Below are 144,179 nucleotides of genomic sequence, written 5' to 3'. Positions count from 1 at the left end.
TGGCTCTTCTGTCATATGGCAAGGCACATGGCAGCATCTCCTGGTCTCCCCCTTCTCTTCCAGGTTCTGTCAATGTCCAGCCCCTTGCTTCTTGTGGTTTTTTCTGTCTGCCTGAAGTTTCACTCTGCTTATAAAGGAACCCTGTAGTAGGATTAAGACCCATCCTGATTGAGGTGGGCCATACCTTAACTAAAGTAACCTCATCAAAACGTCCTACTTTGAATGGGTTCACACCCACAGGAATGGATTAGATTTAAGATGTTTTTCTGGGGTACATACAGCATCAAACCACCATTAGTAATGATTGCAAATTTTGCATGGATCTCTTAAGCTACTCAGCACTGGGAATTTTATTTTATTTATTTACTTAGAACATTTTGTGTGTGTGACTCTTGATACCCGTGTAGCTTGCAGACCTCCCACAAATAAACTGAACTTTCCATCTGAGTACTGAGTCATTTGGCAAAGACAAGTGCTCCACAGCCAGTGCAAATAGAGGAGGAGTGCAGGAAAAAGTGGGGGAGCGGGGGGTGGACAAACAATTTTGCAATGTATGGGGCTGTGAACTCAAACACCTCATTTTTGCCTTCCCCCAAAACAACCAACCTCCCATGCTCTCATTCCCCCACGGAGTCATTCAGTCTGCACTTTTGGTCTGTGTACTGTCGGACTTCCCAGCATCCATTGCCTGTGCCTTTGGCAATCATCCTGAGTCTGGGACTGGCTCCAGCCTCTGTGGACACCTGAGGATGCTGCCAATGGTTCCTCAAGGTGGGGGTGGGCGGGGTGTGTGTGCCACTATCCACAGCAGCCCCTGAGGCTCTGTCCTTCTGTGAGCAGATGGGGGGGACTGGGTTTAGGGCATTTTGAAGTATGGATATACGTGCTATTTTGGTTTATTTTTCATCCTGTTTTTGTTGTTGTTGTTTTTTGGCTGTCTTGCGCTGATGCTTTATCATACGCTAAAGACACAACGAACAGACTTGATCAGAAAGATTTTAAATGGGAACAGGATCCTCCCTGGTCTGGGAGACTGGCCAGAGCATTGAGGGGGTGCTGACAAGCCCGAGCCCCAGAAGAGAGGACCCACCTGCGCGGAAGTCACTATCCTCTCACATCGGAATGAGGAGGCAGGGGGCACATGAGGCCAGATCCCCCAGTCTCACATGACACTAAATGCTACCAAACATGATCAAGAAGGTGGGCGGGAAGGAGGGAAGGATGGGGCAGGAAGATATTTCTGGGGCTGGAGGTAGAACAGGAATCCAGTGAATGACAGCCACAGCTTTTCGGAGATCCTGGATGGGAAGGGGGCAGTGTCAAACCGCATTAATCCTCAACCCTACGTGGTGGGAAGTATACAAACGCGAGTCAGGCGGTGCTGGACGGGAGTCCCCTGTGCCCGAGGTGCGAGACCCAGCTGCAGTAGGAATTCCTGTGCCTAGGGCTGTCAGGGAGGATTCAAGTGCTGGCCTTTACTCAGGGCGCAGGAAAGGTTCCCTTCCCTCCCACTCCCGCCGAGTGATTAGAAAGGTTGCTTGGTTTTCTTCCCGGGCAAAGACCTCTCAGAGTGCTGTAAGGGGAGGGAGCCCTGAGCGTGGAGAGGAAGGGTCAGCCTGCGAGGTTCGGCGACAAAGAGGCGTTGTTTCCCGGGAAGGCCGGCGGGCGGGGCGCTGCCTCGGCTCTGGGCGTGGGCAGGTTCGCTCCCGGAGAGGAGTCCTCCAGCCTGACCCACAAGGGCAACCCCAAACAATGGTTAGTAGCGTTGTTTAAAAATCAACAATTCAGGAAAATGCCAGCGACTGTTTCTTTTCCCCAGGGTAAGACCGGAGAGAAAGCCGCTCCTTCTCCTGCCCTAGACACTCTGTCCGGCCCGTGGCCTGGCTGCAGAGTCCCGAGTCCCGCGGGGAGGCGGCGCCCCCCACTCTCCCGCTACCGCGCGCCTTTCCGTCTGGGGCCCACCCACGAGGAAAACCCCGGGGCTCCCTTGACAAATCCCTCCCCGATCCCACGGGATGGCGGTGGAAAGACTGTCCGCTTGGGGAAAGGCAGCTGGATCACCGCAATCACGCGCTCGCGGCTGCCTGCTAGAGCCTCGCGGCTCCCGGCTGCACCTCGGGCTCCTTCCCAAAGCTCGGGCTCCCCGGAGGAGGAGAAGGAAGATCGGGGTTCGAGAGAATCTCGAGAAGCTCCACTGTGATTCTCTCTAGGCCCCTCCCGCCTCCCGGGGCCGGCCCTGCCCGCGCCGGGGACTGTCCGTCCGAGGACGGCGGCCCTCCCAGCTCGCGTCGCTCCGGTGACACTCGCGGCCGCCGCGGACCGGTGAGCCCAGAGAAGGAGACCGGGCCGGCCGGACTCTCCTCCCTGCGTTGGCTCGCCTTCTGCTGGGAGGTTTGAGAGTCCTAGGGGAGCCGCAGACACCTCCCAGAAAAATACACCGTCACCCGCCCAGTCCTGCATTACTCTTTGGGGTTCTCTGGACCAGTTGAATGCCGGACAGGGCCCGGAACCCGCGGGGGGCGGGCAGTGCGAGCCGTGCACAGGGCCGTTTCTTAATTCACGCCCAGGAAGCGCTGCCAGGGCCCCACACGTGTGAATTCTCTTGGGGAGCGCGTCACCTCCCTACAGGCAAGCCCTGGGCGAGGCCAGAACCGGCGAAGTTGCTGGAAGATCTTGAGCTCAGAGGAGGAGAATCGGATGACTGGAAGGTGCAGTGGCCTCAGGCTCAGACGCCTGTGGGTCCATCTCAATGGGGCCAGACACTTCCGTGAGCCCCATGGGGCCCGCTCGTACCTTTTCTTTGATGCACTCTGACCATCCCAGATAAAACCCGAGATGTCTTAACACACGCAATAAGGGTATAATTTAGCCGGGCTGTCCTTTTTTTTTCTTTCTTTTGGTCCTTGTCTGTTCATATTTATTTGAATCTTTATGAATGAGAAAAGGAAATACCAAGAGAGTCCCATCCATGAGTCCGTCTTTTCTGAGTGGGAATAGAATTCGTACAATCGAGATTCTCTTCTCACCCTCATCCCACCCCCAGCCTCTCACAGATTTGGTTCTGACTCAAGTTTTGCTCCAACACCAAAGGGAGTCTGTCCCTTGTCAGGCTGGAGTCCCACGCCGGATGTGAATGTCAAAGAGCTGAAAACTGAGTCAGGTTGTTGTTCGCACACTTAACCTCTGCACTCTCCTATGTGAGCCGATTTCATGGCTTCACCCGCAGAGGGCAACCTTACTCCAGGTTCTTGAGCGCCCTTAGGCGGTCCGTAGATTCCCACTCCCCCCACCTGGCAGTGGGACTTCCGGGAGAGGGTCCTGTATGTTGTGCTTAGTAGAGCCTGCGCATACTGGCTCTGTAAAGGTGAGTGATCTTTTACCTCCCATCCCTAGAGCTATTTCCCTTTTAAGGAGCCACCTGAGCCTCCAGACTAAGGAAAACTGGCCAGTGAAAGAAGGGAGGGGGAAGGAGGGAGAGGGAGAGGAAGAGGGTGGAATTCTGGCTCTCAGCTGTGTGTTTCCTCTTACAGTAGCCCATCTCCTTCATTCCATAGTCCATAGTCCATAGTCCAACTCCTTCATAACACTAATCGCTATGCAATTAAATACTTGTATAATCATTTTATCCATTCAACAAATATTTATCGAGTGCCTACTATGTGCCAGTAAACGAGCCCTCCCTGAGCTTGCATTCACACACAATAAGTGACTGGGGGAAACTGGCCAAGAAGAGGTTCCTCTGTGATCCAAATGAGAGGGAGTAACTGGCCTAGTCCCGGGGCTGAAGAGAATGGCCCGTTTTTGCATACGTTTCTGAAAATGGAATAAAAAAGATTTCCTGCCAGATGGTTTATGGGGTGTGAGAGAAAGAGGGGAATCCAGGATGACTCCCAGTGGCTGGAAGGAGGGAGTCACCATTGTTACCAGACAAAGGCAGTGGGTTCTTTTGCTGGACGCCCTCAATAACCAACTCCTGAGACACAGGGGTTTCAAAGAGAGAAAGAGTTTATGGTTAAAAGATGGGCAGGGTTTAGGATGATGAGCACAGTGGCTCCAGATGATGTAGTTAGAGGTGATCTGATTATTGCACATGCGCAGATTAATTACCTACTCAGAACGTATGTAAGAACATGGCAGAACGAGGTATAAGTGACTTGTAGGTTAAACGTCAGCTGGGCCCACTTTGGTTAGATCCAGTCTCAGTTATTAAGATAACTTTGGACTTGGGGTGGGTTAGTTCTGGGCTGATCCAAGACCCTTCATTAATAAATATTAGGGGCTGTCTTTAGTTGGTTACAAGACTCTTGAAAAACTTGATAACTGGGTACAAATAAAGGTTAGTCACAAGGTTTTTATAATCACAGGGGCACAAGATAAAAGCTACACCACCATTATCAGAGATCAAGGCAGCTGGATTACAATTTAGAGAATTCCAGATATTTCCCTGTGTCTACTCCAGTAAACCAGAAAGCAAAAAGGAATATCTATATAATGATTCAGCAATCAAGATCATCCCTTAAATCCTTATTTCTCAGTTACACCATTGCCTGAGACTGGAAGACTGTGGGGAGAGGATTAGAAGGGTCTAATCTTGGTCAGGTGAGGTTTGAGATGTCTATTAGAAAAGCATGTAGAGGTCGACTGGACAGACCCAGCTGGGCTGGAGATAGAAATGTGGGTTATCAGGACGTTGCAGCACTGAAAGCTGTGAAGCTGCTGAGATTGCCCAGATAGTGAGGGTAGATAGAGGAAAACTCCGAGCTTTTAGCCCAAGGGCCTCTGACATGTCACCATGCCTGTTTCTTCTGCTCACCTATGATTCCCACGATCCTGTCTTGCTTACTGCTCTGCTCAAAGAATGAATGCACCTAGCCTCCCTAACTCTTGATTTCAACACATGTAATATGACCATACACATAATACATACACTTTAAGGTTGTTAGGAAAAGTTAAATGAAGCAGTGAGAGTGAAATGCTTTTACAAACAGTGAGGTATCCAGCACATCTAAAAAATGTAGATTTTGATTATCTCATTCTCTGCCCTCTTATTTATAACTTGAGTTCATATGAACTTTTACAGTCTGCATTATTTAATTGTATCATCACAGTGAATGCCTGATACATGCAGGGAAGTTACTGCATTCTCATTTTATAGCTGAGAAATAGGCTTGCTGAGGTAGAATGATTTCTCAATTATTTTCCATCTACTACTAGTAATACCAGTGGCTTACGTATTTGAGTGCCTTTGTGTCAGGCGCTGGCTGTGCTAATGATTCTGCTTGTGATCTCTCACACCACCACTTTGAAGTGGGTGATATCATACCCACTTGCAAATGAGGAAAGTGAAGCAAAGAGAGAGAGGGTGGTAATTAACCAAGATTGTGCAATGAGTGGGTTGCAGAGCCTGGGTCCTGAACCAGGCCTCTGGGTCCTGATTTGAATGTTTTCTTCCAACCTCATTCACACACTAGACTCCCAGCAGGGCCGGGCCTCACCGTGGGCAAAGCGGGTGGTTGCCTTCTTGCTTTCAAGATAGAAAATCCTTTATGCCTACACACCTCTTCTACCAAGCCTACTACAGGACCTGAAAGTTCAAGTCTCTCCTTAGGATCTTTCTGGAGCAAACAAGGTAAAAACATTGTGGTTCATTGTTTCCTTTCTCTGGAATGTCTTTTCCCTTCTCTCCCTGGTGAATCCAGTGCAAATGTCATGTCTCCTATGGAAACTTCCCTGCTTGCAGCAGTGTTAGTTACTACTTAGTTCATCTGGCCTTCTGTTGTAGCAAGTATCACAATGAACTGACAAGTTCCTATGAATTTGGGCCATATCCTGTGAGACTGTTGTTTCCTCTAAGAGAAGATTGTATTATTTTCATATCTTTGTATCCAACATGGTGCTTATTTAATGAATAATTAAATAAATAATGACCTGTTAACAGTCATCATCAAAGAGCAATTTTATGGATATTGAATACTGTTTTAGAGATGAAGAGACTGAGGCTCAGAGGGGTGACTTGTCCAAAGTCACTCAGTGCCAGAGAGGTGATGACTTAGTGCTGTTCACATTTTTGCACAAAGTCTCTTGACAATTGGTGAAGCCCGAAGGTCTTCACAGTGGCTGTTCCCTCAGCCACCCAGGGTCTTGAACCCTCCACCTGCTCCTGCAGGTGGCAGCAGATGTCAAGGAAAGATGCCACATCTTGCGAAAGTCCCCGTGTGCAGCATTGCGTGAGGAGGGGCAGGCCCCGGGTGATTTGAAATTCCATTGGGGGAAAGCATTTTGTGCATCCATCATTTGTAACTCAGAAAGACATTGTTCAGGCACTCAGTGTGAGCACGAGTCGAGCCAGAATTGACATGAAGAAAGGAAAAAAGCAATGAATATAAAAGGACATCAAATGACAAAATACCTTCCATTTAGATTGAAAAGCTACACAATGTTCTCTAGATCACAGACCTAGAAAGTAGCAGAGGGAGGGTCAGCCTCATGGTGCCTGCAGAGGAGGTTTTTACCTCATGTTTGAAGACAGAGAAACAAGGTCTTGATATTGGTATGTTAGTTACTTGAAAGAAGGAAACTCCTGGATCGACGTCCACCCTCAGAGCGTCGGGCTTGCTGCAGGGCTGTGTCCCCAACCCTGCCCTGATGACCATTTTCACCAGTGGCTTGCTGCAGAGACAGAGGAGAGGTGATGAGTCTGCCAATGACAGGAAGCGTGGAGTACTTACAAATGTGCTTGTGAAACAACTGGGAATTGTAGAAGTCCAACCTGTGTGGGCCATGGGGAAAAGAAACGAGGTGAAATTTTACCCTTGTGTTCAAAATAATTGGACAAGAACAGCATGACTTTCACAGTAGCATGTGTGGCAAAGAATGAGGTTGGATCCCTTATGATAACAATTCACATTTGGACATTGGTTGCAAGGCATTTTCGTGACCTCTCTAGTCCTTTATCCCTATGAGGGGGTAATGGGGAAATCTAGTCTCGGAACATCTTGCCCAAGGTTTCTCAGCTAATGAAGTGATTTGCATTTCTGTAACTCTAGGGTTACTTTGGCCTACGTCTTTAGCAGGTCACATCATTCTTTCTTCAAAAAGAAAGAATGACCCAACCACCCACCCCACGTAGGAGTATATTACCCATGTCTTTCTGGGGCTGTTGCATAACTTCCTAATTTTATCTCATTTTCTCTTTCCTCACATTAATTTAATACATGCTACATGAGTAGAGTTGTCAGATTTAGAAAACAAACAAACAAGCAAAAAACTCTCAGGATGCTTAGTTAAATTTGAATTTCGGATAAGCAATGTAATAATTTTTATTGCTTGAAACATATAAAAAAAGAAGTCATTTACTCAAAATTCAAATTTAGCTGGCATCCTGTGTGTGTGTGTGTTTTTTTTTTTTTTTTGGCAAACTTACATTTGAATGATAGTTCTGAAATACCATTTTCATCATTCTAAGCATTTTCAATAGCTTCCTGGTACCTATAGGGCCAGGGCCACAGACTCAAATCCTATAGATCTGGGCAGTACCATGAATGGATGTACTGGGTGAGCTGTAAGGAGAAGTGGGGCCTGGAGCTAAGTTGAAAATTGAAGGGCAACTGTTCCCACACCCCAGCCATGCAAAGTCAGATTTTTAAAATATATAGTAAACCTTATGGAAGAAAAACACACCCCTCCACCCCACCCCTCCCCGTACACCATGACAATCAGAATTTGGCTTCCCGTTTGAAACCTGGGCTTAACCAACCCACCTGGCTACAATTAGAGGCCCTGATTGAGCTTTCTGCCCTTTATTCCTTCCAGTTCCCAGGGTGGCTCCCCCCGCCTTCACCCCTCCACCAACTAATTCTCCCTTCTCCTGGCACACTCCACCCCAGGCCGTCTTCCGCATGCCAGTCTCTTTGGTCACTGGCCCACAGTGATCTTTCCCTTTACCATGGACAAAGTTCCTTTCCGTCCAAAGATACCTCTATTGCTGACGTTTTTCTCTCCAGCAGCCCAAAGGGAAGAGAGGAAGTGACTATGAGGGTTCCCTTCCGTGTCCCCTCCCTTATGCAGATCTTTACTTATTTTTGATGTCATCCTTTTGGATAAATGGTAAATCACTCGAGGCTAGCAACCTTGTCTCATATACCTTCGAATTATACAATGAGATCTGGTATGAAATACATGCTCAGTTCTCACTTGCTAACAGGTCCAAGAATGTGCAAACTCATCAGTCCGATAACTGCAGACTGGACGCAAAAATGTAAACTGGAGCTGCGGGTCAGGGAGGGGCCGCTGGCAAAGTTGCCTTTTCAGTTCGGTTATTACCCCTTATCTGGTAAACGGAAACTCTTCCTTTCAATGGGAAAAGGTTTCATGACAAACACAAATCTCTAAATTTCTCCATGGGGATAAATGGATTTCTTTTTAATTGAATGAATTAGAAGAAGCCCTTTATTATGCGCCAACTTCACATAGACTGTACTAGGCACTTAGGGTAGGATGCAGAGCAGACTGTCCTAATCAGATAACGCTGACAGAGAGAGGAAAGAGACTAGGAGACATGGGCGAGTTTTGATAGGCTAGCGATTTTCCTTGTTCCGTTTCCCCATGGCCCACACAGCTTGGACTTCTACAGTTCCCGGGTCTTTCACAAGCATATTTGTAAGTACTCCACGCTTTTAAGATTTTACTTTAATTGTCTGTCTAGGGGAAGAGAGGTTGCTTGTGCTGTGTGCCAGGCACTGCGGTAGCAGCTGCGGATGCAAAAATGAATGGAATGCCCCTTGGCTTTCCAAGCCTGATAGAGAAAGTGGACTTAAACCCTGTGCCCAGGAAGAAGCAGAGGTTAGGAGCACTAGCTCTGGAGTCAGTAGGCCTGGTTTGTGCGGTGAGTCTGCCACTTAGGGGCTGTGTGCCATTGGGCAAGGTACTTAACCTCTCTGTACCTTATGTTTTGCATCCTAAAATAGAGTTAATTATAAAACCTACATTTTAGGTTCCTGTGAGGCTTTAATGAATTACAGTATTTTTTAATTTAATTTTTTTATTTTTAAAAATTTTTCTTGTAAAAAAATTACAAGAAAGAAACACTAACATTTTTAGTATATGCTAATTCCATTCTACATATATAATCAGTAAATGAATTACAGTATTTAAAGAGCAAAAGCACAGTTAACCACAGTGCCTGGAACTTGCGGACATAGCTATCATTATGAAGGTATGGAGGAAGCGTGTGGGAGCAGAGAGAGGGGTACATCTGACTTCCTGGGCAAGGCAGGGGAGGCTTCAAAGAGAAGGTGACATTTGATTTACACCCTGAAGGAGAAGTAGGAGCTCAGTAGACAGAAAGGGGAAGTCAGGCGGTGGGGAGCATGGTTAGAGGTGGGAAGAGGGGGGCTGTCTGTAGGGAGCCACCGAGCTCAATGTGGTTGCAACCAAAGATGCAGTTTTGGCCTGGGGGGAGTGGGCTGAAAACACTGAATGCGTCTGGAAATGTGGGTTCAAGCTACATTGGGAAAGACTTTGCACTCCAGCTAAGAGATCATTAATTAACCCATGGAAACCATTTGTAGTATATCTGGTATGCTTTATGTGCTCAATAAACATTAGCATTGTTATTATTACTCTTACTATCAATTCCTTTACAAGGAGAGAAGTAGTTTGGCAGCATCACTGGGCCGGTAGGTGGCAGAACTAGCATTTGAACCTGACTCCAGAGCCTAAGCTCTGACTTGGTGCCTCTTCACAAAGCTTACAGCTGCTGCCTTCAAACAGTGCTTCCCACTTGACTAGTTAAACAGCATTCTTCACTATGCTGTTCACTGTTAAAGGAATAAATTAAAGGAAGCTAATAAAGCAGGACACTGCTGGATCAGCCGCTGCAGGCCGGGTGGATCAGGCAGCCTGGACCGGGAAGCCCTTGGCTGTATGTATCCCCAAAGCTTAGGCCCTGGAGAGGTGGCCATCTGCCCCACCAGTGCTCGTAGCATGAAAACTACCGTGGCAGCCCCAGTTAGCCATTCTCTGGAGACGGCTCAGCGGGACCTGAAACCCTTGAGGTCACTTTGCTTTGAGCAAGGTCTTGGCTCCCTTCGCGGTGAGTTGCAGATCAGAATGCGTAGGTCTCCTGGCGTTGGAAAAGAGCCCCAACATCTTCCAATTGGACCGGGGTCTGTGACGCCTTCTCTCCCACACATTCGTGAGAGGACACTTTTGTCCCCGGTCCATTCTGCAGCTCCTTCTGTGGGGGAAGCACCCACTGGCCAAAGGCATTTACCAAGAGGGGGCCCCCAGCACCTCCTGGAAGAACGGCCCCAGCGGGGAGGCAGACATCAGGCCCCAGCCAGTTGGCCTTCTCCAAATGCTCCAATGTTTACCGTGTGCTGGTGTCTTCAGTGCCAGAGGGCTAAGAAATTGCCGCTTCAGCATTGGAATTATTTGAAGAAAGTAACCAGCAGATGCCAGAATGTCGAACATGACAAGTGTGCGCCCTGGCTGGGCTGGGAGATCGCGCTCCAGTACTGTTTCCATGACTGGATATCAACTTAGCAGTTGAAGGGCCCTTTTAGTGTTTCTCCTAAAACGGGTTGCATTTCTGTTCCTGTTGATTTACAGAATGTGGGTCAGTTTGATCCATTTCCTGTTCCAACCATAAGCTCTGTCTGTCATGAACCGGATACCATTTCCACTAGCGAAGAGGGAAAAGAGAATAAAGCTGAGTCTGACATCAGACATAGAACCAGCGATTATAAGAAGACTGGTCTAGCTCCTTCTGTGAAAATTTTTGAACAATTTCTTGAAAAACTGGATAAATACCGAAAAGGAGAGCTTCTCAAGAAGAGTGATTTACAGAAAGATTTCTGAAGATAACAACTCCCTTCCAACCAATATGGCTATCTCCAACCTTCAACTAAAGACCATATACTTCATAGGCCACTGAATAAATGTGGCAGAACCATGTGTGTGTCTTAATGCTCAAAGTAAAGTTCCCTTTTCTTGAGAAATAATTATGCTGAAAAGATTCCTTGAGACCACTGACGGGAGAGTGTCAGGGTTTCTGGAATGAGCACTAAAGGGAGGACTAAATTATGGTTGGATTTCAGACAAGATTTATAAAATTTAATAATAAACAAAGAGAATTCTAAGATTTCTGATATAAATACTCCATTCAAACAGTGGCTGTACATAGAGTATGTAGTAATATATCCACGACTTTCCTCTCACCTCACTGTAACCTCCAGCTTCTGGATGAGTGAGAATTTTGTCCATGTTAGTCTCTTAAATTAATTATACCTGAAGTATAAATCCAGTCTCTTCCTATTTTGCTTATTAATGTTCTTATTGGTTAGGCCACACTCCACTGACCATTTTTTAAAAATCATTTTAAACGAGGCATCTAAACTCACCAAAACTTCAATTAAAAAAATATCAATTACTAGACTAACAATATTGGAACTTAATACAGTGTTTTTAACAACTGTTGCAATTGTAGCTCCTAACTTTTTCCTTAGTGAGCAACTGGATTAATCAGAAAGAAGCAGCTCAGGAAAATAACCATCTTCACCAACATAAAACCTGCTCTATTTGTCAAAAAGCTTTTTATATATTTAGATAGAATACTTAAAGTTTCATTTCTTCCATGTTTGGTTTTGCGTGATAGAATCCAAAGTGTCAGATTTCGCTTGCCTGGTTTTACAGCCACTCTAAACAAAACAGTTGTTCTAATTTATATTCTATCTTTGGAGAGACATTAAGAAACAAACTATTAGGCCAGTGATTTCCTGTGACTTAAAATTTTCCTTCCTTTACACTTCTTTTAACACCGTTTCCTCTATAATCTTTTTAAATTTTATTTTATGGTTTATATAAAACCCCCTTTAATGAAGTCAATATGCTGAAAAACTTTGCATTCCTTTCTCTTTTGTAAGCTTTTAAGAAAAAATATTAAAGGCTATTGTGCGAAAAAAAAAAAAAGTCATTGGAGAGCAGACAACAGTGGCTTAGTCGCAGAATTCAAGCCGGCCATGCTAGAGACCTGGGTTTGATTCCTAGAGCATGTCATGCAAAAAAAAAAAAAGATGTCACCGGAGTCCTTCAAGGCAGAGCTCTCTATTGTTCCTAAACCATCCCACCTACCTACAAAGCTTCAGTTAGCCTACTTGACATCTTTGTCTGGATGGCTTAAAAGCCCCTCAGATTCTCAGTGTTCTGGGCAAAGCACATGATTTCTTCCCTGGAGCTTGGCCCTTTCCAGTGTTCTCTGCATAAATGGCCCCATCTGGCAGCGATACAGACCAGCCAGAAAACTAGGAGTCATCCTGATACCTCCTGCTTGTTCACCACCCCCATTATCTAATCCGTCACCCAGACGTGGTGATTTTGCTCTCTGACATCTCTCTCAAATCCATCTACTTCTGCTATTCCTATTCTCGTGCAGGTTGTTATCTGACTGGCTTATTAACAAGTCTTCCCACCTCTATCCCAGCCTCCCTCCAATCTCCGTGCTCCAGCCAGAGTGTTTGAAATGCAAATATGATCATGTCCCTATCACACCCTCCCCCCAAATATAATTAAAACCCTATTCCAGCTTCCACTACTCTTACAATAAAAGCTGACATCCTTCATATGGGCGGTAAGGCCCTGAGTGGCCACACAACACAGTAAACTGAACTGCTGGGTGCATTCTCTGGGTGGTCTCTGTGACCCTCCAGCACCTGGACTTTGTGTTGGGGGCTCCTTACCATGGACAGTCCTCCTCTTGGGCAGTGTCCCTTCAAGATGGCTCTAGCCCGGTTACCTTCCAAGGACTTCTCTTGGCCTCGGTGTCAGTTTGAAAGGATTATGTGCCCTAGAAAAGCCATGTTTCAATTCTGATTCATCTTGTAGAAGCAGCTGTTTCTATTAATCCCTATCCAACACTGCAGGTTGGAAATATGATTAGATTATCCCCACATAGATGCTGCACACCCAATGTGGGTATCGACCTTTGATCAGATGAAGATGTGACTCCACCCATTCCAGGTGGGTCTTGATTAGTTTACTGGAATTCTTCAAAGAGGAAACATTTTGGTAAAAGCTTCAGAGCCATGAGAACCAGAGAGCCCACACAGCCAGAGACCTTTGGAGATGAAGAAGGAAAATGTCCCTGGGGGAGCTTCATGAAACAGGAAGCCTGGAGAGAAAGCTAGCAGATGACGCCATGTTCACCATGTACCTTTTCAGTTGAGAGAGGATACCTTGAACTTCATCAGCCTTTTTTGAGTGAAGGTAATCTCCTGTTGGAGGCTTAATTTTGACATTTTATTATTATTATTATTATTTTTGATGCATGGTCTGGAAATTGAACCCAGGTTTCCCACATGAAAGGTGGGCATTCTAACCACTAAACTATCCATGCACCCAATTTAGACATTTTTATAGACTTGCTTTAATTCATACATTTTCACAGCCTTACAACTGTAAACTTGTAACTTAATAAATTCCCCCTTTTAAAAGCCATTCAGTTTCTGTTATATTGCATTCCAGCAGCTAGCAAACTAGAATGGCTTCCCACACAGCCTGGCCAGGCCCTATGCTTGAAGGGTCATTGTTCTCACCCTCTCTCCTGGGCTGGCCTGCCAATGTGGCAGCTCCTGCCATAGTGTTTATCCTGTGCACTTGCTTTTAGATTAGTGTTAAACACCAGTCCATGGTGTGCCCTGAACTCCATGAGACATATATAATTACTCAGAAAAAGTCTTCTTGAAGAGAGCTGGGACACAAAGCACAGTTCTTTCTAAAGAAATCCTCCCTTCCTGCTTCTTCAAATCTCTTTATACCTGAGAGAGGTTGAGGTAAGGGTCACAAATCAGGTTTTGGATAGCCTCCTTTGCAAGTCCTGAATACATACATAGGCCATCACTGTGCTTCAGAATATGGGAGCACTTTGCCACCCCTGGAATCCTTTTGGGGCCACAGCGAGAGCTGAGCAGAAATGATTCTATTTACTGAATCCTGCTTTACATAGAAGGCGCTCAATAAAAGGAGTCTGTCAGAATCTACCATTATGAGAGAAGAAGAGGCATTTTCCTTCTAGAAAAGTAGGATAGGCACAGCCCCTGAGCAACGCTTGAAGTTAGAGTGGAGGGTCTTCTGAGGCCCTTAGCTGTGCCCCACCTTTTTTGACCCCTCACCCTATGCCCCTTCCTGGGACCCTCCTCAGCAACATCTGCCCCAAATTTCACCATAGTGGGGTCACTTTCGTAAGGGGTGGCTTCTGTAAGAGGTAGCCCCAACCTTGTGCCAAAGCATCTGGAGACCTCAGAGTACTGCCACACCCCCAGGAAGGTTGGGCAGCCACATGTCTTTTGCTTGGACTCTCTTTTGCTTCCATTATAGAATCTTTTTTTGCTGATATCAAGTGGTAAGTGTCCTTTTTTGTTTGGATATTCCATGGCTATCTGGGCCTTGCCCCTTACTGAGCTTCTTGGGCCCTGCAGAGAGCATTTCTAGTTCATCTTACCAAGACCCGAACTGGGCAAAATCATAGAGATGCAGTTTGTCTGAGGAGCATGTGACTGCAAGGAGGAGCATCTCACACACATTGGTAGGGCTGTAAATGGGCACAAACTTTCTGGAAAGCAATTTAGAAATGGGTGTCAAGATCAGGAAGAGTGTTTTTGCCCCTTGATTGAGAAACTCCATTCTAATAGTTTGCATCTCCTAAACAGGTAACAGATTTATAATGGGGAGTTTATTTCCCACATGGAGAATCCATCTTTGAGTGACTTCTGGATTCCATTTGATTTGCTCCTTTAACATCATTATGAACCTTCTTTCCAGTTACATACAGAATAAAGAGGGAAGATATCGGCAATCAAGGCAGGTTTAAGACTGTACAACTGAAGGTAATGTTGTCTAAAGGAGGTTGCTCCCCAAAGATATTTGGCTCCCAAGAAGACATGAACATTTGCATGGGGAGCTTTTAAAAAGGAAAATTCCATGAACCCCTTATCCCCTATTCTGATTCCACAAATCTGGATGGTTTCCAGGAATGTCTGTTTTTCACAAACTTCCTTATAGATTCCAATGCTCAGAGAGAAGATGTAAGAATGACAGTTTAGACCATAATTTACCATAATCCATTAAGTTTTAAAAGAATTCCCCCAGGTCTTATTTTCATGGAATATCGTAAAGTATGTGTGTCAGTTTGAAATTATTATGCACCCCAGAAAAGTCATGTTTTCATCCTGATGCAATATTGTGGGGCCACACCTATTGTTTAGGGTGGGAAATTTGATTGGATTATTTCCATGGAGATGTGACACACCTAATTGTGAGTGTGACGTTTTGATTAGATTGAGATGTGATTCTGACCATTCAAGGTGATTAGTTTACTGGAGTCCTTTAAAAGGGAGATATTTTGGAGAGGGCTGAGTAAGCCAATGTGAGACCCAGAAGTTTGGAAATGCCAAAAGAAAATGCCCCCAAGGAAGCTGTTTGAAACCAGAAGTCAAAGGACCAGCAGATACCAGTCACATGCCTTCCCAGCTGACAGAGGTGTTTCGGACCCTTTGGCCTTTCTTGAGGCAAGGTATCTTTCTCTGGTCACCTTACTTTGGACAATTTTTATGGCCTTAAACTGTAATAACTTAAGTTGTTTACTGCAACTTAATAAAATTCCTTCTATAAGGGCTGTTCCATTTCTGGTATATTACTTTCTGGCAGTATTAGCAAAGCAATACAGTATATCACCCAGGATCCAGGCATTCATAGAAATATCTGAAATACCAGACAAATATTCTTACCGTGAAGTTAGGGAGAAGTATAATTACAAAAAATACTGCAACCCATATATCACATTTTTTAAGTGCATGCACAGCAAGCATATAGATACAGAGAAATCTAAAATAACTTCAGTATGCAAAAATGTTCTGCTCACTAGCACGCATGGGCACTTGAATTCTTTTCCCGAGGATACATGTGAGATTGGTATAGGTTTTGATGTTCACATTTCCAGCATCTGTGAGACTCCACTATAAGCTGTGATGTTGGAAGCAGCTGGACTTCCTCTATATATTTGAACTAATCCAAGCTTCTTCTCTCCATTTTGTCTGTGGGACATTTTGGCATATGAGGGCTACAGTTCTTTCTACTGTTAGGAAAATACCTCTTTGATGTGACATGCTAATAATTTTGCCTAGTGTTTCTCAAAATATGCTGTGTGGGGAAATCCTGGGAGAATTCTTTTTTTTTTTTTTTTTTTGTATTGTATAGTATAACATAAAGCAAAGAAATAAAGCAATAGTTTTCAAAGCATTCTTCAACAAGTAGTTACAGGACAGATTTTTTTTTTTTTTTGTCATGGGCTACCATATAATCCTCTCATATTTTTCCTTCTAGCTGTTCCAGAATATAGGAGGCTAGAGGGCTTAAATATTTTTTTATCATCACAATCGACTTTTTTTTCCTTCTTTTTTTGGTGAAAAACAGCATATATACAAAAAAGCTGTAAATTTCAAAGCACAGCACCACAATTAGGTTAGAACAGATTTCAGAGTTTGACATAGGTTACAATTTCACAATTTTAAGTTTTAACTTCTAGTTGCTCTAAAATACTAGAGACTAAAAGAGATATTGATTTAATAATTCAGCATTCATATTCATTTGTTAAATTCCATCTTCTCTGTATAACTCCACCATCACCTTTGATCTTTCCATCCCTCTCTTTAGGGGTGTTTGGGTATGGCCATTCTAAATTTTTCATGTTGGAAGGGTCTGTCACTAATATGGGGTAGGAAGATGGAACTATCTGATGTTCTGGAGAGGGTGGGCCCTCTAGGTTTCAGGACTTATCTGGTCCAGGGACCCATCTGGAAATTGCAGGTTTCTGGAAAGTTACTCTAGTGCATGGAACCCTTGTGGAATCTTATATATTGCCCTAGGTGATCTTTAGGATTGGCTGGAATGGTGTTGGTTGGACATTGGCAGGTTTGATAGGTAGCAAGGTCTAACTAAAGCTTGCATAAGAGCAACCTCCAGGCTAGCCTCTCGACTCTATTTGAACTCTCTCTGCCACTGATACTTTATTAATTACACTTCTTTCCCCCCTTTTGATCAGGATGGAATTGTTGATCCCACGGTGCCAGGTCTGGATTTATCCCTGGGAGTCATCTCCCATGTCGCCAGGGAGACTTTCACCCCTGGATGTCATGTCCCACATAGGGAGGAGGGCAATGATTTCACTCGCAGAGTTGGACTTAGAGAGGCTGAGGCCAAATCTGAGCAACAACAGAGGTCCTCCAGAAGTAACTCTTAAGCATGCCTATAGGTACTCTAAGCTTCTCTGCTACCTACATAAGCTTCACGAGAGTAAGCCTCCTGATCAAGGGCATGGTTTATTGATTTGGGTGTCCCTACCTGGGAGAATTTTTAAAAACCAAATGCTCTGGATACACGTCAGACTAATTGCACCAGAATCTCAGGGTGGTGGTAGAGGACTGATGCGTGGGAATCAGTACTTTTTTTTTTAAGTTCCCAGGTGATTATGGGTGCAACCATGGCTAAGAACTATAAATTTGGTCTAATTTACACCTGCTGTAGAAAAAGAAGTGTAGAAGGAACCTGCACTGAAAAGTTAGGATTAAAAGATTTCTTTTCTTGTATCTCACCCTTGTTTATGATCGCTTTCTCTGTCTACTGGTCCTATGGTTTGATTTGCTGTTTTTGTTTGTTTTTGCTTGTCACAGCCTTCTAGTATTCCTCTATGGTTTAAATCCATATTGCAATTTTATTGTATTCAGAAGTGGAGAGTTCTTATAACCTAACCATTTTCCCTCTTTTTTGTATGCTGTATGGCAGGACCACATTTCATTATTTTTCCATGTGAGTATTCCATTATTGCAGGACCATTTGTTGAATATTTTTTGTTTGTTTTTGCTTGTTTGTTTGTTTTGGGGATGTGCATGGACCGGGAATTGAACCCAGGTCTCCTATATGGCAGGTGGGAATTCTACCACCAAACTACCCTTGCACCCCCTGGAATGCTTTTTAAAAACGGAGTTTTCTGCCTCCTGCCCCATACTCACTAAATCAGGATCTCTTGAAGTGAGTGCATGAATCAGGAATTTTAACAAATTCCTCAGTGATTCTTATACTCTAGAGTTTGAGCATTTTGGCCTTAAACTTACCAGTGTAGTTATGGGCACAATTATGTTTACGTTCTAAAATACTGAAGATGAAGACCAAAGAATAAGCTGAACAGAAAAGTGATATATTTCAACCTCAAGAAGATGGACATTCTGAGGACAAGGATGTGTGAAGGACTGCTTACCCATTTTTATGGATTGGATTGTGTTACCCAAAAAGATCCTAACCCCTAGTACCATGAATCTGGCCTTATTTAAAAATAGGACCTTTGAGAATGCAATCAGTTAGAATTACACCAGAATGGACTTGGATGGTCTGTAATCCAATATGACTATTGTCCTTATAAGAGAGAAATTTGAACACACAGCAGACAGACATCATGGAGAAGGCCACATGAAGATGGAAGAGGCAGTGATTGTGGGTGATGCATCTATAAGCCAAAGAACACCAAGGATTGCCAGGGAACCCCGGAAGCTAGTAGAGACAAGAAAGGATTCTCCCCCGTAGGTTTCGCATGGACCTAGTCCTCCTGACTCCTTGATTTTGAACTTCTAGCTTTCAGAACTGTGAGAAAATAAATTTCTGTTATCTTGCCACCTAGTTTGTGCTACTTTGTTATGGCAGTACGAGCAAACTAAGATACTCCTTAAGTTACCAATTACATTGACTCTGATAGAGAGTTATAAATGAAATTCCCTAAGACTATTCCTAGGGCTATTCTCAATAGACCGTGATACAAGGAAGAAATTTTCCAATCCTGATTCCCTGTGAATAAGGTACTGGTCATTTCTAGCATTTACATGATATCAATTATCTACTGCTACAATAATGCTGCAGAACATGCAGCTATAAAACTTCAAGGGCACATGATAATAAATACTGATTTTTTGCTGGTGAGTCTGAGTTGGTTGGGTGATTCTTCTGATCTGAGCTGAGCTTGGTGGGGCAAGTCATGAATCTGCAATCGGTGGTAGGTAGGCAAGATGTCTACTGATCTTGGGTGGGCTTCCTTACACATCTGGAGCCTTAGCTGGAACATCTGGAACAACTTGGCTCTGCTCCAGGTATCTCAGCCTCCAGCAGGACAGGCCAAGCTAGGCACGGCAGAATTCTGAGAGAGAACAGAAGCACGCAAGGCCTCCTGAGGCCTTGGTTTGCAACTTGTACAATGTCACTCCTGCCACATTCTTTTGACCAACACAAGTCACAAGATGAGCCCCAATTCAATGGGGTAGGGAAATAAACTGCACCTCTTAATGAGATGAGTTATAAAGTCACATTCCAAAGAGCATGGATGGAGCGAGGTTATTAGTTAGGAGCATTTATGCAAACAATCTACCAGATCTGTTACCTAAACTTGATTTCTTTAGGTAATACACAGAAGGCACAGTTTTGAAGGCTATTGTATTGTTCTCAGGCAACAGAAGAGTCTGTGCACACACACATGGGAAGGTAAGGCCTTTTATGTCAACAGTTTGCTTTGAGAATCTTATAGTTAACCACTGATGGCATGGTGTACATCATCAAGGAGGATGTACAAAAAATATTCGGGAAATTATTCAGTGTTTTCAGAAAATATCCCAAAGAAGCCATGATGGATACCTTGCAGATCCTATTACTATGCTGCCCTGAAATTCTCGTCAGATTCTGGTTGTCAAGGAGATGATGTTTCAAAGTGGGACACTTTCATCATTGTATTAAAGACCCATTGAAAATGACTCTACTATGAACCTGCATCAGTCTGGCTTTCATTTCCCTTCCCAACCAAAGAAATACAGCTATTTTAGCCTAAACTTTTAGATCCTGCAGTGTCTGACCAAATTACTTTCCAAATCCATCTTCTGATATGAAATCCCACACACATGCCCTGCATATCAAACTCTGGGTTTTGCTCCCACTTCTCCTCTACCTAGAATGTTGTGTTCCCCCAGCTTTGCAAATCTAAATCCTAGCAATTGTACAAGTGTCAGCTTAAATGCTGCCTGTTTTATGAAACCTTCATTGATAACATCCAAAAAAAGTGCACTGATTTCCTCTCTGTATGGCATAGAGGAAAAAAAATAGCAATTGAAATCAGACAAACATGAGAACAGCTTTACTATACTGTTTTTGTTTGACCTTAGTCAAGTTGCTTAATTTTGCTAAGCCTATTTTTCTAACTCTCTAAAATGGGGGTAATACCTACTGTGCAGGGTGATTATAATAAAACAATGTATTTCATGTTCCTAACATTTAAAAGGTTCTTGATAAGTGATGGCTCCATGTCAAAGATATTATCTGATTATTTTCTATATTGTATGGTTGTTGCACCCATTGCCTATTTTTAAAAAATTTATTTTATCATCACAACAAAATTATGAGGTAGGTAACATTATTATCACCATTTTATTAGTAGTAGTATTAGTATTAGTATTTTACAGTCCATAGAGAATCATTATATACCAGGTGCTCCATTCCCTCTTTTTTTCTTCCTGACTAGTCTCCTAGCAAGCCTTTTTTTGTTTGTTTGTTTGATTTTAATTTTTAGAAGCAAACACTTCTGCATTCCCTCTCCTTTTTACCTTCTCTCTCCCTGCAGCCTGCAGTGTACTTTCTATCTCTGTGAATTTGGTATTTCTAGTCATGTCTTATAAGCGATATCCTCTGATTTTTTCCCTTATGTATCTTGCTTGTTTCACTGAGCATAAAGTTTTCAAGGTTCTCCTCTCTTGTAGCATGTCACATGACTTCATTTTTTCTTATGGCCGAATAATAGTCTATTGTGTGCACTGTACCACATTTTTGTTTTTCTGTTCATTTGTTGATGGACATTTGGGTTGCTTTTGGCTGTTGTGAATAATACTGTTATAAACATTGGTGTACAAGTATCTGTGACCTTGTTTTCCCTCTCTTTAGTTATATTCCTAAAAGTCAGGTTGCTGGCTCAAATGTTAATTTTATATTTCACTTTTTGAGGAACCACCATATTGCTTTCCAAAGGGGCTGCCCCATTTTCCATTTCCGCAAACAATGCACTAGAGTTCCAACTTCTTTGCATCTGTTCCAAAATACACGTTTTCTGGTTTGAAATAATAGTCATCCTTGTGGGTGTGAAGTGGTATCTCATTGTGTTTTTAATTGGCAGTTCCCTAATGGCTAATGATGTTGAACACCTTTTCACATTTATTGACCATTTATATATCTTCTATGGAGAAATGTTTATTCGAGTCCTTGTATACTTTTTTTTTTGACCTTAAGATGTTAATTATAACTCCATTAGCTTTCATTCCTGGAAACCACCCTATTATCCATTTCACCCTACTTACTCTCTTTTCATTAATGATTAGTTAAAAGAAAAGAGCGCTAAACAACATTCTTAACATCCTTAATTGTTTTGAAGGCTTTGCCCAAACTCCAAACCTTATTTTGACTCTGGATCAATCCTCACCACTTAGAGGATTTGCTCCAAACCACTGTGATCCTCAGACAACACTTTGAGAGATGGTCTTTTAGATTCTTTTCATTCCCAGATAATATTCCACTTTTATTCTGCTCTTTGGGAGCTAAAATGAAGAATTACATAAAATCCCTTAAACTCCCAGTGTTTAAATGAACAGGCTATACATTTTCCCACGAGAGTCACAGTGATTTCATCCAGCTTCTATGTGCAGTGCTTGATCCAGGTATATCCCAGGGAGAGGCGAACTGAAGATTCGCAGTCTGATATATGCACCTTTTCCTATATGTTGCCAATCTGCTCTTGCTTCTTTTACTGTACGTTAATATATTGTTGAAACAGTTCTCTGGGGTGCCATTGCCCATCAAATTGTAGTGAACAGCTTTGCTGGAGATTCTTTTAAAAGTGAATATCTTTATTTTTCTAGAAATTACACTAATACAAGTGTCTTAAATTTGTATAGTGACATAAGGTTTACTATGCACTTTCTAATTCATTTTCTCACTTAATTCTTACAACAGCATCATAGCTGTATATTATTGATTGATTTTACGGGTGACAAGTCTGAGACACAGAGAAACTTGAATGACTTTCTGAAGGTCACAGACAGTAAATGGTAAAGTTGGACTTCCTGGGCTTTAGACTCTCTGGACTTAGATCTCTCTCTGCAAGTACAGAAAAGCACAGCCATTGGAGGTGACCTTATTAAATGTACTGAAATATTCTTCTGACCACAATTCATCCTGAATTGGATGCAGCCAAATATCATTACAGTAAATATATGCATGAAGCTGCACAACACACTCTCTCCTATAGATACCCAAGAAACCATATCACTGCAAAGCAACGCTATGCAGCTTCACTATCAAGAGCAGAACTAGAAAGTATATTTTGCCCCAATTCTACCAAACACTCTAACATTAGCCAAGTAATGTAGTCTTTCTGAACTTCTGGTTTTTATTTAATTAGAATTATAGAGAAGGAAGGGGCTATGAAAACCACTGAATATAACTCTCATGGACTCTAAGGAGAGTCTTTAATATCTAAGTCTTTAAAGTCTGAATGGTATTCTGTGTTTTGTTGTTGTTTTTAAATCTCATAAACTATTTGAAAAGAGTCTGTCCCTGCTTTAGCCTAAGTAAAGCTTCAAAGAAACAAATGAAGAAATAAAATGAAAATAAAATTTAAACTATGTAACTAGTAACGTCATGCCAGGAAAAAGTAACTTCCTTCAGCATCCCGTGATTTAACATTTGTGGCCCTCATTCTACTCTTGTACTGGCAATCGATGCCTGCAAACTGTGGTTTCCCATTAAATGATGTCTGTAAAAATGTTCCTAATATAGTGTCCTGGAACGTTTGTCCTTTATGTTGTTGAGTTGTGGGAGTTCCTTATATATTGTAGAAATCAAACCCTTATCCAGTATATGATTTGAAACTCTTCTCCCATTCTGTAGGTTGTCTTTTCTCCTTCGTGGTAATTTCCTTTGATTTACAAAAGTTTTAAAATTTTGATGAAATCAAATTTATATATTGTGTCTTGGGTTGCTTGTATTTCGGTGTCATATCTAAGAATTCATTTCTGAATCTCAGATTATGAAGATGTGCCTCTTTTGCATCTTCTAAGAGTTTGATAGTTTTAGCTCTTGTATTTAAGTCCTTGATTCATTTTGGGCTGATTTTTGTATATGGTATGAAGTAGGGGTCTAATTTCATTCTTCTGCATGGGGATATCCAGTTTCCTCAACACTATTGGTGAAAGACGCTATTCTTTCCCTACTGCATTTACTTAGCATCCTCGTCAAAAATCAATTGTCCAAGAATGTGTAGGCCTATTTCTGGACTTTCAGTTCTGTTCCACAGATCTATTTGTCCGTCCTTGTGCCAGCCCCACACTCTTTTGATTACTGTTACACTTAGTAATACAGTTTGAAATTTGGAAGTTTAAGTTCTCCAACCCTGTTTTTCTTTTACAGGCCCCCTTGCATTTCCATAATAATTTGAGCATTGATTTTTCCATTTCTGAAAAAAGGCTGCTAGAATTTTAATATGGATTGCACTGAATTTGTATATTGCCTGAGTAATATTGACATGTTAACAATGTTAATTCCTCCAATCTATGAACATGGAATGTCTTGCCATTTATTTAGGTCTTCAATTTCTCTTAGCAGTGTTTTGTAGTTTTCAGTGTACAAGGCTTTTCATATCCTTAAAGTTATTCTTAGATTTTTTATTCTTTCAGATGCCACTGTAAATGGAATTGTTCTCTGAATTTGCTCTTCGGAGGAAATTGCTAGTGTATAGAAACATACTTGCTTTTGTGCATTGTTCTTGTACTCTACTGAATTCATTTATTAGTTCTAATGTTTTCTTGTGAATGTCTTTAAGTTTTCTATATATAAGATCATGTCGTCTGCAAATAAAGATAGTTTTACTTCTTCCTTTCCAAGCTGGCTGCCTTTTATTTCTTTTTCTTGCCTCTGACAAGAACTTCTGGTACAATATTGAATAGTAGTGGTGAAAGCAGACATTCTTGACTCATTCCTGATCTTATAGGGAAAACTTTAAGTCTGTCACCATTGAATATGGTAGCTTTGGGTTTTTCATAAATGGTCTTTATCAGGCTGACAAAGTCCTCTTCTACTCTTGCTTTTTGAAGAGTTATTTTAATCAAGAAAGGGTGCTAGAATTCGTAGAATGCCTTTTCCCAATCTGTTGAGGTAATCATGTGGGTTTTTCCCTTTATTCTATTTTTGTGGTGTATTGCACTGATTGCTTTTCTTATGTCGAACTATCCTTGCATACCTGGGATGAACCCCACTTGGTTGTGGTGTATATGATTTCTAACCCTTTTAATATGCTGTTGCATTTGGTTTGCTAGTATTTTTGTTTCTATATGCATGAGGGAAATTGGTCAGTAATTTTCTTTTCTTGTGATGTCTCTACCAGACTTACATATCAGAGTAATGCTGGCCTCACAGAATAAAATAGGAAGTGCTCTCTCTTTTGAATTCTTTGGAAGAGTTTGCTAAGCATTGATATTAGTTCTTTAAATTTTTGGTAGAATTCATCAGTGTAACTATCTGCTCCTGGACCACTCTTTGGTGGAAGGTTTTTGATTATTGTTTTAATCACTGCATTTTTATAGGTTTGTGTGATGTTTTCTATATCTTCTTGGGTCAATTTGGGTAATTAACATATTTCTTGGAATTTTCCTATTTCTTCAAGATTATCTACCTTGCTGGTGTACAATTGTTCATAATATTCTCTTATAATCTTTTTTTATTTCTGTAAGGTCAGTGATGATATCACCATTTTCCTTTGTAACTTTAGTTATTTGCATCTTTCTTTTTTTGTCAGTTTAGCTAAAGGTTTTTAATTTTTATTTATTTTTTCAAAGAGGCAACTTTTTGTTTTGTTTATTCTCCCAATTGTTTTTCGATTCTATTTCTTTTATCGCCTCTCTCATTGTAATTATTTCCTTCCATCTGCTGACTTTGGGTTTACTTGGCTTTTGTTTTTCTAGTTCCTCAAGATGTAAAGCTTTGTTATTAAGATCTTTCTTTTCTTTCTTTATTACAGAAGATATGTATTTAATGAACATTCATGTGTAAAACACAGGATTCCCATGCAGAATCCCACCACCTAAACTTTGCATTGGTGAGGAACATTTGTTACAATTGTCTTTATAATTGTACTATTAATTAAAGTCCATGGTTTAATTTAGGGTTCACTGTTGTGGTGCAGTTTCATGGATTTTTAAAAGCTTTTATTCTGTTACCATATATACAACCTAACATGTACCCTTTTAATCATATTCACATAGATATTTCAATGCTATTGCTTGCATTCACAGTGTTGTGCTACCATCGCTACCATCATTACCAAAACATTTCCATCATTCCAAAGAGGAAGCCTGTACATTTTAAAACTTAACTTCTTATTGCCTATCCCCACCCTGTCCCCTGAAGAAAATTTTTTTGTCTTTTTGTTGTTAAGTTGAAGGATTCCTTTATATACTCTGGATATTAAACCTTTATCAGATAAGTGGTTTCCAAATATTTTCTCCCATTGTATAGGCTGTCATTTTACTTTTATGATTAAGTCCTCTGAGGTGCAAAAGTTCTTAATTCTGATGAGGCCCCAATTACGTATTTTTTATTTTATTGCTTGTGCTTTGTGTGTAAGTTCTAAGAAAGCATTGCATAACCCAAAGTCTTGAAGATGCTTCCCTATATTTTCTCCTAGGAGTATGAGAGTTCTAGCTCTTATATTAAAGTCACTGATACATTTTGAGTTGATTTTTTATATGGTGTGAGGTAGGGGTCCACTTTCATTCTTTTCCATATGAATATCCAGTTTCCCCAGCACCCTTATTGAAGGGACTGCTCTGTCTCAAGGGGTCTTTGCCCCCTTGTCAAAAATCAACTGGTCATAAACGTGAGGTTGATTTCTGAACCCACAATTAGATACTATTGTTCTATATGTCTGTCCTTGTGCCAGCACTATGCTTTTTTGACTACTGTGACTTTGTACTAAGTTTTTAAGATTGGGAAGTCTGAGTCCACCAACCTCATTCTTCTTTTTCAAGATGGTTTTGGGAATTTGGAGCCCCTTACCCTTCCAAGTAAATTTGATGATTGGCATTTCCATTTCTTCAAAGGAGTTGTTAGAATTTTGAGTGGGAATACACTGAATCTATAACTTACTTTGGGTAGAACTGACATCTTAGCAATATTTAGTCTTCTGATCCATAAATATAGAATGTCCTTCCACTTATTTAGGTCTTCTTTAATTTCTTTTAGGAATGTTTTGAAGTTTCCTGTGTATAAGTCCTTTACATCCTTGGTTAGATTTATTTCTAGATATTTGATTCTTTTAGCTTATGTTATGAATGGGATTTCTTCTTCTGGTTGGTCATTGCTTGTGCATAGAAATACTATTCATTTTGGGGTGTTGATCTTGTACCCAGTACTTGCTGAATTGATTTATTAGCTCTAGGAGCTTTGTTGTGGGGTTTTTAGGATTTTCACATTATTGGATCATATAATCTGCAAATAGGGAAAGTCTGACTTCTTCTTTCCAATTTGGATGCTTTTCATTTCTTTTCCTTGTGTAATCACCCTGGCAAGAACTTCCAGTACAAAGTTGAATAACAATGGTGACATGGGCATCCTTGTCTTGTTCCTGATCTTTTTGGGGGAAGCTTTCAGTCTTTCAGTTTTAAATAGTATATTGGCTGGGATTTTCATATATGCCTTTTATCACATTGAGGACATCTCGTATTCTTAGTTTTCTAAGTATTTTTTATCAAGAAAGGGTACTGTATTTTGTGAAATGTCTTTTCTGCATTGCTATGATCATGTAGTTTTTCCCTTCATTCTGTTAAAATGGTGTATTACATTAATTGATTTTCTTACTTTGAATCAACCTTGTATACCTTCTACATCAGGGATAAATCCCACTTGATATTGTGCAATTATTTTAATATGCTGTTTTACTTGGTTTGCTAGCATTTTGTTGAGGGTTTTTGCATCTATGTTCATAATAGATATTAGTCTATAGTTTTCTTTTCCTGTAATTTCTTTATCTGGCTTTGGTATAAGGGTGATGTTGTCCCCATAGAATGAATTATGTCCACATAAAAGTGCTCCCTCCTTTTTAGCTTTTTTGGAAGAGTTTGAAGTGGAGTTAAGTCTTCTTGAAAAGCTTGGTAGAATTTCCCTGTGAAGCCATCTGGCTCTGGGTTTTTCTTTGTTTGGAGATTGTTTATCACTGGTTCAATCTCTTTATTGGTAATTTGTTTGTTGAGATCTAGTATTTCTTCTTGAGTCAATGTAGGTAGTTTGTGTTTCTAAGAATTTGTACATTTTCTTCTAGGTTACCTAATTTATTGGCACATGTGTTCATAGTATCCTCTTAGAGTCCTTTTTATTTCAGCAGAATTGGTAGTAATGTCCCTATTTTCATTTCAGATTTTTACTTTTTGCATCCTTTTTTCTTTGTCAGTCTAGCTAAAGGTTTGTTAAATTTTATTGATCTTTTCAAAGGACCAACTTTTAGTTTTGTTGATTCTATTATTTTTTGTTTCTTAAATTTAAATTGTCTGCGATCTAATCTTGGTTATTTCCTTCCTTGCATTTGCTTTGGGTTTAGTTTGAACTTCTATTTCTAGTTCTTCCAGTTTTGAGGTTAGGTCTCTGATTTTAAGTTTTTCTTCATTTCACTTCTGATCTCCTGTTTAGCCCATTGATTGCTTAAGAGATGTTATTTAATTTCCACATATTTGTGAATTCTTCATTTCTTTCTCTTATTGACTTCTAGCTTTATTTCATTGTGGTCAGAGAATATACATTGTATAACGTCAATATTTTTAAATTATTGAATCTTGTTTTTTGACCCAATATATGGTCTATCCTGAAGAACAATCCATGTGCACTCTAGAAGAATGCATATATACTATTTTTGTTAGTGCAATGTTTTATATATGTCTGTTATGTCTAGTTGGTTTTGTGTACCACTCAAGTCCTGTACTTCCTTACTGACCTTCTGACTAGACATTCTATCCATTACTGAGAGTGGTATGTTAAAGGCACCTACAATAAATAAATGTAGAACTGCCAGTTTCTCTCTTCAAATCTGTCAGTATTTGATTCGTATGTTTTCTTCTTTTTTAACGTAGGGATTCATAGTTATAAATTTCTTACTGAGCACTACTGCATTTACTGCATCACATATATGTTGATTTGCTGAGTCTTAATTTTCATTGTTAACTTAGTATTTTCTAATTTCCCTTGTAATTTCTCCTTTAACCCATTGGTTGTTTAAGAGTATGCTGTTAAACTTCCTCATATTTATAAATTTTCCAGTTTTCCTTCTGTTATTGATATTCATCCCATTGTTTCCGGAGTCATTATTTTTTATGATTTCAATATTTTAAAATTTATTTAGACTTCTTTTGTACCCCAGTATATAGTCTCTATCTTAGAGAATGAGCCATGTGCATTTAAGTATAATGTGTATTCTGCAGCTGTTGAGTGAAGTTTTCTATATATGTTGGTTTTATCTATCTGGTTTAGTTTGCTCAGGTCCACTATTTCCTGTTTAGATGTTCTATCCAGTGTTGAAAGTGGTGTATTGAAATATACAACTACTATTGTAGGACTCTCTCTTTCTCCCCTCAATTCTGTCAATCTTTGCTTCATATATTTTGGTGCTCTGCTGTTAGGTGCATAAATATTTATAATTTTTAAAACTTCTTGTTGAATTGTCCCTTTTATCGATATATGGCGGCCTTGTTTCTTTTAACTGTTTTTGACTTAAAGTCTATTTTACCTGATATTAATATAGTCACTCCACTCTTTTTTGATTACTATTATATGAAACATTTTTTAAAATCCTTTCACTTTGAAACTACTTGTATGTATGGGTCTAAAATGGGTCTTTTGGAAACAGCATATAGCTGGCTTATGTTTCTTTATCCATCCTGCCAATCTCTGCTTTTTGATGGGAAAGCTTACTCCATTTGCTTGTAGGGAAATTACTAATAGATAAGGCAAGACTTACTTCTGATATTTTGGTAATTGTTTTTTTTAAAGTCATATGCATTTTTGTCACTCCTTTCCTCCATTACTGCCTTTCTTCATGTTTAGATTTTTTATAATGAGCCATTTTGAACCATTTATCCTTTCCTTTTTGTAGTTTTTTTAAGATATGTCTTTACTGTGGAGATTACATTTAGCTTACTAAATCTATTACAATTTAGTTTGTGTTGATTCTTACTGGACTTCAATAACCTACACATACACAGTACCTATGTCCCTCCATCCTCTCTTTTTATGTTGCTCATGTCACAAATTACATCTTTGTGCACGTGGGCCCAATAACAAAGATTTTTGCTTTCTTATGCTTTTGAGTTTTCAGCCTTCTCAGAAGTAAAAGACAGAATTACAAATGGAAAATGAAATAATACTGCACATATATTTACTCATATTTTTATTTACACCACAGATCTATGTTTTTTCATCCAGCACTGAGGTACCATCTAGTATCCTTTCAACATGGACAACTCCCTTTAGCATTTCCTGTAGGGAAGGTAGAGTGGTAATGGACTCCCTCAGTTTTTGTTTAACCAGAATGTTTTGAATTTCTCCATTTCTGAAGGGCAGCTTTGCTGGATGTATTATTCTAATGTAACAGGTTTTTCTGCTTTCAGTACTTTAAATATGTCCTCCCACTGCCTTCTGGCCTCCATGGGTTCTATGGAAAAAATTGGACAATCATCTTATTAAGGATCCTTTACATGTAATACACTGCATTTCTCTTGCTATTTCTAAGATTCCGTTTCTGTCCTTGGCATTGGGCAGTTTGATCATAACGTGTCTAAGTGGGTTCAGCCTACTTTGCTAAGTGGGTCCATCCATCTTGGATTTGTATATTCATGTCTTTCATGAGATTTGGGAAATTTTCTGCCATTATTTCTTCAAATATTTTTTCTGGCTCTTTATCTCTCTCTTCCCCTTCTAGCACTCCTATGATGCATATATTGGAATACCTGATTGTGTCCCACAGGCTCCTTAGACTGGTTTCATTTAAGTTTTTTTTCATTCTGCTCCTCAACCTGGACAGTTTCAATTCTGTTGTCTTCAAGTTCATCGATCCTTTCTTCTGTCTCCTCCGATCTGCTCTGGAACCCCTTTACTGCATTTTTCACTTCAGTTGTACTTTTGAGTTCCAGAATTTCCATTTAATTCTTCTTTATAATTTCAATTTCATTACTGAAATTCTCATTTTTTTCATACAGTTTTCTGATTTCCTTTAGTTCACTGATCCTATTTATGAGAGTTGTTCTAAGATCTTTGATTAATAATTCCAGAGGCTGAGCTTCCTCTGGAATATTTTCCCTCAAATCCCTCTTTTCCTGTGACTGCACCATACTTTCTGGTCTCCTTGTTTGTTCTGTAATTTTTTGTTGTGAACTGGACCTTCTGAGTATTATGTTGTGGTTATTCTGGCCATCTAGTTCCCCCACTCTTCACTCAGTTAGACTAAGAAAAAAAGAAAAACTAAAGTACTGAGAAAAAGGGGGGGGGGATATGACAGATTCCCCCCACCCCAAACACACAAAACACAAGAACAAACAACAACAAAACAAGGGGGAAAATGAAGTGTGTTGTCTTTTTTAAATCTCATATACTGTGCTGACAGGAAGCCAGAAGCTGCTAATTTCCAGACTGAAACCTGGTACAACATTCTTGCTCAGAACTAGGGGATCCACCAGACTCAAAATATATAAACCAAAGGGGAAAAAACCCCAACCAATTAAAAATATATAGAGAGAAAGAGGTGAACTCGTTCTTTAAGTCCCTGTAGATACTGGTATAAGGCCAGAAGACACTGCATCTGAGAGAAACCGAGGCTAACATCTGCACCAGCCCTCAGGGATCTGCTAGACTAAATGACACAGGAAGGAGAAAGAAGAAATCCACTAATGGAAGTGCATTTGGTCTTTAAGTCCTGGTAGATGTTGTGAGGCCAGAAGCTGCTGTAGGCAAAGAGGACTGAAACCAAGGCCAGAACCTGTGCTGTGCCCTCTGGGAGCTATCAGACCTGGTAATGCCCCCACACAGAAGGAAAAGACCAACAACAAAAAAACACTAGTTCTTTACATCTAGGTGGGTGCTACTGGGAAGCTGGAAGTGCTGCTGCCCAGGGAGTGGAAACTGAGGCCAACTTCTGCACTGGTCCTTCTCGGACCCTCCAGACCTATCCTGACCCTCCACCCCAATTTTTAGAGGAGGAGTTTTCCTCTGCCAGCCATGGCCACAGCCAGCTGCTCTCAGGATTAAGGCTGTGTTGTTGCAGCTGCAGCCATTTCCGTAGCCATTGCTGCAGTGCTAAGCAATGGGGGTTAGCCACTGGTTCAGATTTTCACTTAGAAAAGCTGACTCTTGGCAGCCTCTTGCTTCCTCTGGCACTCCTTTAGTTCTAAATTTCCATTCTAGTTCCAAGGTTATCCACCTAGTCAATGCAACTCTTTCATCTTTCTAGTGGAAGGGTAAAACTTCCTAGTCTGCCATTTTACTCTTGTACTCTCCCCCAGTGCCTCTCTTCCTACCTATAATTGCCCCTTCTTAAGGACAATGGTTATGTCTTATTTCTTATTCTCATTATCTGCTTTTTACAGATAAGCAAACTGAGCCATCTCAAAATTAAGTAATTTGTGCAAATCCAGATAGTGAGCAATGGTGGAGTTAAGATTTTCATTTACTCTGAAGTCCACTTTCTAAACCCCTTCTCTTAACCTGGGTTCTCCTGGAAGCAAAGCCTGAGACCAAGAGGGTAGATATGGAGGGTAGCAGGATAGAAAAATAGGAAAGGAGGGAAGGCCAATAACAAGTTGGACTGGCACTTGATCCCACCAAGGCTTTTAAGTCTCCAGACTGTGATCTGGTGATGAAAAGGAAACAATCATCCACAGATTCCAGTTAGTGACCAGCCACAGGTGAGCCAACGTGAACCCCCTCAATTTTCTAGTGCGCGTTCAGTGTGCAGGCAGTTTCCTATGGCATCCCACTCAAGGACCTAAAGAAGCCCAAGGCAGGAAAAAACATTTCAGGGCCATATGAGAGATGCTTCCGCTGTACCTGTAACAATCTGGCTCAAGCCTGCATGGAACTGGTTGCCACAGCAGCAGCTGTTAGAGATGGAGCAAGGCAGCTTGTGAGGTGTGTCCAAGACGTGTGCAATATAGGTTTCTTATTAAACAGACTGTCAATGGGTGTTAAAAAGGAGTTTCCTGACTATCACCTTGATGGGAAGATGAAAGATTTGCTTAGGAGCTGGCCAGTGCAAGAGGAAATCTAATATATTAATAATTTTTATCTCAGTTTTCTTTTATGGAGCTTTATGGAAAGGTTTGGCTCACCTAAGTGTTTTGGCTCCCTGTGTGCTTATGGGAAAAGAGACTTTTCTGAGACTGACTTTCTTCTAAGTCCACAAAACAGGAAGCACATGTGAGAAAATTATATACATTGGAAACCATGATTTGAATTAGTAACTTTCATTATATGTATTTGTTCTAGAAACAAGAATGCAACAGTTTTAGGCTTTCCTGGATCTTCTTTAGGATTAGGCTTATTAATTTCTCTTGGGGGAAAGTTTTAGTCTTTAAACACCTGGGTCCTGATTTTAGGTAGTGGGCTGTGAACTTTCCCCTCAGGACCATCTTTTACATCAAAAAGCCTGTTAGACTGGAGAAAAAAATCTGTTTTTTACAATTAAAAATGTTTTTGTAAAGTTAGCCAGAGAAGAATATTATCTAACCCCTTGTTAGGGGCATGGATTATCATTTTACTTTTTAATAAAATGCCATATAGACACAGTGGTCATTTATATCATTAAGCAAGAAACTTAGGCTGAAGTAAGGTAGTGAAGTGCAGAATAAAAAGTGATGTTAAAAAGCTATCAAATTCCCACTGTGCCAATTCCAGGTGCCAACTCTTGGGCAAGCAAAGCTCTCAAGACTCAATTTCCTCAGATGTAAAATGACGATTTCAGTTTTTACAAAGTTATTGTGAGGATTAAATGAGATCATATATATGCAAGGGCTAAGCACACAAATCAACAACAGAGTTTTATTTTACTTTTAAAAAATAGTTCAAATTGTCAATAAGCAAGGGATATAGTGGCAAAAAGCTGGATTTTGAATTGTGGAAGAACTTGTGGAAGGGCTAGGCTGTTGGCTGACAGTTTGGTCTGATGTGCCTGCCCTCCTGTCCTTTATCTCCTCCTGGGAATTTGCATATTATTGAAAAAGATAGATTGTAATCCACAAGGAGCTGGTTACTGCTAATATGCCATTACGACTGACATATGGCACGAAGGAAAGAAGAGTTGATGTCTCTGGAGTGATTTTTTATGTGATCATCAAGTTAAGAAAAATGAAAAGTTAAGACTTTCCTTGGAAAACCTTGCACAAAAGGCTTTACACATCTCCTCTAGCTTTATAAAAGCCTATTTAACATCTCCATTTGGAATTCTCACCATCCTGTCACATTGCATAATTATCCATCAATTTTCTTTCCTACTTCATTTCAATTAGCAACAACATTATTCCGTGGATATCTCATTTATCCATTCAGTCTCATCATGGTGCTGTGTATTTCAAATACATTATTACACGTCACCTAATTCCCAACCAGCCATCTCAAGTAGTAGTATTCCTCCTAGTTTGCATTGAGGAAATCAAGGCTCATAGATTAAATTACCTCCCAAGGTCATAAAGCCTGTAGAATATGAAAAAACCAGGTTTGAATCCATCGGTGACTCTGCATTCCAAGTTCCTTTCTCCATTCTCCATTAGTATATTGGTTAACAAGAGGTGATAGTGAAATAATTTGCCTTTTGCTGAGATCACAGTTGGTATTTTAAAAGGCAACGATAACTATACATTTTCTACAATTTCAACTATTCCAATATTCCACTAATACAATATCCACTGACTATAAAAGTAAAAGAAAATTGCTAATGAGGAACAAAAAAATGACTCCTTTTTTTTTCACATGGGCAGGCACTGGGAATTGAACCCGGGTCCTCTGGCATGGCAGGCAAGCATTCTTGCCTGCTGAGCCACCGTAGCCTACCCGACTCCTATATTTCTGATGTTTTTCAGAATTCATGCCTCAATTATCAAATAGAAACAAACCTGGCAAGAATGTTAATCTAGTATAAATATATAAGCATATATAAAAGTAAATAACCAGTGTTCAGTTTTGCCAATTTTATTGAACCAATAAAATTCCTACTAATAACAATGAAATAAATTTCTGCAAGTATAAATGTGATACAGTTTAACAAAACCCATTGTTCTGTACCTATAAATAGATTTTCAAAATGTCATAAAAAGTGCAGTTATGAATTGTTGTTAACATGTTAATACACAGTTCCTTTATTTCAAATGTGTTTGTCTTGACTCACTAACAGTTCCTTCTGCATCTGTTCAAATAATATTACCCATTCCTCAAAAACAACAACAAAAAACACAAAAAAAGAGAGAGAGAGAGAGGCATTAAAGCACTAGAATATTACACATAAACTGATCCATTCAGGTCAGCCTTAGTCATAATTGTAAATTGGCAACATAAAAATAAAACCTAGTTATACAAAAAGCTTTCGTGGGTTCTCTAAATCTCCTTAACTGCTGACTCATGAGGAGGGCATAAAAGTTGAAAAGGATTTATATGGTTAACTACCTTAGACTGTATCTACAGCAGGGGCTGGTTTGCAGGAAAAGTTTAAAGTGGCTGTTAATTAAGTTTGCTATTTTCAGAATTGAAACTATAAAAATAAGACCACGATTTGACACTGAATTTTGTGTGAATCCTAAATTGCATCAATGATCTATCTGATAAAAGCTTAGTCTAATTTAAAACCTTATATAGTAAGAGACTGATATATATATATATATAGCAGTCTTAAAGATCACGTCATCCGCCTCACATTAGTCCAAAGTCACGTGCTTCGTAAAAAAAAAAAAATTACAGTAACAAAGCACAGGACTACAAAGGCAAACCATCACAGCTTCTGATTACATTGAATAAAAAGTACCAAGGAACACAAAAGATAATTCTGTATTAATACTGATGAATTAAAGAAGTATAATAGACGTTTCACAGCATGCTACATATATTGCTCACAACTTAAGGATAAAATGCCTAAAACTCAAAGTCAAGAAGTTGGCAATCTGATTTCATGTGCAATTCAGCTACAAAGTCTTAATATATACATTCATTATGTAGCTGCCCTGCAAAATCAGGATTAAAAAAAGAGTTTTCAAGTTCAAATCCTATTTCATAAGCTAAAGGATACATCCAGTTCTTCCATGACCAGGAAAGTTATTTTCAGGTTTGAAGGAGCTAATACAAATAGCAAGGCCATGTTCCAAATTGACCAGACAGAGCTTTTTTTTTTTTGCCTTGCTCAGACTGCATGTGGATTTGCTTACTCTTTCAGCATTGCAAAGATGTCAAATTGGCATGTGTTTTTCTTTCTGCATCTATCTTATTTCTCACTGAAAAGAGTAAATATGTGAAGAGAGAGAGGAAGGGGAAAATCTTATTTTCTCTCCAAAGAAGATAAATGAACGCAAATGAAAATATCTGCATTAGATATATAGTTTGGATCACCTTCCTGGTGAACAAGGGTACCATTTAACTCTTATTTTTTAGAGAACCAGTGAAATTCAAAAAGGAGAAAATAGATTTTCATCATGACAAAGGAAACTTTTTGGCTACCCAACTGATATGTTTCCTTTATCCTAACTTCTGATTCTTCCTGATCCAACTAGGGACAGTCATTTGAAAACTGTTTAAAGGAGATGTATAATCATTTCATTCGGTAAGTATCATAATATATGCAGTTAACTAATCAGGATTCATGAACAATATTTTCAGACTAACGATCACAGATTCTCTCTCCCTTTTTTAATATTCTTTCTATAAAAATTATACATTCATTTTTAAGAGGTTAAATTGAAGGGTTCAATAAAATACTGTTTTAGCCAAATTTACATCCAAACAATTATATAGGTCATATTTAGAATTACTAATGCTTTATGTTGTTCTATGAGCATTAAAATGGGCATTTGTTCTAAAGGCCATTTTATAGTATCCATTGTGTGACTTCAAAGATTTCCACAAGCATTGAAATGAATCAGATCTTCAGCAACCGCTCCCCCCCCCCATATTTCTTCTTTTTCAATTCTGTACTTCATGGTGGTTCATCATAATTAGTTTAAAGCTAGAATGAACACTTACTTCATGGCATAATTTAATAAAAACCAACCCTTCAGCCTCCATTATTAAGTCTCATTTCCTACCTAGGCCATCAATTTACTCCTGGGTCCTACAATCACTGATTGGACTCTGATGTCCATGTTGGGCTGTTCATGAATGAGAATGAATAACATCCAAATACCACCACAAATCATGATAATATATATTTTCAAACAGGGCTATTCATCTTTAGGTCAAATAACCGTCCACAGGTAAATACTCCCCAAGTTAGAAATTTGATAAAGATATTTTCACATCTATGAAGAATACCCAAAGCATATTACTTCTTCCTCCCTTGTGTATCTCCTACTCTTTAATGATACCATCTGGATATAACTGAAGTACAACCAGGGGAATAAAGAGTACAAAGTCAATGCGTTCCCTTTTTGTCCCATAGAACTTTTTTTTTTCACGTGAATAAAGTAGGAATGGGAATCAGAGTCCTAATCTAACCCAGAAATCGTAATCAAACCCTTAGATATCCCATTCTGTGGGATTTTATCATTATTATGGATCAAATTGGCTTCTGTGATTCAGGGGGGTCACCTAGACACCATTTTTTCCTACAGGTCCTTCTATTAAAAATGTGTTTCAAAGTCCAAACAACACTAATAAATTAAATGTCTGAAACACCACTCCATTTATATACTAGGAACGTCCTGTTCCACTTAAGAGTTACAGCTCAATCGGGATTGCTGGAGAATTTTAACTTAACATTCAAATAACTTGGAATAACACCAATATTCATTACCTAATATAAATCTGGGTTAGAATGGCAATTCAATCACTTTAAAATCCTGCTAAATGCTAAATTCTGCATGGTAGAAATAGTTCAATTTCTGTATCATATAAATATAAAGATTCCTACTTTGACAGAAGGCAAAAATCTCTTATGATTTATTTAAAATATGGAAGTAGTATTACTGAATAACAGAGAGTGAATCCATGAAAAGGTTGGATACTCTGAATTTATAGGCTCTTTGGGGATGAGGTAGAGGAGAGCAAGATATTTTGGCAGCTGGGGAAAAGGGTAGAACCATACGGGGTGGACAAGATTACAACTTGGTGCTGCATAACATGGGTACAGTGCCTAGGGTGAAGGTTGGCCAAAATATATCTGGATGGTTAAGAGATTTAGAAGGAGTCAAGGCATAGCCATATTCTTAATGAATGGAGGAAAAATAACTCAGAAAAGTAAATGCTGGTGACTATCAGCAGGTGGCTGGTGATGTTTGGTTTAGATTGTGAAAGGCATTCAGACCAGGATGGCTGAAGGTAGGGGAGCAAGACTATGCAGTGGTCCAGGCACTTAGAGGAAGAGAAAGCAGGCAAGAAAAGGTGGGCTGAATGCAGAGAGAAGCTCCCTATTGGAAATGCGTCCTTTATATTAAGTCCACGCTGCTGAGGACAGCCACACACCCTGAACTGTGTTCCATGTGTTCTTTGAGAAACTCTTCCTTTCTCCCAGAGTTCTGCCTCAATATTATATCTTGTCCTCCATGACCCATTTCACCTCAGCAATTTTTGTTGTTCTGGGTCTCACCTGAGCACACACTGCTAACTAAGTCAAACTAGCGTTGAAATAAGCGCCACACCCGTCTAGTGGGCATTTCAATGCTATTGACTGAAATGAATACATTCATGGTACAGTACTGCTTTGAAGAAAGACCTACTTAATTTGATTCTCAGTCTCCAGAGGGATGTAATAGGGAAACAGTTTATGATGATGACCACAGAGGTGCTAAGTATCTAAATCATATAAACTAAAACTTGATCTGAACAGAGAAGCCACATCTTTCAGTTTGCTGTTGAATTATACTATTAAGAAAACTTGCTATTCTATTTATATATAACATTATTTGTCTGCTGCATTCGTTTCATTCCATGAAGACTGTCTATTTGCATAAAAGAAAATGTCCTGTAAGATAAAAAGAAGGGTTTAAGGTCTTGCTTTCCAGAGAAATGATTTAGAATGGTCTTTAAAACATAACATAAAACAAAAACCTCATTTTACTATCACAGTGCAAATCACTTCTACAACATGCACTGGAAAGTTTTTTCCCTGATGAATTGTCCTTAGAGTTTAAAAGAATCTTATCATCATATCTGCACGCACTCTGCACGAAAATGGTGAACTATTTTAATTCACAGATCTTTAATTGTTTGCTGATAATTTTATTTTCCTGCGGCATAAAAAGCTAAGATTACAGATTTTAAAAATCTCTATAAGGTGGAAAAGGAGAAATTTGCTCTGGGATAATATTAATTTGCTTTTAGAAGCATTTAAAACCTTTAGGGGACCTTATAACACAATTAAAATAAGGGCTCTGGTTCAAATATGATTTTGATATAAAGCACATGGTGAGCTTTCTTTTGTAAGACAACCCTGTGTTGCTCCACCATTATCTGGGTTTTAAAGCTAGAATCGAAGGCCTAGGCCATGCCCCAGATTTCACACTAGCCATCTTTTAATTTTAAAAGTATCTTAAATGGGAGAAAGATTCTTCCTGAGACTGAAAAATGTACTTTAGTTCAAAAAGGTAAAGAAGGAAATAAGTAGTCTAGTCTCAAAAGCCTCTTACCCCCCTAATGATCACAAGCCCCCGAAGAAGGTAATCTGGAGGCTCCAATGAGGCACCTGCCTGGCCACTCCCAGTCAAGTGATTAGGTTAAAGGAGAGATTTACTTCCAGATGGGAGAGTATTTAGATATTTCTTAAGGTGATTGAGAAATTAAGAATTACAATTAAAGCTGGAAAACTTGTAATTCCAGCAAAATAATAATGATAATAACTAGGCCATTACTTAAGCATATACATCAGTGGATTATTACACTAATTTTAACATAATAAGCAACAAAGATAAAGATTCACATTCACATGTGCTTTTTTTTAACGTACACTTGCACATTTACGTTTGGCACAATGTGAGCCTACGGTGTAGATTAGCATATCGTATAATCATATCATTACACCAATTGAACCAGACATCTCTTTTAAAAATATCACATTTGAATATAAAAAGCTATACTATAAATTACTACATAGTAAAGTCAATACTCTGAAAAAATACCACCCTGGAAAACCGCATCGGAATTTCAAGTTTGCATGAGAAAGTTAACAGCAAACTCACTGTAAAATGGTATTCACAACCTGGAATGCTGTGCATGCTGCATCTTAGCAGAACTCCATTTTTCTAGGCCAGTTCACTGAGGTTCACAAATACGTTTTGTTTTTGTTTCTATTTCCAATCAAATTATTTTCCTGATTGTTGATGAGATAGATCAATGCTGAGCTACAAAGAAACTTTGCTAGGAAAGAGAGCTAATAAAGGCACTAAAATTTCCATAACACAAATTCTAGCTTCTTATAAACAAAACAAAAGCTAATGGCTATTTCAGTTACTTAAACCTTGTTTCCCCTTTTGGTCTATAGCTCGAATGGTAATGGTATTCTGTGAGAATTTCTCCTCCTTTTCAATACATAAAAATTACTTTTCATTCTGTAATACAGTTGGTCTGCACAGAAATAGGGTTATTAACTGAAAGAATTCTAGTTGAAAAACTAATATAGGAATAAAAGATATCCTCAACTTGAAAGTTCTAATGTTAGGGAACTCAAAAGGACATTTATGTGTCACTATGTTTTGCCGTTTTCCTACATATTTTCTTTGTTGTTATTACATATCCATATAACGTAATATTGGATATTACATATCAATATAACATGATATTGAATAAAATCAGTATCTGGTATATGCCCTGAACACAACAGAAGAGGATTTGGCACAATTTCTTTGAAACATTTCTTTAAATAAACCACCGTATCTTTAAAAATATTAGTAATTTTTTCCTCATGCGGAAGATGTCAAACAAGAGCCAGGAATAAAAAAATGCAGAATCTGAAAACCACCTTACAGCAATAGGTTTACAATCATCTTTTTGTTTTCTTACCTAGGAAAAAATCTTAAGAAAAGCAACCTAAAGTATTACACCAGAAAGGGATGATAAAATGGAAGAGGAAAATGATTTAAAGAAACACTGGTCCATAATTATTTCATGAAATAAAAAAATAAGTCCTAAATAATAAGTCTGAAATGAAATCTTTGTGGGAACGCTAGTGGAAAATTTAAACTATATTATTTATATGAAAAAAAATGGATCTGTGTTAAAGATTAGAATCCATGTGTAAAATTCAAGTAACCCTAATTAATCAAAAAGTATTTAAGCAGTGCAGACGTGTCCTACTGGATAGTTGTAAGCATCTCTTTAGGCACTTCACTGGTTCATTAACATAATACAAATTAAAGCTATAAACACATAATGTTGTGCTTTCTGAAAATAGTCTAATCAAGCAATATAAACCAATGCAAAAATGTGACTTTTTGGCCACTTACTCCTCCCCTAAGTCTTGATATCTTTTTTTAACCAGTTGTCCAAAGAGATTTTTCTGGGGAAGGGAATGCTTTGGCATTATGAAAAAAATATTGTTTAACCCCAGTAAGGTAAAACTGAAAAAAAGTCTTATGCAATAAAGAAATCTGAACAAAATTTCTTTATGGCTCTGTTTAGAAGGACACTTCTGCAGTGACATAAAAGGGGGAAAGTTTAGTTGAGTTTCTTTTTTTTTTTTTTAACATATTGCACTCTTTTTTTGTTCAATCACATTAATGCATAGAAACACAATTTTTACCTTTGAATAATAAACTGTTCAACCTATTATAAGAAAATCATGGTAAATAATTTCTAAAAGCCTAACAGGAAATATATAGATGTTTTAACTTTCCTTTGCTTACTGCAATATAGAAAAAAAACTATGAGAAAGGAAAAATGTGCAAAGAAAATTTTTGGTCAGTTTTGTGTGGGTACAAGCTTATACGTGCCAACTAAATGAACTGGAAGCAGCACTGTGAGCACTGATTATTTCAGATGACTGAGGATTACTGTCAGTGACAGAAAGGATTGTGCATAATTCCACTTTTAATATATACATCTGATATGGAAAACTGAAACTGCTGTTTCAGAAGGAAAGAAAATAGCTGAATTTGGCATTTCAGTAGCATGCTATAGAGTTCATTATGATAAATTTCACATTAAATTATGGACAATGGCTGTATCACATTTCACGTTATCGCCAATAGCAGTAAAAAAACAAAACAAAAAAAAAACAGTGCCTGACAAATAATCTCCTGGGGACACAAATATGTGTCTAGTGAGCAGCTTGGTTCAACAGCGCATGCTTTTCCTCCACCAGCTCTAGGACAAAATTTAAAATTTTTGAATGGCCAGAAGGGGTCATTCTTTTTTTCAACTCCAATATCCGAAAAACAATTGCTTCTTGAACAGATTGTAAGCACTGTTCCTTACTTAAAAAAAAAAAGTAAAAGAAAATTACACATATACACAAACCCAAAAGCGCTGAAGTTTAAGCATTAACAAACCAGGTTCATGGTTTATGATCAGAATCCAAAAATCCAACTATAAACAATGCAGAGTAGTGCTCCTCAGTATTATTTTTGCAATTGTTAGTAATGTTAAGCATCAAGAAAAATAAAACACATCATTGCACATTACAGCCGCAAAAAACGGCTAAACTTTGACACTAAAGAATTGAATAATTTTTGATGCTACATCACAAACAGCTTCTGATGTATATCTTGTATGAAAGGTCTTTACACATCTATGACGATTTTCCCTGGGTGATGCTTCAGGTCAAATGTCGAGTTATGGCACGAAGAGCGTAGAGAAGTTCAGCTTGCATCCGTGCTTCCATTAAAAGTAGATTTACGTGAACCTGGAGATAAAAATGTTATCAGTTCATCGGTAAATACTACAAATAACTGAAATAACAAAATTGTTTGCATATATCAGATAATCACAAAGGTTTTCATGTGAATATAAATATATATACAAACACACATGTCTGGATATTTATGAATGTACATAATGTAACTCTTACAAAAAACCTATCCTTTGTAAAAAATGGCTCTTTAAGCAGTTAACCCTTACAGCCTAAAAGATCCCAGTAATTTTGTTAGAATATACCTTATGTAAAGCGAAACTATGTTTTGAGCTATAAAATAAAACTAATTTTTATAAATTACGATTTTCTTACAAAGTATACTTTCTTCCAGGTGTAAAATTTTATACATGGTCACAACTCACAACTCAGCCCTGCGTTTCTTACAGCCTATGCTTATTTCTTAGAAGGCATTTTTTTTTTGATGCTGACAAACGCCTTTATTTTTCACGGGAACCCAGTATTTGTGTCCTGCTTACAGTTATCCACGCTGAAGCCTTCTGGTATACACACTTCTCCCTTTTTATGGGCTGAGTGTTTCCTCTTGAAATTGTCCTTATGGTGAAACTTAGAAGGCTTTTTAAAAACTTTCTTACTATTTAATTAAAAGATATTAACGTCAAAATCTGACCCCTAATGCAGTATCTCTCATTAGACCTCCCTAGAGTCTTCCAGATACAGCTGTGAATAAACACCTAACTTCTTTCAGGGATAATTCTCAAGTTAACAGGCTAAAATGAATACACAAGTGTTTCCAAAATTTATTACAAAGGAAAATGTTATGATATTTTAAATTGTTTTGTATCTTTCTACAAGTTAGATATATTGCTGGATTTATTCTTCTGATAAGTAAAGGGAATTTCTAGATACAACTTAGGAAAGAACGAAAATCTATTACAAACATATAAATAGGGCATAAAAGTCTGCTCAGGAGAGGTGCTGGAGTGGAGGTAAGACAGGTGTTTACCTGATGTCTGACTGCCTAGAAGACTTAAAAAAAATCTGTTAGGCATTGAGGCTATAACATTCTCTGTCCAAGTCATACAGTTAATTGTGAATGTTAGGCCAATAAAAAGATTTTCTCACTCTCAAACTTGGAAACTATGATATAAAAGAAAGACTCAAAAGGTTTTCTTAGTCTCAAACTAGGAAACTGAGATATAAAGGCAAGATTCTGGACTTAAAAGTCAAAAGACACAAGATTTAAGGCCAGCTCCGATTAACTATGATTTTTGTAAAGACCCTTTTAAGATGTAATAGGTCTTAAATAGTATCTCTATCATTTAATTCAAAGAAGTATTCTATGTAATTACACATTTAGCTCAAAGGTCCCACATTATACCGTAAAAATACCAACTTTCCAAACTGGAATGTGAAATATTGTTCTAATGGTTAACTTGAATGGATAAATACAGTTAAAGAATCTCTAGGTAGATATGCCTTCTGGGCCACAGAACATCTCAGGAGGTGTGATTTCTATTAATTAATTAGAATGGCAATAATTTGCCAAATGTACTTTTAAAAAATATCAATATTTGAATCTAACTTTTCAAAGGCTGAAGCTAGATTTTTACTCTATACGTTACAATGGGCAAAACACATGACCAAAATTTAGTTCAATATCTAATATTAAATAACCCTGAATTTAAAAGAACATTTCAAAACTAAAGATAGCTACATGATGCCATGCGTTTGTTCTATAGCACTAATTTATTAATAACATCACATGCTATTTTTTAATTTCTTAATCACTATTTCTTATATTGAACATTCATCTATGGTGTAGTGTTGTCATGAAACATTTACCTTTTCTGAGTGCTTGAACTGACGCCAGTAACTATCATACATGCGCTTCGTAGTTCTCTCAGGATAGCAGGTCACTGTCTTTATGTAAACCTTCAGGCTTCGTTCAAGTAATTGATTAACTTCTCCATAATCGTAATCATCATACCTAAGCAATATGATAAGAGCTTTATAATGACATAATCAAATTCTTAATTTCTAAAATTTTTAATAAGAGACATTCATCATCTGGTAATGAAATAGCAAAAGTCATTCACTCACTTAACAAATATTAACTGACTGTCTATTATGTGCCACATACACGTCACATTAGTGAACAAGGTAGTCAAAAACACCTGGCCTCATGGAACTTAAATTCTATGGGGGCAAAAGGGAAAAAAAATAAATAAGAGAAACATAGTATGTCAGATGGTGTCAGCTGTTACGGAGAAATGATGAAGCTGGGGGTTGGGAGAGGAGGACTCGTGATTTTAAATTGTCTGGGCAGGAAGGCTTCTCTGAGAGGGGAACATCAATAATTTATATTGACTAATATGTTTCATTGTTTTGTTCATACATGATAATAACATACTGTAAGCTTTGATGGCAGAATGTCTCTTTTAGTTTGATTTGTACCCTAACTATAACCTTCTCAAAAATAAATTTAAAAATCTAAACAAATCAGCATTTATTATAGTGTACTAAAGAGGCACAATAAATGCTTTTTAACTAATCTATTCTTCTAGGAAGAATTTTCAGATTGAGTCTGATTTTCTTTATCCCTAATGATTACTGACACATTTTCCCCTTCTAAGTAAATTACTACTAGTGTATTGATATGTGCATCCGTGTTAAGATTCATGGCACTTCACAAATAAAAATGATTTTCTACAAAATGGAAGTAATTTCTTTTTATCAGAAGTCCACATGTGATATTTTCTCTCCAGAAACGCATACATCCAAACAGGAGGTAAGATCTGTGTCAGAATGTTCGTTTAGAAATGTATGACACTGTCACCACAATGAACACACCTGATTCCAAACATACAGTGGACATAGTTAAATAAAGCTCTACGCAGCATGGTTGTGTCAACATCCTCATGGGTGGCCATAGTGTTATAGGTGAGATTGTAGACCATCCGAAACTTCTCATCAAGGAGATGTCCGATGTCAGAATAAAGTCTGTTCACCAGGGAGAACCCGTGGTTTTCCCAGGTATAGTCCTAAAAGCATAAAACGCATCCAATTACAAAATGGGTACTCTCCACTTAAACTCTGTTTTCTTAAAGTTAACTACTGAAGCAGGGAAGGGAAGATACTTCAATATTACACTCTAAATTTGCAGCTTTACTAAGGGCCCTTCATAACAGCCTGTTTCCTGGGATGCCACGATGTTTTCTGTAGGGTCCTGGGTTTGGTGTGATAGGGATGAACTCTGGCTACCAGGGAGTATACACACTGTGCTCTAATCTGGAAGGATCCCAGGTGAACTTGGAATATCACTATTTAACCAAACAGATCAGTGAAATGGACAATCAGCAGATCATGTGAAATAAGCAAAGGGGTCTGTCTTAATTTAAACTCATACCCTTGCCAGGACCCACATCACTACTGTGGTTGTTTTCCAGGGGGCAGTCCTTAAGTCCATAACTACCGATGGTCTTATTACAAACACTTTTTTATTATAGATGTGACCAATATCACTTGATTTCCTCCCCGGTCTCCTCAAAAAAACAGTATGAATATTGTGCAATTACCATGTAATAATGCAAGTAACCCAGTAAGGAAGACAGTTTCCTTTTGCCTTCATAAGGGGAAAAAGTTGAAATAATTATCTATCTACTGGGACATCAAATTAGCCTATGCCTAAAACGAGGTTAAATAATAAAAAGATTTACTGACTGTCAAAATGACCTAACAATTTCTTCACAAGTCAGCTTATTTACATTTCAATATTTAACAGTTAAAATGACAGTATTTATTCTATAGTTTCTCTGAATCGAAGACATCCTGTACCTGAGCTCGGAATGTTGGCAAATGCTCTTCTCCTCGTCTGGCAAAGTCTTCATACCCAAAACCAGGGTCTTCGATATATCGAGAAACATCAGCTGTTATGATCATGTCATCCTCAAAATCTAAGGACATTAATGAATGAACTAGTATTAAGGAAACCACACAGTTAAAACAATGAAACTGAACTCCATTTTTATCCACTTTTTGGCTTTTCCACAGCCATTTCTGAAGTTACATTATTGACTACATGATATGCCTTAAATTCATATAAAATATCTACTGCTAAAGTTTTGAATGTAATTTCATTACCAAGTACTGGTAATACTTAAGATGTAACTATAGTTATCTAGGAAAAAAATGGACTGAATTGAAATATCTAAACAGTGGTAGCTGAGGATGAATACACTAGTTATACTCCTTTAGAGAAGGTGAAAGCATAGGTCTCTAAGTACAAAGCTCAAACATTTTTTGATCTCTCTGGGAAATAAACTGAAGGTGTAAGGAATGAGGAGAGATGAAGGTGAAAGACCACCTTTCTTGAATTTAATTTTAATTAAAACTTTGCTAAAATTAGATGGCATTCCATTTAGATGTACTCAGTAAAAATGTCAATATAGCTCTTTTTTTTTTAGCTGAAAATTATTAAAGTGGCATTAAGGAAGGTAGGAAGACTATAGTATTTTAGAATATCAGTTGACTTCTGTGTACTTGATAATATTAAAAATTCACCTCTGAAAAAGTTAATATGCCCAATGCATATTAGATGTCAAATCAGAGAGCAAGCCTCATACCTACAGGAACTAGAAAAATAAGAGCATATACCCAAAGCGAAAGCAACAAAAGAAAACACAGATAATTGGAACCTCTGCAAAATAAAAACTTTGGTGAATCAAAGGACTTTGTCACAAAAGTGGTAAGACAAGCAAGTGGAAAAACAACCTAATTCAATGGGAGAAAATATCTAGAAACCATGTGTGCTGATTTGAAATAGTTATGCACTCCAGAAAAGCCATATTTTCTTTCCTAATGCAATCTTATGAGGGAAGATCTACTGTTTAGGGTGGAAACTTTGACTGGATTGTTTCTATGGAGATCTGCCACACCTGACAGTAACTGTGACCTTTGATTAGATGGAGATGTGACACTGCCCATTCAAGGTGGGTCTTAGTTTACTGGAGTCCTTTAAAAGGGGAAACATTTTGGAGAGCGCTGAGAGCTAAAAGAGACACAGACATTTGGAGACTCTCAGAGTGCTGACAGGACAGACATTTGGAGATGCAGAGCCCAGAAGATGTTGCATGTATCTTGCCATGAGATGCTAAGCAAGCCAGAACCCAGAGTTGTGCCGACAGTATGCTTAGAGAGGAAACCACTGGCATCAGAAGCAAGAAGCTTTTCTTGACTCAAGGTATCTTTCCCTGGATGCCTTAGTTTGAACATTTTTATGGCCTTAGAACTGTGAACTTGTAACTTAAATTCCCTTTATAAAAGCCAACCCATTTCTGATATATTGCATTTCTGGCAGCATTAACAAACTAAAGCACCATGTATCTGATAAGGGTTTACTATCCAGAATATATAAAGAAATCTTACAACTCAACAATAAAAAGACAAGCAACCCAATTAAGAAATGGGCAAAAGATTTCAAGAGACATTTCTCCAAGGAGGAAATATGAATGGTTAAAAACCACATGAAAAGATGTTCAACATCACAAGCTTTTAGGCAAATGCAAATTAAAACCACGATGAGATATTTCAGACCTACTAGGATGACCACTATGGAAAAAACAGAAAACTACAAGTTTTGGAGAGGATATGGAGAAAATATGAACATGCATTCATTTTGTGGCAATGTAAAATGGTACAGCCCCTGTGGAAGACAATGTGACAATTCCTCAGGAAGCTAAGTACAGAATTATCATATGATCTTGCAGTCCCATCTCTAGGTATGTACCCAGAAGAAGTGAAATCAGGGACTTGAACAGATATTTCCACACTGATATTTATAGTGGTATTATTCACAATTGCCAAAAGATGGAAGCAACGCAAGTTCATTAATAGATGAATGGATTAAAAAATGTGGTGTATACATATGATGGAATATTATTCTGCTGTAAAAAAGAATGATGTCCTGATGCATGTGACAACATGGAAGAACCTTGAAAGCATTATGTTGAGTGAAATAAGCTAGGCACAAAAGGACAAATACTGTATGATTTCACTGTTATGAACCAAGTATGGTAAGTTAGTATGTAGCGTTAGCAACATGTAGAGTTAGAATTTAAAATATTCAATTATAGATATAGAAAATATATATAGAATATTCTATATAGAGTAAGCAAACACTGAGAGTTAGAATCTAGAATATTCTAATATTCTAGAATATTTCCAGAAGATACAGTGGCGTTAGAGAATTGGGGAGTTCATCCTTATTTGCACAGATTTTCTGTTTAGGCTGATGGTAAAAGTTTGGAAATGGATGGTGGTGATGGTACCATATTTTTGTGAGTATAATTAACATCACTGAACTGTGTAGGTGAATATGGTCAGAAGAGGAAACTTTAGGATCTATATATTACTAAAATAAAAATTAAAAGAGAAAGCATAGGGCTGAACAACTGAGTGAACTCTATTGTAGACAATGGGCTGTAATTAATAGTATAAGTATAAAAATGATTTCTCATGAATTATAACGAATGTAGGATATTAATACAAGGTAGTATTGGAAAAAGCCTAATTAAATTATGGATGATAGATGGAACTATTTTCATAGTTTTTCATAATTGTAGCAATTGCTGAAACTGCTAAAAAACAGTACAGTTACATATATATAGATACATTTTTAAAATGTGCTATCAGACTTCTGGCAAGATGGCAGAATAGGAGAGGCTGATTTCATGCCATCTCTGTACAACAATGAGAGATGTGACAGAAAAATGACCAGGTCAGTGGTTTCAGGGTGCAAGTGATTATAGAGGGTCTTCTACCCTATACAGGGAGGCCCTCAGAGAAAACCTGAAGAAACTGGAATGGAGTGAATGGGTTAATGTACTTGGTCATGACTCCACCTACCCCCACCGCTGGCTTGGGAACATTTCCCTTTGGCTGTATAGCTGAGAGCAATGAACATGGAAGATAATAGACTGAATGCCCTGACTGGCTGCTAGATATTGCATCTGGTGGACCCAAGGTGACTAGAAGCTCAAGAGTGCCATTTGCTGGGGAGAAGCAGAATGTGCAGTCTGACAAACTGCCTATCTGCCTGGCTCTCAAATATAGCTCTAAGTAGAAATGTAATCCCACCTTCAGTTTAGGGACTTGATTTCAAAGGGAAGTCCCATATCCAAAAAGGGATCTTCACAGCTAATACAAGTAGATTCAAAATCTTAGATAAGGGAAGGAAATAAATCTGCAAAACAACATTAGTAAGATGTTAAAATGCCCCATCTACAATCGAAGATCATAAAGCATGTGAAGATCCAGGCAGCTATGGCTTAGCTAAATGACAAATTAAATGACTTGAGGAGACACAGAATTTGGAACAACTAATTGGTATTGTTCATAATGACATAAAAATAAATAATTTACTATAAAGCTAGAAGTTCCTCTCAACTGGACCTGAAATATATTCAAAGATATACCAGCCTAAGAGGGAAAGCATTAAGCAGCATTTTAGGATTAGGTAGAGAAGGAGAACTAAAAAGAAGGTGGAAGTAGAATCATTTTTATATATCCATATGGAAAATACTGAAGGTTTTTCTGTCAGCGTTCTAAGAACAACTAAAAGGCAGAGAAGAATGCAAAAAAAAAAAAAAAAAAAAAAAGCACCTGAATGAGGAAATGAGTGAAAAGTATCTCCGGAGACCACAAAAAGACTTTCTTTCTTCTCTTTCTCAAAACGAGTGGTCATTTCTTCCTGAGATGCCTCATCATCTTCCCTTTCTCCTTGAAGTCTTTTCATCCTTTCCATTAAGGCCTCTAGCTCACTCAGAGAGTCCACAATCTATAACCAGAGGATACTGGATGTCATTATCATTAAAAATTGCTCAAATAAATGTTTCCATCTCTCAATGGAAACCTTATTCTGTACAGTGGCATTGACACAGTTGTTAAGCTTCTAAGTAGGTTTTCCAAACACCAAAGGAAATCATGACAGATTCAAACATTTTTAGAAGCACCATTTTTTTTTTTTTGCTTCAGTTATAAATACAGACATTTCCTAAATTACTTACAAATGTAGGTATATTAATCTAGAATTCTGGCATTTTTACATATTATATTATATTACAGTTTATAAGAAAATGAGGAAGCCTCAAATTTTCTGCTTTTTGCTGCCATAAAATACCTACTGGTTGTTCCAACATCTTATGGACATGGATGCATTATTCTGGGATCTGCTGTTCAAAGGGTCTAACATCAAAAGCTTGTGATCACTAGAATGCATCATTGTTTTGGTCTTTGTAATTTGTAATAATGCCTATTTGTTTCAAAAATCTTTCTAAGAAAAACCAGAACATCAAGTACTAGTTAGATTTTTACAGTAATAAAAAGTAAGCAAAATTATTTCAATTTTTGAGAACAACTTATCTCTAAATATTTTTCATGTGAAGAAGTTCAAAGCAAAAATAATAATGAAAGCATAGTCATCTCAAAAGAGATGACTTGAAATAGCAAATTCATAGTGATAGAAAGCAGATTAGCATAATTACAGATTAGATGATGGGGGACAGAGAAGAAAGGGGAGCAGTTGTAAAATTAAGAAAAAAAGAAAAAATGTTCAATATCACAAAAGAAAAACAAACAAAAGAAACTGGCAAAGCCAGGATTATGGCCAAGATTCTTTCCATGTTAGCTTTCATTTTACACAAAGGAGGCTGAACCCTGGAGAGGTTAACTGACTTAGTTAGAAGCTTAAATGTCTAATAAATGGCTGATGATGACCAGCAAGCCTCTTGACAAGTCTGCTGGCTGTGATCTAAGTCTACATAGATATGAATTAATGGATCCTGAAAAATATCTATGATCTTAAGATGACTTCCCCTTGGACCTCCTGGGTATCCTAAATTTCATTTTAATGAGGAAGAAACTCTTTTCATCCATAATTAGACATTAAGCTGAAAACAGAAATACCCTTAGGACAGGTATGGGTTCAAATTTATATGAAATTGTATGCTCCATAGGCAACAATCCAATAATAAACCAGACCCCAGAGACATTAAGATCCATGTTTTTTTGGCTCATGACAGTCCACTCATATAGACAGAAGCAGACTGTGATTCCTAGCTTAGGTTCTGGCGGGACACCTGACCACACAGAGGTGCGAACAGGAACGGGAAGCACAAGTACTAGCAACAAACTCTGCCTATAAAAAAAGAAAGAAAGAAAACATAGTAACAAATATAGTAACAAAAAATGGTAAAACAACAACAACCGACCCCAAAGTTGCTGCCTGAAAGGGATGCATTCTCTATGTTGTTGTCATTGGCGAGATCACAGACGCAGAAATTGTTGACTGATATCAGCCTGAATCCATTGGAGATGTCTGGATCTCTCTCTGGGTTGATGCCACTACCAAAAACAAAGCTTGCCAGGGCATGATAATGTGCCAGTAGGACCACGGCATGCACAAGTTCAGGCAGAGACCAATTATTTTCTCCAGTTTTGACAAGTTTCTGAGATGAGAAAGCAAATAAGAACAAATGTTAAAATCAAAGAATGCTACAAGCAATTTTACAAAGCATTGAAAATCTACCAAATTTCATATATTCATTTATAGTAATAATATTTAAAACTCCCTTTAAAACTGCTTCTATGTATATTAAACACATAGCTTTGGTAGAATAATGCAAAATTAAAACTATCAAATCTAACAATATAATTATGTTCCTTTTATTAAATCCTTTATATATATATATATATATATATATATATATATATATACACAATGAAACTTTTGCTTTCAATGCACCTGTACTTATTACGCTATTTTAATGAGATTCTTTAGAGATTCATAGGACATTGAGGCTAGAAGGGATCTTACAGATTATCTAGCAAAGCCATTCATTTAAGGCTTTTGGATACTTCTTCCCATAAAATCAAATAAAAATCAAATTCATTAAGCCAGTTTTGTTATCTTTTAAATATCTCTCTGATTGAGAAAGACTCTACAGCAGATGATAGCAACTAAAGAATACTACCTCACATTTGAATAAGAATTTTTAAAACTTCAAAGCACTTTCTCATAAGCTAGTTTACTTAACCTTATAGGTGAATTATGGAATCACAATTCAAGCCATTAAAAACAGTAATTCCCCTACCCCACCTTCTCCAGGAGCCAATTGCACCAATTAATTAATCCATTAAGGTTTCCTTCCCATCAGTTCTCTCTCTCTCTCTCTCTCTTTTTTTCTCTCTCAGGGGTGTGTGTGTGCGTGTGTGTGTGTACTTCTTGCTCCTCTCTCCCCCTTCAAAATCTAAAACTCACTTGGCTCATTTCACTTCTTAAAAAAAAAACCCAGCTTTGTTTTGCCTTACTCTCATTATTTAACTACATACACACATATATAGTATATAACTAAAAGATCAAAACAATAAGGAGATATCATCAGTCATATCCCATCACCCTAATATAACTTTTACATTTTACTTTTATAAGCATAATTATATAGTTATAATCAGATCATATATCTATACTTTCTTGCTCTTCAAGCATCACATTTTGGCCTGCAGTTTTCATGAAACTATACTATCATGTAAATTTTTAAGCATGGGCTACTGTACATCAAAGGATATATATAACTAATTCATTCTCTTATTGTCACACAGTCACAATTGCTTCTAAATAATTTTGTTTATTTTCAACTACAAAAAGCAAATGCTATAGCTTTGCCCGTATTTTAGGAGTACTTTCTAATAGGATTTCTAGGGCAAAGATATGAATATTTTTATAACTTTTGATAATGCCAGAGCTTTCCAAAATGACTGACAGAATTTACAATGCCAATCTCTGTAGGATTAGCATTAAACCCAAAAGGATAGTCAATACTCATCATCTCTAATTTCTCACCTCATTTTCAACCCTGAACCCTGCTTCATTAAAATCATTATAATCTGGTTTCTTTTTCAAGTAAACTCCTGAAACTACATTTACAACGGTCACATATGACCTCCAAATAGCTAAATCTCAGCAAAATTTAAACTGTTGCTCACCTCTTCCTTTCTTGAAATTAATTTTCCTTGACTTCAGCAATTCTAATTTTGGGGTGGGGGGGTGGTGGAACTCCCTCTACCCTGAGATGGTCTCTTTCCATCTCCCTCATGGCTTCATCTCCTACTTACCTCCAAAATGTTGGCTTGCCCTCTTCTACCCATGATCTTCTTTCCTTGTATAGTATCTCCCTGGATGGATCATTCCATCCTTCAATATGGCCTTTGCTTATCTGTCAGCAACTATCCAATTTTGTTTCCAATTCACCCTGTACCTTAAGCTACAGACCTGTAACTGGGCCTCATCAACTGGACGTCATTGTCTTCTGAGCTCAGGCCTTTGTGTGCTCATCTCATTCCCTGGCATTGCCTTTTGCGCCATCACCAAAGTGGAATCTTTAGAACCATTTTCCTATGTATTCCCTTTCACCATCCTCAGATCCTGGCAGTCACTAAGCCCTATTTATTCTCATGCAGAATATCCTTCTGGTCTGATCCCTTCATTTTATCTCCTTAGTGCTTTTTTTTTCATCACCTCTCAGGTAGATTATTCTCACTGTTTTATGACTCGCCTCCCTGCTTCTTTCTACTCTGTACCATTTGTAATTTATCTTCCAAATCACCAAATATGCATGTCACAACTCTGCTCAAATACTTTTAATGATTCTTGAGTCTCAACCACAGTGCTCTTCAAACTCTTTTTTTTTCTCACATGGGCAGGCACTGGGAATCGAACCCGGGTCTCTGGCATGGCAGGTGAGAACTCTGCCTGCTGAGCCACCATGGCCCGCCCTCTTCAAATTCTTTTGATTGTATATACTTCCAACAGTAACAATTGGCGGCCCAACTCCCACTAATATGTATATTATTTATAAATTCACTTAATTAATATACATATATATTTTATATAGAATCATTATATAACATGCTATAATACTAATATTATAAAACATTCAAATACAGAAATTTTAAAGGATGAGATAAGAATACATGTACACATGTATATATTTTCTACTATTTTGAAAGACTCATGCACCCCCTGGGGCCATAACTTTCTTTTTTTTAAATTTTTTATAGTGAAAAATATCATATATACAAAAAAGCAATAAATTTCAAAGCACAGTGCAACAATTAGTTATAGAACAGATTTCAGAGTTTGGTATGGGCTACAGTTCCAATTTTAGGAAAAAACCTAAAATTGTTCCTTCTGGCTGCTCTAAGACACTGGAGACTAAAAGAAATAACAATATAATGATTCACTAGTCGTAATCGTTTGTTAAATCCTATCTACTCTGTTATAACTCCACCTTCTTCTTTGATCTTTCTGTCATTCTTTAGGGGTATTTGGGCTATGCCCATTCTAACTTTTTCATGTTGGAAAGGGCTGTCGATAATATGGGATGGGGATGGAGCCAGCCGATGTTCTAGAGTGGCTGTCCCCTCTGGGTTTCAGGACTTATCTGACCTACAAACCCATCTGGAGGTTGTAGATTTCTAGAAAGTTATAATAGTACCTGGAATCTTGGTTGAATCTCAGATAAAGTGGAGCCATAACTTTCTAAGGATAAAACCAAAATTCTTTAATTCAATATTCACCGAATCTTACCATATGTCCCATTTTTTTCTATTTCCCATCCCTCACCTTATATAAATATCCCTATAGTTCAGTAACCCCAAGCTGTTAGCCATTCTTCTAGTGTTTTGTAATACTGTGTACTCCATTCTCTATGAGGAATGCTCTCCTCTACTTGGGAGCTTTTACTTATTCTTTGATATCTGTTCAAATGTTACCTCTTACATGAAACTTTTTCCTACTCCCACTGACAATTTTGTGATCTAATTCCCTTTACCTGTACAACCCCTACAACACTAATGCACTGTATTATCTTTACTTCCCTGCTTCTCCTCCCCAACACTCCAAGCACGTTTAAGGGAAAGGTCTTTATCTTCCTCAGACTCACCAAGGCTGTCTGGCACAAAGCAATCAATATATAACATAAAAATAATGATCAATTTCTTTATGTCACTGACGTATTATCAAACAAGAACATAATCCTCGGGATAGGGTTATGCTTCACAGATCCCCAGATAGATACATCAAAACCTGAAAGTGTGAGGACTGACTCAAGCTAAATTTGGTTAAGTAACTGGGCAAATAACTAACAAAAGTGTAGTAAAATAAGAGGATCAAAGAAACAAGGACATTTTTATGCATTAGAAGCAGAGACTTTAAATAACTGATGCTTCTACTGATAGTAATTTAGAGCATAGCTACTATTTATTGAACACTTACCATGCACCAGACTCAGGGCATGATCACCTCACCTTGGAGGCCCTTGATGAAAGGTCTTTTTAAAGTACAAGTGCACTAGCTAATTGCATCTCTATTTCTTATTTAAGCCTTTTAAATTGGGATTTAAGCATTCATACGCCAGGTGGCAAGACACTTTTTATTTGCAAACCTGTTTTTTTGAGAATCTTAAAATCATGAAACGTCAGACCTAGAAAAGAGTTTAGAACTCATTTAATCCAGCCCCTGATTTTACAGAGAGAACTAAAGCCTGTAGAGGTGAATTTCCTAAAAGTCACAAACTTGTAAACTAACAGTAGGGAACTACAACTCAGGTATCCTATCATTTTAGGGTAATTGCTTTTGTTCTATCTACTGCTTCAAAATAGGAATCAACTTTTCTCATAGTCATTCACTAAAGTGCTTGTACAAGCTAATTACTGATTACTTAAACAGAACTATTTATTTATTAATTTATTTTTTACTTGAATTAAACCCCACTGACTTTCTACATTTATCTTTGTACACATATTAATACATTATTTTTTATTTTCCATGTTCCTAACATGTAAGTTTTTAAAATTAAGTCTTAAGCAAAATACTTAACTAAAAATTAACCATTTAGTTAGAATCATTAGTAAACGTCCTTTTTTTATTAAAAACAAAAACACTCAGTACCTGAATGTGCTCTTTCGTGATCAGCCAGGGTCGGTGTGCTAGCAGCTTATTTATTTCATTAAGATTTTTCAGTCTTTGTGGTACATATTCCAAACCATTCAGCCATTCAGCAATACCTCCAGTCTTTAAAAATTCATCCACATGCATGTTTATTAAGTAAGAACACTGATGTCTAGCTGCAGCCTAAAACACACACAAAAAGAGTTCATGATGAAACAATCATGATATAGTCTCATTCCACTTTTTTCTAAATGAATAATTTAGATTGAGTTAATTTTATAGTCAATAATTCTTTTAGATGATATCCCTTCTTCTAAAAATTCCATTACAAGGCTGCAATAGATTCTTGAATCTGATATGTGTATAAGTGAATAAATGCCATAAGAAGCCAATTACTTCCTCATTTAGAAGTTGGCTTAGGTCCATCAAGAGCCCACTTTCTAGCTACAATGAGGAAATAGTGTCCATTTTTCATTATGGTAAATAATATCCAGTGCATTCTATTTTAGACATAATAGAGTCTCTAACTTGTATTCTGCCAATTCAGAATTTATGCTAATAGGGGTACTTCTCTTATCTTCTTTATTTGAAGGTAATTGTGATTTCAGTCATATTATGCACCTCACCCTATTAAGATGAAACCGAAACTCAGTGACTCCTTCTGATGCAGCGAGAATCAGCTTTAATACTGATAATCTGATAAATCCATGCAAAGCAGAGTTTTGATCTCTCCTTTCCTCAGGGCTACTTCCAAGTAAAATAATACTGTTGTATTCTTTCTGTTCTCTACATCTTGTATCTCTCTCAGTTGTGGTCATTCTCGATCTACTTTCAGCCCGTCACCAAAACCTTAAGCTAAAATTTAGTCTCCGTGAAATTCTTCATTCAATGAAACACAGAATGCTGCCCAGAGCTTTTCTATTGTTGTTGCTTAAAACTTTACTGAGAGCATAAGAGATACCAAATCGAACTTGTTAACAACTGGTCTGCTAACTCCTGGTTAGCTCTGGTAGCCAAGTCAGCCCAGCTGTTCCACTAACCTCTCCAAATATAGGTACTTTTAGCAGTAATAGTCCAACTACAGCAATGTTTCTTTCTACCCTTTCTCATTCCTGCTACTTATCAGCCCGATTTATAAGTCTCCCCTCCCTGCCTCGCCTCCAAATAACATTAAATAGTTTGTAACAAGTCCTATATTTAGAAGTGTTATAATTCACTTAAGAATTCTTCCCTTAGGCAGATCCTTCGCTAGTGCTGATACTTTTTCTCTAATTTCACCAGAGGAGTGATAGTCTTCATGTAGAAAACAACTAAATAAAATACCAACAACCTGTTTTTTATTAATAATAAAAACAAGATAGTAACAGCACAAACAACACTCATGGGATATCATTTTAGACCCTACAAGTTCTTTAATCATAAGAGAGTAAATATGGAAAATGTGTTTACTGAAAATTAAATGAGAAACATTCGGTATATTAAGTGGCTGTATGTTTCCAAGGGATGTGCTATCCAAAAGGTCACAGGCTTCTGCAGTTATCATTTCCATAAAGTTACACTTAACTCTACACACACAAACACACACAATTTTAGAAAAGGAAAAGAGTGAAGAAGAGATGAAATCCGGGGAAAATACGAAAGTAAGCGCTTACCATTATTGCAATGTAGTGCCTGTATGGGAGAGGAAGGGGACCGTCCATGCGCAGCATGTAAAACTGGCTCCGCAGGAAAGACTCCAGGTACTGAGTGTGCAAGCTCATGACCTGTGTGATGTTGTCCAGACGGCCAGATGTGGAGTATTCTTCCACAAGAAAGTTAGTACGTTCATCCACTGTGTTTGCTTGGACAACCTTATAACCAAACAGCAGAGAAAAACAATGTTGAGAAGTAAACACACCCTTGGTTTACATAAAATTATGCCACTACTGGAACAAATGAGTGTTCTTTTGATATTAACAGAGACTGGTATTATGAAGTTGCTCATACCAGAAACAGAAATAAAAAAGAAAGTGCCATTCATTTTTGGCTCTGATATCAACACATTTATTAAACAACAAATGCTAAATTATCAAACATTATACACACAGCTATGAAATTGGAGAAAAGCAGCTTCCATCTGTTTTGCCAGGAGCTTAGGCAGATTTTCAGGGCCTACTCCCTGGCCACTGTCACATTAATTTGTGGTGAGGTAAAAGCAGTGGCATTTGATTACATAAATTTACAATTTTATCTTAACAGTTTATGAAGATAAATAATCACATTATCTCTAGACAAATACTTTCAGTCTGACCTTTTGCTTGCTTTTGTCATTTAGCAGGAAAAAAAAAGCTTTCTGAAGCTCTTCTAGGGATAGAGGAAAAATACAATTTGTAGGAAAGTGTTAATTAAAAAGTTAATAAGGATACTAGAATGCTGACATTCCTAATGTGGGCCCATCATATAAATTACTAGGAACAAGGTAAGCTATTTAAAAAATGGACTTTCTCCATCCTAGGAAATCAAAAGATCTTTTTAAAAGACAGATTATTTAGATATAGCTTTATGCACAATGACAGTTTGGGCATCAAACCAAGACTTGGCTCTGAAGGTGTTAAGAGCTTATTAGCACCCTGTAAAAAGACCTGGCTCAGTGGGAATTAGTGGACACGAGATGCATAGTTTTAGATTGGTTCTTTATTTATTGGTAGTTTAGATTTAGAGCTGTAGGCTTAAGAAAGGTATGTTTCTTAGTTTAGAGATGAATAAAGCTATCTAAGATTAAATTTAAGCTCACATACGTAGTTAACAGCAGAGCCTGGTCTAGAATTGAGGTCTCCTAAATTCCAGACTAACGGTCTCCCCCAATATCCACACTGTGATTAAGAACCTCTGCTTACCCTTAAAGGCTGGCTTCACAATATTTTCTGAAAAATAAGTATAAATTTAAAAAAAAATCACACTACTGACTGAAGGAAATTTAATCCTGAAGGACATGTCATGTAAGAATGAAATACCAAGTATAAAATTGTGAGGAAATATTAATTACAATGGTATATAAAAAAGAGGAAATTTCATTTCAGCGCATTATAAAGCCAGGTATATTTTCATTTGCTCATTTCCTCCCATTATGTCTACTACAGGGACCAAGTGATAGTTTAAATTATAAGAAACTCCAAATGAACCACAAACAATTAGGGGTAGAGTATCTGTTGCTTTCATTTTGCTTTCCCCTGCATAAGTTTCTTCTACCTGGATGACTAAGACACATGAACAGTTTCATGTGATGCAGCAGATTCTGAAAACGGTGGTAGCCTCTGGACACCAGATTATCTTCAAATATAGAATGTGAAAATGACCATGTTTCAGTAAGACTCTATATGTATCAAGGCCATCACTCCACTAAGAGCAGCCTCTAAGCTATATAAAGGGAATATAGACAGAGGTACAGTAGTTTCTCTAATGCCTGGTCACCACCCAGACTGGCTGCTTTCCTGTACTGAAACATTACTGCTTTGAAATTTTCATTAAGTAATAAGGTCACTAAAAAGTGATATGAAGATGAAGGATCTGCTGACTCTGGCAATGATCTAGCACTCTAATTTTACTAATCCTTTCTTTTTTAAAAAATGCAGTTTTATTGAGATATGTTCACACATCATACAAACCATCTGAAGTATACAATCACTGGCTCAGAGTATCATCACATAGTTGTGCATAAAATCCCATGATCAATTTTAGAACATTTTCATTACTCCAGAAAAGAAATAAAAAGAAAACCCCAATTCTCCTATACTCCTTATTGCCCCCTCCCATTACTGACTCATAGTATAGATGCAGTACATTTATTACTGGTGATGAAAGAACATTAAAAATTAAAAATGTTAACTATAGTGCATAGTTTGCAATAGGTATATTTTCCCCCATAAACCCCTCTATCATTAACTCCTAATAGTGTCATACATTTGTTCTAGTTCATGAAAGAACTTTTTAATGTTTGTGCAGTTAATCACAGACATTGTCCACGACATTGTGTTATACTTTACCAAGTTTTAAACTTCAACTTTCCTTCTGGTGACATACATGACTCTGAACTTCCCATTTCTACCATATCCACACACCATTCAGCAGTAGTAATTAGTCTCACAATAATGCGCTGCTGTCATCTGTCCCTTTCCAAACATTTACGCTTAACCTAGCTAAACAGTTGGCACATATTTAGTAACCGCTCTCCATTCTTTAGCCTCATTCTATATCCTGGCAACCTATATTCTATATTTTATGAGTTTAGTCCCTTCTCTTAAGACAATACCAGGCACAGAGTAGGTATCCTATGAATGTCTGTGGACTAGTTTCAGAACAATATAGAAATAATCCTGGTGCTTGAAGATAAATGATAGCTTTATAGTAATTAGCATTTAATATGAATTAATAACTCCTTGAAGCAGATAAAAACTGCTCAGTCTGCGGCTGTTAATCTTTTCTTAGCCCAAACTTATCTGAAAGGCATTTAGGAATCTAGAAGGTGCTATACTTTGATGTGATCTTTCCTAGACATGTATATACACAGCAGAGCCCTTTTATTTATTATAGTCTCCTTGATGTCATTTTATAATCTCTCTTACTTGCATTTACTCCTTTGACCCCACTTATCCAAAAATGGGTGCCAACTTAAGTTAGAGATCATGCGACATCTCACCAAGTGAAAAGAGTTAACTACCATTAGTGATGTAACATCACATTTTATTTATTTAATAGGCTTAGTTGGGACATTCACTTTTTCATTTCAAAGTATATTTTCTTAATATTTATGTAACCTACAATCATCATGAAACAGTGGCTATTTTGCAACTTAAAATCTTAAGGTTAACATCAGATTTTATTTATCTCAGAGCACTGATCAGAAAAGTTAAATTTGAAGTCAAAGATGGTTAAATTTATACTGTTGTAACCTTGTAGTACTACCTAACTTTAAAATAATGAGGTAGATCATGGTACATCTGCATGTTTAAGTGAAGTTGAAAAGAAAATATCTGTCATTTTCTGACACTGAAATAAACTCAAGAGCAGAACACATTTTTACTTCTATTTTCAAGGTGGAGATATTCTTTGAAACAATTAAGTCATTATTTCTTGCACTTGAAGACACACACATACACTTACTTCCTTCTCTGGAATAAAGGCACTTGGTCCTCTTGTCAAAGGCGGAGATACTCTGATTCTTTTATCCTGTTTTTAAAAGAAAATTTCTCTGTATTAATGATGACTTCCTATGAAAAGTTAAATTGGAGCATATTTAACACTAAAGTACCAAAGTAAATAGATCAAACAACTAAATAAATAGCATTTATGTGAAACCAAAATAAGTGGTGGGTGTCAAACTGAAGAAGACTGCTCGGGCTACCATACAGGTGAGACAGTGGGAGTTTACCCCACCACAGGGCGGTGCACGGGAGGTTCCCCAAAGTGTCACTTCTCTCAGTTATATTCTACAACACTGTAGCTTTTTAGCCCATAGTTGGTAAGACTAAAAGCCACTGACCTCCATAATAAATGGTCTCTAATGGTATACTAGTAACTGTACACTGTTACACGTGAATGTGGAAGTTAAAGGAAAGGTTAAATTCAAAGAGGATTACACGAAACTCCCCCAAAGCAATTTATCTGGCCAGTGGTTTTCCTGTGAATAAAAGAGCAATAATCATGCTTAATACGAAGTTTTGACACTTTAAGGGAAAGAGAAAGCTTGGCGATATAGAAGTTAATTTCATTTAAAAAATGGAGAATACAACAATTCTTATTGCTCCACTTGTAAGTCTGTTAATATTACAATGGTAGACTGTAAATGGTATGTGTAAGTGCTAATTACTTTTTTTTAAGTTGTTAAATATTTTTTAATTGAAAAATGTTTTGTTGTCTTCATTTATGTGTGATGACCTGTAAGTCACAAAAATTCCAATCATGGAATAGCTTCTTTCTCTGTAGGCATGTTTAGGCGGAGGAACAGTCAGAGGGAGGTATTCATGATTTGAACTCTTTCTTAGCCACGAAAAGAGATGGGGGGAAATGGCCCCTTCACTTTCTATAATGAAACTAATATTCTAAAGTTTTGAGAAAGAAGTCCTCTGAAGTTACAAAATAAAAATAGGGAGTATCCCATGATTTACAAAGATTTATAAAGACTGGGTGGGGAAACTGAGGAACATATGTCTACTGATGAATAGATGCCATGAAGTCCTCCTGAGAAAACTTCTAAGCTGAAGAAGCAGTTGTAGATGTTTCCTTACGCAAGGATGGCAAGATCTATCCCACATAACCCTGTCTCCTGGCCTCAGCTGACTAGACCCAGGCCCTGATCAGTCAACAGAGGCTGATGGGCAGCCCACGGAAGGGTGGCTTGATGCAAAAATCCTGCCCAAACAGAGATAAGGGTAATTAGTCTCTTGGAATATGAACTAGTTACAGGAGAGTAATATAGTCTGATAGAAGAGAAACAAAACATGGCTTAGAAGCAGAAAGAGAGAGAGAACACAGAATTTGCATTGACAGATAAGTGCATCTAAGGGACAACTATAAGAGTTTCTGTGGATTCACTAGTGAAAGGAAAGCCTTATCAGTCTTTATCTCTGTAGGTGAGGCTCCCTCTCTCTTCCAAGGTAATCTGAGCTCCTTTTTGTTCCTTATAAACAAAAAGTCTACCAAACACAAAATAGTTAACTATAGTTAACTATACCATAGCAGATGCATACACAAGTGACGTGGGAAGATAACATTTTAGCAATTATTATCTACTTAGTCATTTTCTTATTGTTGAATATTTAAGTCATGTACAATTGTTACTATTATACATAATACCATAATGAAATCTTTGTATAAAAAGATTTTGTGGTATTTAGGATAGCATTTTAAGGAAGAGTCCCAGAAATGAGTTTACTAGGTTGCAGCTTATAAATATCTTTAAATTTCTCATTGTAAACTGTCAATATGCTAACAAAAATGTTTTGCCAATTTTAGTTTCATAACTGAGAAAATGTTCACTTAACCCATTAGTTTCAAAAGGGAAAAACAGCATCTCAAAACTTGTTTGAAACTTTTTATCATGTGCTTATTTCTATTAAAAAGTTCTTAAGCAGAATTGTGGATCAGATCTGTGTTCATAATAATACAGTTCTGGGAGTGATTTAGCCCCTGGGCCTGAGGCACAAAAATCAGCTGGGAAGCCACTGCACTAGCCCAGGAGAGAGATGTTGTGGTCTAACAGAACTGTTTATTTACTGAAGAGAAGAGAAAACCAATATTGTTTTAAAATTTTAACAACACATATAGTTAGTTATATTTTCAAAATGGCACCACCATTGAAATGATCAGCATAGTTCTGTGTTACAAGCATCTTTTTCAGTACGGACTCTGCTACTGTCGCAGAGGACTGCTTTGCATAGCTATATTAATGTGAAAAACAATGATCAGGGCAACTCTTGTAATCTACTTTAAACTCATTCTACTCTGAAAGTTTCTATTGTTTCCACCCACTTTCTATCTCTGTAGGTTTGTTTTATTTTTGCATGGGCAGGCACCAGGAGTCGAATCTGGGTCTCCAGCATAGCAGGCGTGAACTCTGCCACTGAGCCACCGCTGTACCACCCTATCTCTGTAGGTTTTAAAAGTCAGTAAAATCAAACACGAAAGAAGATTAGCATTATACCCAAAACATTTATTTTAAAACCACAAACAAGAGCTCTGGTCAAATTATAATACCTTTCCTCAACTTTTCTTTCAAATCCAGTAATGCCCAGTGACCAAGTTCCTACTTCCTTCATTCATACCCCAATGAACTTTGCTGAAGATTCTAGACTTACCCGAAACAATACAGTAGCCATCAGCTACATTTGGCTTAATTAATTAAAATGAAATAAAATTTAAAGTCATTTAAATTCAGTCATACTGCTCATATTTCAAGTGGTCAACAGCCCCATGTAGCTGTGGCTACTGTGCTGGACAATGCAGATATTTCCATCTGCACCACAGAAAGTTCTAATGGACATTTGATTTTATAAAAAATCACATTTCCAGATGTTTAGATGCCCTTTTGAAACTGTTAAATGACTGCTCTACAGAGTTACTGGTTTGATGGTCACATCTGCTCAATCTCAGAACCAAGTATTTTCATGTGATTGCAGTAATACTCTAAGTTAAGAGTGAACCTACATAACGGCAAGCCAGGAAGAGAAAAAAACAACCAGCCAGTTCCAAAAATCTTTGACCCAATTTCTGCACATATTATGGTCTCCAGAAAAGTATCAAGGACTTTTTATGTAAGCACACTCTTCAGACCACGCTGAGAACCTTATAAAACCCCCAGCCTTCTCACCTCTTCACACGATTCAGACCCACCTCTCTGTACAGCTCTACCCCGTGCTCAGCTTCCATGGCACTGAGCCACTCCAATCCACTTACTTCTTTGACCACACTTACACTTTTCCTAGACATTCCCTCCATTTCTGTCCTCTATTCTCTTCCATGGCTTTCATTTTCTTTACGAAACTCAGTAAAATTTTGTTACTGTGGAAGAGAGGTTAGGGAGACGTAAGGTCGTGACGTAAGAAAATGATGTAACTGACATCTTGAAACAGAGAAGCTAGCTCTTCTCTACGCTTCAGTTGGCTTCGGGGTTTTTTGAACCACCTGTGACATTATGTGGACATAATATTAGCTCCTTAAAAACAGCATGTTTAAGACCCATCTATGCCAAGCTAGCTGTTCCTCCTCACTTTTTCCTCTGTAGTTTATAAATCCTCCTCAGAGTTGCCAAGTGTCTGACTGCTACCAGTGGCCTTTGTACAACTTTATAGCAGAGTTGTTAAATCTCTAAGTCACCCTTTCCAGAGCCCCTTCTCAACCATAAGAATTCATTTTATATTGGGAGATATTTTCTCGCACCGAGAATAGTATCAATTCTAGAATTTAGCTCTCTTGCTTGTAGAGTTACATATTAAAAGTATTGTAAAAAAAATGCAAAGGACAATAAAAACTAAGGTATTAGTTTTATTTTTTTCTACCAATTTTCCCCAAGGTACAAAACAGACATATAAACCAAATGAGAACAGCTATATTATATATTTTCTTTTATTTTTTTATGGAATACTAGATTTTTATCATAAGGGTAAGTTTATGTTCATATTCCTTCTCTTCTCCTTCAATATTATATAAAATAAGATTCATGAAAGAGGAAAATATAAGAAAATATATTTTCTTAACAGATGCTACTATAACAGAAGCATTCAAAGGTTGTTCTATATTATGAGTGAAAATAACTCCAGTTGCAGTAATTTTGAGGAATAATATTGCCAGGTTTTCCTCTCCTTAAGTGTCTAAGATAAAGGAAATATATAACTCTTGGGATAAATTACTGTGATCATACTAGTACATTCTATACAATGCCCTTCATATACCGTGTTTAATTTCTGTGAAAAACCAAAACCAAAAACCAACCAATTGAGCTTATTTAGCCACATGGTCCAACAGAGCCACCACTAGTCACAAGTGATTATTTCAATTTAAATTAATTAATATTTAAGTTAAAAATTCAGTGTCTCAGTCTTAGTAGCCACATATCAATTGCTCAATAGTCTCATGTGGCTAGTGGGTTCTAGGCTGGATTGTGCAAATCTATAACATTTCTATCATCACTGAGGCTTCCATGGTACAGCACTGCTCCATAGCATTGTTCAACCCCAATTTCAGCTACTGGGATAATGCAAAGATACAAAATGGTTAAAAGTTCAGAAATGAATAAATATAATAATGTATATTAAAGTAACTTCATAAAGATTAAAAATTTATTTTGAGGGCGGGCCAAGGTGGCTGAGCAGGTAGAGTTCTTGCCTGCCATGCCGGAGACTGGGTTCGATTCCTGGTGCCTGCCCATGCAAAAAAAAAAAAAAAAGAAAAGAAATTTATTTTGATATTAAAACTGCAAAAAAACAATAAAATTAACATGGTGACTACAATGGCAGGAAAGTTGGAAGATACCATTCTTTTGAGTCTTACTTTTATGGCAGCTTTCAAATCTCTAAAAAGAAGAAGCACAGGCAGGCCGCGGTGGCTCAGCGGGCAAAGTGCTTGCCTGCTATGCCGGAGGACCTCGGTTCGATTCCCGGCCCCAGCCCATGTAACAAAAACGGAGAAACAGAATACAATAAAACAAGAAAATGTTTAAAAATGTTTCCCTTTCTTCTATCCTTCCTTCCTTCTCTCTGTCTTTCCTTTAAAAAAAAAAAAAAAAAAAAAGAAGAAGCACAATTCTCTAAAAATGTTGACTTTATTGTTAAAAAATAAAAACGAGTATAAAGGCATTTAGGAAATTTTTACAGTAGCAAATTTATTTGTGATTTGTTTTCAAAGATCTTAAGACTACAATGATATGATTTGTTTAATTTCCCCCACAAAGTCTTATTTCAATCATAAAGAAAAAAAACAGTTGTAAAACATAAACTCATACTTTGTAGCTATCAGTTCCATGTTTTCTAAGAGATTATTTACAAGGGCAGTGATAACAAAAATGCTATATTAAGCAATTTTTTTTTCCAGATATGCTGTTATAGCTGGAAGAAGTTATGCTTGAAATTCATCAATTAAAATTATGCCTATTAAGTAATTATCTGCTGGAAAACAAAACATTGAAAGGATAAAGAATAATTATATTTAGAAAATTGCTTATTTTGACACTTAACAGCTAAACAATTTACTAGATCACTTTATATAAAATTAATCCCAATAGAAAATTAAGATACCTGGAGGCCAGGAACTCTTAATTATTAGTCTTTAGAAGTAATCAGCAAATTACCTGCCTTTAAAAGACTGACTGCTGAAGAACAGCTGCATTTTAAGCTACTAAATCCTACCAAAATAAATTACCAAATTTAATTTTCACTTATGTTTTCTTCATTTCATTAGAAAATGGAAAAATAAAAAAAAAACCGGTAAATTTTATCCATTAAAATGTAAAAGCAGCTTATATATTTATCTGTAAAGGATAGAAGAGCATTAAGAGTAAAATGTGTAATTCATTTTACACAGAGATAGTCTAAAAAGGTATTTGCTCAGGGAGATGCAACAGCGGCTCAGTGGCAGAATTCTCGCCTGCCATGCCGAGACCCAGGTTCGCTTCCCGAAGCCTGCCCATGAGGGGGGAAAAACAAAATATATTTGTTCAACATATAAAAAAATTCTGACAAAGGAGAAATTTGACTCCATAGAGAATACTAATGCAACAGTTTTTAAAGACATCTTTAGAAAAAAAAGGCTCTTTAATAGCTTCAACATTCTTTTTTAACACGCTACAATTACAAATATTTTAAATATGAAACACATGCCCCAAATAAAATTTTTAGATGTGAATGTAACAAAGTCAATTGTAATTATTAACACAAACAGAAAATTTCAGTTGTTGACGGTTCAGATGATGCATTTTGGTAGAAAACCCTGCAAAAACAGCAGAGATGGAAAGGTGGTTGAATGCTATGAAGTAATACCAATGCTGTTTTTTTATTGCTTGGCAGATAATTTCAGGAATAATGACTAGTTTGTAGGAATCAATGACAGTATATATTTTAAAGGGAAAGGGCAAATGGAAAGAAACACAGAGAAATTCCTAACTCTCTAACCCTAAATGAGAAAAAAAGCCAGTTTTAAATTAGATTAATTGTAATGGATTGGGAATTTTATGGTAAACTCAAATTTAAATGTCAGTCATTACCTGGAATGTACATTATGTTCCTACCATTCTTAAAAGAAAAGCCTAAGACTATTTTAAAAACCTGTGACTTCTATGCTAGATTAAGATATGTATTGAACTTCACGATATTGTAATAACCAACTGGGATCTGAGGTCATTTTGTGAGAAAAGATCTGAAACAGAAAATGGCAAAGTCAAATCACACCAACATCTCTCCTATTACTCTGAGCTAGACTGGTGCAAGGAACCACTGGGCAACCCAGGACTACAGGGTGTGACAGAGATTCACTGGTGCTCCAAATAGCACTTAAAATTCCAGCTCATAAATAATGAATCCTGTCTCATTTTAAGGGCCTGAGCCTCTTGGAGTAGACTCCTTTCAAACTATGCTGCTATTAAAACCAAGGCTGTCATGAGTCTTTCTTGTAACTGCAGGCCCACAGAGCTCCAACTCTGATAGAATTGCTTGAGAAACACTGCAAAGATCCTTATTTCAGTCTTCAACAAAACACGATGATTTAATTTTTAACGTGAAATCTCAATGTGTTTTCACTCAGAAGCATTATATTTATCAGCTCTATTTCAGCTATGTGTTGACCCTCCCACCCCCCACCCCCACTAAACCGTTAGCTCCTTAGGGCCTGGAGAGTTCTTTGTCCATCTTTGAATACTTCGACCTTAGTATGGTATATGGTGTAAAGTACACTTCTGGTCCATTTTTGTGCTTTTACCACAAAATGGTCATTTGAATAGTAGGGTTTTTTCTTGGTTCACTTTTCAAAAAATGAGTTCCAATAAGTAATATGAGATATCATGATAAAACATCTCTCATTAAAAAACAATAACTTTGGTGTGCCACTTTCTAGGAGCCATTAGGTAAATTGTATTTGCTTTATTAACTGCAGGCTTAAAGCTACACAAACTCACCTACTAAGTATTCCAGAAATGGTAGCAATGAGTTCTACTATTAGTACTACAGTGACTAACACCATTTAAAGATGAAAAAATAAATGGACATCATCCCAACTCCGAAAGACTTAGAAATACATATCCATATAGAAAAGAGTAGCTAATGAGTTAAACTTGCACTGCAGTACAGCTGAGTTTCTAAATGAGATTTCCCTTGGCTATTAACAAAATCTCTTAAATTCTACTTATTAGAACATGTGGTAAACCTGTTCTAAGGGCAGGCAAATTTCTATATGTATATATGCTGTTGAGTAGCAATTAGTATTTCCAAATGTGAAAATATTAAGAATGAATATACAGGGCTAGGATAACCTTTAAATTATTCCATTAGCATTATACGACTAACTATTTTTTAAACTGGAAGGAAATCTAAAACCATATTTATGCCCAGTGTTTTCCAGAGGCAAACAGCCAAGAACATCCTCCTTTACCACATTGCATATAATACCACAGAATAACGTAAAATATTAAAGCTAGATCCACATGTAAATTTAAAAGGGAGTTTTTGCATAGCAGGTCATTTCCATGCGCTACAGAATTCAGACATCTTTGAACAAGTATTTTCTGAGGATCTGCCTCCCCTTTTTATCTCATTAAAATCTTACCCATTCTTTTTTTAAGAACTATCTCAAATACCCCATTCCTTTGGTCTACCTCCCCTGCTACTAACTCCCAATCTCTCATCTGAATTTAAACCTTATCCTTTTAAGAATCACAATTTTTTCTCTCTCAAAGAAATAAAAAATACACTGTAACATTACATCATCTTATCACTCCTTTCAGACCATAAGCTCCTTCAAAAGCAGGATCAGTTTCTAACACACTATTTATAGCATTATAGCACAGCACCATGAAAATAACAGGTACTACCATACTTGTTAAATTGGATTAAGGAGACAGGGCTCTGGGTTCAGGCTTTTCCATCTCTTTCCTCTTCCTTGGACACAAACAAGAGTATCCTATAGGCTTAAGGTAGTCACAATTCTCTATATTCTTATAAAGAAACATCAATAAGTTAAACAGTCTTGGACATCAATCCATTGCCTTCCATATAACTTCTGGATTCCCTATGTGACAAAGCTTCACTTTTTCCCATTTGTTGTTTCATGTATTAAAACAAATAATACTTGCACTTTCCCATAATTTGTTCTACTTTCTTCGAATTTAGTAATATATTGCATGCTGAAACACTAACTTTGAGGAACAAAGGCTCCTAAACAAGCTTTAGCTTTTAAGTGTTGAGCACTTTCTCTAGGGATGCAGAGTTGCAGAATATACTTGTTGAATATGCTATTAAAAAGCTTTGAGCTTTTGGAACTACTGTTGTTCATAATACAACTCCATAATAACCACCGAACTCAAGGTTTCCCTACAACATACAGTCAATACACTTTTCTACCACTAATTATAAGATCTCTCTCTAGGTCCCAGAAAAGCACTAAGAGCTACTTCTACACACACAAAAAACAATTTTTAAAGCTTCTGTATTTTATAATAATAAGATCTTGCCATGAATTTTATAAAGCTTCACCTATTAAAAGTATGCCCAATTAGATTTTCAGAAATTAAAATATGAAGTTTTAGAAAGTAAAACTCTCAAGAGAGACAATTACAGTTTACATAATATTCTAATATTACTCAGTAAATGGTAGATAGCTACTAGCCTTTTTGAAGAAATAAATACACTGTGAATATAGCTATGCTGGTACATGAAGAAAAAGTAATTTTAAAGCAAGTCTCTGTACTTAGCATCTACCACCTCAATTGCAATAAAATCAAAAGGGCTTTATGTTATTCTAGCAGAACACAGAATGACAGAATAATTTCCTGGTCTTCCAAAACACAACAATTAACAAATACAGGTTATTTGCTCAGCTAAGAAAGGAATCAAGGAAAATATATCAAATATATTTGATTTCTAGAAATTTAAAAAACATATTGCAAGCTTTCAGCCATTTGAAAACCAGCACTTCCTTTGCACTGAGTAGTCAAAAACAACTGGAATTCTGAGAACTAGAGTTCTATCACCTACTCCTGCAGTAATTTTTTTAAATGCAATTTTATTGATATATTATATATTCATATATTATATATTCATATACCATATAACCATCCAAAGTGTACAATCAGTGGCTGACAGTAACATCATATAGCTGTGCATTCATCACTATCAATTTTTTAACAATTTCGTTACTCCAAAAAAAAATAAGAAAAGCAAAAAAGAACATCCCAAACATCTCATAGCCAACTGACACCACCCTCCATCCCAGCCATTATTCACTTACTATTTCACTTATTTTTTTGTCTTTTTTTCCATATACTGGACAAAGGGACTGCCAGTCACGAGGTTTTCACAATCACACAGTCACACCTCAAAAGCTCTACAGTTATTCAACCATCTTCAAGAATCAAGGCTACTGGATTATAGTCCAACAGTTTCAGGTACTTCCCTCTGGCTACTTCAATACACCAAAAACTAAAAAGAGATATCTATATACTGCATGAGAATAACCATAAGGACGACCATTCAACTCTGAAATCTCTCAGTCGCTGAAACTTTGTTTCGCTTCTCTTCCCTTTTTGGTCATGAAGGCTTTCTCACTACCACCATACCAGAGCCAGGCTCATCTCTGGGAGTCATGTCCCCTCCTTGCCAGGGAAATTTACACCCCAGGGAATCATGTACCAAATGGGGGTGGGGAGGAAGCAGTGAGCTCATCTGCAGAGTTGACTTAGACAGGCCACATCTGAGCAACAAAAGAGATTTTCCGGGGGTTGACTCTTAGGCATAATTGTAAGTAGGCTTAGCTTTTCCTTTGCAGGAATAAGTTTCAAAGGGCAAGCCCCAAGATCAAGGGCCTGGTCCATCAGTTTGGCAGTCCCCAATGACTGTGAGAATATGAGGCCTTCCCCAGTGTGGGGAAGTTTAATACTTCCATCTTTTTCCCCAAGTCCCTCAAGGAAACTTTGCAAATACTTTTTAAGCTTCTGTTCATATTACTCTGGGATGTACCAGGGTATCACACCAACCTGTACAAACCAACAAAAGTAAGAAAAAAAAAAAAAGACAAAAAAATAAGGGCATGAAGTCTCACTCCCTATTCAAGTTTCCATGTAATTATGGTGTTCAAATAAGCTGACCACAAAAGTTAAATCAGTGTGCTACCGAAAATATAAATTTTGCATCAAACATCTCTTCCTTTGGACTCACATAGAAGTTGAAGTTTTAAAATACAGTCAATATCATCCTTTACCCTTTGGTCTCATTTACCTTAGTCCCACCCAGATCTGCTTCATTCATACTTCTAATTAAAGTCTGATCACTTTTTTTCTGTGTTTTTCACAGTTCTGTTTGGGGTAGTGCTGACTTTCTTAGCTACAGGACTCTAGTGCTGAGTCTCAGGTGTCACACAAATACCCAAAGTTCCAGGGAACAACCAGGTTTTACACAAAGAGGTCAGCATTGCAGAATTTAGAAATAACAGTTATAACTCTGGAACACATGTGGCTCCTGTAAAGCTTTCAAAGTAGGAATCTTTACACAAGGCCTTCAACTAATAACCTATGCTCTCAAATTCAATTCTCAGAGTTTGCACATTACAGTTAGTCCATAATAGTGAGGTGTTATAATAGTTATCTTTTCGCTTCTGGCTTATTTCATTCAACATACTGTCCTCAAGGTTCATTTACCTATTTGCATGCCTCAGGACTTCATTCCTTCTTGCAGCTGCTCAACAGTCCACTGTATGTACACACCACAGTTCCCCTAACATTTCTCAGTTGATGTACCTTTATGCCACCTCCATCCATTGCAAATCTCAAACACTTCCTGCAGTGATTTAAGATTCCACACCCAAATAATTTATTTATCTCCATTTAAGGATGATTAAAGACTATGAGCTTGTAAGACTTTAAAAATCAATCATTAAATGCCACAGGTGAATCTAAAAACAATAGAAAAGATCAAAACCTTTTTCCACTGGATGATAGGCCTCTAGCAATAACAACAAAAAGTACTCTACTTGTTCTAGTATAACTTTGACAGGGCTTTTCAAAACTTTGCTTTCTCTCTTTCTTTTCTGACACAAATAACTCCTCAAGCTTAAAGACTGTACCTTTGATTACTCTCATGTTTCCATGTTATATAATGCTGAATATATGACTCTCCAATAAAAGGTGAATTCAGTATATATGCATGCTCTACTTGAAGAAGCTTCCACTAACTAGAATTATGAAAATATTCTGTACTTTAAAAATGATTGTATGTGCACAATAGTTACTTCTATATGTCTTATATAAAAATGTTTACCTGAAATATAAAAAGAATTATGGAATAAATAAGTTGCTATGTTCATGAATGATGGAAATGCATTCACAAATAATGGAATAAAAGTGGAACTGTGCCTTATAAGACTGCAATGAAAAAAATCACAACTTTCATTATGTTTCTCCCAGTGCTAAATTAAATTCAATATTCCTTAAAAATAACAAGAACTCTTACTTCATTGAAACTGAGAAAGTATCTTTCAACAAGACTCCCAGGAAGACTGAGCAAATTAAAGTATGTTTGATTTTATATTGAATTACATTAAATTTCAGTTTAATAAAATTTAAAAGAAGAGGAGCGATTTTTATTTCTGATTCTGAAAAGAGTAGCTGTGCTTTAAATTTCACCTGGAATAGAAAATAGATCTGATCTGTACAGTGAATTCTCACATACTTCAGTTCTGCTTTATTTACTACTCCATAAGTCTATTAACAGGATTGGAAAATTGTGCTTGATGGATACAGGTAATCTTAAAACTGATTTAAATCAGAATCAAAATCATGAACTGTTATGTTAATTTAAATTGACAGCTTAAAGACTTCTTGATATCAGGACTGACTCCATGCATTCTTAAAAATTATTGAGAACCCCAAGAGCTTTAGTTTATGGAGTACATCTATCAATATTTATCATATTAGAAATTAAATCAAATAAATTTTAAAGACTTAGTTTACTTTAAATTGAAAATAGCAAACCTATTACGTGTTAACACCCAAGTGATTGTTTTGTGCAAACTATAATTTCCAAACAACAACAAAGTAGAGAGAAGAATAGCATTTTAATATTTGTGTAAATATCTGGCTTAATTAAAAAGAGCTGGATTCTCATATCTGCTTCTGCATTCAATCTTCTGTTTAATGTCACTGTCTTTGAACTATATGAAGGAAATCTGGGCTTGCCCAGATATGTAGCTGGAAAAGGCTATTGGATAATTTTGGATTTTCTTTGATACTACACCAAAACTTGACAAGTGGCAGCTTTTAAATGTACAGCAATGTGGAACCTGAGCCACATTAACGATTTTTTCTTACTCAGATTAAAATCCATTGGTTTATTTTCTACTATGAATGGATCTTTCATCCATCTATAACTTTGTAATGTCAATCACTGATCATTTAGAAAATATTGACTCACTGAGTTTGGCAAGTTCTCCAACTGTTGACACATTTTATTATATAATATTGAAAAATAAAATTTGTTAATAACACCTCAGATAGCATCTGAAAAGTCTTTTAAGTATTGGGAGTCAGTCAAGCCCATGGGATAGCAGTTTTTCAAAACTTTTTTCATATGAAAACTCAAATTTTATCACTGGTACCAAATCTTATCAGCTGTTTTCCTTGAAATGACAGGCTTACTTTGTTCATTTTTTAAGAAAAATGTTGCCAAATACCCAAGTTTTGAATAACCATAGTAGTTAGCCATTCTTCCATGTAAAAATGATATTCCATGAAAAAGTAGCAAATTTTAACTAAGAACTCAATCACACAAAGGATGTTCCATAACACAATCATCATACTTTGGTGTGCAGTACAGCTTTATGCACACTTCCATTTTTAAACAAAAGAAGATATGTAGATTCTAATAATGCAGGGATATATGTGTAGATGGCAGGTAGGCAGAAGGAAATGAGTTTAGGGAGTTGAGTCAAATGTTTCATTATTTTAATTTGCATTTAAAAGTGCAAATTTCCGTTTATGCATAAGACTCCAATATTTAATAACAACCTCATTACTAGCTTACCTCATTACCTCTTCACAAAGTTTATTTCAATGACTCTAGTATGCTTTCCATTTCTACCATACTACCCCAGTTTAGTCGATCATTTTATCCCCAGCTATGGGGAAAACAAAACAAAACAAAATAGAAAGGTGTAAGGTCTCTGACATCCTGGCCACTTACTGAGCTTTCCAAATTTTGCTTTCCATGTGTTCCCTATAAGAACATTTCACTTCAGCTGCATTGATCTGCCCTCTGTGTATTTCTGTCTTTGTTCCTTTGTTCTCCAACTACTTTCATGTAAAATGCCACACACCCTCTTCAAGTTTATTACAATGTTGCTAAGTCACCACAGAAGGCCTAACTCCATTCCTACATTCTCTATACTGCGTCACTCAAACACAGAGTAAGTTTTTCCATTAGGGGGTCCTGTGTTTCCACCGTTTCCCAATTATATGACACCTGGTATCATTCACTACTTTGGTATGTGTATAGCTTCTCTTTCATTTTTTTGATTCTATAAGGATATCTAACTTGATATTCAAATCAAGTGCTCAATAAATGTTGATTGGTCACATAATATTTGTATATATTGCTGTAGCCTATTATGTATTTAATGATATTAATTAACTAATTTAGGCCAATAATTACTTTACAAATTATGTCTTGACATTCTGGACTCATGCCATTCCTAAAACACACACACACACAGTTACCACTAAAGAGAATTATTTTACAACATTCAAAGGTTTTCAGTTTCTGTTTTGGCAAGGAAATTCTCAGTTTGTAGTGTTTGATAGAGAGAAAGAACTGTAATTATGTTCAATTAAGATTCATGAAAGTAATTATCTTCTAATAATCACAAAGACCTCCTTTGTCATCCTCCTGATATCTTCTCCCACTTTCTAAATCAGTTTGTACACAGATGCTGTTCATATATCTTTCTGTTCTTTTTCATTCTCGATTAACTAACTCCACAACTATCTGTTATACCCAGCCTAAACCTAGGGCTTTAGCGTTAGTTAACTAAGTCCATTGTTTTTCAGTTAACTCAAAACAAAAGATCATTCATATTATATAAGCACTATTAGCTTTTAAGCATCGAAGGGACATCTAAAGGGACCTAGGGCATTGGTCTAGGCATTATCAGTTGGGAACAGGTACTCAAATCATAGCTATCCATCCAGTACTAACTGAGCTCTTCATTGTTAAGAAGCTTAAGGAACAGCTTTCTTAAGAATACAGGGGACAAAAACTGCCTAAAGCAGCTTACAGACTAGTTGGTAAAATCACGTAGACAATAGAGACAATAACAAATAGAACAACATGTAACTGAATGCTAAAGGTATGGTGGTAAAGAAAAGGGACTAAAACCTGAATTCTTTTCAGAGAGACCCTGATCAGTTCCAGAGCATCACTTTTCTCATTTGAAAAATAAGGGTACTGAATAGTAGATAGTCTCTATGGGGCTTTGAGCACTAACATTCTATCAGTAAGCAGAATGCTGTGACAGCCTAAATGTTGGTAGAAAGTTTTCAGAAACAAAATTTTAAAATGCTTTAAATTTACTTTCTCATGTTTACTAGTTTAAAACATTTTTCCCCCCTTGGGCAGGCACCATGAAAAATTTAATTTTTTTAAATAACCATTCTACTTAGTCTTTGAGACACTGATAAACTGTTAGATCCTAGAATTTTTAGTAAAATGTTATAAAACCAAAATTAGAAAAATAACTTTTTTTTAGAGACATATAATTTATATATGCTTGCATGGAAGGCAAGCATTCTACCACTGAACCACCCATATACCCTATAATTTATATTTTATAACAGAATTACTTTAAGTACATCTGAAATTATTTTCAATTTTCTACATTCTGTATCTATAAATAACTCAGTTAAGAAACCATACATTACTCTACAAACTAGAAAATTTTTTAAATACCCATTTCTTGTGAGGGTCTATGCTACTTAATGATTTTTTTTTCTTTTTCTAGGGATTATCAGATATTCTATATAAATGCTAAGAGTAGTGTTGGAAGCAAATCTTTAGAAGATAAATAATCTATATAATCTATTATTATAAATGATTTCTCAACATCCTCACAAAATAATGTATGGACTTATATCCATTAAAAACTTAGAGATGGGTTGTTCAGTGGCAGAATGCTCGCCTTCCATGTGGGAGACCCTGGTTTGATTCCTGGACCATGCACCCAAAAAAGAAAAAAAAAAAAAAAAGTGGCATTTTAGCTTCATCATTAAGGTTTGCTGGGTCTAGAAATATTAATATGAGCTTTAATTTTCCATAACTTTTTAGGGTATTTACTTAATTATGCAGGTCTTGAAATAAAATTGTTCCTTCCCCTAGAACGCAATTACCAAAACCGTAACATTATTTTCCTTCTAAAAGAAGGGCCCTATGATCATCATACTGTGCCAAATGTATACATAACTATCAGATGTACGGGTTAGCTGGTAGGTCAAAATGACCTCACTTAAATGGCTGGAAGTTAGTGCTGGCTGTGATTAAGGTGCCTTGTTTTTCTCCCATGTGGGTTAGATTTTGCTTCCTCCAAGTATTCCAAGAAGAAACATACATGTGGCAATGGCTGAAGCTGCATGAGTTTTTACTGTTAGCCCTTCAAAACCTAATTTTACTTTCTAAAATAAAGAATTTTAGTTTCCCTAGTTATATCCGGAATTATCATTTCTCTAAGATGAGCATATTATACTGAGAACAGTTTTTTGGGTTTTTTCAGAACAATTTTATGGGTAGTAACAAGACCTATGGAGTAAGTTCCACATGACAAAGTACATTTACATTTCCAAATTAATCAAACTAACCCAATGTTAGGTTTTAGAGAATTTAAAGACTAAGCAAATGGTGATTTAACTTTATGATCAAGAGAAGAATTGAATTTACCAAACCAAAGTTAAGTCACTCCTACCATAATGTGAATAACATTATTTTTAAATAACAATTTGGACAGACATATGTGGTGATTTAGTCTGCAGAATTTAATTGGCAAATATTATTAAATACTTTTAGTATACCAACAGATTTCTGATTTCAGATACCCAATAATTTTATCATGTATTTTATTAATGCGATTATTTGATTTCTTAGATAAAAACAGAACAGCATCTAAAAAGAATAGTATGTGGAACAGAAGCCCTAGTTTCATTTCATTTATAAGCACTAAAATAACTATGATTTATTCCTACAATGGCAAAACATGATATACAGATTTATAAGTCTTCAGCGGCAACTATGTGGTTATAAGACAACACAGTCCTTCTCCACAAAAGTCGACAAACTTTCCCCTGGATAATATGTACATCCCCTAATTTACAGAACAAGATGGCAGCATCCAATCAGCAGGAAAATATTTAATCTCTTCAAGCTTCAATTTTCTGATTCATTAAATAGGGATGAGAGCAACTCTGTAATACTGCCATGAGGATTAAATGAGATAAGGCATGAAAAAAAATCTGCTCTGTCAAGAATATAGCAGGCATAAAATAAAAAGTAGCTCTATATTTAAATTTTAGGATGGAATTAAAACACATTTCAAAGTCATGTCTGGTAAGATTTATTAATTTCCCTCCATTCTGTACTAGGTTTAAGAGTGTCATTATGAGCGAAATTAAGTTATTATTAGTACCATATCCCCCCCAATATCCACTAATGTGGGCTCTCCCACTCTGTGTAGTTTTTATTTCTGATTATGAAAGTAATATTTTCTCAAGGTAGAAAATAAAGAGTGCAAATAAGCAAATAAAACTTCTTTATAATCTCACCATCCAAAAATAGCCATTGTTAACATAGGAGTTTCTATCCTTCCAATATTTTTCCTAAGCATTGATATGTATATGTAAAAATTTACTAAAGGTCACAAAGTTGTACAGTTTTATAATTTTCCTTTTCTCCATCATTTTCCTCAAGTCATAAATTTTAAGAACTGCACAATAATCAATAATACTTTCAGCTGAATTTAGGTGACAAGTCATGACAGTTCCCTCGATGACACTTCAAAGATATCTGTGACTTGTCATGATCTGATTATTCTTAAAAAAGACCACTGAACTTCTATAACCAATTCATCACATCTATAATTAGTATATTTACTAAATTAACCATACAAATACAACAAGTTAAACCAAAAATCAATGCTAAATAAAAAAAAAAAAGAAGAGGATAACCTTTTCCATTATAGGCATTCTGCTAGAATGCAGCATATATGTCCCTAAAAAAAATCACAATACTGTGTAAAATCATGCAATAAAAACCACAGAGCTTATGGGAAAAATAGGGTTAGAGCACAATACAAAAAAAACTCCATCAATTATATATTAAAACAAAACGTAGGAACTTAATAAAAAAAGGTACCCATTTTACACATGTTAAATAGTACACAAATACAGAACTACTACAGTAAATGGCATTTATCTTTAAAAAGACTTCAAGTTTGTTTGGCAAAGTGGATGTTGGAAGGACTGCAGTTTGCGAGTTATCAAGAGGAAGTAGACTGAGAGTGATTTGAAATTAGATGCAAAGTTGTAACACCATATGACTATAGAAAGCACTCTTAATACACCTGTGAACTGACATGGCCAGCAGATGTCTAAGGTATGTGTGTGTGTGTGGGGGGGGGGGTACTCCTATGCGGCTGGGTTCAGCTGGATGTGACTTTCTGCACTTGCCTAGTGTTTATCTACTATGAAATTACACATACACAAATGTGAAATTCACCATTATGCTCAAATTGTTTCCTAATATATCCATTGAAATTAATTCACGTAAGAATGATGGCAGAACTGACAGTATGTTGTATTCTATTACTGTGTCATTTAAGCATAGCTCTTATTAAGACAGAAAGGACAGCTAATGAAGTTTATTATCCTCATATATTAGACTCGACTCCTTAATAATCTGATGTTAAACTGTTTAATTTCTAAAAGTTAATTTGATGAAGTTCACAGGCAAGATGATATGAAGGAGACAAAACTCTAATTTGGAAATACTGCTTTTTATTACAGTATAAATAATACTCTTTTATAAAGAAATACTTGTCTTCCTAATATCAGTGGTTCAACCAAACTAAAAAATTTAAAAAATGGCTAATTTAGGAAGTATATATGTAGGTTTGCAATATTTGAAAACCATATCCACAGAAAAAGATACTAAATTTTATCAAAACAAATGATGAGATTTCACCATTAGAGTGAAAAAAATAGAATATATATCCCAGATAATCATTAATTACTTTCTGTATATAGATAATGTATGCTTTTAAAACAATAATGGCAAATCAACAAGTTTGTAAACTCCGAAGTTGTAATTAAGTACACTGGAGCAATTTCTATCACTCAAAAGGCATTAAAAAAAATTTTATTTATTAAACATGTCAACATACAAACACAAACATTCTTACCATATGATCATTCCATTCTATGTATATAATCAGTAACTCACAATATCATATAGTTGTATATTCATCATCATGATCATTTCTTAGAATATTTGCATCAATTCAAAAAAAGAAATAAAAAGAAAACAGAAAAAAATTCATATATACCATACCCCTTACCCCACCCTTTCATTGATCACTAGCATTTCAATCTACTAAATTTATTTTAACATTTGTTCCCCCTAATATTTATTTTTAATCCATATGTTTTACTTGTCTGTCAATAAAGTAGATAAAAGGAGCATCAGACACAAGGTTTTCACAATCACACAGTCATACTGTGAAAGCTATATCATTATACAATCATCTTCAAGAAACGTGGCTACTGGAACACAACTCTACATTTTCAGGCAGTTCCCTCCAGCCTCTCCATTATACCTTAACTAAAAAGATGATATCTATATTACGGTAAGAATAACCTCCAGGATAACCTCTCAACTCCGTTTGGAATCTCTCAGCCATTGACACTTTATTTTGTCTCATTTTGCTCTTCCCTCTTTAGGTCAAGAAGGTTTTCTCAATCCCTTGATGCTGAGTCCCAGCTCATTCTAGGATTTCTGTCCCACATTGCCAGGAAGGTCCACACCGCTGGGAGTCATGTCCCACGTAGAGAGGCAGTGAGTTTGCTTGTGGTGTTGGCTGAGAGAGAGAGAGGCCACACCTGAGCAACAAAGAGGCTCTCTTGGGGGTGACTCTTAGGCTTAGCCTATCTTTTGTGGGGTTAAGTTTCATATGAACAAACCCCAAGATTGGGGGCTCAGCTTATTGCTCTGGTTGCCCCACTGTTGGTGAGAATATCAAGAATTCTCTGCTTGGGGAAGCTGAATTTTCGCCCTTTCTTACCATTCCCCAAAGGGGACTCAAAGGCATTTTAACATAAACATTACCTATATTTCTTATGAATAAGAAACTGGCCATTATATGGTAAATGAAAACCAGTGGGCCATCCCCTCCATACTAGAAAGAAAAAACCCCAAATTATCTTAAATGTATATTCTGTTTTTAAAGGGTGTTAGAAGAGGAAAACCGAATCTATTGCCTCTCTTAATAATGACTATGTCTAGCAATTCTCAATCAAGAATGCAAATGTAGTAACCTGTAACAGAGTTTGTACACTTATAAGTATAATGAAATAAAATCATCAGGGCATTTGAATGGAAACCCCTTGGCAACTAGTAAGAAAAACGTTAAGGTAATTCACTTTTATTTCTGAGATACAAATGGGAGTAAAACAAATGAGTTTCTATATGCTTTTATTTCTGGATATAGGGTGTTTCTATCTGGCTTGAGGGAAAGCAAACATCTAAGAAAATGGTTGAGGAGAGGTCTCCATAGTTTTTAAGCAATTTATCCTATGTAACTGAAATTCTCATCTATGAAATGGGAATAATAATGGTACCTACCTCATAGGGGAGTGAAAATATTAAATGTGATAACACTCGTAAAATTCCTAAAATGTTGCCATGGTATCCACTCCATCAGTACTTTTTGTTATTAGAATTATGCAACATTGAGTTCATAGAGTATCATGTAACAAATTAAAATTTTTAAACATTGTCTAACAAGTTATAGAAAAGATTTATAGAACTTTAGAAAACTATATTAGGGTTTAGAAAACTAAATTAGGCCCAAATAGGCCCTTAATTCTACTCTTGGTCAACAAATGACCCAGACCATTAAAAATGGAAAATAAAGACACTAAAGAGAAGCATTCATTTACAAAAGCTCTGGTTTATAATGAATAATCATCCTTAAGGATTAAAATTTAAATGAAAAATCACTTAAAATGCAGAAAGTCACATCAAGATCACACTGCTTAAGCCTTGAAAGTAAGAACACGCAGTTAACTGCCCTTCTGTTTCACACAGTAATGTATGTGAATAATATAAATTTAATTCATGCCTTCACAATTGATAAAGATAAATAATAATCTATGAATATATATTAAAAGCCAAATTTGGTGAAGCAAAATAAGCCAGAAACAAAAGAACAAATATTGTATGCTCTTATTTAGAAAACACTTGTAAGAAAACTGGGGCCTAGATTATAAAGTCTTATAGCAGTCACATTTAATCTGGAATGGTAATTGTTATTTTTGGATTTTGAAGGGCTGTTTTATATATGTATAAGCTGGTATTCAGAGATAAGAATGAAGCTGATTGGGTTGGGAATGAAGTAATTCAGAATACAGGAGTCGAATATAACACCAGAATACAGGGGTAAGGAAGACATTGTCCATATTTTAGAACTTCACCTATTCTTTGAGATCAAAGGAAGAAAGTTTTATTATGTCCAGTAACTAGGCTTTCTGTAGCACATATTCTAACTCAACCTGAATGGATAGATCATTTAAACAATTCAAACACAGGGAGCCCAGAATAAGAATGAGATCTTTTAATCCTGTATAGCTTAATGTAATACCTGGATACATCCCAGAGTATATTAAGTATTGGCAAAGTCCCCTGAGGGATAGGAGAAAAATTATGGAACTATTAACTTTACCACTGGGGAAACTGTGCCAAACATTAGGGACACCCAATCAATAGGCCAAGCCCTTGATCTTGAGGTTTGCTCCTGCGAAGCTCACGTACATAGCGGAGAAGCTTATCCTACATATAGGTAGGCCAAGGGTCATCTTCAGAGGACCTTTTTTGTTGCTCAGATGTGGCCTTTTTCTCTCTAAGCCCAACTCTGCAAATCAAACCACTACCTTCCCACCTTTGTGGGATATGACATCCAGGGGATAAAAATCTCCCTGGCAGTGTGGGAGATGACCTCCAGGGATGAGCCTGGTCCTGGCACTGTGGGATCTACAATGCCATCCTGACCAAAAGGGGAAAAAGGAATGTAACAATAAGTTATCCGTGGCTGAGAGAGTTCAAGTAGAGTCGAGAGGCTACACTGGAGGTCACTCATTCACTCTTATGCACACTTCAGTTCGACATTGCTACCCATCATAACTTGCCAAACCCCAACCAAAGTCATTTCTACAATCCTAAAGTATACCTAGGATATTATATAAGATTCTGTAAAGGTTCCATGAGCTAGGGTAACTTTCCAAAACCTACAACCTCCAGATGGGTCCCTGGACCAAGGAAGTCCTGAAATGCAGAGGGGCCAGCCGTTTCAGAACATCAACTAGTTCCATTCTCCTATCCAATATGAAAAAGTTAAGAATGGGCATAGCCCAAATACCTCTAAAGAGTGGGGGACAAATCAAAGGTGAAGGTGGAGTTATATAGAGAAGTTTGTGTTTAACAAATGAGTATGAGTGCTGAATCATTATACTGATATTTCTTTTAGCCTCCAGTACCTTAGAGCAGCTAGAAATAAAAACCTAAAATTGAGGAATTGCGACACATACCAAACTCTGAAATCTGTTCTATAACAAATTGCTGTGATGTATTTTGAAATTTATTGTTTTATGTATATATGTTATTTAAAGAAAAGGAGGAGTATAACAGAGAAGACAGGATTTAACAAATGAATATGACTGCTGAACACTATATTGGTATTTCTGTTGGGTCTCCACTGTCTTGGAACAGCTAGAAGAAAAAACAAAAAAATTGTGGAACTGTAACCCATACCAAACTTTAAAATCTGTCTATATCTATTAAAATGTACTTGGAAATTTATTGCCTTTTTGTATATATCCTATATTTCACACATACACACACAAAAAAAAGTCAAAAAGAAAAAAGCCAAATAGGTATATGCTCCCATTTTTACCTCTTTTTATTGTTATTTAGAAAACATCTCTCTCTCTCCAACATATCTTCAGGTTCTAATAAAAAACATTTCTAAATTAATATACAAAGTTCAAATTACAAATTTGATAAATTCCTGAAATTTATACAAATGTATTATGTATCTACAGTATAAAAATAGAGCAATACAGTTGTGTACTGGGCTGAATACTATTCTGTCCCCCGCTCCAACTTCATGTCTGTCTGAAATCTGTAAAGGTGACATTTGGGAATAGGGTCTCTGGGTCTCTGCAGATACAATCAAGTTAAGATAAGGTCCTACACGATTAGAATTGGCTTTAAACCTAGTATTATTGGTGTCCTTAAACAAAGAGGGGAATCTGGACACAGACACACAGGGGAGGCCATATGAAAATACAGGTAAAGATTAGAGTGATGTAGCTATAAGCCATGTGCTTTGGTTTGCTAAAGCTACCAAAATGCAATATACCAGAAATGGATTGGCTTTTACAAAGGGGATTTATTTAGTTAGAAGTTCCAATTCTAAGACAGTAAAAATGTCTAAATTAAGGAACCAACAAGAGAAAAGGTTTTTGGCATCCAGGGTTTCTTTGTCACATGGGAAGACAGATGGTGACATCTGTTGGACCTCTGATCCCAAATGTCTCTGTGGGCATTTTCTTTCTTTCTTAGATTCTCTAGGGTCTGAGCTCTCTTCAAAATGTCTCTCCCTTGAAGGACTCCAGCAAGTGAATTAAGACCCACTTTGAGTGGGAGGGGTCACATCTCCATGGAAACAAGCTAATTGAAAGATCCAACCCAACAATAAGTCTGGCCTCACAAGACTGGATTAGAAGAACATGGCTTTTGTGGGGTACATAACAGATCAAGTCAGCACACCCTGGGACACCAAGGACTGCCAACTACCAGAAGCTGGGAAGAGGCAAAGGATTCTTCTGGAGACCCTTCAGAGGGAGCCTGGCGCCTGCCAACACCTTTATTTCAGACTTCCAGTCTCTCCAGAACCAAGAGAGAACATATTGGCTTCAGGCCATTCAGCTTGTGGTACTTTCTTACAACTATCCTAGGAGGCGAATACAGATTTTATCTATCTACTGAATTCAAATTTAAAGGAAAAAAACAGTTTTCTGATTAAATATTTGTAAGTCGGTTTCCTAAAGAGAAATCCTGAAAGGACTGATATAACTTAAAGGAAAACACTATAGAGACAGAAATAATACTTGAATTCGTTTCTGGATTTTTTATATCTATATTTATATTCTGAATCTTTATTATGATACACACACACACACACACACACACACACACACACACATTAATTATAAGTCAAGTGGCAATTTACCCACAGCAACTATGGATATCTATTAAACTTATGGGCTTTTGTTTTTTCTCAAAGGGTCTTTAATTTACCATCTCATTTGGATCTGCTCTCTTCACTGTCATTCATTTAGATTATTTGTTCTACTCTATTGCTTCTAAAATGTAGCAGCTTTTAAATGTTTTTTTATAAAATGCATATTTATTGTAAAACAAAAAAGACAATGAAGAGAAGTAGACAAGTAAAAATAATTAGCTGTAATCCTACCACCCAGAAATTTGTACCGCTAATTCTGGAGTCTATCCTTCTAGTATCTGTGCTTGTTTTTTTAGTATTACAGTTAGGTAGTATAGTACTACCCATTTCTGAGCTTTTATAGTCAGTCCTATTGCACAATCTGTATCCCTTCAGCTCCAATTACCCAATATCTTACCCTATTTCTATCTCCTGATGGTCTCTGTTACCAATGAAATTCTCCAAGTTTATTCACTAATGTCAGTTCATATCAGTGAGACCATACAGTATTTGTCCTTTTGTTTCTGGCTAATCTCACTCAGCATAATGTCCTTAAGGTCCATCCATGTTGTTACATACTTCATAACTTTATTCTGTCTTACAGCTGCATAATATTCCATTGTATGTATATACCACAGCTTGTTTAGCCACTCGTATGTATATACCACAGCTTGTTTAGCCATGTCTGTTGATGGACATTTTGGCTGTTTCCATCTCTTCGCAGTTGTAAATAATGCTGCTATAAATATTAGTGTGCAAATGTCTGTTTGTGTCCTTGCCTCTCTGTGTTTTTAAAGTATAAAAGAAAACCTGCCTTTTCCATTCAATAATCTATTATGGAAATTGTCCACTTAAATAAATAGATCTGCATCATAAGAGCTTTCCAATATTCCATTGTATTTATGTCACATAATTTATTTAAGCAATTCCCCAAGCAATAGTATTAAAAATATTAAGCATTTACTGATGACGCTTAAAATGAGGTTTGATTCAACTTGAAATTAAATGTATCCTGAGATGAGGCTTAGTGAAGGAGGTAATAAACAGAAAAGGACAAAAGATTCCAAATGATAATGTGGTCTTATTCTCCAGTCCCTAATATACAGCCCTTTCCCTATCCCTTACTGAAGGCCAAATGGCCCCTTAGCAAATATTAAAGGGTCTGTCTCTTAAGTGGGTGCGAATGCAAGAGAGAACAGGGAGCAAGCAGGATGCCAGTGTCTTTTGCACAGGATAAATGATCTGATTCATGGACCAAAAATGGTGGGAACTGGTTTTAAAAAAGACATAAATTGGTAAGCTTTTATTTTTATCTTATCATTGTTTCCAGTATTCGAGAGATAGTTTCCTTAAATATAATCAAGACTATCCCATAATTTAGTGGGTATTTTTATTTTTTATGGGAATAAAATTACAACCAAAGTAAGCAGTACTTTTCTTTCAAGAATGTATGCAGGGCAGGCCACGGTGGCTCAGCAGGCAAGAATGCTTGCGTGCCATGCCAGAGGACCCGGGTTCGATTCCCGGTGCCTGCCCAAGTAAAAGAAAAAAAAAAGAATGCATCCAATTCTAAGCTTACATCTGGGCTTTTCAGTATTTCTATCTATCTGAAGATAATAATCACTCATTAATTAAGGGAAGGAATATTGTGAAGCAGTTTGTAATACTCAGATAAAAGATGCTATGTAATAAAAGATATGTTAGCTTAATCGATCATGCAGTAACTGGCAGGAAATATCCTCATACCTTTCTTTTGCCATACTGCTATTTTAGAATGTGAAAATACTTTTTTAAATTTATTTTTTTTGTATGTCTCAGAGTCAAAAGCTGACTGCCCATCACCATGGAGACAGTTTCATTTAAGGTACTATATTAGTCCTTTCCTTCCAGAAGAAGGATAGAAACATGGTCAGTAAAAAAATATCACTCTATATGCTTTAGAATTAAGTAACTGCATATGCATCTGGGACAGCAGACACATACGGAATTAGGGTCAGGGCAGGGTGCAATTTAATACAGTCCATTATTTTTCCTTAGTAAAATTAATAGAGGTTAAATTTTGGTACTAAACATGAGACAATATGAGCTAAACTCACATTGCTTAATAATTAGAAATAACCAAAGAAAAAAATAAAATTACTATATTCACTATCCTAGATAAAATTGCAAGTTTAATTGAAAAACATCTTTCCCTTCCAAAATGCTATCTTTCATCTTTTGATTTACCTGTAGCCCAAGTATATTACATATGCCTTAGATTCTTTGTTTTTTATTTGCAGGTTCCGAAATGTGACTTTTTGACACATCATTTGTAATTAAAAGAGTATGCTAAGCTACCAATTTACAGATGAAAAAGAATATCTCTAGGATATATATAACCTTGTGTAAGAAACTCAAAACAATTTAAAAAAAACATAACCAATATATCAATCTTAAATCTGGCTTTATAACAAATGTTATCATTTCTCCTTCTACTTAAGAAATAAATGTCATGATACTTTTCTTCTCCATAAAGCTTAATACATCACTCCTCCTTGAAATAAAAATAATCTAAGATGGTAAGACAGTAGACCAGAGTCCATCAAGGTGAGGGCTAAAACACTCATTTTTATGTAGGTGAACAATTCCAAACTATGTTTTCACTTTATTTTAGTTATAAACAAGCTTCCAAAATAAAATTCCCTTTTTCCCTTAAGCTAGAGCTCAGATCTACCAACAATAAAATATAAAATAGGACATTATATTTTTCTTAAGGTGAGAGAGCATACTGCACCTGAAGGTCTCAAATTTATATTTTTAAATGGGCAAAATAAATCTTTCTGATTCTAATGCTTGCACTGCCATTATCCATAAAGAGTAGGTTTTTTGCATTAATTTAAAACAATTTCTTTTTACCATATTTTTCAAACAATTGATGATGCAGCATGAAAATAAAATGAATTTAAACAATCGTAGAAGCACTACATTAATAAACCTAGACCAGTGATTCTCAATCCTTAGAGTGCATCAGGATTACCTAGAAAGCTTCTTAAAACATGGACTACTATGCTCTACCCCCAGAGTTCCTGACTTAGCAGGACTGGGGTGGGGCCTCAAAATTTGCATTTCTGACCAACCCAGATGATGCAGATGTGCCTGGTTCTGGGGCCACATTTTGAGAATCACAGAACAAGCTTATTAGCCTCTAGAATTGTTACCACCTTTCAACGAAGGATTTCAAGCATCCAAAAATGAATAATTTAAAATAAAACAATAGTTTCAGTCTGGGGGGTTTGGTAGAGAAAGTTAAATACAGCAATTTGGAAAGGACATTAATTCGATCATGACCAAGTTACCAAGTTAAATCTTTTTTTTTTTGGTATAATTCCATTTATGTGAAATATCTAGAATAATCAAATTCATAGAGACAGAGTAGATTAGAGGTTACCAGAGTCCTGGGGGAGGGAGGAATGGGGAACTATTATTTTTTATTTTTAAAATTTTTGTGAAAAATAACATACATACAAAAAAGCAATAAATTTCAAAGCACACCACAACAATTAGTTGTAGAACAGATTTCAGAATTTGGTATGGATTACAATTTCACAATTTAAGGTTTTTCCTTCTAGCTCCTCCAAGACACCAGAAACTAAAAGAAATATCATTATAATGATTCAGCAGTCATATTCCTTTGTTAAATCCTTTCTTCTGTGTTATAACTCCATCTTTTCCTGTGATTTTTCTTCCAATCTTAAGTGGCATCTGAGCTATGCTCATTTTAACTTTTTCATGTTGGAAGGGGCTGTCGATAATATGGGATAGGGGGATGGAACTAGCTGATGTTCTGGAGAGGCTGGCCCCTCTGGACTTATCTGGCTTAGAAACCCATCTGGAGGTTGTAGGTTTCTGGAAAGCAATCATAGTATTTGGAATCTTTGTAGGCTCTCAGATAAAGCTGTAGGTGTTCTTTAGGGTTGGCAGGAGTGGTTTTGATTGGGGTTTGGCAAACCATGATAAAAAGCAGTATGTAGCTGAAGCTTGCCTAAGAGTAGCCTCTCAACTTTATTTGCACTCTCTCTGTCACTGATACCTTTTTTGTTACAACTCTTTTCCCCTTTAAAACCAAGTTAATTCTTAAGAACTGCTATCTAGTGGTTGGATAACTGGCTGTGAGTTTCAATGACATTCAGGAAAATAAGTCCCTAGCCAGGAGTAAATTGATTGAGTCTCCCATGAATTCAATATACTAAGCATCTACTATAAAATAATGAGGAGGAACTTAGTTCTTAATGAATATTTTTCTTTGAATTAACTGTGAAAAAATTATGTATCATATAAGGTTCAAAAGGATGTGTATAAAGTTTGAATCCAATCTAGTTTTCCCACTGATTTACATCTTTGGTTTAGAAACCCTTTATTTTGAATTTATTGATCTACAATCAATGGCAATTGCATTTGTTTTAAAGCTCTCCATAGCTTCCGTCCAACTGTTAATAATACCTAAACACTAAAATGCATTAAAAAGACTATAAATGTAGAATGGAAGGAAATGTCATTTATAAAAACAATACATTTCTCTCTTCTTTTATGGTCATGAAATGGATAAATGTCACTGAAAAGATGATAGACAAGTTAGGGTTTCTAAAGAACAAATTACTTCATTTTTGTGATGTTTGGGTCCTTTCATGAATGATAACATAATGGCTTATTAAATGCTAACATAACTAAAGGCACACTGCCATAACAGGTTCAAATTTTTGTGATTCTAAAATAGAAGACGTGATGCTCTGTAACACATTGATGGCAGCATCCTGAGTTTCTTACTGAGTATTTTTAAAGATCCAATTGTTCCTATAAATATCTGAAGTTAAATGGAGTTATCGTAGAGGCACTCGTTAATTACCAATCCTTCCATTTACCACTGTGACAAACATGTCCTCTGAAATGGCTCTAATAAAATGACCTATAGTAAAAGAAGCAAGATTAAAAACACACAGATATCATGAACTTACCTTTAAGCGTTCAATACCAATTAAAATAAAATGTTTTCCATTAATGGCTGCTTCTATGTCATGAATTTGTTTTTAAAGCCAAGTGCATCAGATTAGTGATTACTTCATAAAATAAAAGGGAACAAGAACCATCATGCACATAAATGTTCAGATTATATGCATTTAATTCTTTTTAAGGGTGCTTTATATAACCATAGGAGATAGGATTCCTTTCCAAATCAAATTTGAAGCACACATCATCAAAATACATAATTGCCACCCACATTTCAACAGAAATTCTGCCTAACTGAAAAAGGCTTGAATATTTCATATTGCACTGGCTATGCCTGTCCTCTGAGTATTATCAGATCTCAACCTTGGAAAATATCAAATACTGAAACTTTTCCAATTATGCAACCTGGATAAATGATGCCATGTTATGGTCATTAACTAAATGCTCAGTGTGAAATTTTTAAAGCTCATGTCCATAAAAGTATTCTGAATAATTAATGATTTTCTACTTTTAAATTACTGACAGCCATCACTTTTGCTCACCAGAATCGGGACTGTTTTCCACTAAATTACCCTCCCTGCATACATATTCCCAACATCAACATTTATTTATCTTTATATTCAGCTACCTCCCTTGACAGCTCTGGAGTATGTGCATGTTTCATTCATTTACACAACAGATTTCTTGAGTGTTACTGCTGTTAATATTGGTTGAGAAAAGTAGGGATTTAGGACACTGGGATTGGGGCTCAACTTCGCTATAGAAAAGCTACTATGCTTGTGCACACTATCTGCAGTCACAAAAGATGTTTATGGAACTACCGAGTAGTCTCTCAATTCACTTGACCTCTTGAAGACAGTACAAATAGCAGAGCCTGAAATCCAAATAAGGGGACTCTCACCCGTACAAAATTCATTAAGTTAATAAGATGAATTGTAAGTGACTCGTTTTGCACTATAACATGTCACTCTGAACCATTTCATATAAATTAGGCTTTGGAAAACTTTAAAAATGTAACCAGAATTAAAATATAAAGCTCTGTAATACATAATGGTACTTTTTCTATTGAAATCCAACAAGGTGTGACAACGTCAAAAGAAGTAAAATGCACTCTGTGTATTTAAGTGCTAAATGACCTGACAAATGTGATTTCAAGAATACTCAGGGTCTACAGATTTTTTTAAGGTTTTACTTCGGATCCATGTAAATTATATGGCAGCTATCCAGGTACTAAATAAAAAGACCATTCTAACTAGATTTTTTTTTAATGATAGCATTTCATTTCAATTAATTTTATACATCAATGAATGTACAATTAGAAGGAAAGAGAAAATTACTTTTTATGGGTACTAATATGATTCCTGTTTTTAATTAGGAAATACAGCTCAGATAGATCACATAATCCAATCTGATGCCAAATTCTTTGCCATCACTTTTTTCCACTTCTGCAGGGTCAGCAAACTTCAGACTGCTGGCCTAATCCAGCACCCCAAAGTTGATACCACCTGGGAGTGAAGAATGGTTTTTATATCTTTTTAATGGTTGAAAAAGAGCCAGAGAAAAATAATATTTCATGAAATGTTAAAATTACACAAAATTAAAGTTTCAGTGTTCATAAATAAAGTTTTAGTGGAACTCAGCCAAAATAACTCTCTTATGAATTGTCTATGGCTGCTTTCGTGAAACAAGGCAGAGTTGAACAGTTTGCCAGAGAACATATGGCCCAAAAGCCTAAAATATTTACTATAAAACCCTTTACAGGAAAAAATTTGCTGAACATTGTCCATAATATTGCAAATCTCTTCATGAGACCTAGATGGATACTGCAGTTCTTCACACTGCTTAAGAAAGAACCCTGAGTCCTCAGCATGTCTGGGCTCTTTCATTGCCTGACAGGTAGGAATACTTAATATCTGTTGAATGAATAAAATGAATGCAAGCTATTCATATAGCACGCACGATTTATAAATGCTAAAAGCCTTAACATTTCTTGCTTGCTTAAAAATGCAAAGGCCCATAAAGGGTAATAGTGAAAACCAGAACTGTGATAATCAAAAAAATGGCAATCTCTATACTTTTACCAAACACACCTGTTTCTGCATTCCTATTTACCTAAATATATATATCTCCCTCATTTTAAAAAGCACTCAATACCAAATAGGTCTCTCACATAATCTAGAAAATATTTACTATTTCAAGCCAATCTTTGGTGTTTAACAATTAACATTGCCTATAGAATATTAACGCCTAGAGCCTGGAGTTATATTAATGGTTACACAATATAAAAAGAAACAAATTAATGTCTCACAAGATTATTAACTATACAGGCAATTTATTTAAAAATAAAATTACAACACAAATAGATATTCTACACTCCAACTCAGAATTCATTCATTTCAAGCAATGTATTATACAAAAAAGTTTTGATAAAAAATTTGAACATTAACTGGAGTTCAGGGCAAAGGTTCTTATTTTAGGCTAGGTGTTAGGTTTTGCTTTTAGTTTTTTTCTCCTTTATCTTTTTGTTTAATTTTTTTTTAGAGAAGTCGTGGGTTTACAGAAAAATCATGCATAAAATACACGGTTCCCCTATACCACCCTATTACTAACATTTTACATTAGTGTGATACATTAGTTCAAGTAATTTTTATAACTGTACTATTAACTACAGACCATGGTTTACTTCAGTGTTCACGGTTCATGTTGTACTGTTCCGAGGAATTGCTTTATTTTATATTCCAGTAACATATATACAACCTAAAATTTTCCCTTTTAACCACATTCAGATATATAATTCATGCTGTTAATTACATTCACACTGTTGTGTTACCATTACCCCCACCTATTACCAAAACTTTTCCATCATTCAAAATAGATATTCTATACAATTTAAGGGTTATCTTCTGATTCCTTACCCTCTCCCTCTTTCCTGGTAAGTTATAGTCCACATTCTGACTCTATGAGTTGGCTTATTTTAATTATTTTGTATCAGTGAGATCATACAATATCTCTTGCTTATGTCTTTTTATGTCTTGCTTATTTCACTCAATGTATTCAAGGTTCAACCATGTTGTCACATGTATAAGAACTTTATTCCTTTTTAATGCTAAATGATATTCCATTGTATATATGTACCACATTTTGTTTATCCATTCATCACTTGACAAACACTTGGGTTGCTTTCATCTTATACAAACTGTGAATAATGCTATTATGAACACTGGTTTGCAAATATCCATTCAAGTCCCTTCTTTCAATTCTTTGGGTAATACACCTAAAACTGGGATTGCCAGGTCATATGGTAATTCTATACTTAACTTTATGAAGAACTGCCAAACTGTCTTCCACAGTGGCTGCACTATTTTATATTCCCAGCACCACTGAATGAGTGTTCCGATTTCTCCATATCATCTCCAACATTTGTAATTTTCTAGTTTTTAATAGTAGGCATTCTAGTGTGTGTGAACTAGTATCTCATCGTGGTTTTGATTTCTCTAAGGGCTAATGAGGTTGAGCACCTTTTCATGTTCTTTTTTTTTTTTTACATGGGCAGGCACCGGGAATCGAACCTGGGTCCTCGGACATGGCAGGCAAGCATTCTTACCTGCTGAGCCACCGTGGCCCGCCCTCATGTTCTTTTTAGGCCATTTGTATATCTGCTTTGGAGAAATGTCTACTTAAGTCTTTCACTCATTTATAGATTGGATTGTCCTTTCGTTGTGAAGCTGAAGGATTTCTTTAAATATTCTGGATTATACTTTTATCAGATATTAAATCTTGTGCCTGATGCTCCTTTTATCCAGGGTAGGGACAGATGAGTAAAAAAACAAGGAAAAATAAACCGTAAGGGGTAAAAAAAAAAAATTGGTTAGATTGAAATACTAGTGGTCAATGAGAGGGAGGGGTAAGGAGTATGGGATATTGAGTTTTTTCTATTTTCTTCTTACTTCTTTTTCTGGAGTGATGCAAATGTTCTAAAAATGATCATCATGATGAATACACAACTATGTGATGACATTTTGAGTCACTGATTGTATCCTGTGGATGAACTATATGTGTGTGAAGATTTCTCAATAAAAAGTATTTAAAAAATATTTGGTCATTAATGTAAGCCTTGATTTCTGAACACACAGGTCTGTCCTGGTGCCGGTACATGCTGTTTTGACTACTGTGGCTTTGTAATAAGCTTTAGTGTCAGAAAGTGTGAGTCCTCCAACTTCATTTTTCTTTCTCAAGATGGTTTTGGCTATTCAGGGTCTATTACCCTTCCAAATAAATGTGATGACTGGCTTTTCCATTTCTGTAAAGAGAGTTGGAATTTTTATTGGGATTGTGTTGTCTGTAAATTGCTTTGAGTAGAACCAGCAATATAATATTTCGTCTTCCAATCCATTAAGACCATTTACATAGGTCCTCTTTAATTTTGTTTAGCAATATTTTATAGTTTTCTGTGTAAAAGTTCTTTATATCTTTGGTTAGATTTATTCCTAGATATTTGATTCTTCTAGTTCCTATTTTACATGGATATTTTTCTTGATTCCTTTTTCCAATTGTTCATTACTAGTGTGCAGAAACACTACTGATTTTTGTGTGTTGATCTTCTACCCCAATACTTTGCTGAGCTCATTTATTGTCTCTAGGAGCTTTGTTACGGACTTTTAAGGATTTTCTCCATATAGGATAATGTCATCTGCAAACAGGAAAAATTTTACTCTTTCTTTCAAATTTGGATGCCTTTTATTTCTTTTCCTTGCCTAATTGCTCTGGCTAGAACTTCCAATGCGATGCTGAATAACAGTAGTGACAATGGACATCTTTGTCTTGTTCCTGGTCTTTTGGGGAAAACTTTCATTCTTCACCATTAAGTATGATATCAACTGTGGGTTTTTCATATGTGTTTTCCAGTTTTCTAAGTGTTTTTATCAAGAAAGATTTTTTTTGTGTCAAATGTCTTTTCTGCATCAATTGAAATGATCATGTGATTTTGTTCCCTTTATTTTGTTCTATGGTCTGTCACGTTAATTTTATTTTTTTAACATGGGCAGGCACTGGGAATTGACCTTGGTCTCTGGCATGACAGACAAGAACTCTGTCGCTGAACCACCATTGTCCATCTTTAATTCATTTTTTTTATGTTGAATCACCCTTGCATGGGATAAATCATACTTGATCATGGTGTGTAATTCTTCTAATGTACTGCTGGATTTGCTTTGTTATATTTTACTTAAGATTTTTGCATCCATGTTCATAAGAGATAATGGCTTGCAATTTTCTTTTCTTGTGGTATCTTTATCTGGCTTTGGTATGAAGGTGATCTAAGTCTTGTGTAATGAATTAGGGAGTATTCCCTCCTCCTTAATTTTTTGGAAGCTTTTGAGCTGGAGTGGTATTAATTTTTCCTGGACTGTTTGGTAAAATTCCCCTGTTATGCCATCTGGTCCTGGGCTTTTCTTTTTGGGGAGGTTTTGGACAACTGATTCAATTCCTTTACTAGTTATTAATTTGCTGAGATCTTCTATTTCTATTTCTTCTTGAGTCAGTGTAGGTAGTTTGTTTCCAGGAATTTTTCCAGTTCATCTAGGTTATCTAATTTGTTGGCTTATAGTTACTCATAGTGTCCTTTTATTTTTATAGTCTTTTTTATTTCTATGGGGTTGGTAGTAATGTCCCCTATGCATTTCTGATTCAAATTATTTGTGTCCTTTTGCTTTCTTTCTTCATCAGTCTAGTTAAGTATTTGTCAATTTTGCTGATCTTTTCAAATAACCAATTTTTTTATTGTTCGTTCTATTTCTTTTTTTTTTTAAGTCTCTATTTCATTTACCTCTGCTCTAATCTTTGTTATTTCTTTCCTTCTGCTCATTTTGGGGTTAGTTCATTCTTTTACTAGTTTTCCAATTTTGAGGTTGATCTTCTAATTTGAAATCTTTCTTTTTTAATATAAGCATTCAGAGCTATAAACTTCTTTCTCAGCACTGCCTTTGCTGCATCCCATAAAATTTGGGATGTTGTGTTTTCATTTTCATTTGCCTCAGAAATATTTTCTAATTTCTCTTGTGATTTCCTCTTTAACCCATTGGTTTTTTAAGTATATGCTGTTTAATATATGTGAATTTCCCATCTCTCCCTCTGTTACTGATTTCTTGCTTCATTACATTATGGTCAGAAAAGATACATTGTATGGTTTTAGTATTTTTTTATTTATTGAAACTTGTTTTGTTACCTAAGACATGATGCATCCTGGAGAATTATCTATGTGCACTAGAAAAAAATGTATTTTGTTATTGCATGAAGTGTTCTATATATACTTTTTAGATCTAGTTGGTTTAGAGTATCATTCAAGTCTTCTATTTCCTTACTGATTTTCTGTCTAGACATTCTATCCATTATTGAAAGTGGTGCATTAAGTCTGCTAGAATTAATGTAGAACCATTTCTCCCTTAAAATCTGTCCATTTTACCTCATATATTTTGGAGTTCTGTTATTAGGTGCATATATATTCATAATTGTTATGTCATCTTGTTGAATTTATTCCTTTATCAGTATATAATGATCTTCTTTGTCCCTCATAGTTTTTTTTTTCCCCCAAACATAGCTCATAGCATGAACTGGCTGTTTTCCCCTCTCATAGTTTTTTTTTTTTTTTAAAGGAAGGAAAGACAGAGAAGGAAGGAAGGATGGAAGGAAGGAAGGGAGGAAGAAAGGGAAACATTTTTAAACATTTTCTTGTTTTATTATATTTTGTTTGTTTGTTTGTTTTTTTACATGGGCTGGGGCCGGGAATCGAACCGGGGTCCTCCGGCACGGCAGGCAAGCACTCTTGCCCGCTGAGCCACCGCGGCCCGCCCCCTCTCATAGTTTTTTAATGAAAGTCTACTGTATCTGATATTAGTTCAAATACCCAGGTTTCTTTTGGTTCCTACTTGCATGACATTTTTTTCCCCATCCTTTCACTCTCAACCCATTATGTTTTTTAATTTAAAGTGAGTCTTTTATAAAAAGCAAATAGTTGAGTCTTGCTTTTTCATCCATTCTGCTGATCTCTGCCTTTTGACTGGAGTGTTTAAACCATCTACATTTAAAGTCACCGCTGGTTAAATGCAGGACTTCCTTCTGGCATTTTGCTACTTAGTCTTTGTAAACCTTATGGTGTTTGTGCCCCTCAATTCTTCCTTCAATGCCTACTTTAATATTTATCTGACTTTTTGTTGTTACCATAATGAGTCCTTTCTCAATTCTTTCTGGATATATTTCTCATATATTTCCTTTCTGGTTACCTGGGGGCTAAAATTTAATATCCTACATATATAACAATCTTGTTTGATTAGATACCAACTGGACTTCAATAGTATTCATGGTCACTGTTCCTCTATCCCTCCATCTCCCTATCTATTTTGGACTTGTTGCAAATTATATCTTTCTACATTGCATGTCCAAAACTACAGATTTATCATTAAATATTTTACATTTGAATTTTAATTCCTGTAGGAAGTAAGAAGTGGAATTACATACCAAAAAAATACAATAGTATTGGCATTTATAATTACCCATATGGTTTATCAGAGGCATTTATTTCTTTATTCCACTTTGAGCCACTGTCTAGTGTCCTTCCTATCATTCTAACTTCCTTTAGCGTTGCTTATAGTCTAGGTATAGTTGTAATGAACTCCCTCAGCTTTTTTTTGTCATCTAGGAATGTCTTAATCGCTCCCTCATTTTTGAAAGAAAGTTACACTAGATATAACATTTTGGCTAGTAATTGCTTTCTCAGCATTTTAAGTATTTCAACCCACTGCCTTCTTGTCTCCATGGTTTCTGATGAGAAACTGGCACCTAATTGAATTGTTACTCCTTTTTATATAACATATTGCTTTTCTCTTGCAGCTTTCAGAATATCTCCTTTTCCACTGCATTTGACAGTTTGATTATTATGGGGTAGGTCGTGTTTCTCTTCAAGTTCATGCTTTTTGCTGTTCTCTGGGTTTCTTGGGCATGCATATTCATGTCTTTTGCTAAGTATGAGAAAGTTTCCGTCATGATTTGAGTACTCTTTCTGCCTCTTTCTCTCTCTTCCTTCTGGGTCTCCCATAATGCATATATTGGTACTTGTTAGTGTTCCACAGAAGTCTTAGGCTATTTTCACTTTTTCTTTCTGCTCCTCAGCCTGACTTAGTTCATCTGTCTTGTCTTCAAGTTCACTGATTCTTTCTTCTACCAGCTCCAGTCTGCTGCTGAAATTTCCTTTGGGATTTTTCATTTCAAATATTGTGGTCTTGAACTGCAGTAGTTCTTTCTGGTTCCTTTTTAAAATTTTTATCTCTTTATTGAGATTCTGTTATTCATTCATTGTTTTCCTAATGTCCCTTATCTCTTTCTCTATACTTTAATCTCCTTGAGTATATTGAAAATCATTTTTAAAAATCTTTCATATGCCCACAATCTGTTCTTCTTTGTTGATAATTTCTGGATTTTCCATTTCCTTTGGATGGGCCATCATTTTGTTTCTTGGTCTTGTAATCTTTTTTTGCACATTGTCCATCTTAATATTTCAAAATAGTAACTCTGGGATTTATTCTGAGATGTCTGTTTCTTGAGTTTATATCCAGCTAGTGATATGACAGATTTTATTGAATGTCAGGACTAACAAAACCTAGCAAACTAAGTAAAAAGTACCTTTTACAGTCTTGGGTACCCAGTTACCTAAGATGCAGGGGTATATGGTCTGAGTACTAATCTCTGCTTTTTTTGTTTGTTCGTCTCATATGCTCTATGGTGGGGTTCACATTTCATTCTTTTTCCCTGTGAGTATCCCCTTACGGCAGCACCATTTGCTGAATTTTTATTTGTTTGGTTTTCCATTTGTTTGTTTGTTTGTTTCGGGGGGGGGGGGCAGTGCACAAGCCGGGAATCGTGCACCTGGCTTTGCACTGGCTGGTGTTCTCCTCCAGAGTTTAGCGCTGCTATTAGGAAAATCAGTCCACATCAAATGCAAAGTTCAGGGTCCTCCCTGTCTTTTCTGGGCCTGTATCATATCCTGGGCTTGTGCTTGCTAGTGGTCCTAGTAGTTCCCATTTATAGGAGTTGAATTCCCTCTCTACTCCCGAGGAAAGAACTTCTCCCTCTCCTGTGTGTTTAATCAGGTAAGTCTTTGCCCCAGGCTGCTGGCTGCAGTTGTTTCTTACTCTGCTTTAGTTGTCTCAAGCTGCTTTGGCCTATAGGGTAAATTCTGGGAGGTGGGGCGCCCCTGAAGAGGAGTCTCTCAAGTCAGTCTTTCTCAGTGGACACAAGACCATGGGTCCCCAAAGGGAGCTCAGCTGGGTCAAAATAACCCTGGGGAAGAGATAAAGGAGGGCCATGAAGGGTGGTAGAAGCTTTGCACATGGCTACCTAAAGCTGTACTTTTTCATCTTAGTACCTGTCCAGCAAATGTAGCCCTTCAACTTTCCTCCACAGTTCTCAGAAAAAATAAGTCTTTACATTTCCTTCAGTGCCTTTATCTGGGGTGGGTTGGAACAATGGCTACCCTCAGAACCTGGCCCCTAGGAATCTGAAGTAGTTCATCAAAAGCAGAGATCAGGGGTGCAAGGGTATTTCAGGGGTAGAATTCTCACCTGCCAAGTGGGAGACCCAGGTTCAATTCCCGGCCCGTGCACTTCCCCCCCGAAACAAACAAACAAATAAAAATTCAGCAAATGGTGCTGCCATAAGGGGATACTCACAGGGAAAAAGAATGAAATGTGAACCCCACCATAGAGCATATGAGACGAACAAACAAAAAAAGCAGAGATTAGTACTCAAACCATATACCCCCACATCTTGGGTAACTGGGTTTTTATGTTCCACTCTGGCACCAGAAGGCTGTGCAGTCCATTACTGCTGCCCGCCATGAGGTTGGGGAGTGGGTGATGGTTGCTGCTACTTGGAATGTAATTCAGTGGTGTGTACCAAAATTTACCTGCTTACTCTCCCTGCTCTTCTCTGGATGTTGCACAGTAGACTTCAAAGTGTTAAGTAGTTGATTCAGGCAGTTTTTGTCTGTTTAATAGTTATTCTTGTGGAGGGACTGATTCCTGAAGCTTCCCTAGTCCACCATCTTCCCACAATCCCTTACTTTGCTTTCTGTTTCATTTTGTTTTAATTCTGTTTTTGTACAGTATATTGGCTGAACTCATTTGTTTTCCTTTGTTAATTTATACCATGAAAATAGTGACACATGTTAAATTCCTAATTTTATATTAAAAAATCTTTCTGGAGAGTTAAAATTATTTTTTCATACTATTACCTTAAAGACAACAATGGATAATAAAATATTACCAAGCTTAAAATGTACTATGCTGAGCCAGAACCTTAGCCAGTACCAAATGCACCAGGATCAGCAGCTGACTATCACCTAACTTTATCCTTTACTTCACTGCAACTTCTATCTGGATATGGAATGGAACACAGTTTTCCTATTTAGACACAACCACCTGTTGATGAACACATCATTGAAATGCACACATAAAAAAGATTCTTTTTACCAAAATGATCACTCTTTTTTAGTGTTGAGTAAACAAACAGGTTAGGCAGTTACTCCAATGGGCAGTTACTTAGGTTTCAGGCCATATTTTTCCCTGAAAACAGTGTCATGTCAGATGGCTACGTTTCCAGGTTAATCAGTAAATGCCTAATGAATAGGACTGCAATATTAATAGTACTCTGGACTTAACTACATTTCTTTAGTGTTTTAATAGAACTCTCAGAGTTCTAATTTTACATGTTCCAACAAAGTCCCCTCCCCAACACAAACCCTTTGTAGACTGGAAATTCCCTTTTCCTAGCCTGCACTGTTGCAGAAGATGTAGACAGGGGAAGGGTAGGGGGAGGACACCAAGTACAGGGTTCTTTGCTTCCTCTTAACACCATTTCGTCCTGACATAGAAGGCCAAAACGAATGTGGAAATGAACATTCAGACTATTTATCTTCATAAATAACTATTTGGTACCCCCCAAAATCTATCAGAAAGTGAGAACATTTTTAAAGGACCTATTCAAGAGACACAATACTTAAATGTTTTAGACTGTGTCTTTGACACAGTATTGGATGATCCAATGTTACTGGACTAATGAATGACTGGCTGGTAGGAGGATGAGGTCAAAGCATACAGGAAATTAAGAAAAACATATCCTAAAATTAGGAAAGAGTGGTCATATAAAAGAGCTAATGAGATAGATTAACATGTTCAATAGGAACTTCAAATTTTTTTCAATTGATTTAATCTTTAAAAAGAAATTTTTATATTTTTAATTTAAAAATAAACTAGTAGAAAATATATGAATTCGAAATCATTCCTATTAATCTCTTGAACCATTAGGTCCTATTTCATTTCATTAATTTAACAATTTAAAAGTTTTGCATTTTTAAAAATATGAAATATGAATGTGGAATGTATATTCCTATATAATGAGTTGGGCTCTGTAGTTAGACTTGGTTTTAAATCCTGAGTCTGCCATTTATTAGTATTCTGACCTTAACCAAGTTACTGAAGCTCACTGAGCTCGAGTTCCTTCTTCTGCAAATGTGAGTAATAATTCCTCACAGGTTCACTGTGGTGATTAAATGAGATAACATATGTAAACTTAAGCACCCAGCACAGTGTATGGCACATGGGCAGTATTCAATAGAACTTACTGTTGTTGCTGATATTATAAAATCTGTTTTGAAACAGATATGAGCCACAGTCTTAGACAATCACACAGTCTTCCATCAAATTTAGCTTTAGTTACTCATGAGGTAAATTTGATCTAAATATTCAGTGTAATTGGAAAGACAGATTTTATTTTCTTCAATTGACTAGTTTTCCATCTTTGCTATACAGAAAATGACTCACTTCTGGGTGGAACTAAAATGCAAAGGCTAGCTAAGGGGTAGCCCAGGCCTACAAACAACTCTCAGGTTCCAAGGGATCACAGCTGTCTTGGGAGACTTCCAGATTAAAGGGCTTTTGGGGGGAGGTGGGGGAGGGAATGATGAGCTAGAATTATATACTGAAACTGAAACCTTACAAGGTGGCCTACAGAGAATCTTGTAAGTTTGAATGCATGTCCTAAACGTCTCTGAAACTCCCATCCGTTATAGGATACTAGCAGATTCCAAGAGGAGGAGCATATGTCTATATTAAAGCAATGACCATCCTACAGCTCTAAGAAGATCAGCAGTTAAGGTCAGTGTCCTGACCCCCTTCATGGACAAACAAACATCCTTGGCTTGCCTTATAGAACTCCCTCCAAAAAGCAGAATGACGGTCACCTGAAATATTCCCATAGCCATGAACATGGTACCATTAAAAAAAGCAAAAAACAAAAACAGGCACTAATGTCCTTTACTTTCTCAAATAATGTTTGACACTGCACTTCTGAAAATGTTCCATACAGATAAAGAGAACAAAATAGGTCTGCAAAGAAACAATATCTCTGACAAATATTAAACATTTAATTTTGGAAAATGAGACAAGTTTTAATTTTATTACCTAGATTATATTGTATCCACGATTAATATACTACCAATTTTTATAAGATCCAATATATCTGTAAATCAAATCCCATTTTGTTCTCATTAATAAAATTCCTACTAAGAGGCAACCTAGTAGGGGAAAGAGCTAACATAAATTGTTACTTATAATCCAGTATGCTAAGTGTAATGAATGTGATATACCTGAATAACATTGTAGTGCAGAGGAAGAGGGAGAAGGAAGAGAACTGAAAGATTAGGAAGGTTTTTTTGGAGCTGTCACCTAAGTTTTGAAGAAGTTTAGAAAGACATAGAAAATCTACATGTTAACTAGGTTTAAATGATACAGGATATATATTTTTAAATAATTTATATCTCACCAACTTAAAAGGTTTAAGGTAACTGCTTTGACTAGGCAATGTGTTTACCATATATAGTGAATTCCACTCCCTCCCCTTAGCCCCAGCTCCCATTCACAGTGGATGTGTAAGGTACTGTTCAGACTGGTAGCCATTTGTAGGTCTCACCAGCTCTAACCAGATGGAGTAAATAGATCCTTATGTCCTTACACCCATGGCTTCAAGACCACACTGAACTGCAGGTAGTTGTTGGCTGACAAGGCTTTTGTGTACAGTATCACCCCCCACCCCCAAAATGGAAAGGGCCCTATACATTTGAAGAGTGAAATATTTGGAATCTCCCTTTTTCAGAGTTGTCCTATCTCCTATCTATAGCACTGAGTTTCTTCTTCGTGTGAAAAATGCCTGTTATCAGTACTCCATATTGACGCTCTTTATTCTCTTGAATAAATAATAAATAATAATGACTCTTGTCCCTTCTTTCTTCTGTTTCTTCTCCCACACTTCCGTTTTCAAGTAAAAGGCCACTATAACCTCCAGAGGGTTCCCAGGCCAGACAAATCCTGAGACCCAGAGGGACTGGCCTCTCCAGGACTATTCACTAGTTGCACCCCCCTATCCTTTACTGTCAACACCCCCTTCGCAACATGAAAAAGTGAGAACAGACATTCCCCAAGGATTTCTGTGGACTTAGATAAGAATCAAGGGAGGAGGAGGAGTTATAGCAGAGAAAGTAGGATTTGGCAAATGAATATGACTGCTGAGTCACTGTATTGATATTTCTTTTAGCCTCCAGTGTTTTGGAGCAGCTGGAAGGAAAGATCTGAAATAGTGGAATGGTAACCCATGACAAACTCTGAAATCTGTTGTGTAACTACTTATTAACATGTACTTCAAAAATTATTGCTTTTTCTTTCTTTTTTCTGTATATATGTTATATTTCACAACGAAAAACATTAAAAAGAAAAAGAAAGAAAGAAAGAAAAAAGGCTGACCTTTTAAAACATTGCTATTTGGGGCCTTTCTTTCCTTTCCAGCCAGGAACCATCCAACTATAGCACCTGGGCATAATCCTTGGATCTGACCATTTTTTCAGCTGCTGCAGAATACCAAGGAGAATATTCCCTCAGAGCCAAAGAGCTTTTTCCCCCCTCCCCTCAAAAAAGAGATTTGTTTCTACAGGTTAAGGAATCCTTGTGAATAATAGAGAAGGAGCTTCTCTAGTTAGCCGGTTCTACTGTGGTAATGGAGAAGGTTCTAGGACATCAGTGAAAAGGCATCAAGCAACATCTGCAGAGTACCCCCACATAGAATAGAGTTCCTTAGGCTGGCCCTATCCACATTTTCTTTTTTTTTTTTTGGCTGGTGCTTAAATGAGAGAGCTCAACATAGTACTATCCACATTTTCTATATCAGTGCTACTAACTTTTTATTTTCTCCAACACTCCTGAGAATTTCATTTATATATACCATACTCTGCCATCAGTAACTCTGGCTCAGCAGTTCTCAAATATTTTGGTCTTTGAACCCCATACCACTCTCAAAAAGTATTGAGGATTCCAAAAGAGTTTTTGTTTATTATGGGTTATAACTTCAATATTTACTACATTGGAAATTAAAACATAAAATTTTTTAAATGTTTATTAAGTAGTATTACATGCTAACATAATTTACATATTTTTATCAAGAATAATTGTATTTTCCAAAAAAAATTAGTGAAGAGTGACACTGTTTTACATTTCTGCAATTCTTTTAATGTCTGGTTAATAAAAGACTGCTGAATATTCATATCTGCTTCTGCATTCAATCTGCTGTGACATGTTTTGATTAAAACACAGGTGAGGAAAATCCAACGTCCGATACATATTAAGTTGGAAAAGGACATCATTGTGAATATTCTTCTTTGATACCACACCAAAACTCTACAAACAGAGTGTCTTAAAGGTTAATTGTAAAGTAGAATCCGAAGCCATGTCAGTGAATATTTCATTACTCTATTAAATATACCAAAATCCATTAGTCAACCTTGTGCTTTGACTAGATATTTCATTATATATGATTGTGTACCATCAGTCCATCGATCATGTGAAAAATATCGGTTGTGTCATGCAGAGCTTCCAAATGTTGACACCTTTCATTATATATATATAAAAATCATATCCTTGACCTCAAGCGGAGTGCCTTCTGAGAAGTGGGAAGCATTCAGGCTAACGGTAGCAGAATTCCAGTTTTTCCTTGAGAGCTTACATTTTATCACTGGCAGTGAATATTAGCAGTCGATTCCCTTGAATTTGGTAGCAAGGAAGGTGATTATTACTGTCTGGTGCCACCACCTTGACTTGTACTGAGGGCCAGCATGAATATACCAACACTTACACAGTAAAATAGACAAAAAGTCTCAGTGTGTTTATGAAAATAGTTTCGATCTCCCAGACCCCTTGAAAGGATCTTGGAGACCTCCTGGGTTCTAGAACGATACTTTACAAACTGCTGCTTTACTTTATTAAAGAATTAACCAAACTCTTATAGAGATGATATAAGTAGCCAGCTATCTTCTCCCCTACCACTTCCAGTTATCTCCAATAATTATGTCTAAGAGAGGCTAACTTTCTTACTTCTCACCAGTATTACCTGAAGAGTTGTAGGTGTCTATGGGCATTCCACAGATGCTGGGGCTGGGAGAGGAGACTATCCTCAGCTGTCTCAATACTGAATTATACAATTAGAATGTGCTTTTGTTTTATAAAAGCAGGATTAAGAATTAAATGTACTTCTTATTAGCTGTTATGACCAAGAGGCCATGACACTTAAATCTTCTTCATTTTGATTTGTGAGTATCCATTAAGATAATGCGAAGGCACTCTAATGACAGTGAAGGTCGATACAAACATAAGTAGTTATAACCAACCACTTCAAGAGGAGAAAAAGAAAGGGAAGAAGAGATGGGGAGAAAAGATTTGAGACTTTTATTTCCATAAATCTTGTCCTAAACTAAAGTAATTAACAATTCTTTGCTTTATATTAGATTTAGCCGTACTTCTACTATGTTTGATCATTTTTGACTCTCAGTCTTTCCAAACCAAGTACCAATTTCCCTCATCTGCTGCAGTGTCAAAGAAGCAATTTTGTTTTATTCAACTGACTTGAAAAAGCTAAAAGCGACATATTAGGTTACCAAAAGAGAAAGGAAGAATACAGCAAAGATATGTGCAAATCAAAAACTAGCATATAGATTATTCTAACTAAAAGCATAATATTTACCTCTCATTGATAGGCATGAGAAAAGTGAAGATCAGTCAAATTACTCATTATGTATTGAAATATAAGATACAAGGAACTGAGGTTATCTCAAAAAAGGGGAAATAAATAGCCTCATCTTCTTTCTTATATTTATAGTTGTACTTTATTGCTTACAAAGTCCTTTAACATATGTGAGCTCTCTTCAGCCATGCAGCAACCTGTAGAGCAGGGAGAAATTACTTACATTTTACAGAGAAAACTAGGCTTCAAAGGAGTTAACCAACTTGCCCAAAATTAAAAGACCTGTTAAAGCACATCTTGTGGCTTCCAGTATCATTACATTAGTACTTTATGTTTCTATTTATTTGGTAAATGGTGGGAGGGAATGGGGGAAGCAACAGAATTCCTTTTACAAATGAAATTTTACAGTGAACTTGAATATATGAAACATATAAATACACATCAGCAGTAACTTTTTTATAAGTGTTTTACTTACAAAGTAACAATTACTGAGAATATTAAGTTTGTGTTCTTACAAGTAGAAGTTTAACATGGGTAAATATGCATAAGGAATTATTTTAAAAGGCCAATGCCTTCTTAATTAATGGCAATCTTTCTCATTAATAAAATACTTTCAAAAGTTTAAATATATGTAAAAGATAGCAGAACAAGTTTTAATCCAATGTCTGCACAAAGAATAAATTAACCTTGTAACAAAAGATAATTATGTTAGGCTCCAGTGTGTTAAAATTTAGTATAATACATTTTAGGATACCTTTATTTTTAAATTATAATTTTAAAATACACTTGCATATTTAACTCAACACAAGCACTTTCAAACCCTGAAGCATTTTAGGATTCCATAGAAAGCAGTTTGTAAACCAGTGCACTGTGATTTGCTGTCTTAAAAACTGATTGCTCGAAGTCCACTTAGTTCATTTAAGATAAAAATCAAATAAAAACTGCCTTTTACAATCAAAATTATGTACACAGGAAACTGATTAACTAAGGCAGAATACAGCTATTAATTCATAATCAAAGCAATTTCATACCATTGATTGAAATTGCTAATATTGACAATTTTGACCTATAAAAATGAGATTCATATAAGTCAATCTAATATTTCTCAGCTTAATTTGTCAGTACCTTCACTTATAAAATTAACAAGTTATCAAAACAAAAGCAAAGTGGAAAAGTGCAATAATCACGCAAAGATGCATCACTGGAACTTCCTAAAAGTACTAAGAATTTTTTAATGTTAAATCCTCTAACTTATATAGTGTGGAGTATTATTTACTTCAGGAGTACTACTTGATCAATTTTCAAAGTATATTATAATATGCCACCTTTTATTTACCAGAAGATGGGTGGACTAACAGTTGCCTACCTTTCCCAATGCAGTTTGTTACTTCATTTTAAAATTAAGCTAAGCATCACAAATAACTAGCTGTCACTGGAATTCTTCAAGTAAAATGTTACACTTCAAAACTCATTAACTTTGCAAAGCAAATAGAAGCATTTCCTCTTTTCTTAAAAACTACTGAACCACCTCAGTGATAACAGGCAAATGAAACTGTTAAGAGTTTTAGATGGGAGGATAGTTTTTTATTGCTGTTGTTTCTGTATATGGTTTACCCTTTTGGTTCTTTTTGCAGATCTAAGATTACTAGATGAGCACATACACTATTTGAAGATGTCTCCATACTTTTGAAGACATAATCAAAATTGTTATGGCAATTCCAAGGATAAACATGATCTCATTAAATATTTGAGCTTCAGATATTGGATTAAATCAAATTACTTCATTTGAAGGTGAAGTCAGCTCCTTTCGATATTCTCCCAAAAGTCAACACATTGCAATAAATTAAGCCATATAACAGTACCCTTCCTCAATCATGAATGAGGGTTCTAAAGCAAGCAGTAATTTGCACTGGGTATTCATGACTTCCATTTTCTTCCATTATGAACTACAGTGAACTAAAATTCAAAATGCTATGACTCACTGGGTTATTGCTGAACATTTTATTAAATGGAAAAAAACAAGATAAGTTCGTTGTCACCTTTTGAGAGTTACAGCTTAATGTTAGAGTTATATACTTTCTAGCAAAAAGAAAATTGTCTTTATTAGAAATAAACTCTTACATGCTATTTTTAGAATGAAGGATTTAAAATGGTAAACACTTGATTTAAGAGCACTTACTAATGGCACTCTTAAAAAGCTACAAATGTTGCCAAGTCATGTTATAACTGGCTCAAACAACCTCATTTCCATCTAACCTTATTTCATGCTACTGCATGAATCAATATTAGATGCCTTTTCAGTTACTAAAAACTGGAATATTGGCACAGATGGGCCCCTCAATTAATTATAAAACATGGAAATGGTGAACATCTAATTTCCATACACTTCCTTTTTTTAATAATAGAAATGAGGATGCTCTTTGTAGGTAAGCAATTTCTTTAAAGCTAAGAGAAAGATATAAATGCTACCAAGTGTCAAGGATCCATAGCCAAATTCTCTCAAAAGAAAAAACAGAATGGATTTTGAAGCTTAATGTCATCTCCAAACATCATTAGTCTACCAAATTGTCAGAGCCATTAAAAAAATGTGCACAACATTTATCTAAGTCAACACAGCTCTTTTTTAATTTAATTTTTTAAAAAACTAGCTGTCATTTTAACTAGGCTTGGGTTTAATCAAACGTGTCTCAAATCCGTGTCATGTCAAAGTTATGTTATCACTTTTTAAATTAAATAATAATAATAATAATAAGCAAATTCAGATGACATCTGGCTCTGCAGTGAAAGAGTTAACATTCAACTGAGCTGATCTGCACTTCTGATCCATTACATTTCTCACAAGCTACACTACAATGAGCTGAGCAAGTATCAACTGTAATTTGATCCCAGAGTTTATGGAAAAAAATAACTGCACATACTCAACATGCACATTTAATAAAAATCTGTTTCAAGAGAAACATATCCAATAAACACAAGTTAAGGCATATTTAACTGTTCGATTAACTTCAAATGTGCGATCTCTTTGCTTTCCAAACGCTCTCAAATAAAATTGAAAAAAAAAAAAAAAAGCAGCAGCCCTACTGCAGGGAAAAGAGGCTTGAAAAACAACTTTGATTGGCACTTGGCCTGACCCACAGAGGAAGAAAAACAGTTTTTGGACAAAGAGCACAAAATTTGAGCTTGCTTACTTACATGATTTCTTTCCTTTTAGTATATAAAAAACAATCCCAAAGTGACCTGTATTTAGGGAAATTGCCTAAAACCGGTACCGTATTCATCTTAGTCGTTCGGTCCCGACGCATTTGCACAGCTCAGCAATTTTAATTCATTTGTACTGGACAAACAGGAGCACCTCAACTAATGTTTCCATTTAATCGAATGTAGCACTAGAGTCTGGAGAAGAATAAATTAATAATATAATTATATTTGATTATAACAAATTTAACAGCAGGGCTGTTAAAGTCTAATCAAAAGGTCTTCTCGGTCTAAGGCGACGTTTTCCACCAAAGCCCCCTCCCCCACAACGGAGCGATTAAGCCAAGTGAGCTAAACAATAATGGAGTAAACTTTCTATCTGTCACTCTGGGAAGCAATAAGCTGATCGTGCATCTGATTTTTCCGGGCAAACACTGGGGTGGGAGTGGGGGAATGTTACGGAGGGATAGCCCAGGTCCAAGTCAGTCTTCTCCTCTCCTCCCCCTACCCAAGCCTAAGGAAGTGTAAGGTCGAATAGCATTTCCCATGGGCATAAAGTTCAAGATACTTTAACCAGTTTCTTTAACGACTGAATTATAGACATAAGACGACCAGCAACAGAATTGAAAGACGGGGGTCCTAGAGGATGGGCGCGCAAAGCAAAAGCAACCTAGTAACAAAAACAACACCCCCAAGAGTTAGCTGGATCAAAGAGAGAGCCAGGTTCCTCAAGACCAGACCAGACTATTCGGATTTCACACCGACCTCCATCAACAGCTAAACTGCACCGGGCGGTGGATAGAGCCGCCGGGACCCACAGAGGAGGGAGTCCTCCCTCCCTCCGCCCCACAGAGCAGACCAGGGGTGGCAAGGTAGGGAGTCGGGCGGAAAAAACAGACCACAAGGTGCCAAAGGAAAAAACAAAAACAAAAACACCCAGGAACTCCAAACCCTCGGGACTAGCGTCTGTGCCAATGGAGATTAAAAAAAAAAAAAAAAAAAAAAAAACAGCAGTCTCAACCCTCCACCCTAAATGCACGCCCCCTTTTTCGGTCCGCGAAAAAGGTTAGGGAAGGTGCCCAGGGCGGGATTTCAACCTCGCCCCAAGGGTGCGCTCCGGGGCCGAGCAGCCCGAGCCCCGGCCGGCAGGAAGCGCCCCTCTCGGGCCGGACCGCAGGCAGAGCCCATACCTTCCGCAGCACTTTCCGGCAGTTGGTACAGAGCAGGTAGTTGGCGGCGGCCGTCGGGCTGCTGCCGCCCCGGTTCATCTTGGCTGCGGCCGGCTAGGGCAGGGGCTAGCCGGGCTGTCACAACGGCCGCCCGCTTCGCTGCGGGGTCGGACAGTCCCCTCAGCCTCTGGCCTCGCTCCGGCCCCAGCCTCCTCGGGGAGGGATGTCGGGAAGGGCGGCGATGGCACAAGAGCTAGCAGCGCTGCCCGGGGCGATCACTGCGGCGGCTGCCGAAGCGACGGCGGAGACGGCGGCGGCTGCTCCTCACCGGCCCGTTGTTCCGCGCGTCCCCATCCTCTAGTCCCCCGCCCCCGCCAGGCTAGGACGAGCAGCCGCCGCCGCTGCCGCTGCCACCGCCGCCACCGCCGCCGCTGCTGCAGCGCCTCAGTGCGGCCCCGCCCCCGCCAGCCCACCACCTTCACCACCTCCACGCTCCGGGACCGCCCCCTCCCGCCAATCGGACAGCTCCGACCACGCCCCCGGAGCCCTAGCCCGCAGCCAATGAGCAGCCAGAGCCCTGCCGGGAGCCGCGCCGGCGAATGGCAGAGGCCGAGGATGCCTCGAATCTCTGGGCAAGTTAAATTTATCTCCAAGGCTCAGAAGTGAGGGGAGATGGCGGGTTAGTTAGGTGGCGAGCTGGGAGGGAATATGGGTTTGTGCTGCTCCGCCAATAGGAGAAATAGGGCGTGCTATATGCAAATGAAACAGAGAAGCCCAGCCCCTCCTCTAAAGCCAGCCACGCCCCCTTTCCTCTCTCCCTGCAGAAATGGTGAGAAGAGTGAGATAATTGCTGGGAGCTAGAGCTCGCCTGAGGATTTAAGGCTGAGCTAAATATTTCTTGATCTCTTGAGAAAGGGAGGCTAAAACGTTTTTGCTGTCAAGGCAGTGGTTCGCCTTTCTCTCAAGTCAAAATCTAAGCTTAGCTGTAAAGAAGACTGCAGTCATGTAGCACTTTGCATCCAGGGATCTCGAAGAACTTTATGCATCATTTATCGTAAGCCTTGTTTTGCAAAAAGACCAGTTGGCTTGGGAAGGACAGTAGGATATAGATGCTTGAAGTATATCCATACAATCAATTAGGGAGTTTGGGGGGGGGTGAGGGAAAGACACAAAAACGCTGATTTCCTTTATTAGAAACCCCTTCTCGCAGTCCTCTAAGCAATGGAAAGTTCCTTTATTTCTCCAGCAAGAAAGGGCCAAAACGACAGTTTTGTCTTCTCACCCAGAAGTCCTTTCTGAAGCAGCTGGTCAGATACATGCAGAGCACAGAGCACTGCTCGGGAAGGAAGGTTCAGAGAACAAAACTGCTATTTAAAACTATTGAGATGGACCTGCCTCTTCCAAAGCTAAAAATGGTGAGTCAGGATTTTAGCGTCGCGCTCTCGAGGGAGGAGGCAGATGTAATTGGGGAAAAAAGCTCTGACTGACGGGAGCGTGGGGTGGGGGTCGGTCCGGGGGAGAGCCTGAGGGGGCCAATAACGTGCTTGCCGGTAGAATACGGGTTCTCGACCCTGGAAGCCAGAAACCTGCACCCCAGTGAGAACAAAGGCAGGCGCCGAGCGAGAACGTGATTGGTGCCCAGTCCTCAACGGCTATCTCCGGGCCCCCGAGATAACTTGCTTCGCCCCAGCTTCCCTGCCAGCCTTGGCTGTGACCGCACGGCACTGCGCGTTATGACATCACCTGTTTTCGCTCTTTAGAACGGGATCAGTATTCTCGGCTTCTCCTTTTTAAAGGGTCTGAGGTACCTAGGAAGGCCTGTAGTTTGCGGAATCAATCTGGAGATGATTTTAAAAATGGTTTCAATGGTTTGCATTTATTCCTTTTCTTCTCTTCCTTTTCTCTTTAATTTAAAGAACTAGACTGGTTTTCTTAGGGATTCAGTGTGGTGTTGTGATGCAAAATCAGAAAGGTACACTTGGAGGAGCTAGCAAGTTTAGCATATCAAAGCTATTAGGCCAAACTGTGTGGTTAAAACTGCCAATCTCCGCGTTTCTCAACAGCTGCCTCCTCTCCATCCCTTTCAGAGACCAACACGTATAAACCTTGTCTACATAAGGAACAAAGGAAATGGAAATCTGCCAGTGTCAGGTTTAAAGAGATTAAAATACACTGGGAGAAAAGCACTAAAAGATCTAAGTTATATGGCTGGGTAAATGTGTTGATCCATTTGACTAGTACCCAAAAGTCATTGATGCAGTGTAGACACAACCTAGAATAGCAAGGATGTGGGGAAATGGTAAAATCAAGAAAATTCAGCAAAGGGATAAATTATCATATGCCCTTCAAATGCAGACCATCAAGAAATCCAGGGAGGAAGTCAGGAAGGCACAGATTTCCTGAGACCTGAAACACATATATGTCCCCATTTGGTAGTCAATTTCATGGGCTGGTTCTATCTTTTAAAGCAGGTTTAATAAGAATAAGTTTTAAAGGAAAGGAGAAATTGAGCAATTAAAATTAATTCTGTGCAGAGATTGAACTTCTTAAATAGTATTGCAACTTGAAAGTGTTTCTATCATGTTGGAATCTTCTGATACCCTTTCCTTTATTTAATAGCTCAAATCATTTCCCAGTGAGGTCCTTTGAGTTCTTCAATAACTAAATCCCTGAAAGATTGACCAAGAGAGTCCAGACCTCTGCTCTATAATTAAGATTGCTAGATGGAGGTTTGAGAGGAATATCTTCATTGAGCCTCAGCAAATGACTCTCTCCTCCAAACTTTCCTAACATATGTTGTCTATGGTGCCATCTATTTGGCAGTTAATCATGTACTGCATTGTGACATTTCTTATTCTGAACCATTCTATATATGTTATGTTTCTACCCCTGAAATCCTCAAGGCCAGTAACCCATTCTCAAGACACAACTGCCACTCTTTCTTTCTTCTGGTCCTCACAGTCTCAGTCCCATCATACCTATTCTCTGCTCTCATATTGATGTCCAGCTTCCGAACCCCGCCTTTCTCTTCCAGCCTTCTCCCCGCCTCCCTTTCTTTCCTAGACAGCCTGCATACCGAAGGAAATATGACTTAGACAGTAAATGATTTACAAATCCAGAATCATACTGTTAGTTAAGAGGGAAGGAGACAAAAACCAATTCTTCTAATTTTGAACAGAGCAAAGAGAAACCCCACCCCCTTTGATTGTCTGATATGTCTAGAACAATGAAGAACTTCACATAAATAGGATATGGGTAAAAAATGCAACCACTATTGAGAACTGCTTTTAAATTTTTAAAAGCAAAATTAGGATTACTGAATGTTTTGCATCATTTCAAAACCCATATTATGTCATGATTATTTTTGTCTTAAAATATTTTTAAATGTGATTTTTTTTAAAACAAGGAATTCATAAAATTGCATGGTTCAGATGTACCATAACATTTATATTCTGTTATAGGACACATAGATTGTTTATAGTTTTTCATGCTTGCAAATAACGCTCTGATAAACTTCCTCATACATAAGTTTCTGGAAGCATCTCTAATTCCTAGTAAGGGACTTTTTAATTAAGAGTTTGAATTGTTTGTAAGACTCTTGATACAGCTTGCTAAAATATTTTGTAGAAAGGTTTAGCCAATTTGTACACACACCACAGTGACTAAAACACCGGTGAGAAGAATTTGAAAGCACAAAACTGATCTGTCACTTACCTAAGGCCCATCAAAAATCCATTTGCCTCTGCCTCTAATGAATGTCCTCGCCTTCCTTCTGCTTGTGATTTTTTTCTCCTGTTTGAAAGATCTTTGGTAGAGTCAAGGGTTTGTCAAGATGTCCATGATGTGGCACTCATTCCTCTTCTTTAGCATTAAACTCAGTAATTGAAATGATAGGTTTAAACTCTGTTTTCTCAGTAGACTGCAGACCCCTTGAGGGCAGGGATGGATCCTTTGTAACCTCAGCTCCCAGCTCAATCCATAAAGAGAGCTTTAAAAATCCTGGAGAAATTCATGAGTTTTCAATTGTACTTTCCATACCTTCTTCTTAAGTGTGTCTTTTTGAATCTCTAATAGCAGTTACAGTATCTTATAAAAGGCCCCCGATAAGTATTGTGATTTGAGTGGTTCAAAAAAACTATCACTGCGGATGGGGTTCATGTCTTTATCAGTCAATTATTCCTTTTCTGTCATGGAACAGATTAACTATAATGGTTTATGATATCTTTATGAAATCAACATTCTTGCCACAAACCAAGGGTGTAGGGAGGGATGGGGAAAATTTTTTTACATCTAGCACTTTTGAAAGAAGGTACCCTGTTAATGACGTGCTTTGACTTTTGGACTTGAAATTGTTTACTTCTCTAGATACTGTCATTCTTACTGACTGAAAAATGGGTCCCTTTATAGTTCCTAAGTAAGGATTCAATTGAATAAATCAGTTACTTAAAATATTTTTTAAAATTCTGTTTCTTTGAACATAGGTCATTTCCTAACATTTTACATTCTCAGACTTCTTTTTCTTTCTCCAGGGGCATCCAAAGCATTTGGAGTCAAGGGAAATTGCTGCATTATTTACAAATTTGCAAATACTGTAATTTGTTTCTTGCACAGAGGAATTTGCACTTCACACAATTGTAAATTGATTGCTCCCTTTGAGCTCTTAATTAGGCTCCCGCTATTTTTTTCCTATGGTCCAAGACCAATACAATCACCAAAGGAAATATAGAGAATCTAATCCAAGAAGGCTTTAGTCTCCATCCACTCCCCTTCGCAATCCCTCAGTCCCCTACCTTCTACTAAGAAAATTATTCTTACTGAAGCATATTTTTCAAAAAACAAATATCCCACCAAGCTCCAAATTCCTATCACCTTCTCTTTTTACCTCTCTTCTCAGTTTTCTGAATGTGACCCCATATAAAGCAGACTACAAAGGAGAGGCCTACAAATGTGGAGGTTTGTGGTTATTTGTTTTTCTTTCCCGTACACAATGTTGGCCTGCACGTGTTTTTTTTTTTTTAATTGAATTACTTTCAAATATTTACAATTAAGGAGATTTAACACCAAAAATCTAGATTTCCCATTTCTCTTAGGGAATTATCAGATCTGGCCATACCGCGCTCATATTCCCACATGGCAACCATCTGTTGGAACCAGTACCTGCTACGCCGCTTTAGAATTGCACTCCCTAGTTTGTCGAGGTTCCCTCCACTTCCTAGGGGACATTTTTTGTCAAATTATTTACAATATCTTCTTTTTTTTTTTTTTTTTTTTTTATAATTTAAACTAGAAGTTGTTACAGTAGAGTCACATCATATGCATATTTAACTTACTTGCATTTAGTTTATTTAATTTCCACTGTACATACATAGTAAAGAGTGAGGAAGAGAAAGAAAAAAAGCAGTTTGGCTAGTAAAGGATAATTCTAGGTGCCATTCCACTCAGGGAGCTTATAGGCCAAAGAGTGAGACAGAAAACCTGAATCTATTGTTTGCACAATTGGTCTTAGTTCTTTTTTTTTTTTTTTTTTTAATTTTTTTTATTAATCAGAAAAAAGAAAAGAAATTAACACAACATTTAGAAATCATTCCATTCTACAAATGCACTCAGTAATTCTTAGTATCATCACATAGATGTATGATCATCATTTCTTAGTACATTTGCATCGATTTAGGAAAAGAACTAGCAAAACAGCAGAAAAAGATATAGAATGTTAATATAGAGAAGAGAATTAAAATAATAATACTAATAATATATGTATATATATAAAAAGGAAAAAGAAAAAAAAACAAAAACAAAAGATACAAACACACAAACAAACAAACAAAAAACCATATTTCAGGTGCAGCTTCATTCAGTGTTCCAACCTAGTTACATTACACTTAGGTATTATTGTGCTGTCCATTTTTGAGTTTTTGTATCTAGTCCTGTTGCACAGTCTGTATCCCTTCAGCCCCAATCACCCATTATCTTACCCTGTTTCCAACTCCTGCTGGTCTCTGTTACCAATGATATATTCCAAGCTGATTCTCGAATGTCGGTTCACATCAGTGGGACCTTACAGTATTTGTCCTTTAGTTTTGGGCTAGACTCACTCAGCATAATGTTCTCTAGGTCCATCCATGTTATTACATGCTTCATAAGTTTAGTCTGTCTTAAAGCTGCATAATATTCCATCGTAGGTATACGCCACAGTTTGTTTAGCCACTCGTCTGTTGATGAACATTTTGGCTGTTTCCATCTCTTTGCAATTGTAGATAATGCTGCTATAAACACTGGTGTGCAAATGTCCGTCTGTGTCTTTGCCCTTAAGTCCCTTGAGTAGATACCTAGCAGTGGTATTGCTGGGTCGTAATCCATTCTGCCATTCTATGTCTTTTGATTGGGAAATTCAGTCCATTAACTTTTAGTATTATTACTGTTTGGATAATATTTTCCTCTACCATTTTGGCTTTTGTATTATATATATCATATCTGATTTTCCTTCTTTCTACACTTTACTCCATACCTCTCTCTTCTGTCTTTTCGTATCTGACTCTAGTGCTCCCTTTAGTATTTCTTGCAGAGCTGGTCTCTTGGTCACAAATTCTCTCAGTGACTTTTTGTCTATAAATGTTTTAATTTCTCCTTCATTTTTCAAGGACAATTTTGCTGGATATAGGAGTCTTGGTTGGCAGTTTTTCTCTTTTAGTAATTTAAATATATCATCCCACTGTCTTCTAGCTTCCATGGTTTCTGCTGAGAAATCTACACATAGTCTTATTGGGTTTCCCTTGTATGTGACAGATTGTTTTTCTCTTGCTGCTTTCAAGATCCTCTCTTTCTCTTTGACCTCTGACATTCTAACTAGTAAGTGTCTTGGAGAACGCCTATTTGGGTCTATTCTCTTTGGGGTGCGCTGCACTTCTTGGATCTGTAAATTTAGGTCTTTCATAAGAGTTGGGAAATTTTCAGTGATAATTTCTTCCATTAGTTTTTCTCCTCCTTTTCCCTTCTCTTCTCCTTCTGGGATACCCACAACACGTATATTTGTGCGCTTCATATTGTCATTCAGTTCCCTGATCCCCTGCTCAAGTTTTTCCATTCTTTTCCCTATAGTTTCTGTTTCTTTTTGGAATTCAGATGTTCCATCCTCCAGTTCACTAATTGTAGCTTCTGTCTCTTTAGATCTACCATTGTAGGTATCCATTGTTTTTTCCATTTTTTCTTCTTTGTCCTTCACTCCCATAAGTTCTGTGATTTGTTTTTTCAGATTTTCTATTTCTTCTTTTTGTTCAGCCCATGTCTTCTTCATGTCCTCCCTCAATTTATTGATTTGGTTTTTGAAGAGTTTTTCCATTTCTGTTCGTATATTCAGCATTAGTTGTCTCAGCTCCTGTATCTCATTTGAACTATTGGTTTGTTCCTTTGACTGGGCCATATCTTCAATTTTCCGAGCGTCATCCATTATTTTCTGCTGGTGTCTGGGCATTTGATCAGATTTCCCTGGGTGTGGGACCCAGCTGGTTGAAAGGTTTTTCTGTGAAATCTCTGGGCTCTGTTTTTCTTTTCCTGCCCAGTAGGTGGCGCTCGTGGCGCTCGTCTGTCTGCACGGCAGTCGCCCGGGAAACCACGCGTGGAGGCGGGGGTCGCTGGCCGCCGCGGCTTGGGAGAGTGCCGGTCCTAATTGCCCAGCTGGCCCGAAACGCCAAGCGTGACGGGAGGGCCCCGCTATCCAATGTTCCCAGTCAGACCGGGGAGCCACGTGCGTGGAGGGGACCCCAGTCGCCAGCCGCCCCGGCCGGGAAAACGCGCAACCCTCGGGTATCTCACTGCAGCGGATTCACCCTGCCCGTTCAGCCGTTCCAGAATGGGGTACGCTGTCTTTTTGGTCTCTGTCGTGACTCCGGGAGCTGTTTCGTATTGTTTCTGTTTCTTTAGTTGCTTTTCTGGAGGAGGAACTAAGACCCGCGCGTCTTACTAAGCCGCCATCTTCTCCGGAAGTCTACAATATCTTCTTGACCCTTGCAGGATTTAGTTTGCCACCTCTATAAACTTTCATCTAAATTACTGATCCACTGATTTTCACTCTTACCTTTAATAAATGTGTCATGTGTTTGCTATAGCAAGGGTTGAGGAAAGAGGCCAAATACAAGGAACATCATGATATATATAGCAAGATAACTGAGCTATTTATGTATACTGTGAAATGCAGTCCACAACGGGAAAGTCAGTTGTCTACCCAAGAAGGAACTACTCTGTCCTTTCTCTGACTAACCCCACTCCTTATGCTAACTCTACGCACATCTGCATTCTACTTGTTGCTTTAGGAGAAAGGAAATATAGGGAGTGTAGCAACAGTGGAAGGGAAAGGGTGCCAGATGCATTGTGGGCATTTGCTGTGATAGGCATTATTACATAGGCACTAAGAGCCCTAGCTCTGGAGTCAGACAAGGATTTTGGTACTGAGTTGCCTCAGATTAGACGCATGACTTTGGGCAAGTTACTAAATGTCTTTATGCTTTAGTTTCCTCATCTCTAAAATGGCATAATAATGGTACCTATCTCAAAGAGTCATTGTAAGGATCAAAAGAGATAATGCATGTATAGTGCTCAGCAAGGTGTCTGGAACATTGTAGGGCTCAATAAATAATTCATTGTCAGCTGTCACAATGCAAAGGATGCTGTGTTCTCTGCACATTGTATAACATTGGTTTATTTACTTAGCTTTTCTTTATCTCAGTTTTCATCATCTGTATAGTGAGGATATTAATATTACTTAGTCATAAAGTGTTTTGAGGATTAATTGAATTACATTATATAAAGCAGTAAGAGCATATATGAAATAATATTTAAGTGTTTGCTGTTATTATATGTGCTATGGTCAGGAGACTTTTTCACTTACCTCTGTTTTAATGAAGATCTTTGATGTTTGAGATACTTGTTCTCAAGGATAATGTGGGGTAGTAGCTATTGCAATGGACAGAATGTCAGGAGACCTCAAGTTTCGTTCAGTGCTGCTCTGGACTATATGATCTTCGGCCTCTGCTTCCTCATCTGTTACATGTGGAGGGGTGATTAAATAGCATCAGAGCCAGAGCTAGGTATATGGGGACTGATGCTTATATGATATTTATTGGGGCCTTCTTTAAGAAAAGAATATAAAATTATGAATGCAAAATTAGTTATGAAAGTGAGCATTTAAAATCAGCAACAAAATCATGACAAATCACACATTTAAGAAAGCTTAAGACAGTCATAAAATCTCAAAATGCAAAAAAAAACAAAAAAAACCAAACAAACAAAAAATCTTAAAATCCAGATAAATAGAGAAATTTTAATTAATTAGCTGCCTAACGTAACTCTTTATTACTTTTTTCTCATTACATTATCAGAGCTATATAATCTGAGTTCCTCTTCATATGAAAATGACTTTTGTAATATTATCTTCAATAGAAAGAATAGAATGATAATTGAATTTACCTTTAGCATGTATTTCCAGGGTGTGTCTCCTAGAACACATAGCCCTACACTTATGGATCATGACGGCTGATGAATGGGCATGGTGGGCCATGGGACATTTCCAGAACCCATTCTTACATGGGGATAACTAGAAATAACAACCATGTTATTTTGAAATAACAATTTCAAAAAAACCTGAAATTTGAATTAAAACATGGTCATATATATTGAACATATTGCTAGGACCTCTCCCAGGGATTTGAGCTGTTAATCATGGACCCTAAAGGGTAAACTTCATTAAATGTATGGTTGATCCGTGTTTGAATAGAGAATTACAAAGACCTCGTTGAGCTCTAAAGTTCTGTGTTTCTGTTTTGTCTTAGTATCTCCGTGAGTATCTAGTGTAAACAGAGTGTAGGAGAAGTAAAAGAATTTCTTTAAGAGGGCAGGGAGAAAGTAAAGCAGCTCTATTCCCAGGAATCCCTAGAGTTGTATTAGTCTTCTTTTGTTCCCTCAGGAACTATTTTTCCTGTTAGCCTGTTAGTTTCCTTGATTCTTGAAATCCACTGTCCCAAACTCTGACTATCCCCCTCTTACAGATGAAGAAACTGAGACAGAGAAATATATTTTAGAGAAAGATTGCTGCGAAATATGCGGATTGTCTGGGTGTTCAAAAGGAGAGTGGATGAATAAAGTAGAAAATGCCAAGTACTAGTGAAGAGTTCAGAAGTAGAACCTAGTTAATGGAAGCACAGAGGAGTTATAATTCGAAGACACAGAAGTCTTAGGTGCCATTGGCATTCTAGCAAGGGTTTTGTAGGGAATCATTCTAGCAAGGGTTTTGTAGGGAATCAACGTGTAGATCTGGGGTGGGATTGAAAGGGCACCCAGAAGGGAACAGTTTTCAGACCCTCTGAATGTGCCTCTGCTACATCCTGACTTTGAGCAATTTAAGAGATGAGTCTTATTCATTTGAATATTCCAGTACTTTGGAACATAAGTGCTCAAAAAAAACCTTGTTGAATGAAATGAAGAGCTGGATTAGTTGTTGACTAGAAAGCAAGTGAACAAAATCATTTTTACCAATAAAAGTCTTAGAATTCTAATAATATTTTCACACAAAAATAAATTTTGACTTTTAGCAAGAAGAAACTTTCAAAGTTCACATGAACGATAAAGACGGCAATTTCAAAGATAAAATGTTGGCTTGAGATGATGCATTCCTACATGAACTGCAGGCCTGGAATTGCAACAGCATTTTGTGAGATGCTAAAAGGCTGCAAATTCAGAAGCATATGCTTTGAAATATATGCTGTCCAGATATTCATTTATTCACTCATTTAATTATTGAACACTTACCAAATAGTAAGCCCTGGTGTTAAAAATAACAAGAGACAGACTTATAAACTAGTAGTGAGAACGAAGTATAATTTCTGCATTTGTTCAGTAGATGAAGTTAAAATGGAGACTCAGGAGTAGGGTAGAGATTATTAGCAAAGTTGTTGGAAAGGTCTTTTGAGCATTATGCCTACAACTGCATGGTAGCTTTGGAGATATGAGATGCAGAATTCTTGCTGTGTTTCGATGCAATTTACAATGTCAACAGGAAGACAGAATTAACACCTATAAGAATTAGAGACTGATACAGAGAATAATATAAACAGTATATGCTGAAATCACCTCCTAATCCCATGTTCACTACTTAATTCATTCTTGCGTTCATGTATTCATTCATTCAGCATGTTTGCAGAGTGCCTACTGTGTGCAAAGTGATGAACATGAGAGTTGAGTTCTTATAGAACTTAAAACCTTGCAGAGAAGATGGGCTTTAAACAAGTAATGTTTGGTGAGTAATATGGGAGGGAAAACACAAGAAAGGAACATATAGCAGGGGAATCTAACCTAGCTAGGTATCCCTGAGGAAGTGAAATACATATAAACCCAGGTAGTGGGCTGCCCCTAGTTTCTGACAGTAACTCTCATGTGTTCCATCTCATAGGTTCTTTCCATTTCCAATGCTCATGTGAATGTTTCAGTTCCCTCTTTTGATATGCTCCAGTTACAAAACTCCACTGAATCCTGGCTTTTTACATTGCGGTAGACAAATCTTCATGCTGGAAACAACCTCTCCTTTCCTTCCTACTCAAGGCACTTTCTCTATGAAAAATTAACCAGAACTTTAACCTCCTTTACTTGATTGAAGAATATGACTTAGCATCATTTTCTTACACTTGGCATTTCACACTTGGCCCACCAGTCAATCTTAAACCGTTGGGCTCCACTGTATATAAGTTATACATATGCGCCATTTCTAATATGTATTTTTATATTATCTCTCTTAAAACTATATAACTTGAAGATAACCCCATATCTAATCTGTATTCTCTAATCTCCGGTAACATCCATGTTAATGATGATAGTCATTATTGATATGTTAATAGAAGCAATCACTACCATTTACCCAGTGCTTACTAGGTGTTAGTCAATATGCAATAACCGGCATATATTATCTTGCCTAATATTTACAAGAACCCTGTGAAGTGGTTATTATTATCTGCATTTTATATATGATTTATTAGGGTTAAACAATTTTGTCAAAGTCACACACTGTTACTGCAAGACAGAGCAGTGAATGGAACCCACATTCAGAATGTTTTGCCTGCCTTGGCATTGTACAATCAGTCATTATTGTAAATATTCTTTGTAATAATTCTCTGTATTAGATTACCAGTCTGTGAGATCTACTTTCTTAAATCTCCTATTCATTCACAAAATATAGCTTGGGCACTTCTAGTAATTGGATCCATATTGAAATAAATGCAATGGTAGTGGATAAATAAGTATCCACTATTTCCTATTCTAATATTTTCTTTTATTGTTTGTTGGCTTGTTACTCTGAAATAAGATAATTGGGTTATCCCTGGATGTCAGAAACACTTTTGTTAACATTTTAAATTAAAATTCTAAATATTTTGAGATATGAGTCTGAAGAATCCTAGAGGGGAAGGATAGAGGAAGGATGCTGCTGTGCCAAAGATAGTCCAGATCTGTTGTGATTAGCTAAGATTAACTTCCCTAAGAAATAAGGTGAATATGCATGTTTTCACTAAATTGGTCAGCAAACTTGAGTTATTTACCACGCCTCCCCATTCATACCCACTTGCGAGGAAATTTGCCTGCTTATGGCTTCTTTCTTTATAGTTATGTATACTCTCTGCTTTCCCTGCTCTCAGATGAATGGACCGAGAGGTAGACACTTGACTGCAATGTTAGTTCCTAAGTCTTCTGTAACAAGTATGTATTCTCTTGCAGTTCTGGGGACTAAAAGTCTGAAATCAAGGTGTCAATAGGGCCATGCTCTCTTTGAAAGCTCTAGAAGAGAACCCTTCCTTGCCTCTCTCTGGTGTCTGGAGGTTGTCAGCAGTCCTTATTCCTTGGCTTGTATGTGCGTCTTTTCTATCTCTACCTCTGTCATTACATGACATTCTCCCTGTGTGCCTGTGTCCAAATTTCCTTCTCCTTATAAAAGCAACAGTCTCTGGATTAGGGCTCACCCCAACCCAGTGTAATCTTATTTTAGCTTGATTACATCTGCAAAGACTCTATCTCCAAATAATGTCCCGTTCATAGGTTCTGAGTGGATATGAATTGAGTGTGTGGGAGGCCGGGGAGGGGGCGTTACTATTTAATCCAGAACAATGGTCATTCTGTAACCTGGCCTACCATCTAAAATGTAGGCCAGGATTAGCTAAAACGATAATCTGGACTATTAAAATTCCTTTCTTGGAAATTTGGCACTGGGAAACCAAACTGCTAAATCAGCAGCAAAGTAAGGTTGTAAGAAGATGCCATGAACTATGTATGAGTTGAAACTATGAAGGCACAGAACAGATAGAGAATAAGGAGAGAGGAAGCTGGTTGAGAAAGGAGGATGGGACAATGCATAGAAAAAAGCTAAAACACTGGTGTTTAGAGTTGCCTTAAACCCTGGCACATTTCCAATTCCAGTCCATTTCTTATACTAATCCCCCTCTCCCTTACCTAACTCATCCCCTTCCCCTGCTATTTTTGTGAAATAATTTGGGTGGGTCTCTGCTATTTCTTTCAATCAAAAGAGATTGAAGTGAAACAATCTTCCTTCATTCCCATGTCAAATAATCAAAGCTATGGAATATTATTGTTTGTTCTCATTAGCGAATGGATGTGAAAGGAAGATATTCTAAATGAAAGCAAGAACTTACTGGGCTTACAAAACCCCATTTTAGTTTTTGTACATAAAAAAAACTTGCAGTTTACATTTCATTAAGAAAGTCTGCCCTGCAAAAACCTCATAGGACCAAACATTTTAGAACCGTTTTTTGTTCCTAGGCAGAGAATGGAGATCAGCAAGCCATTACTCAGACTACTTCTCCTCTCCAAGTTTAATATTAAAGTGATTCTAAAATGTCTACGCTCTCAGTTGCCTGTGAAAAACACTATGAGAGAGAAAAGGCTTTCTCCTTTTCCACTTTTTAGACTTCATTCAGACTTAATGCCTGCTGACCCAGTTAATGATTTTCTAGAGTCTATGGACTAAAAAGATTAAAATAAAGCAAAAACAAATAAAAATCAAAGTTAAATTTCTTCAAAAGTTCCTAAGAACCAAGTAGTCAAGACACAGATAAATTGAATGAGCATGCCTTTGTGTCAGGAACCAGGTTAAAGATCACTCTGGCAATCTTTATGACTTATAAAGGAGGAGACTGGGCATATCGTAGGAAGTCATTTGTTTTGGAAATATACACATGTATATATGTTCCAATTTGAAAGAACTTGGCAGATGTAGAATATACCTAAACGACTGATCTTTTTGTTTATGTCAAAGCTAGTCACTAGCCCTGTATTTCCATTCCTGTTGCATCATAGTTCTTGTCTGTAAAATCAGTAATACTGGGAAAAACCCGCAAGAGACACTTCCTTTTCTTTCTGAATCTCTCTCTCTCTCTCTTCTTCTGCTTTGTACTGACCTTTTTCTGGCTCATGTTCAGCAACCATTGAACCTATTTTCTATCTTATATGTGAAATAGTTCTTAGGATTTGCAAAGCCCTTGGAAATGATGCTGCATTTCACCTTGCCCATGGGAATCATCTTTGCAGGTGTGTCTTCCTACACCCTTGGGAAATTTACTTGTTTGATGAGAAAGGAAAGAAAATGGTGCCTCTCCCTGAACAATGATGCTTGGAAGGGTTTTGGTTGTGTTGGGCTTGCTGTTGATGAGATAATTCTGCTGCTATTTCTGTACATATGAGACCTGCCACTTCATAATTTCTGTTTCTCAGTGAAGACATCTAGAGACTCACATGTCTATGGGGAACTAGAATGCTGAGGAATGGAAGAAAATGGAAACATTCTGCTATCCTACAGGTGTAAGTTTAGCTATGATCTGGGATATATTATCTCATTCCTCTGTAAGGACAAAAATCAAATTGTTTTATTTTTTTTCTCTACTTTGATATTATATAATAGTCACTGTTCAAAAACTCTTCAAATTTCAGTTTTTGGTATTTTATAGGGTTTTGGGGAGGATGAAATGAGAAAATTAGAACAGTGCCCCTTCCATTATGAACACTCAGTAAATGTTAGGTATTATTGTTATTTTAAAAGGTCTCATAAGCAATAGATCTTTTCAATAGTAATTAAAATTTACTTGAATTTAATGACTTAGGCTCCCCAATGTCATTTACCAAGTCAATTTATTTTGATTTAAAGAGTCTCAAGTGCTTGATAACGCTCAAGGTTTATCATTAAGCCTCTTTATTGCACTTGTGTTTGCAAAGTACATGTCTGCCCTCTATTATTTACTCTATCCAATCACACTCTCAAGGTAGTCAGTTTCAGAGATATTGCTCAAATAATGAAGAAGCTAAGATCATAGAGAGATTAAATGACAAGATATATCCCTCATTCTAACCTCTCTCAAGATGAAAGAAAGACAGTCTTCTCTAGAACCTGGAATTGAATGTATATATAGATGAGTGTGTGTGTGTATGTATGTACAGTTTATAGGTCCTGCTCTCAGCAAAACCTCTTTTTTTCTAAACTAGTGATAACCTTTATATGTATGGGGTCATAGTTGTTCCTTAAATCTTTTAACTGAAGAATTACAGTTTTCCAGTTAATAAGTTTTCTGGCCATTGCATGACAGAGTGTATATAATTCATGTTTAAGAGCTGGAGTTCTGAGGTAGAGTGCCTCAGAGTTCTTTAAGAGCTTTGTCTCCTAGCTATAGCTGATAACTCCCAGGTTTACTCTGCCGAAGTCAACTATCTTTTGTGATATGCACAAAATCATGAAAGACGATAAATCCAATGGATTTTGTTTGACTCCAACAAGAACCTAACTATATTATAAATAGGTCTAGTTTCTGAAAACATAGAGCTGGATCAAAAGGGTTCTCTGGGTAGTGAAATGGGTAGGATACGTAAATTGTCAACCAAGCCACAGGTTCTGTCCTCTGCCTTTTACTATTGCCTCTGTTTATAGAAGACTATTTGGAGTCTGCCTTGGTCATCAGGCAAGATGCCTTATTTGTTTCCTGGCTGTTTACAAAAGCAGGGACCAAGGCTCCAGGATATTTACACATTGTCTATCAAAGCAATCACTGGGAAAAGAGATAAGCAATTCATCTAACAAAAATATTGTGACCTGCAAATTATGAGTGCCCATGAAAAAGGTCACTGCATTACCAGATCATGAGTAAATGATTTTGTTCTCTTGAGCTAATGATGCAGCTCATTTTGGTTGATTTCACCTTCCTCAAATGTCATGAATACAATTTCTGCCTTTTAACTATAATTTTTAGCCCACTGTGCAGTAGCATCTGAGATGAAAAGGAACTGAGACAAAGTGTGAGGTGAGTCTTCATGAGAACATCAAGAAGTGTTGTTCCCCTTTTTTGAAGAACTAGCAGGTATTTCTTGACATACCTTGTTCTCTAGAACAAGGATGAGGTTCTAGATGAGGAGGGTGATAGGTGGAGAAAGATTTTTCTGGGTGCCAAAAGCAGAGAAGGGAAGACCTTAGTGTGTTGGTATCATAGTTCTGTAGTGCTGATGCTTCCCAAAGTTGCTTCAGAATGAAGGCCAGCAGCCTGCTCCCCTAGAGAGGACAACAACCTGGGGTGAGCAGAGGCTGTGGCCTCATGTGGCCAGCTCCAGAACCAGCTCAGCACCATCTCAACTTTGCTCGCTCTTTCCTTTGGTTTTAGGGCTTCAGCATCTTCATTCTACCCCTATTCCAGAGTAAACTCAGGTGATTTCCTCACAGCCACTGATCCCAATGATACATGAGTTATGCCAATTTTGTGTCAATTCCATTTCTGTATCTCCAAAAGCAGGATCAACAATATTAGATTATTTCAAAACCTTTTAATGACACTTGCATTTGGCTCTGTCACTTATCTAACCTGCTTCCAGTTTTTCATGTTCCAGTCTTCCATCCCTTTTATTTATCTGCATCTTTTCTACATTGTCAGCCCTACTCCATGCCACCTGCTAACTATAGCGAACTTCTAAATCCTCCTACCATTGTTATCACGCTCAAATTCACCTCAGAAGTCACCCAGATTATCCTGGTAGCACAACAGAAGAGCCTAAAAATATTTTGCTGTGAAAAGCCCAAAGATGATCTACCTAAGCACAGCTCCATTTCATGAAGTTTATGCTCCTGGCAGGGGGAAATTATGGGTGGGATTTTGCTTAGACATTCCTTGGCCATTGTGTGTTTAATGTTGCCCATGCTTATTCAGCTATTGTTTAAGTAAAAGAAGGAAAGTGTGCTTGAGGAGTGAGGGTGGAGACATAGGTGGACCACAAATGTGGTCGAAGGCTTGCAGGTTACTTCTGACCCTGTCCATGAACAGAATCTCAAGCCCAGCTACAGCCTTCTTAAAGCAAAGATCATTTTCTTCATTAGACCATAAACTCCATGAAAGCGTACATCACTGTCTGTTTTGTTCACTCTTATATCCCAATGCCATTGAATGAAACCTGTCCCATTATAGGTACTCAATAAATCTTTGCTTTCTTACTTGATGAAGTTATCATCCTAGCACTGCATTTCAACAAAGCCCTTCTCCTTGAAATAGCACAATATCACATTGGCACAGCACAGTAGATTTTAATATGCTAATTGAAGTATACAGAAAAAAAATCATTGTATTTATATCATGGGGCTTTGAATAAACATGAACATCTGAGGTCTAGAAGTATATTCCAGAGAACAGTATTAGGAACAGAGTAGAAATGTAGTAAATTTTAAGCAAAATCTTAAGCAAGAAAGGTAGTAAATAAAGAGAAATTTTATTTGTCTTTTTATTATAGAAATGTGAAATCAATGGAGAGTTTCCTGTTTGCGTGAAACACAACGTATTTTTTGCAGGACTCTAATATTACTATTCCTAAAATAAAGGGATTTGGAGTTGATATGGCCCCTTCCAAGTCTAAAAAGTTATGAAGCTATGACTATAAATGATGAATAAATCATTTTAAAAATGGATAAAACCAAGGACTTTGTCTTTGGGAAATTGGTCTAGCCTAGAGCAAAGAATCTTAACCTGAAGTCTGTGTTTATTCTGCCTCGAATCTTCAGAATTTCCTAAAACTGTGTAAAAACCATTGGATATGTGTGTTTTTCCTCCCTAAGGAACAAGGACCCATTGCTTTCATTAAATTCTCAAGGTAGTTTGAGAACCCCAAAACTTTAGAAACCACTGGATTATAAGGTTTTAGATTGTCTCCTTGTCAGCTTGGCAGAACCCTTTCTATATATTAGGCATCATGCTAAACACTTACATATATATTACCCCCACTTAATCCTACCTTTATAATACAGCTGCCTTTCTGAGAAGTAAGTTAACTTTCTCGAAGTCATAATAAGTGATAGAGATGGGATACCAATTCAGACTGAATCAAGATTCCATACTTCTACTAATTACTTGGGACTACCTTCCTTTTGCGTAGATAATTCATTTGGCAAAAACCAGAGCCTTTTCTAGTCTTAGCCATCATTTCCATCTTTTAATCATCCTTTATATTTACATAGTAACTGCCCACTAAAACATCCTAAAGCCTCACCTCACCCCAAGCCATATTCCTCTATGGAACCAGGCCTCTAAAACACAGAAATGGGAGGGGCAACACTCTCAGACTTTTTCCACTGCACAACTAGGCTTCAGTAAGCATCATTTCATTTTAACTGTCTAATCTAGGCTCACGTCTGGCTACATGGCACAAATGGATAACCCATACATTTGGAGAAACTCCAAGAAATCCATCCCAAGCACTGAATGCTCCTGGCCCTTTTCCAGAATTTTATTAACGTTCCACGAATTGTGATTCCAGGCACATTTATACTTTGGCCCCCAGGATAATGGAAGCCACAAAGGAGGCAGAAATGAAAATGTCAGCCCAGCTGTGTCCACAGTGTAGGCCAGCAATTGCAGTGGAACCCACTGCCTCTTAGATCACCTGAATGTAGCACATCTGTGCTTCCTGCAAACCGGGTCACAAAGTAATCTAGAACCATTTCCTAGATATGTCTTGACTCACTGTAAACATGGCATGCTACTTACCAAGAGCAACTAAGATTTTAATAAGCAGTAGAAAAAAAACTGTAAGTCAACATCAGAATTCTGGTGAACTTTGTAATTTAGGTATCACTGTCAGTGTTCAGGAGCTAAATAATCAGAACTGCATGCTAAAGTCTGGAGAGGCAAGTAAAAAAGTCTCTGCCTGAGGAAAAAGGATCACCCAAACCCCTCTAACTTATTTCAGATTCTGAAGGACAAACAGGATGCCATGTCACTGCAGTGGAAAAAGAAACTCACGGCACAGATGACACCAGAGACTCACAGCTTTGTGGGGTCATGACAAAAGTTCAGACCATCACGTGGAGAAAAATGAGTGAGCCTAAGGAACCAAGTCGCAATTATGGGTGACATAAGGGATTGAATGGCATGACAACCAAGATATGACCCATCTCCTCAGTTTCTGCTTCTTTTATATTTACAGACCCAGCCATTGATAGCAGCCACTCATTTGACCCGAGGTAATCTGTTATGTCTTCCAAGCTCTGAAGGTGCCGATTTCAATGTCTGCAAAGTTGCATTCATGCTAGGTTTGAAACTGACCACTCCAGGAAAGTAGATACCTTTTCTTTTTCGGGTATGCCAGGGGAAATTTTGGATTACTTCAGCAAAAATAACCTTTCTGCCAATCTGCATTGTAACTCAGAGAGGCAGCTGATGAGGTTAACAAGAAGAACTGATAGTCATGTAGGAGCTTGGTTAAACTGTTTGAGTGAATCTTTTTGTATCTTTATTCAACTGTATGGACGTAGGCTCTTTTCTTACAGTACTCCTCACCTGCTTTGTGATTGTTTTTCACTTGGCTGCCTCGTCTGTGTGATCATAGGCTTCATGAGGATGATTTTCCAGGTCATCATGTCCTCAATACAATAAATTTTTCTTTGAAGAAATGAATAAAGTTCATGCAGAGAAGTCCTGTAATCTATATTAGAGAAATGGTGCATTTTTATCAGGTTAGTAAAATATGGGTTGAATTCCTCAGGACTTTTTAATAGCCAGTGGTGGAAAACTGAATTTATATTATGTGTTAATGTAATGTTGAATACAGTTATGAGTTTTGGAATAAAAATCAGGATTCTGGCTGATGCAGATAACTGCTCTTTTGTCCTCCAACTCTCATTCATACTTCAAGTAGCTTAGTTTTAGTCTGGAAAATCACCCCCTCCTTCTTTCTTGGTGCAGGGGCCTCCTCCTCCAGGTACAGTGGCCCCAGGGTGGTCTGTGATTCTCTGTTCCACCAGAGAGCTGCCTTTCCCAGACCACGGCTTTTGTTTATCCACAGTCCCAGCTGGCCCTGTCTGATGAGTCCAGGAGCTCTGGGAAGGATGCCCTTCCTTTGCTTTGGGGAGAGGTGAACTGGAGCTGCGGGGTCCATGGCAGGGAGCCTGACACTGAAGCCAGCAAAGGAGAATAAGGGGGGAGGGAAGAAGAAGGAGAGAAAGAGAAAGATATGGATGGGTCCTGAAGATATCATTAGATACATTAAATCGTTTCTTTTTTTTTTGTCATTTACCACAAAATTAACCCTACCTTCTATAGGGACATGTTGTATTATTTTCTTTTTATATTCTTAAAAGAAAGAGACTGTTTAGGTGGCTCTTAGAGGAAGTAAAGTTTGGTACATTCTGGTCTTGTTTGGAAATCCATTGCCCGAGATAGAGTTTTAGTTCTGGAGCTACAGATAACTCAGAATGTAAGTAATCTCTCTTCCACCTGACAGCTCCACATCAAGACAGCTCTTATGCCTCATTTGTTTGTTATTCAGTAATGATTTATTGAGCACCCACTCTATGTCAGCACATCAATATTCTCCAGGCTATATTGTTAGGCCATTCTTTGAACTATTCCTCATATCCTGGGGATTCTGGGTCAATATTATGGGGTTCCTTCCTTGGAACGAGTCCGCTGTGTCAAAGCATCCCTTTGTAAATATGGCCTCTGGAGCAGGACTTGATAACATTATTTCATTTGTGTCAAACATTTCTTAAGTGCCTACCATGGGCCCAAGCATGAAGGATGCTGTGCTCAGAGGACTCACTGCCCAGAAGGAAGAGACTGCCAAGTAAAGCAAGTGCAGCACAGGGATTTCTAGTAGAACCCAAATGAGGGAACAACCAATCCTCTTTGGAGAGAGGAAGCCTGGAAATGCTTCCCATGCAGCGGAAGTGAGCCTGGAGAAGTGTGTGGGCCTCTGCCAGGTGGACAGAACTGGGAGAAGGCATTTAGGGAGAGTCAGTAGCCTGAGCAAAGGCAAGGAGGAATAAAAAATGTCTAGTGGGTTCAAGGAACTGCAAAGGCTTTGATAGGGCAGGAGTGTAGGCGATGAGATAGGAGAACAGAAGAAGAGGTGGAGGCAGAAAGGTAGGCAGCAATGAGCTTGCACAGGGCCTTGAATGCTATGCTGAGGAATTTGGAGTTGTTTCCTATAAGGCTAGAGGGAATCTTTAAAAATTTAAAGAAGGGGACAATATGTTTAAGTTCACATTTTGTAAGATACTTTAAAGGGGTGCAGCGCAGGGCCTGGGACCCAGCTAGGTGGTCTGGGTTGAGGGATACAAAGGGATTCCATTAAGCCAATGGCTGTGAGGATGGGGAGAACAATGGGCAAGCCGTGCTGTGGCACTGTTCTGCTCCACGTGGGTCAGAGGACCAGCAGAATCAGCATCACCTGGAGACTTGTGAGAAATACTTGCATTTCTCAGGCCCCATGCCAGACCTACTGAACTAGACTCTGCAGGTTAACAAGATCTCCAGGTCACTCATAGGTACATTAAAATTTGGGAAACACTGACCTAGGTACATGGGACACTGTGGTGAAGATAAAGGCAGTCGTGGTCCTCATGAAATTTATACTCTAGCAGGGGAGGCAGCTATGAAACTCTTACTTGAAATTGTAAACACTGGGATAAGTGCCACGAGGAATCCATGGGGGACTATGAGAACATGCAATAGAAGGAGCAGACCTGGGCTTCAGGTTCAGGAGAGGTTTCCCTGGGTGAGTAAAAGAGGCCAACAAGAGTGAAGCCGGTGAAGCAGGTGGGAAAATGTGTGTGTGTGTGAGGGAGAGCTGGGGAGAGATGTATTCTGTGCAGAGAAACCAGCACCTGCGAGGTCCTCAGGCTGAAAAGGGCACCAGGGTCTTGGAGGAAGTAAAAGAAAGCTGGAGTAGTGTATGAGCAAGGAGGTTGCTGGGAAGACCCAGGTAGGCAGGGCATCAGGGCCCGCCTTCTAAGCCATGCAAAGGATTTTTATTTTTATCTTAAGAAGGAAATGGGAGGAGAAAATCCAGAGCAGCATCAAGAGGAGGGTATGCAAGAGAAGAATTGACAGCCTTCTGGGATGTTTCTGAGCATAGCTAGTTCTTGGGGGAGCCTCGTGCTGTAGACTTTTTTAGCCGTGACTCCATTTGAGAAAGATTTCGTGGACACATGCTATGTATTAGGCCCTATGCTAGGCAAGGGAGAGATGTCCAAATATGTAAGTTGTGATGCCTGCCCTTGAGGAGATTACTGACAATTTAGAAATGACATTAAAAAAATTTTTGCTTCATTAATGGAACTTATTATAGTCAAACCAAAGAACTCCCAGTTAATCATTCTCTATGTCTTCTCATATGGACTGCTCCTGAGCCAGTTTTCCCATCTCCTGTTCTTATATATTTGATTTTTTTTAATATAAATTTTACATTTTTCTTGGTTTCAGGCCATCCTCCCAGCCTGCTGTCTTTTTGAATCTTGTTTCAGTTGTCAATTCACTAGCTCTCTTCCAACTTTATGCCACTTGCAGAGCTGATGAATGTCTCTCTTTGTTCATTTTGGCTTCTGCTTTAAAAAATGTGGTGAAAGTTCTCAGAGGACCCCTGAGCCCCTTCTCATGGCAGTAGCAGTGTTCCTTCCAGGTGATGATTGATCAGTGTGTATAGGATATCACACAGTATTTGTCTCTGGAAGTTTCTCCCTATTTGGTAGAGATAAGTGCTCTATTTATAGGCACCCATGACACCTGCAAATACTTAACATCACAGTACTTGTGACCTTACACTTTAATTTTGTTCTGTGTCTAACTTTCAATATTGGGGACACTATTTTCCCAACAGTGAGCACAGTGCATTGCATAGGCAATAAACATTTAGTGACTTAACCTGCATGCTTTTTTATAGACTTGCAAAAATTATACAAAACAACCAGTCTGTTTGATACCTTTAAAAGATTGGAATAAACCATTTAGCCCCTCAGCTGTTCCTTAGGGCTGTGACCAGTTTAGCTCTACATGAGTTAGTAGACTGGTCCACAGTATCATATGCTTTGTTCTCTGGAACATCCCCTGGTATTTCACAAAAGTTTTTAGTCTCTTCAGTTTATTCCTGATGTTCTACAGGTGGTGCAATGAAATCAGGGGAAAAGAGATCTGTATATATCCCTTTATAGACAACACTGATTCCCAATTTCCTAAACATGACAGTCAAAAAGGCCCGGATTTTGCCAAGAGAACTCTTGTAAACAGTAATACCGAATATAATAAATGCCACAGTTTAATTTGGGAAATTAATTTATTGATTAAAAAAAGCCCTTTTTTTGTGGCAGTCATCCTCAGATATTTGTAATTTTTCATTCTATCCCCTCATGTTTCATTTGGTTTCTTTTTGTTGTCATTGGTACCCATGAATTCCTTACTACATTGTTTTTTTTTCTTGTATCTGAATTTCTATCAGTTTGTCTAAAAAGCAAAAATGCTTGGTATAACATTTTTTGAGACTTTTCTTCATACCATGTCCCCACTCTATACTATAGATTTTACATGCCTTATCCTATTTAACCTTCATCTATAAGAGGCAGCACTATCCTCAGTTTACAGAAAATGAAATAGATGGGAGGTGTTAAATTTTTCACACATTTCTCTGGGTTTCCATCCCTCCTCCTAGTCTGCTGGTATGTTGCAGAGCTGAGGTTTGTATGCAGCCTAATTCTAGAGCCTGAACTCTTAACTCACCACGCATAATCTCACGAAGGCTCCAGAGACTAGGATTCCGTGCTTGGAAGGGTCCTTAGAGATCACCTAGCTCAGAGCACACTGTATGCCTGTGGATATGATTCACTCTGTTATTTTCTGGGCAAAATGAATTTCTCAAGGGTGAGAACAAGTCAAGTGGGAAGGATGGGTGGAGTTGGGGAAGGGGGTGGTGGTTCTAATTCTGGACTCCCTAGAGAGGGCTTTTAGGTCTGGAGCTTTGGAATTAGATGGCTATTGCACAAATTGCTTAATGTACATTAATGCATTTCCCACCAATAAAATATTTGTTAAACAATTAATTGGGATTGGGATCTAATTTCGGTTTTAGCTGCTACCAACTAGCTATGTGAACACAGATTTTTTTTTTTTAAGCACTGAATGAGTGCTAACTCTGTGCTGTTTTTAAAAATACATGTATCAGGCCCAATGGACAGCAAGAGCAGAAGTGTGAGGGGTGGCATGTTCGCTGAATGGGGAGGAAGAGGGCTGCACGTGCGAACTGCCTAGATTTACTCTGCAGAGTCTATCAAGAAGATTCTGTTTTCCAATATGACAAACTACTTTAAAGTGACATAGAAAGACAAAATTTGTTGGTTTGTCATTACTTCCACAGGGAGTGTTCTGTGTGGTTTGAAATGAAGCCAGTTTGAGAAAGGGCATGTTGTTGAACTTGAGAGTGACTCCGTACGCAAGTAGCACACAGGAAGCATGAACGGTTGAGGATCAGGGGACACATGTCCCCAACAGGGGAAAAGCTAACTACTGAGAAAATGATAGCACCATGCAAAGTATACAAAACACTGTTAGGTAAATTGTGAAACACATCACCATGCTATAGATTTTGTTGTCACAGTCAAAAAGGTCATGATAGAAAATAAAATCCTACACTTCCATGTGTGAGGAATCTTTGCCCCTTACTTCCTCAGGCCCTTCCTCCAATATTCTAGTCTCCTAAGCCTTTGTCAGAAGATTTTTCTTTGAGGGCATGTTGTTTTTGTCTGAGCAATGCAGATGTGTAGGCTTCACAGAGTAAATTCGTGTTTTTGTTGTTGTTGTTCTGCTTATGCAAAAATGAAACAAAACAAAATTTAGGCAAGCTACAGTACTTCAGATGTGTATTGAAAGTCAAAGGGAGGTGGGCGGGCCACGGTGGCTCAGTGGCAGAGTTCTCACCTGCCATGCCAGAGACCCGGTTCGATTCCCATTGCCTGCCCATGCAAAAAAAGTCAGAGGGAGGAAGAGTTTGAGGCACTCAATGAGATGGAAAGGACAGCTGTGCCAGGCACATGAAAGCCAAGCATTCTGGTCAGAGATAAACAAATCCAGAGTTTCCTCAAGGATGACAAGAAGCCCGGTTCCACTGCTGAAATGGTTCTGACATCTAAGTTACTGAGCTAGTTACTAGGTCTGCTATTTTGCTCTGTCAGAGTCATTCCATTAAAACTTAAAATAAACCAGCAATTGGATAATCTTACCCCTTATACAAGTCTTGTATAATGTATGCAAATGTACATCTGAATTATTAGGATTTTTTTTTCTTGGAGCTGCATTTAATAAGTAAAAGTTTGTGAAAGTCTTGGGATTTCTAAAATAAATGTGTGCCTGAAATCATTTCTAAAGAAAACCAGATGAATGATGTCTTGAGAACTAGCAAGAGGTTTAGAAGAAATAGACAATGAGGATTGCTAAGTCCTGCTGCTGGTTTAGCTACTTACTTTGAATTGGCCCCTGCAAGAAACCACTTAGCTTCTCAGGGCTGAATGCTGAGTCTGAGTGGGAAGAACTTAGAAACTGGGGTGAGAAATCCTGGGTTTGTCTCACTGCTTTACCATGTATGAGTTAGATGGCTGGCAAAGAATTTAATATTTGGGGGCTTGTTTCCTTCTCTGTAAAAGGGGCAAGTGAAAGTATTTAATTCATTGGACCGTTGTGGGGACAGATGAGACAATGCATAGAAAAAGTGCTTTGCAAACTGTAAAGGGCAATAGACAGACTGACCTTTGCATCACTTCCCCCCTGTTTATCTCTGCCCACAGAATGACAGGAGAAAAAATGAGAGCTCGAAAGGCATTTATTACAGAAAGTTCTAAGTACTACTCCAAAAAACTCATTATAGTGAGGACATACTTTAATTCTGTTGGTAAAGGCAAAAACAAACTAATCAGAAAACCAGCTCCATCTGGGAGACATGTAAACATCCTCGTCTACCCTCAAACACACTATAGCTCTGTTTTACTATTCTCTTGTATTCTAGAGGTTGATGAGGGTTGCATGGTTCGGCTGGAGGGGGCCGTGGCGTGTGTGTGCTATAATTTAAGAGCGATGCAGTGACTGCAACTATCACCCATGAAGGAGATCTTCTAATTCCATTTGAGCTATAATCTGATTTCACTGTTGAGTACAATATTCCCGTCACAAGAATCTGAAATCAGTACTGAGGGCTGTGTGGCAGAAGTTTTCCACCCGGCAACAGGATGATGTCAGCGGCCAGGAGGGCAACCAATCAGCAAACAGAATGAATCAGAGCGTGCTGGGATTTGGCTCAACTGTCTCCTAGCAAAGCAAGCTCAGCTCTGAAGTGCAGGGGCTATTTGCACTTCCTCTGTACTTGAAGCAGAGGCTGAATGGCTCCTTAGCTAAAAAGGTACCGATGGGCGTGCAAACAGCTAAGAGTGTTTGCATCCCAACAGCTAGTCCTGTGGGTAATGAGAGTCACAGCTATGCTTTTCTGCAAGTATTTTTTAAATGCAATAAAAAATTCAGCACTAATAAAACCTGATCTTTTAAAGCCTTGATTTATATGTTATGCCTTATAATTGCTTGAAACCTGTTCTATTTCATATATTTGTGCTGCTGAGCAGCTCTTGACACATGAGCCATATATAATGTTCAGTACTGTACCTTATAGAGTTTGAACTTGCTTCTGATGTTTCAGGCTTTCTCACTAATGAGGAACAGTCTGGAAGCCAACAGTTCTTTCATATCTGGGTCAAAAGCTCCAAATTTCCAGTTCCACTAAAAAGTGTTTTGTGTGTGCTTTAAAAATAAGTCCAAGTGGGAAGGTTATGATGTGACTTGAAGACATTGCCTCATGGGGGGGGTGGGGGGGCTTTGTAGTTAACTGTTTAACATGCAGTTATCTTCCAACATTTTTTCAGTTCTTTTAATTTTAGTAGACAGCGATGGCAGTACTGGAAAAAGGTGCAGCTGAAGGGCTGAACCTACCTGCCGAGCATCACAGTCTATTGCACCTCCCAGGCAGGTTGCCCACCTCTCTAGCCTGTACCACGTAAGGACAGCATACACTAGGGCCAGAAGGCGGTCTCACCTGCGAGTGGTAAAAACACATCTTTCCAAAAGAAAAATAAGTAAATAAAGACAGTGTGATTTTCCATCTTGTCTTCTTTAGAGTTCTTGGTGGGTTCTCAGGAAGCACCATGGAATACACAATTTATTAGTCCAGACCTGCTGCAATCGGCTTCTCCTTAGCCAGTTTGCTTCTTAGCTGAATGCCCCACTTTTCCTCATTTCTGAAATGAAAACAGGGTTTACAAAAGCTAATTTGGACTAATTAGGGACAGGCCACTCTGAAACATTGAGAATATTGATCTTAGGAATGTACTTGATAGAAAATCAGATGTAATACGTTCAGGGTTGATAATGTGCTGAAAAAGAGGGTACAGGTTCTGGAGTTCAGGCTTATCTGAGCTTATCCACCACCTGCCAGCTCGGAGACCTGCAGCCAAGTCTCCATTCCACAACTGCAAACTGGGAGCAAGGCTTAACTAAGAGGATGGTTGTAAAGATGTAAGCTCTTACTCACCAAGCACATGCAAAACACATAGTAGTGGTTCGATAATTCATACAGATCCGTTTAAACTGGAAATAAACAACCTATTGGCAAACAGGATTCCCAGAGACCCACTTTCACAAATACAGTAGGGGTAGCAGTTAGCATGCAAAAGGATTGCTTCCAAGTACGTGAAAGCAGGTTGTCCTTTAAAGGCTCTCAGAAGTACTCCAGAAGCCTTGTTTACATTTTAGCATTAATTTGCTTAGCTAGGGCAGAATTAAATTCCATTTCACGTTGTGTTTGAATGACCCCAAACTCCAAATGAAGATGGCTTGAGTGTGATCTAAGCTTCACTTTTCTCGGTGTCTTGAGCTTCATGCAGTGGTCTTCTAATGATTGCATAACACCCCTGCACACTTTACAAGAAAGGGTAAATGTGAAATATCTGACCCAATCCTGTGATCACAACCCCCCTTCTTCTTCATCTGAACATCACCCAAGAAGATTCGCTCCTGGGGCCCAGAGTAGTTTAGGGAAGCTTTCTACAGATTGGTTCAGAGCCCCCAGGAAAGGCTAGAGGTGAGAGTGGCTGTGGTGCCCTGGGGAGAAGTCAGGAGGAAGTCAGCGTGGGGGCTGTGCTTCCTGGGTGCGGCAGAATCAGCTATTTTGGACTCTTTGGTTCCTCCTTGGTCAGCAGTCGAAAAGACTACAGACATGGTAGCAATCTATTCTTTTCACTGCGTTTCTTTCCTGAAAAATGCATTTGCTATGTAAGCTAGGATATCATAAATTCACTGTCTATTAAAGGCTTTCTGTACCACAGAGAAGAGATGTGTCACAGCATTCTTCCCGTTATACAGACTCAACTGAGAGCTTGTGGGCAAGTTCGGGGATTTGTGAAAGATCACTTCACATTAGGAGAAGCAGATGGAGATACTGACGAGGTAACAATGAAATCAAGTTGGGATCTCCTAGCAGTACCTCCACTGTTCCCATCATTCCAAGTTCACACTCAGAAGTTAGATATGTGTAAAAATTGCAACTACAGTTTTAACCAACAGTCAAGGCTTGCCCATTTTTGAATGAGTGGAATTCTATATATAGACCATAACAGATCTGTACCTGTATTTAGGCAAGAGGAAGCCAACTTATTCACATAAAGTGCCCCTTTGCATCAGAGCAACTCGATAGGGTAATCATTAGAGTTACTGATATCTCTCCAGACTGGATAAGGCTGCTGGCTGTGTGATCTTGGGCAAGTTCCTTGACCTCTCTGAAAGAAAGTTTTTTCACCTGTGAAATAGGGGTTGCTCAGATGACTCAAGAGGACTCAAATCCTTTGGGAATATGCAGTTGTCCCACCAGTACTCTATAGTTTTTCTTCCTCCAATCCAGCTCTTGACCCCTTCCCCTTCTCTCCACCTGCACTTGCCCATGTCTTAGATCAGGGCCTGGTTATTTCTGGCTTAGAAGATTGCAACACTGTTCTCCCTTCCAACCTATATATATCTCAACTGCCTGGGGGATCTTTCTACACATGGATGATATAACAATATCATTCCCCTGGGCACATCTTCTATAGCCTAATGTTGCCCACAGAATATGTTCAAACTCCTCAGCTTTGTACTAGGCTCTTCATGTCTACACTTAAGCTTCTTCTTTCAGGTTTGTCTCCCAGCAATCCCATCCCAATTCCCCTCACCCCACATTTCATACAATCTTGTCACATTAAAATACTGTTTCCTAAACAAGCCCTTTCTAAAATCCTGCTCCCATCTCCTCCCCAGAGACTTCCAACCTGCCCTTTGATGTCCCATACAGCTGGCTGTGTCTGGAGGGCAGGCACTGTGTCTCATGCATTCTTTTTTTCTTGGTCACCTAGCACTTCCCTTGGCATATTGTAAGAACTTGGTAAGCATTAATTGAAGGAATGAGCCTTCAAGACCATTTTAAAGGTTTCTCACCCCCAACACGAAAACCGGAATTAATGGTTCCCTCCCAGCTCCCACTGCACTTTGTTGCAACTTTATCATATTAATGACCTCTGTGTTACCCCCCTCACCCTCCACCCTCCCCCCCACCCCGTTAGCTCCATGCATGGTGCTTTACATATAAATACTCAATAAATGCTTGTGGAACAGATGAACAAATAAACAATAAACAAATGTTAGCATAAGTGTGTGTACGTGTGTTGTGGGTTGAATTGTTTCTCAAAAATAGTTATAAGTCCGAACTCCCCGTCCCGTGAACCTGACCTTATTTGGAAACAGGGTCTTTGAAGATGTGATTAGTTAAAATGAGGTCACCCTGGAGCAGGGTGGGCTCTAGTCCAATATGACTGGGATCCTTTTAAGAAGAGGAAATTAGACAGCAGACAGATGGGGGACAAAGGCCATGCAAAGATGAAGAAGGCAGAGCGATGCATCTACAAGCCAAGGAACACCAATGGTGGTCAGCAAACACCAGAAGCTAGAGGAGTCAAGGAAGAATTTTCCCCTACCAGTTCCAGAGGGAGTATGAACCTGCTGACACTTTAATTTCAGACTTCTAGCCTCCAAAGCTGTAAGACAGTACATTTGTTAATTTAAGCCACCAAGTTTGTGGGAATTTGTTACAACAGTCCTAGAAAATCAAGACATTGTATGCACTTTTTTTTTTTTATTCACTTGTTTGGTGTAAAACTCTTTGAACCATCTGAGGTAAGTGAAAACGTTTAACCCCAACTTGATGGACTTTCTTGTTTGATCTCTTGTGGTGGTAGTGGTTTAGTTCGGCCAGTCACAGTGTGCAGAGGGTTGGGTTCCCATTGAGTCCCGCCCTTATTTGGGTCTGGCCCAGCCAGCATCCCAAACTTCAGGTTGCGATGGTAAACTCTGCAGGGCAAGGCCACCCCTCTGGTTACAAGGGGGAAAAGTGACAGAGTGCAGAGGGGTCAGCACAAACTCACTGGATGGTCAGCAACTCAGCTTGCGCGCAGTGGCCTGGAGCTGGGATATGACTGGAAGTAGGCTCCTCACCTTGTGGGTCTCTTCTTCTGTGTGCCCTCCTTTCTCCTTCTCCATGAGTCAGCTTGGCCAAACAAGACCCTGGGTGGGTTGTGGGGAGGAGGTAGGGCCTTCTGATGCACACACTCCTCCGCAGATGGTCCTTATAGGAAACGAGGCCCAGTGCAAGGCATCAGTTGCTTGGGCTTAGTTTTACCCAGAGTTCAAGACAACCATCCTTCCCATTGTAATGATAATGACCGTTTATTGGGCCCCTCCTAGGTATCAAGTACTGTATGTATGTGTGATTTAAGTAAATTCTAATAACTCTGCAAGGCAGGTATTATTATGCCCAGGTTTCAGTTTTTTCAGATAAGAAAATACTAAAACTCTTAGATATGTCCAAGGTCACACAGCTAGTGAGTGGCAAAGACAGAAATTTAACTATGGTTTGTTTGATTTGGGAGACCTTGCTCTTGACCACTAGCAATACTGCTCTCCAAGGCCATTGCATTCTCTCAGATTAATCCAATTAGTTAATTAACTAAATATTAATTTAATAACTACTGTGCACCAAATAGAGTTGAGGGACTGCGATGAATGTGACAAACAAGGCAGATGACTTCCTGGCCCTCATGGAACTTATGTCATAGAAGAGGGAGACAGCCCCAAAAATCCAAGAAATAATTTTAGCTAATGATGAGTGCTATGAAGGAAAGGAAACATGGTAAAGGATAGAGTGGGGTTGACCCCAGTGGCCTCCACCTTCTGGTCTTCACGCCCTCATGCAATCACTTAAGTGTAAACTGGACCTGTTGACTTGCTTCTAAAGAATAAAATATAACAAACAGGAAGGGATGTCATTTATGGGAACAGGTTGCAAAATAACTCTTGTCTTTCATCTCACTTGGTCTCTTGCTCTCTCGCTTCAAGTCCTTGCTAAGGGGGGGATAGAAACTACCATCTTGTAAGCTACCTTATGGAGAGGCCCATGAGCAAGGCGCTGATGTCTCTGACCACTAGCAGAGATAACTTGAGTTCTGGCAATTATCTCATGAACCAGCTTGGAAGCAGAGCCTCCCCAGCAGTTTTGAGATGAGCCACAGTCAATGGCTTTGATTGCAGCCTCCTAAGAGATCCAGAACCAGAGGCACCCAGCTAAGCTGCACCAGATTCCTGACCCACAGAAACTGTGAGATAATAAACGTTTGTTTTAAGCTGCTAAATGTTAGAGTAATTTGTTACACAGCAATAGATAATTAATACAGAGAGGGACTGGAGGTGGGACAACCAGGAAGGCCTCTTGGAGGAGTTGACTTTAGTGATTGAGTGAGGTGGAGATGCTTTACCATTGCAGGGGCTCTCTACATGAGCTCTGCTTAGGTTCTCAGCCATAGGAGAGTGTGTGCGAGCCTAGGACTATTCAGACTCCACAGTCCACTGTGTCTTCATCATCCATACGCTGGAAGGTGGAGAGTGGCAGACTGGGGCAAGCTTGTCCATAAATTTTATTGGGATAGATTTAGTTTCTAGGAAAAAAATTTTTTTTTCAATTTTTATTTGGGTGTATTTAACAAACTAAGTGATATAAAAATATACTGAGAGGTTTCACAATTGCCAAAAGATGGAAACAACCCATGTGTCCATAAATCGATGAATGGATAAACAAAAGTGTGGTATATATGTATGGTGGAATGTTATTCATCAGTAAGAAGGAATGAAGTCCTGAAGCATGCAACAACATGGATGAAACTTGAAGACATTATGTTAAGTGAAATAAGTTGGACACAAAGGACAAATATTGTATGATCTCACTGATATGAACTAATTATAATATGTAAACTCATAGACATAAAATATAGAATATAGGTTACCAGGATGTAGAATAATGCTAAAGAATGAAGCAGTTGCTTCGTACGTGCAGAATGTTTAACTAGGTTGAAAGTAAATGTTTGGAAATGGACAGGGGTGACAGGAGCACATTATTGTGGGCTAAATTAAGAGTGCTGAATAGTGTGTGAATGTGGCAGAAAGGGGAAATTCAGAGTCATGTATATGACCAGAAGGAAAGCTGGAGGTTAAAACATGGAATGTGTAACCATGAATCTTGTACAAATATAAAAAAGTTTTTTTCATGAACAAGAGCAGATGCATGACTATTATAAGGAATTAATAATAGATGGGCATATGGGGAAAATGTGTCTATTGCAAATTATGTACTATAGTTAACAGTAATATTGTAATACTCTTTCATCAACAGTAACAAATGTACCACACCAATACTATGGGTCAGACATGGGGGAAAAAGGAGTATAGGAGGATTAAGCTTTTCTATTTTATTTTGCTTCTTTTTGAAGTATTAAAAATGCTCTAAATTTGATCATGGGGCTGTATGCACAAGTATGTGATGATTCTGTGAGCTAGTGATTGTATACTTCAGATGTTTCTGTGCT

The 144,179-nt window shown here is 37.6% G+C and overlaps 1 protein-coding gene and 1 long non-coding RNA gene across 9 annotated transcripts; one reads left to right on the top strand and one right to left on the bottom strand.

Annotated features, from left to right (window-relative positions):
• Positions 1-34,325: 34,325 nt before the first annotated feature.
• Positions 34,326-111,096, bottom strand: SESN3 (sestrin 3). Of its 3 annotated transcripts, XM_077113204.1 has the most exons (11): positions 109,704-110,695; positions 106,512-106,708; positions 61,299-61,364; positions 57,812-58,009; positions 56,160-56,342; positions 51,421-51,657; positions 49,814-49,988; positions 45,989-46,107; positions 45,005-45,195; positions 43,997-44,141; positions 34,326-42,184 (listed from the first exon to the last, which is right to left on the bottom strand). In XM_077113204.1, exons 4-11 carry the CDS (start codon positions 57,917-57,919, stop codon positions 42,098-42,100), a joined length of 1,245 nt encoding a protein of 414 aa, XP_076969319.1. In that variant the 5' UTR covers positions 57,920-58,009; positions 61,299-61,364; positions 106,512-106,708; positions 109,704-110,695; the 3' UTR covers positions 34,326-42,097. The 3 variants fall into 3 exon arrangements, with proteins under 3 accessions (XP_076969319.1, XP_076969318.1, XP_076969320.1); XM_077113203.1 differs by lacking the exons at positions 106,512-106,708; positions 109,704-110,695 and adding an exon at positions 110,897-111,096; XM_077113205.1 differs by lacking the exon at positions 106,512-106,708.
• A 468-nt stretch (positions 111,097-111,564) lies between these two features.
• LOC143644341 (uncharacterized) lies at positions 111,565-132,011 on the top strand. Of its 6 annotated transcripts, none has more exons than XR_013156639.1 (4): positions 111,565-111,929; positions 112,162-112,290; positions 125,633-125,719; positions 130,127-132,011. It is a non-coding gene; the product is annotated as an uncharacterized LOC143644341 (long non-coding RNA). The 6 variants fall into 6 exon arrangements; XR_013156636.1 differs by lacking the exon at positions 111,565-111,929 and adding an exon at positions 127,156-127,206 and having other exon boundaries at positions 111,973-112,290; XR_013156638.1 differs by lacking the exons at positions 111,565-111,929; positions 112,162-112,290 and adding exons at positions 112,300-112,743; positions 125,380-125,449.
• The last annotated feature ends 12,168 nt before the right edge of the window (positions 132,012-144,179 follow it).

This window comes from Tamandua tetradactyla, chromosome 8 (genome assembly GCF_023851605.1).
Source record: "Tamandua tetradactyla isolate mTamTet1 chromosome 8, mTamTet1.pri, whole genome shotgun sequence".
NCBI lineage: Eukaryota > Metazoa > Chordata > Mammalia > Pilosa > Myrmecophagidae > Tamandua > Tamandua tetradactyla.
Note: the sequence above shows the minus strand (reverse complement) of the source record. Positions and strands in the feature narration are given on the sequence as shown.

Bases quoted from the DNA above. Each gene is read 5' to 3' on its own strand.
- SESN3 (XM_077113203.1), bottom strand. From the start codon at position 110,974: ATGAACCGGGGCGGCAGCAGCCCGACGGCCGCCGCCAACTACCTGCTC. The intron at 51,658-56,159 runs GTACTGAGTGTT...TTCTCATCTCAG, and splicing joins TCACGAAAGAGCACATTCAG to AAACTTGTCAAAACTGGAGA. The intron at 46,108-49,813 runs GTGCTTTTTTTT...TAATGTCCTTAG, and splicing joins TCACTCATTTCCTCATTCAG to ATTTTGAGGATGACATGATC.